Here is a 116,386-nt window from a genome sequence, read left to right on the forward strand (position 1 = left end):
GGGCAGGCTAATGCTTTTTTTTCAGCTTTGTGATGTTTTTCTTCAGTGTTTATGTTTATCTGTAGGACTTACAATATTTCTGTTATATCCTCTTTCCCTGTTTCTCAGCCTCATTCCTTCTTCATCTGTGTTGCAATCATTTCACTTTGGATCTACTACCTTTCAAAGCACTGAACTCTTCTGTCCGCAGCACTGGTGCTTGTGCATGTCTAATACTACTGTCTAATACTACTACTAAAGGCTTCCAGTAATGCCATCAATATACTGTAGCACAGGCTAATCCTAATAGTGGCTGGGTTTGATGAGTTTGCTCTATAAAAAAACATGAGACATCAGTCTTCACTGAGCCCATCATTTCATCAGTGTCTGTTCTGAAGTTCTAAGCAAAGCACAATGACCTTGAATTTCACCCTGGCTTTCAACACTGATCAAACATATGGCTTGTCCTACCCTTTCAACTTCACTGCATTTTAGTGGTTTGCATTTTGTAGTTTTACGCAGATGAAGCCATTTTGGCTTTCTGCCACTTACTGCAAGTCTAGGCAGAGCATGCCAACAATAAAGATATGCTTAATGACAGCAAATGTCTTTGATCCAAATATGTTTGCTAGTGTTCAGTGTCAACAGCATAAACTAAGGAGTCTAATGCTAGATCATCCAAAAGTAACATTTTCAAATTAATCTCTTATCCTTAATGTCCAGTTGAAGAACATGATGAAAAATCAAGGTTAATCCTATGTATTTTTATTCTTCCACCAAACACTGATTTGAACCAGTTGTTCAAAATCCCAGTCATTCTTAGGCAAATATTCAAAAAGTGCTCAGGTAAATTATGTACAAGAGTAAGTAGTTTTCCCATTAGACTAACAAAAAATGTTTAAAAATGTTACAAAGCAGACCTTGTATCTATATAGATATTAAATACATACATCTATGAATATACATTTTCATGTATATTTTTAAACACATGTATACCTAGCTTGTATGAGGTTAGTGTAAATCCTGAACTGTTACCTGTTGTATCCATACATTCTCAAAGCAGTTCTCCTAGTGATGAGCATATGATTTTTTTTCTTTCTGTTCCACAGCAATAAAACAACTGTACTATTAATAATAGGATTATACTGTAGTAGGTAACAGTAATACTATAATCATATTATCGTATTGTGACTGCAGTGCCCAGTAAAAGGCAACAAATTTGGAATGAGCATAAGATTCTGAGATTATCTTCTTTAACTGTGTATGCCACTCATCACTTCATGAGTAACAAGGTGAGCAGCAAACATCTGAAATGGCAGCTCTTCATACCACTGTAATCTGGTGTTGTCCTTTTGCTATAGCAAACTGTGAAATTGTCTTTCCCTCAACTTTCCCATTTCCAGTGATTTCATTGTACCTTGAAATTTCTCTCTAGGTGGTTCCCCTTCAGCCTTTGCCAGCTACCCTGTTTACCCAGTTTCTATGGATCTTTCCATGGATCTGGAAGAGATGGCAGGATTTGGCACTCAACTGGAATGCACCCTTCCTATTTTCAACACCATCTCATACTTCACTGCCAGTTCTCAGGAACTCTTTTTGTGTTTGTGTTATTGGCCAACCACGTTGCTATACAGTTTAGCCCTTGCCTGTGTTGAGTAGCAATGTCTCCAGGCTTTTTGATTTCTTCACCACATTACACAATGCTTTTACTTCCTCAACTTCTCCAGAAGTCTTGAGTCACTTATTCAGTCTCAGTAACTTCTAGTTTTATTGCTTGTCCAATTTCTCCTTGGTTGTTTAGGCCTCTTATAACTCCTCCACAGTGCTTAGAATCAAACTGCATTGTCTACCCACTCTGCAGAGGGATATCTTTGGCATTACTAGTTACTTACCTGGCACAGTCTCCACGTTACCTCCTTTGCAGAGCTTTCCTTTTTCTTATCTGGATAACAGCAGGATTGACTTGCACTTAGTTCTTGGTTTTGGCTTTACTATAACTTTCCCCACAAATACCTCAGTTTAGCTAAGTGTGTATGTCTTCATGAGGGAAACATACATTGTCAGCAGTTATGTGTGTATCAGCCAACATACCAGCCTTGGGAACTCCTCCAGCCAGTAGGTTACAACAATTAGCAGAAGCTGAACTAGAAATTGCAAACTGGAGGCTACAGCTTACCTGTATAAATATTCTTGCCGTGCTGCAAAGGTGTCAGCTGTGTTTAAAAACTGGCATTGGACTGGTTTAAAAAGACAATATCAGTAGTAATAGAAAAATTACATGTCACTGACACAGTGTTCAGTTAAGCCGAGCCAGCAATATGTCACATGATCAGCTAGTGTATTTGTGGCATTTTGGGAAAATGGTTCAACAAAGACCTGTAGCAATGTTTTCCCTTTTCCAACTCCATATTTAAACACTCCTTATGCTCCCAGCTGTTTTCCAACTTTTGTCTGTTCAGTAACAGAGAAAAGAAGTTTTGATATAATGGAAAATGCCATTAAGAGGTTAACTTTCAACTTTGCCCTGAACTTCTTAAATGACTGATTAACTTACTTCCTGACAGTTTATAGAAGAAATGAGGGTTGTAAACAGGACTGCTTACTTCTTTCTTATCACTTAAGTATCTGTTTAATTTATTCATCACTCACACACTAACTGCCTAGAAACAATGCCAGGTGAAGTGCTTGTAACCATGAATTCCACAAAGTCATGCACTAGATGAGAATCAAGATAAAGGTCAAGAAACCACTCAGTCCTCCTAAAGCCCTAAAAGTGTAGTCAACAGTTCAAGTGATGCCTACAGGCACTTTTCACTAAAGTAAGTGGCTGGCTTCGTCCCACCAGCATGACACCCAGGACCGAACGTGTACTGGATGGGACCTTTGTATTTGATCATATAAGAGTGAGAAGGGAAATGACTTAGTAGTTTGTATTGCAGTTTATCTAGAAACAGAAATGTGAAGCCCCTTCCTAGCATGATACCAATTTAAAAGAATGAGGTCTTACTGAGAAGGCACCACTGCCTTTGGCCCAGGTCAACAAGAAGCAACCAGGCAGCCCTGTCCTGCTGAGCCTGGGTTGTCCTCAACGGCTATGTTGATAAGGCAAAATAATAGCAAAAGCAGAGCAGGGAGGGCTGGGACAGAGTTTGCATCCCATATGAACAGAGTCTCAGGTTTTTTTCTGGATCAGTGAGGAGAATACTCAGGGAAAGTCCAGGGTAAGGCTTGAGTTTAGCATGAGATCTATACCATGTCTTTGAGCTTCTCCGAGCATGCAGCCAACATCACTGTCACTGGGCTGTTGGTTTTTTTTTAAAAAAAGGTACCTAATGACATCTCTTCTCAGTCTCCTCTGTGAACTAGCACAGCCTTTGACAAACAAACAAACAAAAAAACCAACGAAAAAACAAACCCTAAGCCCCACCATTTTGTATGGCAGGGGTTGAACAAAAAATATTATTAGCTCTCAGGAATCTGCTTCAAAGATGGAACCCATTTCTGTATTCTCCTCTATAGCCTTTCAAATCTAGTGAAAAGATAAATGAAGGATTACATGAAGGTTGACCCTTGGCATAAGAAAAATACATTACAGCATTATTTGACAGCAAGGAAAAATCGCTTCCTGCCTGCGTAATATTGTCTTCATCATTAAAACAACCTCCTTTATTATAGTGTTACTCTGTAGCAAAACCACTTTCCATGTCTCTCAAGATGGCTGTGTTAATAAAAAGCCTTCTATTTGCCCTTGATGTGTGGGATGTGAGCCTACTGATTACTCTGAAAAGAAATTCTTTCTTGTAGTGTAATTCTCTGGTCTGCATCATCATACTTTTGGGTCCTACTTCTTAGTGCTGAGCCAAAGGCTGGTTAAAGTAGAGGTATCAGACGATGGTTCAACAGGACAATCTCAGTAAAACTTCTCTTGCTCTTTGACCGGAGTATCAATGATGTTTTAGGAGCCTTGATTATCCCTCCTTGAGCTCTGAAAAGTCTACAGAAAAACTGTGATGCCAAAGTTCAGTCTGGTGTTTATCATAGCTGTAACAGGGAGAAGCAACACCAGAAGCACCCAAAGGGGAAAAAATAGACTACTCTCATTGTCAAAAGTGATGGTGTATGCTCAATAACCAGAGTGATCTCATGTCACCAAATGGCATACAGTTACACCAAAGAGAAGAGGTGCATACTACTCCTTCAGAGAGGAGACCCAAAGGACTGGAGAATGAGGAGAGGAATGAATAAAACTGGAAGTTGGCATCTTAAAAGAGTGAAGGCCACACGGGCCTGCAAAACCCTGTGTAGGTCCCACACCAGTAATGGTGGTATATTCAGGAACGGGTAGTAGAATAGCTGTGTCAGTTTGATGCCGTGAGTGCCTACTACTTTAAAGATGACATTTTACTAAATCAGTGAAATTCTTTGAGGATTTTACACGGCGTGAGGTTGCAGCAGCTCAGTTAGTGGTGGCACAGATATTTCTGCACTATGTTCATTGTCCAGACATACCATAAGAAGCAGTAAATTTTCTACACTGACCAAAGAAGTCTCAATGGGGGCTACACAAGGTTCATTCGGCTGACTACTGCAGTTGCACCACTGCTCAGGGATGACTAGCTGTTTCCATTGTTGGCTCCAAGATGCTACTGTTTTAGAGGTGCTTATATGGTAGCTAGTTATGGCTGAACTAATTTCACAGCCTTTTAAAAATTTATTTTTCAAGTGTTGCATGATCCTGCTAAAATGTTATGGTAATCTGTTAAATAGCGCTGTACAGTTTGGACTCTGAACTTATTTTGCTAGATGCAATGGTTCTAAGTTTCCAATTAACTAAAAATTAAGCATTAACTGGAATACCTTAATTGAAAAAAATATTAAAACATTTTAATTAATTTTAACAATTAGAAATTAGTAAGTAAGTACTAGTAATTGCCTCCCATAAGGTCATAACTCGACTTTATTTCTAAACATTTGTAATGCCTAGGGCTTTTCTTAAATCACTCAAGCATGACAGTTTCTTTCAGCCACATTAACTTTCTGTAGCGTTACTAAAGTTGTTCAAGTATAATTTGCTTATGTTATGCCTTTTTGCTTACTCACATGACTAAAGTACTTTTCTCTCCACGCAGTGGCATTACTAAGTCCCTGGGTTACAGAGAAACATGCTAGGAATACAGATTATAGCTTTCATATTTTGTTTCTGTGGGCTAGGAGCTGCTATTGCTGCTACTGCATCAAATGAGTGGAAAGTCACTAGTCGAGCATCATCCGTTATCACTGCAACCTGGGTTTTCCAGGGTCTTTGGATGAACTGTGCTGGCAATGCACTGGGTGCTTTTCACTGCAGACCTCACCTTACCATCTTCAAAGTGGAAGGTAAGTAAGTGTAATTTTACTGGAACATACAGAGAGCTATGTGTATTGCAAGATGTGAGCCTGAGGAGAGAAAGATTATTTTGGCTTGTACAAGAGATTACGATTAAAGCAATGTGATGAATATAAGCAAAGGATATTGTAGGCAGAATATCAGAAACAACTTTGCAGGAAAGGTTTGTATTCCAAAAAAGACAGTAAACTCTACTTGTGGTTGGTAGCACATGATAAGTATACCGGACAAAGTTCCAGTAAATACACTATCAGTAACAAACCACTGCTAGCAAAAAGATGGACTAAACTGTCTTCCAGCTTTATTTTCCATGCAAAAATAAGCATCCTGCTTGCTGGATGAGGAGAAGAGGAAAGATAGCAAGGCTTGTGACACCTACCAGTACTCTTCCTAGTATCTAATGAAATTAGATAGCAAAGAACCACATCCATGAATACTATGCAAATATTCATATGCTGGTAATTAGGTGTGCATGTATGTACTTTCTGTATCACAGGCTAATGTTTTAACATTGAAAATCAAAGGTGTTCTGTTTCAGAATGTCCATTTTAATGGAAAGCATTGGATTCGGAAACGGTCTATCAGAGCGTAAAAACAAGTGGGATCTTCTTGCCTTGTATCAGGAACAGGTTTTCTCAGAGACAGGGACTAACCAAAAATTTGCTACACAGTGTGTTTTCTGTTTTGCTCTGTGTGTAAAGCAGTAAATGAAGAGGTTTGTTTTCCATTTGCTGTTAAGCCTTGAGACAGTAAGCAAGATAGTGTTTTCAGTGAAACAGTATGTAAGCATTCATGAGGGCAAGGGCAGAGGGACTGCTTCTCCTGGATGTGGGCAGCACGCAAGCAAGATGGAGTCAGGCTGGAGTAGGAAAAATGGATTAAGACACTGGAATTTTAGGCAAACAGAGAAGAAATCCAGACTAGACAGAACCACTCTTCCAAAGCTTTTATGAGACCAGAAAGAAGCACAATTCTCAGATATTAACAGGCAGTGGCTGAATGAGATATAAAATGTACTGTTGCACGGTTGTTACCATATTACATAAACAGGGTCATAGACGCACACCACACCTCACACACACACATGGAAACATGGAATCATGGGGACGTTACAGATCCATACCTTTTCTTGCCTTTCACACCCCTGCCACATCAGACTGTGTGCTGAGACATACAGATCAACTCTTGCATGTACAGAGGATTTTGAGATAAAACTCATTATCATTTTTGTACACATTTTATCATGCCCTGCTCCAAACCATCACAAATCTTACATGAGGGATGTGAATGGATAAGAAGAGTTTTACTTCTTTTAAAGAATGCTGTTCATCAAAAATGGCTTAAAAGGCATAGAAATTCACACATATGCTTTAAAAGTGAATATTATGTATCTTTGCAAATAACCATTTATACATTAATTCTGCTGAGATTTAAAGAAAAAAAGCACCAGCTTTTCTGAGGTACACATGATCAAATTTTTTTAAGCAATGTAAAGTACTTCAGTAACTAGAAACTGCCATTATTGCTATTATTAGTAGTACAAAAACTGCTTTCAGAACAATCAGCTTTAATCCGTTTGCCACTTTGTGTTGTTACTATTATTTGATCAGTAACAGATTGGAATCTGAATAAACAAAACACACATCACTACATGTGCATTCATTAAATATGTATTTATCTAAGTAAGATTTTGCTTATTTGCTGTTTAGAGTAACATAGACAACAAATTCACAACAAATTAAAGTACTGTACTCTTGTAAGAGAGTAGCAAGTTGCTGTAGTGACATTTAGGAAGTCTAATTTTAACCTGCCAGTGCATGCACCAGCAAAGGGTAATGTTACATGTAGCATAAACACTACTCAGAAGGAGTGAGGCATTTTGTCTGGAAAACCTGCTAAACATAAACTCCTGGTAATCCAAGGAAAACAAGAGTTCAACAGGGAAAGAGCTTTGCACTCTCATTCCGTCCTACATTGTAAAACAATAAAATGCTCAGATTAAAGAAGTACATCGTCGTTATTGACAAACTGACGTCAGGGTGGGCTGGCAATATAACTTTTTCTTCTGCATGTTTATGATTTTATGGAATCTATTTGCATTTTATCCTATAGCCAAAGATAACTCTGTTACACAAGCTCCTCACTGCATTCCTACCTATCCATCTTCAGGTTATCTCACAGAAATCATTAGTAATAAGTAACATAAGTCATTCTACTCCAAAGCAGATTTATTTGATCGTTAAAGTTTTGATTGTATTTTTGGGATGATTTTACAGGAGAGGCTTCTATGCAAGCTTTATGAAGTTTTAAGATTTTTTTACTATTTTGACAGTAAACAGAACAGACTCCAGAGGTCTTTCTTTGAACAGGATTACCCTGCGGTCATAGGCGGTATGTAGGTATTTGCCCGAACTGACTTTCAGCTACAGGACTAGTTGTGCTGATAGGAGCGTAGCCAAGGCAATAAGAGCTCACCTTCTGCAACCCAGCCCACCTACAGATCTTGAGGGGTTCATGTTTCTGGAAGTCTGGATTAGCACAACCATGCTGCTAACAGTATACAAGCTGGCTGGGCTCTTGTCAAATTGTACATTCACATGTACAGCCACAGTGTACTCCACTGCAGTGACCGAAACATTCAGATGGAAGATCTTGGGAGGAGTACAACGTATTTAATGTAGCACAGATAGTCATACTGTTGTAGCTACAGTCATTTAAGGCAATGTTTGTGGGAAGAAGCAGTATCTTTTATTAAATCAGCTGCTTTGGGAGAAGTATGAAACAAAGTCATTCATCAGATCTGACACAAAATACAGCAAGCTAAATGTTATCTGGGAACATTGCCTTTTCAGTTAACTTGGTTATGATTATCAGTGTGCTGGATATACTCACGGAAATTATGGGATCAAAACCAAGGGACCATTACACACAGGCACAAACTCAGTGTCAACAAATGCCAGAAATTAAAACTAGCAGAAAGACAATATTGTTTAACAAAACCACTAACCTGTGATTAACCTCTCAGTCCTTACCAGTAAGAAAGACCCTCAAGACCCTTCAAAGGGTTAGCCTGAGAACTAAAGCTCCTGACTCCACTGGAGTCAAAGCTATCATGGACTCCAGAAAGATACTGTTTATGACAGTGTTTCCACCCACACTGTCTCCTGCTAACTCCTCAGTGCTCTCTCTACAGGCAGTAGTTAACTCTATTCTCATTCTTCTCATGTTTATCATCCTGATTTTTACAATCTCAGAATTATCCACAGTTGACAAAAACTAGCTTTTAGTTGCCTAGCACTGCTTAGACGCTTTATTTAGGTATTTTGCCATTGGTGATGCAACAGAGAGCTGTTTCATTCACATAAGACAGAATTGTAACTAGCAAAATTTATTGTGCCCACATCCCTTTTCTGTGACACTTCCCTCATCTGTCAGGGCAGCTACTAGGCTTCTTCAAACAATTAGTTCAGCATCTGGCAAGCCTTGCCTACAGCGCTGTTTCATGACTCCTTTGCACTCTGATTTTCCATACCATACATTCAGGAAGGTGTAGCAGGAAGTAGAAGAAAAGATTCCTTGAATCCTTGCTTGTTAGAGCCTCTGATCTTCCGCTGGCATCTCTTAGTCTTGCTAGTGCCTGTTTTGATGGAGCCAGGTAGGGCAAGTAGTGCTATCCTGATGGTAGCCAATATGGAAAGTGCAATGCCCATGCATTCTGGGTCACATTGACAGGCAGATTCAGAGCTCCCATTTCACAAAGCTGCCACTGTAGTGCAGCTAAGGAGTGGAAGGAAGTTGAAACAAGGCAACTGCTATTGCAGCACCGGTACCCAGATCAGCCTTGCACAGTCAAACACCAATTGAGTTCATCGGGGTGTGGAGAGCAATTCCAGCCACGCTTTGGGGTGGCACTAGCAACTTTCCCAAAGGGCTCAGCCTAGAGCAGGAAAGGACTGACATGAGAGTTTCCCTCACTAGTCAGAAACTTACTGCCAAGGAAAACACACTAGCCATTTGATTGCTGCCAGCCGACAATGACCTGGCCAGATATTTGCGTGGCAGCCAAGGCCAGGCTTCTCCTGAGCCTATGAGGAGCAAACCTACTGCTAAGTCCCCCAGCAGCCAATGTTGCTGCTCCACACACATCACAAGTGGGGTTACATGGCGGGCAGGCTGAGTGAGGACTGGGGCCAGAGAATGCACTCCTGCTCCTCCCTGCCTACCTGCTGCCTGCTGCCTGCCAGATGCCCATGCCCTGCCCACACCCTGCCCGTTGCCCACTGCTTGCTCTCCCTCTGCGTCTTGCTGCCTGCTGCTGACCACCTGCTGCCTGCTCCCTGCCAGCTGCCTGCCCACTCCTTGCCTGCTCTTTGCCCACTGCCTGCCCTCCCACTGCCCGCTCCCTGCCCGCCTGCTGCCCACTCCCTGCCCACTGCCTGCCCTCTCACTGCCCACTGCCTGCCCACCTGCTGCCCACTCCCTGCCTTCTGCCTGCCCACTCTCTGCCTTCCCGCTGCCCATTCCCTGCCCACTGCCCTCCTACTGCCCACTCCCTGCCCTCCCGCTGCCCAGTCCCTGCCCACTCCCTTTCCTCCTGCTGCCTGCTCCCTGCCCACTCTCTGCCTGCTTCCTGCCTCCTGCCCGCTCCCTGCCCGCACCCTGCCCCCTGCCTGCTTCCCGCTCCCTGCCCACTCCCTGCCCCCTGCCCGCTCCCTGCTCCCGCCCGCTGCCCGCTCCCTGCCCGCTCTCTGCCCGCTCCCTGCTCCCGCTCTCTGCCCGCACCCTGCTCCCGCCAGCTGCCCGCTCCCTGCCCGCCCGCTGCCCGCTCCCTGCCCGCTCCCTGCTCCCGCCCGCTGCCCGCTCCCTGCCCGCCCGCTGCCCGCCCGCTGCCCGCTCCCTGCCCGCTCCCTGCCCGCTCCCTGCCCGCTCCCTGCTCCCGCTCCCTGCCCGCTCCCTGCCCGCCCGCTGCCCGCTCCCTGCCCGCTCCCTGCCCGCTCCCTGCTCCCGCCCGCTGCCCGCTCCCTGCCCGCCCGCTGCCCGCCCGCTGCCCGCTCCCTGCCCGCTCCCTGCCCGCTCCCTGCCCGCTCCCTGCTCCCGCTCCCTGCCCGCTCCCTGCCCGCCCGCTGCCCGCTCCCTGCCCGCTCCCTGCCCGCTCCCTGCTCCCGCCCGCTGCCCGCTCCCTGCCCGCCCGCGGGAGGCGGGCGCGCTCCTCTCTCCATGGTGCTGCAAGGCGGCCCCGGGGACGCGCGGCCGTGCCCGGGGGGTGCCGCGCCGGCCGGCTGGGCCCGGCCGCTCCCTCTGCTCCCCGAACGGCCGCGTGCCTCGGCCCCGGCTTCCCCGGGCCGGCGGCAGGAGAGGAGCGGTGCAACCCAGCCAGAGCCGCGGCGGAGCAGCAGCGGCGGGCACTTCTGGGAGGTCCAAAGGGGAGAGGGCCGGGCAGTCACGCGGGGTGGATGGCTGCAGCCATCAGCAGGGAGAAATCCATCCGGGAGGTTTTCTTCAGACTGATGGCCGGCCAAGGAGAAGTCTGCTGAGGGGTACTCCGGGTAGTCAAAGGGACCGAGTCACGGGGGTCTGATACTCAGGTTAGAGGATAACTGTGCCTAAGAACTTTCCTGTAGCAAGCAAACCCTTCTAGGAGAAGCGCCAACAGAAGGGAGGTATGGTTGATTTGTGTTCAATAGACTAAGCTACCCCTCCATTAAGTTTTTCTGCCCAATGAGTACAATATCATTTGCTAATTTAGAAAAATAGTCAAAACAGCATTAGCAAAGTTGCATCAATATAAAAAGAAATAGACACTAGGATCAATAGCGCAAATTCGGTGACCGTGAGACATGGCCAGAATTTATCGCAGAGTTTTATGGCTTAATTCCAATGTAATCGCAATTTCTCAGCAGGCAGAAGGGTCACTGGACTGACTGAAATGCTGATTCCAGCACAGGGACTTTTGTGTATGCAGAGAAATGGTGTTAAGCCCTGGTAACAAAACGTTCTCCACTCTCACAGTTTGCTTCTCCATTGTAGCAAAAGCCTCTTTCCAAGCTCATGGCCTCCATTCTAATATTAGATGACTAGGCCTGCTCCCAGTCAAACAGGGTAGCCTGAAACGCATGTTTGGTCTCTAGGGGAAGCTGGTAATGCACTAGAGGTCACGAGACATTGTTACAATATACAGCAATATTTTTTTTTTAATCTGTTGTATTGTATATTGTTGCCCACCCTCTCCCCTCTCCCCACCCCCAACAGTGAAAGAAGAACATCAATTGAAAAGTTCAGCCTGGGTAGGAGTTATTCTGTTTCAAGTAAGGGAAGGAATTGATTCGTATGCAGTAGAGCCATTCATGAAGCAGAGAGCCATGTTTGACCTAGAAGTCCCTGTTAGAACAGATGTGAACTGAAGGAGGGGGCTAATTCCCAAGTATCTAAGAGATTTCCCCCTAGTGAGCTCCACCAACAGCTTTGCAGTAGCTCCAGAGCAAAACCCAGGGCTTCTGTGGAGATGGAAGGCTGCTTCCTAGAGGAAGCGTTCAGAGCCCAGGAATCCCCCAAGAGGCAGGACAACTCTGGGAAACACACATTTTTGGATCTCAGAGCTGGAACACAGGTTAGAGATTTTGAAGTGGTTCACAAGGAATCCTGATGCCAAATTTTGTTTTCTCTTTGAGCTCTCTGTTTCCAAGATTTTAATCTAGAAGATCTGGAAATTCATGAATCTAAACCACAATGAATCACTGTTTACTGCTATTTACTGTGAAGACTGTCTGGCTCTGACCAACTACTTGCACCAGAACAGACCAGAGCTATGGGGCAGACTGGAAAGAGGTGTGCCTACTGCAGCCAGAAAGATACACAAAGTAAGTCCAAGAACTGCAGGACCAGACTGCATGGGCCAGCTGGAAAACACTGACCGTGGAGGTTTTCACAGACAGCTGCCATTTTGGAGGAGAAGCTGGTGGCAGGTTACAAAGGATAGGCTCTGACACTGCTTTAAAATCTGCAGGATTTCAGGAAAACATAAGGCATTGCAGACCAGCTGTCCTTTTTAGCTCTTGTTTAGATCTGGCGATTTGACAGCATCTCTTCAATCCTCTTTTTGTGCTATAAGCCTTCTGTCTTCCCACCTCTGTACAAGAGCAGAGGTTATGGTGCTGAGATCTTTTTCACTTTTCTCAAAACCTGGAGAAGAGCTTGTGCCAGGTGGACAGTCCCCCACAGGTGGTCTTCATTTGCAGAAAATCAGTGAGGCAATCTGGAAGGTGTAAAGTGCTGCTATTTGCTCGCATGGTTTCCACAAAGCTGGTGCAAGGATGGGAATGCAAAGCTTGTTATTGGGGCATTAATAACAAAGCCCTTTCATCTTCTAATACTCATGCCAGGATAGATTGTTATCTTTATTTTGCTTTTAGCTGTCTTTGATTACTCCTACATAGCAGCAGAGAGTGTACTGCAAAATGAATAGGACTCAGCAGTAATTGGTATGCAGCCAATGTCTTAAAATACCTTTGTTCAAACAGGTTTTTTACCCTGGTCTGCCTTGTGAACACCAAGGTGGGTGGGGAGCTTCCCTCTAGTGTGCACTGAGGAGCCTAAGGCTAGTGTACCTTTTCTAATCTTTCTAAGCAGTTGTGCTACAACCAGCGCTTCATTCAAAGTTACAGAGATACAATCCATTTCATTTTCACAAATCCCTGCAGCAGGAGGGGAGAGGAGACCTGGCAAAAACAGCCATGGTAGGTGGATGGGTGAGAGAAGGAGAGAGAAATACAAATCATTAAAACTGATTTATCAGTTTTGGAATTCATACTGCTGAGATTCAAGATTTTAAATCTTTAGCCTTCTAGCACATACGACATTTTCCGGGAGCGGTACAAGGGGGAGGAGAGAGGCTGAGCAGCAAAGAGCTGGGGAATGGGTATGGGAAAATCAGTGTAGCCAATGGTCATGAGATGAGAAACTGGGGGGGGGGGGGGGGGAGTGTGTGTGTGTGGTGTGTGTGAAGTACTTAAAAATCATCTCTGCTGTGGATACCATATGGAGTTGGCTGGGCAAGTGTGAGTTAAGTGGCAATTTGGTAGCAAAAACAAATTGCTACACAGACAATAGGGGTATTAAATCCCTCAATGCAGGTGTTATTCTGTCTTACAGTACTTACACATAGTTTTGCAATGTCAAGCAAGATGCTAGATGAGTGCAGCCATTTTAATAGAGCTGTACACATGGGATTCCTCTCCATATTCCATATGCACCTAGCCCTACAGTGTCTGGTTATCCTTATAAGCCTTCTCTGGAGTGGGTGCCATGGGACTCTGGTGGTTTAGAGGCTGATTGATGTATCTTCTTGGGTGTTTCACTGATTCAAATTAAATCAAATACTTGGAGCAGAGGTGTTACCAGGGGTGTTACTGAGGGCTTCAGATTCCCGTTTTTTCAGAGCACTTGTTCCTTGACTCAGTCCTAGCGCCAGTGCTGTGAGGGACTTCTGGCTGTGCCCAACAGATGCCAGCAATCCACTCGGTCTTCTCTCTACAGAGTAGACATTGAAGTCCAAGGCTCCTGCATGGCTTTTCTCTCCAGGGATACATTTCCTAACAGAGGAGAGAGGACATCAACTCGGGTGGCTGTTTGTTATTTTCTAGGGCACTTCTTTTTCGTGCTCACAGTCCATGGCCTCATTTGCCCAGCACAACCAGGCAGCAGCCCATGGACCTGATGACCAAACAATCAGCACAGGGGCAAGCAGCCAGGGGTGCAGGAGGTGAGGCAGAGGTCTGGAAGCTGGGCAGCTGAGAAGGGTCCCAAGCTGAACGTACAAGATAAACAGGCCTGGCAGCAGGGTACCTGGCAAGGAAAGGAGCACTTCCGATGACATTTCACTATTGAGGTGAAGAAGCAGCACCTCCCTTTTGATGGTATTCAGGATTTAATAATGGGTTTGTGTCATTAAAATCTTCCTGGATTTTATTACTTTTCTTTTTTTTTAAGACACATATATTCGAAACAAAATTCAGGTCACAAAGCCAAGCATTCAAACCTTCATTCATTTCACTATTAATAATAAACTAGCAAAGTCTTCCTGTTCCAAGGGATTCTTTCTGTTGGACAGAAATGAGCAGAAAGGCATGAAACCAGGATCAAAGGAAACAGAACAAGAGACGTTAGAAGGAGTAATTTGATGAGGTGGCACAGATAACCAACAACCCTGCCAGAATCTGTTAGTGCTGACCCTATGAACTCACATTTAACTAGCTGAGGTCACTCAAGAACAAAGATGGTGGCTAAATAGGATTGACCTATAGAACAAGATGGCCTTATTTCTACTTCATGCCTGGTGCGGGACTGACGGGGGATAAGCAGATGTGCTGGCCTGGAGAGACAGTTGGAAAAACAGATTCCTGTTCTTCACCTACAGTGACCCTTTATGGGATGCTAGGAGAGCCTGTTCAGCCTGTCCAAATATTTTAAAAAATAGAACTTAATAATTTATGGTATTAATCTGACAAAGCATATATTGAAATTCAGGCACATGCAAAGTTTCCTGAGAACATTTTGTTCATCTGTCACCTTAAATACCTTGTACTGGTCACCCAGATATTTGCCCTCTAAATTTCTAAAAGAGGTCCTGAAACAGTTAAAAAAGCAGAGGCACTGAAGACTTCTGAAGACCATGCCCAACAGTCTACTGATGTGATCATTTTACAGTTATGTTTCTGTTTTACCGTGTTAACTTTTCCAAAGTAAATGTATGTTAGTCTGGAGGTAATTAACAAAGCTGTAGTAAAATGCATCCTCAGGATTAACTTCCTTAAAGACAGAATTTTAAAATTCCACATCCTGAGCTAAGATTTATGTTATACTATCAAACAGTTTTCCATAAATCAAGACTTCCATGCCATAGATTTTAATACTGTACACCATCAACTGGATATGTTATTCATCTGTTATAAGGTGATTTTAGGTTAGACTCCAAAATTTCCTTGCTAGCCCCCATTTCCCCAAAAGTTCATTACAGACACTCTACTGGTATTTGAAAGAGTATGACTGCATAACCTGACAGTCAAAATGAGAAGCAAAACTGAATACTTGAATATTCTCACAGATTTGCTTTCATAATAACATATATACTGGTTTTCTACCAGGTCCATTCTACCAATTTTATACTTGCTATTATTTTTGTACCCAGTGGAGATGTGAGGATACTCTTCTGCAGATTGCAGTCAGGCACAAAGATGTGTCCTGGGCTTATATTCAGGGGAGCAGACAACTGATTCATATTTCCAGAGGAAATGAGAGTTCCGAAGTACTGAATTTCCGCTGCAGATGGAAATCCGCCAAATTCTTCTAATATTTGGAGACTGCCTTTTCCTTCTTCACAAATGAATTTCTAAACAATAACACAGAATGTCAGATAAAAGCCTTTCTATTGATATTCCATCCTGTAAGCAGCAAAAACAGAAACCAAACCCCAGCCACTAAGAAACAGTGAAAGTTACTCACTAACCGTATCCTGGGTGACCAGGAGAACAGGACTCTCCAGAGGTATAAACAGCTTCTCCATTGCAAGACCACCATGAGCCCAAGCAGCTGCCCCAGGCTGGCATCCCATCCCAAGCAAGCAACACACCGCATACTGGGCCCTGAGTCATCCACCTTTTGTTAATAACAGAAGTAGCTATGTCACAATGTGGGGAAAAGAGGCATTTTAATTAACCAAATAATCATTAATGACATCTGGCTTTTCCACAGCATATTTTTAATGGAAATGTTCCACCTTACAAAACAGATGATACAATTATATTCTAGAAAAACTGATGCAATGAATTTACACCACCTTTCAACATCTTCATGCTGCAAGTATTTTTGCTTTACTCAGTGGCAATTACAAAACCTCCACTATCATGTTAACTTAATATTGTCCCTAGAAACTCAGTTCTTCACAGAAATTCAGCATTTCTTCATATTCATTGAAGAGTGCTGGTGAAGAGGGCTTTAAACTAAAGTTGCCAGGAGAGGGGAACTTCACTCCATCCCAGTCTTACCAGTTTGATGCCAGCGACAGCAACAGATGCCCAGAGAGTGGAAAGGGATGGCAGGGCAGCAGGAGAGCACCTGCAGAGCAGCACAAGAGAATTCCAGCTGCTCCAGCCAGGAAGTTAGCTTCCTTGGGAACCCAGCTTAAATACCTCTACGCAAACACAGGTAGCATGGAGAATAAACAAGAGGACTTAGAGACACGTGCATGCCTGCAGGGCTGTGATCTTATTGGCATCATGGAGACATGGTGGGATGGCTCCTATGACTGGGGTGTTGGAATGGAAGGATACAGGCTCATTAGGAAGGACAGGCAGGGGACATGAGGGGGAGGTGTCACCCTCTATGTCAGCAACCAGCTGGAGTGCATGGAGCTGTGCCTGGGGGTGGATGAGGAGCTGACTGAGAGCTTATGGCTCACAATTAAACAGAGGGCAGGGACAGGTGGCATTATAATGGGGGTCTCCTACACCCAAACAGGCCACCCAACCAGGAAGACTGAGTGGATGAGGCCCTTTATAGGCAGATAGGATCTGCCTCATGTTCACAATCCCTAGTCCTCATGGGGGACTTCAACCACCCCGATACCTGTTGGAGGGACAACACAGCAGGGCATGGGCAATCCAGGAGGTTCTTGGAATGCCCTGACGGTAACTTCCTTCTCCAAGTGCTAGAGGAGCCAAGGAGGGGAAGTGCCATGCTGGATTTTGTTCTCACTAACAAGGAGGGGCTCGTGGGGAATGTGGATCTCAAGGGCAGACTTGGCTGCAGTGACCATGAAATGGTGGAGTTCAAGATTCTTAGGACAGTGAGGAGGGTGCACAGCCAGCTCACTGCCTTGAACTTTAGGAGAGCTGACTTTGGTCTCTTCAGGGATCTGCTTGATAGAGTACCATGGGACAGAGTTCTGGAGGGAAGAAGCACCCAGGGAAGCTGGTTAATATTCAAGGATCACCTTCTTCAAGCTCAGGATTTGATGCATCCCAACAAAGGCAAAGTTGGGCAAAAACACCAGGAGGCCTGCATGGATGAACAAGAAGCTCCTGGAGAAACTCAAACACAAAAAGGAAGCCTACAGGTGGTGGAAGCAAGGACAGGTAGCCTGGGAAGAATACAGAGAAACTGTCCGAGAAGCCAGGGGTCGAGTTAGGAAAGCTGAAGCCCTGACAGAATTAAATCTGGCTAGAAACACCAAGGGCAACAAGAAAAGCTTCTATAGGTACATTGGTGATAAAAGGGAGACTAGGGAAAATGTAGGCCCTCTCCAGAAGGAAATGGGAGGCCTGGTTACCCAGGATGTGGAGGAGGCTGTGGTACTCGATGACTTTTTTGCCTCAGTCTTCACTGGCAAGTGCTCCAGCCACACCGCCCAAGCCACAGAAGGCAAAGGCAGGGACTGGGAGAATGAAGAGCTGCCCACTGTAGGAGAAGATCAAGTTCGAGATTATCTAAGGAACCTGAAGGTGCGCAAGTCCATGGGACCTGATGAGATGCATCCATGGGTCCTGAGGGAACTGGTGGATGAAGTGGATAAACCACTCTCCATCATATTTGAGAAGTTGTGGCAGTGTGGTGAAGTTCCCACTGGCGGGAAGAAGGGAGATATAGCCCACATTTTTTAAAAGGATAAAAAGGAAGAGCCAGGGAACTACAAGCCAGTACGTCTCACCTCTGTACCTGGCAAGATCCTCCTGAAAAGTATGCTAAGGCACATGGGAAATAAGGAGGTGACTGGTGACAGCCAACATGGCTTCACTAAGGGCAAATTGTGCCTGACAAATGGCCTTCTGTGATGGAGTTACAGTGTTTTTGGATCAGGGAAGAGCAACCGACATCACCTTCCTGGACTTGTGCAAAGCATTTGACACCATCCCGCATGACATCCTTGCCTTTAAACTGGAGAGACGTGTTTGACAGATGGACCACTGGGTGGATAAGGAATAAGCTGGATGGTCTCACTCAAGGACTTGCAGTCAATGGCTTGACATTCAAGTGGAGACCATTGATGAGTGGTGTTTCTCAGAGGCTGGCATTGGGACCAGCACTGTTTAACATCTTTGTCAGCAACACGGACAGTGGGACTGAGCACACCCTTGGTGAGTTTGCCAGTGACACCAAGCTGCATGGTGGGGTCAACATGCTGGAGGGAAGGGTTGCCATCAGAGGGATCTTGACAGGCTTGAGAGGTGGACCCAAGCAAACCTCGTGAAGTTCAACAAGGCCACGTGCAAGGTCCTGCACATGGGTTGGGACAACCCCCAGTATCAATACAGGCTGGGCAGAGAATGGATTGAGAGCAGCTCTGTTGAGAAAGATTTTGGTGTGTTGTTGAACACACCAACAAGAAGCTCAACATGAGCTGGCAAAGTGCACTTGAAGCCCAGAAAGCCAACTGAACCCTGGGCTGCATCAAAAGAAGCGAGGCCAGCAGGTTGAGGGAGGCAATTGTCCCCTCTACTCTGCTCTTGTGAGATCCCACCTGGAGTCCTGCCTTCAGCTCTAGAGCCCCCAACATAAAAAGGACATAGACCTGTTGGAGCGAGTCCAGAGGAGGGCCATGAAGATGATCAGAGGGCTGGAGCACCTCTCCTGTGAAGACAGGCTGAGAGAGTTGGGGTTGTGCAGCCTGGAGAAGAGAAGGCTCCAGGGAGACCTTATAGCACCTTCCAGTAGCTAAAGGGGGCCTACAAGAAAGCTGGAGAGGGACTTTTTACAAGGGCTTGTAACGATAGAACAAGGGGTGATGGCTTTAAACTGAGAGAGGGTAGATTTAGATTAGATCTGAGGAAGAAATTCCTCACTGTGAGGGTGGTGAGGCACTGGAACAGGTTGCCCAGAGAAGCTGTGGATGTCCCATCCCTGGAAGTGTTCAAGGCCAGGTTGGATGGAGCTTTGAACAGCCTGGTCTAGTGGCAGATGTCCCTGCCCATGGCAGGGGGTTGGAACTAAATGATCTTTAAGTTCCCTTCCAACCCAAACCATTTTATAATTCTATGATTTTCAAGTGTCAGTGACTCTTGTGCCTCTGTGTGCAGCAAGGCTCAGGTCCTTTTCAACAGACCTATTTGCCTGCCTTGTTGCAGGGCTGCCACCCAACAGGGTTTTTGACCCTCATGAATGCATCCCTGTTCAGATTGAAGCTCCCTGCTTTCCTGTTGAGCTGGGTGTCATCTTACTAGGCTACAAAAATCTCCATGTTGGGTGTACGCAGAGGTGGGATTTGTTGAAATGCTGATGCAACCTGACAAAAATGCTCCACCATATGAGAAGTCACCCATTGTCCGACTCAAAGCCCTGGACCTCAACTTTTAAAACAAGGGCACCCACCACAGCCAGGGACAGGATGTAAGTGGAAGGCAGAAAATTTGTTTTCCTCCTTACCAGGGATTTGGGTCAATTCCTGCTGAGTCAGAAAGACTCGCTGCCCTGATGGCAGCCAGAACTCGCCCCACAGTCCCAGAGGTTGAGCAAGCACCACAGGCTGGCACTGTTCACTGAGCTCTGCCAGGGACCTCACTGCCTGGGGCACTGTGATCACAGTATGGCCATCCTGCACACCCCCTGCCAACCCCATGGACTTCATCTTGTTTTCTTTTCTCCCTCAACCTTATTGTCCCAAGGGCATCTCCAGCTGAGACCATCACAGGGCTCCTTTTGTGTTTCTGGCTGACACTGGAATCTGACAGCACAGGCTGCAGAGGGACCGCGATGTTACTGCTGCCTCTGTGTAGGTGTTTGAGATGGGTACATCCTTCCAGGAGGTGCAGGGAACTCGGCTGAGGTAGAAGATGGGATTGTCAAAGGCAAAGAAATAATCTACAGCTGGAAATGTGTGTCCCTGAGAGAACAGGATGCTACAAACGGTAGAGCCACCTTCCCCTAAAGCAAATGCGATGCAGCATGGTTGGAGATGTTCAGTGCAGGGGTACAGCAGGGAGCAAAGGGGTTGTGCTTCTCCAGCTCTGTGCATCTCATCCGCTTTCCAGCCTGTGGTACAGGGCTCACTCTCAGAGGGTCAATGGCCAGTTGGGTCTCTGGCTAGGACATCCTGCACTGCTATAGCCATACTTTGGCCTGGGTTTCACCGGGGGTGCAGACACCCCCAGCCTATGGCTCAGCTAACTTCCTTCCGAGCGGTGAAGCTCCCCTGCCCTGGCTGCTGGTAGTAGTTCCTCTCAAGGAGCTGTGCCTGGCACATCTAGGGAGAGAGGCAGGAGGAGAGACAGGCAGCTGAAGCCAGCATCCCTCCCTGCAGGCAGCAGTAACCGTTTGTGGGCCAGCTCCTGCCCAGACATGTGGCATAGGGGTGCGGTGAGCTGCGCGGGGGAGTGCTGAGTCCTTCCCCTCCCTCCCCTCTGCACGCACCGAGCTGAGCCCTGTGTGTGTTAGCAGGAACAAGCATAAACATTTCCAGCCAAGGTACTTAACACAAGTCTGTTTGCCAAGTGGCTTCACTACCTTCTTTGGTTAAGGTTAAGAGAAACGTTGTTGCTCAAAGGAGAAAACAAGTGGGGGTGTTTTCCCCCTCACCCTTCCTGTCTGCAAATCCAGGCATCTCTGGTCTGCAGTTCCTTATAAACAAAAGAAGGAACTTTTGTGGAGGCTGTTGATAAGAGATACTCCACACCACCCCACATCCCACAGTCTTTTATTATTATTTTTATGTTTGCAATAATATGCAAATGGTTGAGCACTTCCTAGGGTCACTTGCTAGTCCTGCTGCAGTGTGGTGATTGCTCTGGATACTGCAGAGACCTGAGGGCAAGCCCAAGGCAGAGTAAGGCACAGTGGTTATCTGGGCCAGCTGATAGGACTTGCACTGAATCAGCAAGATCTAAGTATGTAAGACTGAGATGCACCCCAGTGAAAGGAGAGTCAGGAAGATAGGAATGGCTTTCTCTTGCACTCCTCTTGCTTGGGAACAATTTGCAAGGAGCCCAAACACTTGCAGCCAAGGGAAAGCAAGTCTGATCTACAACAGCTGGGTCATGGGGCAGGGAGAGAGCTCTTGACAAAACATATAGGCCACAGCCACCCAAAATACATCAGATAGTTTGATGGAAGGAGATGGTTAGGAAAGCCGAAAGAGTGCATGCAAAGTGCAAGGCTCTGCTTTGACCTGGTGGTGACAATTTGGCCACGATGTTCAGCACAAGAGGGACCAGGCTCAAGTTCTCTGAAATCTCAGCAAAGGCTAACTGCTCAACTGGGAAAAATTAGATCATTTCAAAAAACTTCTAGGATTTTAATCAAAAGAATGAGTGGGAACTCTTATTTAAAGATTATGAGTGCTTTCAACCACCTGTTCTTTACAGTTTTACCATCCTGGATCATTTCAAATAAAAATCTGTGTCCAGCAACAGTTCCATGTTGTGCTCACTTGTGCACGCAGCCCTGCAGCAAGATGGTTATAGTTCATAATACTGAAGGGAAAGCACCGCTCTACAAGGCAGAGGAACTAGGAAGCAAAGAATTGTATTTTAGGTGTTCAAGGCTCCTGAGTAGCTTTTTAAAAGAAGGAATGATGAGGAAAGGTCTGTTTCCAAACAAGATTAATTTCGATTATGCATGAGTCATACAAAGTGATTTTTAGAGACAGAGATTTTTTTCACTGTCATTGCTCACTTTTCTCAGTAAGCTAAAGACATAACATTACTTCAGGGTTTGAAGTTCACTGGGTTACATCTGCTTTCACTCAATTCTACCAACGGCAATATTTTCTAAATGGATTTATTTCTTTTTTTTCCCCTTTTCTCTCAATATCTTTGCAGCCTTACTGTCTCCTTCATGCCACTAGCAGAAATGGGATCATAAACTAATTCAATGCTATGTCTCATCTGGTACTGTTGCTCAAGCAATGTCAAGTTCTTATAACCTATCCCCTCCTTTGCCTCAAAATATCTACCTTCTCCTTTCTGAATAACTTACTAGAAACTCAACAGAAAAAAGCTCCCGCAAGCTTCTGGTCAGCTATCAGATCTGTGTAGATGGACCAGCAGGGATCAATCCAACATCCAGGATCCTCTCAGCTGGGATCAGACAATGCATGACATACAGCTTGTGCTGTGCTGCAAAAACAAAAAGCAAGTCTTTATAAAAAATATCTTGTCTGTAAGATGTGAAATGGCTTCTGCTTTGCCAAGCAAAGCCTCTGCTGCAGTACTGTGTCCAGCTCGGGTACTACACTTGGAGCAAGATGCAGAGCACTTGGAAAGAGCATGCAGATAAGAGCAACTAGAATCCCTCAAGTTTACAAAATGCGACCTATGAGGAAAGACTGGAAGAGTTAAGGCTGTTTGGTCTAAAGAAAGGCAGAAACTTTAGGCATGAAAACAGCCTTCAAATACTTAAAAAGTGGCTGCAAACAGGAAAAGCATAATCAGTTCCCCTTGCCCAGTGGTAATACCACAGGAAATAGTGGGCCTGGGTTACCACAAAGACTATAAGCAGTTTTAGCATTCTAACCTAAAAGCAACTGTCCTTTTTTGTCTGCCTACGAACCGCCTGCCTCTAACCCTTAGCTTAATTTTGTTACTCTGCAGTTGTTTTGCTCTGTGGTTACCTGGATCAGGTCAGCCTTGTGGTCAGTTCTAGCTGCCAGAAGTGAAATGTGCCCCCTGATGTCCTCCCTCGCCTCTTCTCTGTCAGACTTCCCTTTTGCAGCCAGCATGCTTAGCTGGAAAGCTATAATTCAGAAAATAATTTATAAAGTACCTAAGGCCCATTTTTAAGTAGCCTTTACTCTGCAAAGGTCTTTTAGTGGACTTCTGGTCTGCAAAGGTTGGTTGGTATTAAATCCTCTTGTGCTTTTTTATGTACATTTCCTACTCCCTGCCTGAATTTGGAGTGGGCATTTTGCTCTATGCTTGCAAAGCCCATAGTCCTGTGTAACACATTTGATATCAATGATTCAGCCTAGATGTTGCTGAGAGATCCACAGTCCTAAGCAAAGGCAGCACCCTCACATTCATCCTGTTTCACTTCCCTGTGCTATTTTCTCGTCCAAACAATATTCTCCTAACATATCTGAAACAGCCCAAAATGGAGGAGGCGGGGAGACAGTATAGGCCAAAATGCTTTGAGTACTCAAGCTGAACATTATCTTCCTTGTATCAAATATAAACAGCATTTAGACTCAGCCTGAACAAAACCCATCCAGTTAATGGCCAGCTCAGGAAAAGAGTCGAGTGAGGCTGGCAGGGAGAAGCAATGTTTTGAATAAGCTTGATGTCCTCTGTAACAGCTGGGATTTGCCATGAGATTGTAATCCTGTGTACAGAACGGAGAGTCACACATCAATGATCTTGAATTGTGTGGGTCCCCTAGTTTTTCTTTCTTCCTACTTAGGAAATGTTGTCCTGCTTTATCAGTCACCTGAAGTTAAGTACAGATGAGGTGCTAAAATTGCTGTACCACATCTCAAGCATAGGATTAGGATTTATCCCAGACCACTTTAGACATCTGTGGTGTAAAATGCTGTGTGTGAGCTAGTCACCCTGTGATCACCAGCCAAGAGGAACAGGGAATCCTGTCCCCTTCTAGGACAGGATCCGTCCTATCTCTGGGAGACACCTGTACCAGGTCAGAGGAGCAGTTTAGACATGCCAGTTGACAATAAAGTAGATGGATGATTAGTGAAGGTATAGGCATACTGGGCAGGATTCAACTGAATCCCACCCTGACTCAGTAGATGCCTGCAGGTGAATCCTACCCTATCTTAGATCAGCTGGATGTAATTTATACCCACAACTTTCAGTCCAAACCAGAGTGCACACAGAGAGCCATTTCATTCTTTCCTCCTGCAGCTAATTTTTACATCTCTCCTCTCTCCCAATCTGTGCTCAAAGGGAGCAACACTTTCACCAAAAGCTGTTACAGGGCTAAAACACTGCAGCTCTTAAAAACTCGCCTTGGGTTGAGGAGCCCCTCTCCATCCCACATTATTCAATGTTCATTGAATAGATCTTTAGCTGACCAGGACTCAAACTTTCCTTGACGTGCAAAGCCTTGTTTCCTCCTCTTTTCACACAGCCTACATGCCCCGATGAAATCCACATTCTTCTTCAGCTATAGTGCAGTGATGGACATGAGTATGGAAAACAAGTCTGATAGGCATTCACTGACAGCCAGGATCTCACTCATGCAAGAGATAATTCCAACTGTTTCAAAAACTAAGCCTGCCATTTATTCTTTTGATAGAGCTTTTACATAAAACATGCTCTGTGCACACACACGTGCACACAGTCATAGAACAGAATCATAGAATGGTTTGGGTTGGAAGGGACCTTAAAGATCATCTAGTTCCAACCCCCTGCCATGGGCAGGGACACCTTCCACTAGACCAGGTTGCTCAAAGCCACATCTAACCTGGCCTTGAACACTTCCAGGGATGGGGCATCCACAGCTTCTCCGCAAGTGTTCAAGGCCAAGTTAGATGGGGCTAGTCAAGCTGTCCCTCATTGTTCTTGTGCAGAAATAATGCTATCCTTCTTGAAAGATGCTTCACTAATACCAGGCTGGTGGAGAAGTAGTTACAGTGAGCAAAAAGGCTAAACAAGAGGAAGGGCTAGTTAAGCTCAGTTGTTTAAGGCTATATCATTGCTAGACAGATTTTGGGAATCAATAGATATTTTCATAAAGTGGTTAATAGTTAGAATGCACTGAGAAAATATAAACCCTTTCCAAAGGAGCCCTTTGTTGAAAAGTTGGCAGTATATCTCTGGCTGGACTCAAATAAATTAGTCATCAGATAAATCAGTCATGCCAGCTATGAGAGTGACACCAAAATAAACAGAATGTTTTAGTCAAATCTATGAAACAAAAGGATCAGCAAATCTTATTTAAAATTCCCCCATGTAATTGGTGCATAATTAAGCTTCTAAACATGAATGCAAGTATGCTGTTCCAGAGTATGTGACGATGAAGATTACATCTTTAAAAGTAAATGGGGATCTCCGGATGTGATTAAAAGCAATTTCTGAATTGCTGGCTCCAAGTTCCTACTGGCAAAATCCAAGAAATTCAAAGCCTGAGTCATTCCTAAATTACTGCATTTTTAACGCCAGGGAAACTCCACAGGTTTTGATGGAGTTACATCAGACTCAGACTGAATCAGGCCAATAGAACTTAGTCCTATTGAAAGCATACTGTCAAATTTTTAAAAATAAAATGTCAGGATAAGTTTATAGAAATCACATTCTACAACAACAACAAAAAAATAAAAATTGGGGGGGTGTAGCAAGTGGCAACATGAGTTGGGATAAGGCAACATGACTGTGTTGCGACCCAAAAGGAGTAGTTTAGGACGACCTTCCTCCCTTTGGGTTCAAGGAACAAGTTCATGATACCCTTGGACTGAATTAAGGTGAAACGACACCAACCAACCAGTTTTATGATTTATTAATATGAAATACAAGACATGTGGTTAGATACGATAGCTCAATTGCGGTTAACTGGATAAGCAAGTCCTGTGCCATACGTTGTTACTCATATCTGGTCAGTATTCAATAAAAAGGGGGGGGGGGATGGGGGGGGGGGGGGATGGGGAGAGGGAGAAGAAATATCACCACCCGTGGATTCAGCAGTGTCCTATTAGTCCTCTTCACACTAGGTGTCTTGGGGGGGGTGTCCCACCTGAGTTTTCATCGATTCGAATTTCATGCTCTTGAGAGGACACCTCATTGACATACAAATTTACATACCTGTGTCTGTGCAAGCTCATGGTGTGAGCAGTGGTCACAGGGCATCCTCACTGGTGGTTGTGAGGGGTTTAAGCAACCCCTGCTGTGCACATGAGCAGTTGCCTTATGTTGTACCACAGCAGTTTTTTCCAGGACACGCCACCTAGATCTTGCCTGCGCAAGACCTAAAGCCTTTTCACCCTGGACCACCTTATGGTTACCAAGTTAGGCAACAGTGGCTCACTGTGCAGCTACAGCTCATTTTAGCTCCTCTCCAATTTGAGCAGAACAGGGTTTATTTCAGCAGCTCTGCTTGAATTTGTGCATTAAGCAATGTTTAAGGCAATTATCAATATATTGGTTCCTTACAGACTGCCTTATCCCAGATATGTTGCCTTAAGTAACTTACCTTACTAGGTCTAAAATACACAATCTGAACTCTTAATTTTTTCTTGTCCTAAAATACAGGCAAAATAATAACAGATATATAACATTTGTTAATATATTATTAAATATAAATCCAACCCAATGTCATTAAATATATAAATATTATTTAATTTATTTAATTAATCAATATAATATTATTTAACGATTTATATTATATAATCAATATAAGATATTAATTTAATAAATGTAAAATAAAAACAGATACCTTTATAATTATTCCAGTTATCCTTATATTTAGCTCATATATTAATCATTATTTCCATACCAAATACTTTTAAAAAGCTACTTCTTTTACCAGTGTCCTTACCCCACTCCTTGGGATGCCTGTCAGTCTGGTAAAGGACCCAAGCCCTGGGAGGGGAGAAGTAGGGCATGAGAAAGAGACCATCGATTGTAGCAGTGTGACCAGGCAGCAGCTTGTGGGAGGGAAGAAGCACTGCTGTTAAATGGGTTGGGGAAGTTTGAAATGTTGCAAGAAAGCTTTTCTTATCCTGTTGGTGTTTGTTTCCTAATAGCCGCTATCTCAGCCCAAAATATTATGCTTTGGGTGCCTAATGTCAGATAAGTAATCGGTTAACTGGCCTTGTGCATAAAGGATGCAGTTCTCACTGGCTTTGTTGTCTGAGCCTCTGAAATCAAGTCCAGAAGGGTTTAGGGGCAGGTTCTCCTTTACCCAGAGCATATTTAGATACATCAAGTCTCGCAGCTTTGCAATGAGCCTCCCACCGTCCTCCCACCTCATGCTTCCCCGTGCCAGAGTCAGTGCCAGCGCTACCCTTCCCGTGCAGCCATGGCCACCTCTGTCCTGCTCCAATCCTCCCTACACCAGGTGCAGCTGGTGATCATGTCCTTTAGGCAAGGAGACCTGCAAGGGGATGGCTTGAGTACCAATGACCCATACCAAAGTATTAAAGCAGTTAATCCATTTCAGCTCGGGTTGATGATGGGATTCCCAACAGAAGCAGTACAGAGAGGTCTCTCAGAGGTAGAATTTCCCCTCCTTTGCATTACTGAGCGCTTGTTTCCATGAGATACCTCTCCCAAACACTAAAAATGCTCCTCACTTACCAAGTCCCTTAGCAGGACTAAAAGTCCTAAAAGTAACAGCCTTTGTCACATTTATTCATTGATAGTCTATTCAACATGCACATACAAGAAAGGGCAGGCCATCAATTCTGTGCACACTCACCAAATTCCACTGAAAAGACACTAAGGAAAAAGCTTCAGATGTATATGCTTTGGTGGAATATCCTCAATGCAGAGAAATTTCACATTTCCTCCCGGAAATGGAGGAGCTTTGTTGAGATTTGGTGATGTGTCTGATAGTAGTGCTAAGGTTTGACTAAGATTACTTCCCTTTTACAGTAGCTTGTATACTATTGATTTCCATAACTACATTTTAATTCCAGCGATAATGTTGCATTCTTTCTCTTGAAGGATCAAACTGAAGTCAACACTGTATTTGCATTGGAAAGGCTGTGCCACTTTCATTATTACCCTAAACCACACAGATTTTAGAACTGACAAGGACTAGAAGGAAAATCTTGCTCTGTAGGGTGCTTAGGGCATTTGTGAATCTGTTCCTGCTTCGTGAGAAATTTTCACGGCTCTGCTGATGTTCGGCTACATTCACATATTTGGGGGATTACCTCTGTCTTATGCAGTGCTCCACCAAGGAACCAAACACAGGCATTGTGCTCTGTTTGCACTTAATAGAAACCACTGAAACCAGAACAAATATATATTATTTATTATTATTATTGTTATTGGCTTCTAGAACTAAATCTTGTAACTGGCACTGTGCAAACACAGAGCACAAAGCACAGCCCTGTCCCAAAGCATTTCTAATCTAGGGAGCAAACTTCAGAACAAGCAGGTAGGTTTATGCCATGAAAGAGGAGGAAGAAGGAGGTGGAAGAAGAATGAGCTTGTTTGATCACACTGCTTCACAAAAAGCAAAAAGAGAAAATCCATTGGATTGGTGGGGTTTGTAGGCTTTTTGTCAGGCTGTTCCTCCAGGGTTCTGGGAGTTACTCCACCAGTCACTGCTGCGTTTCCCAGCTTGGAATAATTTCTGTCAAAATCAAGAAGGTACAACATTTCGGCTCTCCTTTTGAAATGTTTTATAGTTTATAGTTCTTTGGCATCTTGAAGGAAAGGATCAAAATATCCAGTCAGGCCACACCCAGAAATGAGATGGGAACGAGAACCATTTGCCGCAGCGTGACCGCTGGATAGGAAAGGGCATCTGTGGTGGCAGCAGCGGGGGGCTCAGCAGACCCCCTGCTCCTCAGCACCCATGGAACTGCAGGGACACCTTCCTCTGCTGGGTGGTGCAGGTGGGCAGCCCATGAATGGCAGAGCGTTAGACATGGGAAACTGGATCCAGTCCTCTCCAGCTCTTGAGTTTCACACTAAGCCTTGGTGCATCTTAGGGCAAAACACAGTCTATATGATGAGAGGGTGTTTTGGGGTGGTTGATTGACACTGGAGCTAGAGAGTAAGCTTGCGGAAAAGGGACTAATTGTGGAAGAGAGAAAACTCAGTTCTGAAAGCCCGTGGCCATGTTCTCAAATTGTTTAATGATTTCTGAGTTGGTGATAGCACCCGAATACTTTTCTGGTATCAGTACAAGATTCAAATGGTGCCTCCACTCACCACCTAGACAAGTCACATTTTAAATTGATTTATCTGTTTTCCAAGGAAGAAATAATTTAAACACATAAAGGGTTTGACTGTTTAGCTCCAGTCTGTTTTACACAGATAACGCTTTTAAAGAGGGGGGTTGGATTACAATAATTATTTTCTTGAGAAGAGGACATAAGATAACGGAGATTTCCTGTGAGAAAGATGTCTCTAACTTTTACTCTATTCAAACAACAAATCTGAGGCCGAGAAGAATATGTGTAGGGAACATTTATATAATTGGATAAAGACTGACGTCTTGATCATACAGATTCTCAGTAACCACCATGGAGGCAGAAAGTCTCAGTGGTGGAGATTCCCCATGCTGTCCCTCCAAAATGATCAAGAAGGTTGTCAGTTGGTACAACCTAGGAAGAGATAGGGTAGTTCTGATCAATAATGTGCTTTTAATTGCATAATTTGAAACCTTTATCACACAAAACAATTTGGATTTTCCCCTTTGGTACAGTTAATGTAGCTCACACTGTGCTCTTCTTTTTTTATGTGTTGGGAGAAATTAATCTGCGAGCATGGGAAGTAAGGTTCGATGTAGGCACCAGTCTGGCCCTAACCATCTGAGCAGGAATAGGTTGTCCACTTATCTGAGCTTCTGTATTATACCTAAGAAGAAACAGATGATTTCTTTATGTTTGCATCTTGCTTTTGTGCTAATAACTGATTTTTCTATTTTTATATATATAAAATTTAATAATAATTAATTGTCTATTAACTTGCATATGACAGAAGCTCTTATATAGCCAGTTACAGCTGACACTAGGGTCCAAGGAACAACCATTAGAGGAAGAACTTTATGTAAATGCATCAAGAATTGGCATGGTGGCAGTTTTAAAATTTTTTATGTGATCCTCTGGGAGAAACATGTCTAAAAAAATTATGTTGGGATCCCCAAATTACTATGCAACACAGGAAAACAAATCTTTCTCACCTAAAGACAAAAAGGAAAGTGTCACATTACCTAGGCACAGGAGTTTTTTCTTTCTCAAGTTCCTCTCACTCTTTATGCTGGCCTGTTCAACCGGACTTAACTTGTAAAGAGGAGAGGTTCTACAGTGGATAATCCTTTTTGTCCTTGAAATGCCCTAGAATGTGAACCTTGTTGTTTGCCTGTTTTTCTCCTTTGAATTTAACTCCTATTCCTAGAGATTCAAAAGTTCATCAGTAAAAACCTAAAACTGTTCTCTTAGGCTGTTCAGTCCAATTGTGACTAAAACATGTAATAGTATACAAACCCAATAAGGTTTCTACAACATATAAAACATTATCCAATGTTGTTTACATGTTTCATTTGAAATGTTGTCTTGCATAACCCTTGGATGTTAACGTATGTGATTAAAGCTTAAACTTACACCCAGCACTTGTTAATCTGCTTATAGCTTGCCTCTGCAATATCAGTGAAATGGGATACACCAAAGCTGATGTAATCAACCTGGGTTTATATGAGTCTGGGGCATGGCATTACCGTGTTCAGCTCTAGAGCCCCCAACATAAGAAGGACATGGACCTGCTGGAACAAATCCAGAGGAGGGCCGTGAAGATGATCAGAGGGCTGGAGCACCTCTCCTGTGAAGACAGGCTGAGAGAGTTGGGGTTGTGCAGCCTGGAGAAGAGAAGGCTCCAGGGAGACCTTATAGCACCTTCCAGTACCTAAAGGGGGCCTACAGGAAAGCTGGAGAGGGACTTTTTACAAGGGGTGATGGCTTTAAACTGAGAGAGGGTAGATTTAGATTAGATCTGAGGAAGAAATTCCTCACTGTGAGGGTGGTGAGGCACTGGAACAGGTTGCCCAGAGAAGTTGTGGATGCCCCATCCCTGGAAGTGTTCAAGGTCAGGTTGGATGGAGCTTTGAGCAACCTGGTCTAGTGGAAGTTGTCCCTGCCCATGGAATGGGGGTTGGAACTAGATGACAGCACACTCCAGAGAAGGTATGTCTTGGGGACAGCCAGTTGGTGTGGCCCAAACTGAGCCATAAAGTTGTACAGCTGGCAGCCGATGTCCCACCCTAGAGCTCATTGCTTGGACTTTCTTTACAGAGAAATATGCAGGTACTGAAAATTGCATGAACTTCTCTAAGACTGCTTCAAACTCATTATCTCATTCCAGGCTACAACTAGGACATCTGCCTGCTCTCTGTAAAACAACAGCCCTTGTTCGCCCACAGTGTGGCACACAGGCACAGTGCCCTGGCTGAATGCCCGCTGGGGAATTCCCGCCCCATCAATGTGCCTCCGAGACATTAAGAGGACATAGCAAGGGCAGAGAACTTTATCCATGGAGATTTTGCTGCCGCTTTTGATCTTTAAAGATTTTTTAAGTTATCTTCTGTCTTTAAAACACTTTTTAGGGTGAAAGGAATGCTTCAGGTAGAATTACAATGTCACACATATCACAGCCCTTCAAATATGAATCATCCTTTAAGATTTTGGCTCTAAGTCTGTATCTAGGTTTTTTTCAGACAACATTTTTGCCTGATCCCTCACAGGAGAGGGAAGTTGGGAAGCTTCAGGTCACAAACCATGCTTCAGGTCACGTCAAATCATGCTTTATAATGTTGGACAGAAAGGCACCTCTTTCCAGACTTGATGAATACCACTTGCATGTGCCCTGGATGTTCCGGCGGTTCTCTGTCATCCCCAAATACTACTCCCATGGGAGCTTTTGAAGGCTAAAGGAAGACTCTCCAGATAAAGCAGCAAGGTCTCCTGACCCTAGCAATTTAAAGTAACTTAGCCCTGACTTCCTTCGCTTTATGAGAGCTTTCCCTAAAAAAAAAAAAAAAAAAAAAAGTGAGGGGTATTTAAAACTCACCCAGTACTACACGGGGACATAGAGAACAAGCCAAGTGCCTCGGCTTCGGGTTTGGTTACCAAGATCTCGCAGCGCGTTCCTGCGAAATGCTTGTCCCCTAGCGCTCCATGGATTCTTTGGATCTGCTGCCCCCTAAAGGCCATCCGGTGAATTACGGCGTTGCCCTGAACGTCAATCAAGTCTTCATGCAAAATCAATTCTCGGTTGTATTCCTTATCTGGAGCGGTGTTTGAGCTCTACGAAGGAGAGGAATAAATACTTTAAGGGTTACTTCTTGATGTAAGAACGTTTAAGTAAAGTCAGATGTTTTATCAGCAAGCAGAGGTTTTCATGATAAAATTTATCTAAAACTGAGTCTCAAGCATAGATGTGTTTAAAGTAGTACCTTCTTGTACAGAAAAGCGAAACACAAAAGTGAACTGGGTTGTCCAAGGCAGAAACCAGGATCTGGCCACCCTTGCTGCCAGCCCTGTGCTCACAGGAGTAAGTGATTCTCTCCAAACACACTGGGGCCTTCAGCCTCTCAGGTGGAGCTGCAGTATTGCTACAGTTTCGTGTGATCCCAGGCAAGGAACTTTCTGGTGTAGTAGAGTCTGGGCAGACTGTGTCTTACTTCAGATGGTGAATTGCTCCTTCGGATGAGACACTCAGATGTGCCATGAAAGACCTTTAACTGAGGTGCTGGATTCCCACAGCACCCAGTGGATAAAGAGAAGCCCAAGCTGGAGTGGCACACTAAGAAGCTGGTCATTTTGTTTGCTTGGTTAGGAAAAAAAAACCCGAGGCATTTAAAGTTTACCTGCTTGTTATTTGGACAGACCATGAGAAATAGCATAATCTCTAAGCATACCTGTAATCTGAGTAATAAACATTGTCAACCAGCGTTTGTGCTGAACTTCAGCACTATGCAGACATCTCTGGAGGGGAGGGGATCAAACCGTAGGTAAATTAAGTACCTCTCTCCAGTCCTCTCTGCGAGAGGAGCACAGGGCAGTTATACTCCTGAATTAAGTGGGATGAATCGGGGCCTGAGAGAAAGGCTCATCTAACTTAGACAGAAGGGAACTACTGAGGTGTTTAAGCATAGGTCATCTTAAAAGACCTTAAAATATCTGAGACTTTCCACAGTCCTGGCAAATACAATAGAGGAGACCCACATCCCACAGTCAGGGCAGTACAGATTGGCTCTACCAATAGCCAACACACTCTCCTACACATGCCAACATGTTATACTGGGATGCGAAAACTTTAAATTCAGTTTCACAACATAAAAACACTGAAAAAAGCCTACCTTAACATTCATAATTATGTCTTAGAGCCATCACTTAGTATCTGGAAGAGATCCAAACCAAATTATATATCATAAGATCCTGGACAATTAGCTTTAGCGACAACTAGTGAGTGGACATAAGCCACCCTGCGAATTTGGCCTGAGAGCACCGTCTCATCCCCAGGAGTGCCTTCAGCTATGCAGAGGCAGCCCATAATTCTTATTCTGTTAGGGAGGTACCGAAGCTATGCATGAACACAGCGGCCAACCCAGCTGACCACGCTGCTCACAGTGCTCTCTCAGTCAATAGCAAAGCCATTGCTACTGGCCACCTGCCAAAGGTATGAGTCACAAAGGTATTGCAAAGGAAATCCTCTGCAGATCTTTACCCTCTTCAAAGCAGACAGAATGAATTCAAAATTAAGCCACCTTGGCGATTTAGGTTCTTTGGACTAGATCTGAATCTTGAGCTACTGTATCCTTTCACGACGGTGCACCTCCTTTGTTCTTCAAGCTAATCCTGAGTCCAGTTTCAGTGTTTCTTAAGACTGCTCATCTTTGCTTTGTGCATCCCTGCCTTGCAATCTTCTGCTTAACTCCTTCTGTTAATGAGAGTACTGCCACATACCTTGCACTTTCTGAGGTCAGCCCAAAAATATAAAGCCCATACAAGCAACAGAACATTCAAACAAATGAGAAATTGTTAAAATAGGTGAGAGAGCAGATATCGCCGAAGGTGTTTTGGAATGGCTACAAAACATTACACATAACCAGTTTTGCAAGAACTGGGTCCAGAGTATCTGCAGAGTCCAAACCTCTGTGAGAGTCTTCTGTGAGAAAAGAGAACAATATACAGTAAAATGAGATATCCTGAATAAAGTTAAGTATTATTTACAGAAAACACTATGTTCTTTGGCAGGTGATGGGGGCACAAAGAGGTGTTAAAATGGGGAAGGATATAAGGTACATCTTCTAACTTCATAGAAAGTTGTATAAAACCAGTGAGATTTTATCACTTGTAGACCCAATGCATCCTACAGCAGTAACTCAGTCCAGTAAATACGGAGATAAAAAGGTTAGTAATTATGTTCATTAGAAAGCACTGTTCAGAGTACAGCTGGCTTGCAGGAAAACTGTTCTCAGAACTACATGACAGACCTCAAGGTCACTCAAGATTAGCCAGTCTGGGATTCCTTGTTCATATAAATGTGCAGAAAGTGCAAATAACTATTTCTTCTGTCAGGTAGTTCACTATCCTGCAAATGCGAAGAAAAATATCTTACCTTCTTTCAAACACCATATGATTGAAGGTATCAGGTTGTCACAGCTGAAGATAGAAATCCTACACTGTCCAAAAAATGGATGCAAAGAGGACAATAAGAATTAAATAACTAATTTCTGCTCTCCCTACTGTCAAGAGAACGAAAGAGGCAACTTGCCCCACCTATCTCAGACAACTGTTTTTGGATATCATGTCCTCTCCCTCTGTTGTCTCTGTCTTGCCTATAAAGAGAGCCTAGAGAATTGGCATATACTATCCCCTGAAATTTTAGTCTGCTTAAGTTGGACTAGATGAGAAGCATCTTAACAGTGCAAGTTTCTTGCGTGGTGTTTCATCCTGGAGCTAGGATGATCACCTCTTTTAAGAGAAGTTTATTTACCCATCTGTGACACTGGCAGATGGTCCGTGTGTACTATTTGTAATGGTCATTTGGTGCCTGGGCACCTTCCGTAGCTGTCTGTGCAGGTAATTTTATCTCCATAATCTGAAAGGACTGGCTGTAGAGTCTGTAAGTTACGCTCCCATTTTGCAAAGCCTAATTTTAGTAAAGGTTTCCAGGGATTAAAGTGCCCTGTACTAAAGCCAAAAAAAAAAAAAGGTCTTGGTAAATTTGAAAAGAAAGTTCATAGAGGTGTAGTTTGGTTACCTCAGGAGCATTTGGTACTAGACCAGTTACCCAAAGTATCACAAGTGCCTCAGCTGAGAACTCTGCTGAAGCACTACCATGTCAGGGTCACCACGACCCTGTCCTCGACTAAGCCCTGTAGGTACCACAAGCATTTTCCCCTCCATCACCTGGGGAAAAAGTTTGAGTTTAAATAAAGGTTTAAATGTTCCTTGTAGGAGTGCCTCCATGGAGTGCTCAAGGTTAGAGAAATGAATCTGTAGCACTGATAAATACAGAAGATAAATACAGAAGCCATTGAGAAAACATACAGAATTGTGTTTCAAATACTGCAAGTCTTAGGTATGAGAAACAAAATGATATGAGGAAAACAGATGCTTTCATGTGCTCAAAAGGACCACCAACCAGATCACTTGCTATGATTTATTTTTAATTCTGCTGAAAGGCTGAAATGTAATAGTACCTGGAGAACTGATGTTTGGGAGGTCAAGCAGACTCATTCATCAATTCCAAATAATAAAAGTAGCATTTACCAAGTACCATCAAGACAAATACATAGGGAAAAAATGAGCAGGTGTAACACATCAATACCATGTCAGCTCAGCTTTTTATAACGGCAAAGGAAAAGTGGCAGAACGTCCCAAACACACACAGGTCTCTCCCCTGCAAGAGCAAACGCGTGCCTCCTGACCAGGAAGCAATGTGCCACCAACTGTTGCTGCAAATGGAGCTTGCCTTAGAAGTGATGGGGAGGGACAGCTTTATGGGTCCTTGTGAGAGGGAGGCAGAGATGGCCATTTTATGCTGTTACCAGCATGTTGGTTCCTGTGTTCCTCTCTCATCAAAATGGGAATTAATCCCCTTGTCCAAAACACTTTTGCACTCATTTTACAATTACGATGTAGCTAAGACACAAGGAATCCTCAAGAGCAGAAAATAATGTTTCCTGAAATATAAGGTGTGCTATAATAGAGGATAGAATGTAACTTGCCCTGTAATAGCTGAAACTCTTCAACGGGACACAGAGATAGTTGGGCTTATGAAAGAGAAAAAATAAAGAGTAACTAGGTGGGATAAAGTTGAACAAGTCAGTATAGAGGGAAGGAGCGATCCATATCCTTGGCTTAGGGCTGTGAACGGGAAGAAAATAAATACACAAGAAAAACAAAAGTGATGACAGAAGAGTAAAAATGTAGCGAAGGACTTCGGGTAGGAAATGAAGCAAGTGAAAAGCTGTTCCCTCCTCCACAGAGATGCCGTGAAGTGCAAATGAATAGATGTAAAAGCCCGTCAGATACCTTAGCTGAAGAGCATCATGATGGTTTGACCAACAAATGCTCAGCCGTACTCTGGCAAAATTTGCAGTAGACCTTACCCAGGAAAAGCATTATATGTAGGACAAAACCACTCACACTGGAGCTTTCTACTACCTCACCAAACGCCAAACAGAAAAAACCCATCCATTTCCATACAGATCACTTTGCACAGAATACATTTGTCTCAAAACCTCTCATTGACTCCTCCATTTCCACGCCAAAAAATGTAGCAGTCTCTTAACAAGTGGTGAGAACAGGTGCAGACCTACTCCCAGCGAGCAGCTTAGAGGTATATGTTGATCAGCTCCCAATTCTGCAAGCGCTGCTTGGTAAAGCCCTTGCTTACCTTCCTCCCTCACTGCCCACCGAGCACCAGAAGGACCCGGTACTGGAGACGGGAGCAGCAGCACCCTGTCACATCTTCCTCCCAGAGGCAGTGAATGACTCGATGAACAAGATCTATGTGAATAGATACCTGAAGAGATGGCCATAATTCAACTGAGGGCAGTAAGAGGACATGCCAAGGCAAACACATTCCAGATGACTTGCAACACTGTGTGAAATTTCACCCTGTCATAAATAACACAGTAAATACAAATGTATTTCCCAAGGTACTGGTCAGACACATCCTTTTCCCTAAGGAGCAGATGTGGAGGAAATGTAACATCCTTGCTCCTTACCCCTGAAGGGCAGATCGGAGGGGTTCCTGCTGCGAGGATGATCACGGTGCCCACTGATCCCACCTGCTGCCTGCCTGGGTAGAGAAAGATGCTTCAAGAAAAGCTGCATACTCTGGCAGCCAGGGTGCACACTGCCAGTGCATTACATAAACACTGACGGTTCCTGGGAAGACAATGAACAAAGGTGTATTCCTTCCCCTTTCCCAGTGTGACCTTTTCCTTGTGTTCTAGCTGCCTGCAGCACGACACCTCAATCCCACAGTCATCTGAGGCCATATCCTTCCACATGTGTAAAAGCCAACCCACTTGTTACGCTGAAACCAGACTTTTTGATTGTGTCTACACATTATTAGTCAATAGCTTGGCTCATCCAACCATGGCTGGAGCAGGCATCACCGAAGAGGAGAGAAATCTTTCCCAGCTGTGACCACAGGGTCTGACCACAGACGGAGGATGACACAGGCAGGCACCAAACTGTTGGCAGTGTGTACGGTTTGTCACTGCTCCAGAAAGTTGCCTTTCCAGAGGCGCACAGAAACAGTTGCTCATTTCAACAGCACTAGTGCTTGAGTTGAGCAGTCGTAGGAGGTGGGACTCACCTCACCGGTTTTAGCAGTCTAAAGGGGATGTCCAAGGTAATCGTCTTGAACTCCTTCTGCAGTAGGTGGAAACAGACAGACGTCCCCAGAGGGCAATGCGTATGAGGTCAGTGGGCTAGATCACCTCTGGAAGCGTCCATCCACTGTACACGGAGTTTAAAGTCAGTGGCTTAGGGTAAATCCAAAACTTCCAACAGCAAAGTTAAGAGAGACAAATGCCATCCAAAATGGGTATGTGGCTCAGGCTTGTGGCTCATAGGTGAGGCCCATGATTTGTGTATTACAGATTCTCCGTGGACTCCTCTATGTTCATAGCTCTATTACATGAAGAGTAAGCCTTTCTTACAAAATGACCATGTATCTCATTTTGCTGTGCCTTCCTACCTCTGTGCCAAAACACTCCTAATTGCTGAGAGGTTCTTCCTCAGGTCTTGTTACTACTTCTCATGCCTGTGTTTTCCCTGCCCATGGGCAGCATATTCTGAAGTACCACACATTTCCAACTTTCCTGAGTCCACAGGAGAGAGGTTTCTTTCTTTCAGGTTTGTTTGAGACTGATTTGTTTCCGTCTTTCACTTTCTCATTTTTTTTCTGCCTTCCATTCCTGTTGCAGCCTCTGCATCCCCATGCTCCCATGTTGCTCTTACAGAGCATTGAAGTGTGAACAGACCTATTCCTCTGTCACAGTGCGGAGTTTGGGAACTCACGGGAAATTCTGTTCCCAAAGAACAGATTTTTCCCATCCCTGTTGCTGTAAGGTCCCAGTAGCAAAATGTGTTCAGGTCCAAGATCAGCTGGAGTGCAGGAAGCCGGGCAGCCCTTCAGGTCCGCAGGAAGCGGGAGCCACCGTCAGTTTGCACAGGCAAGGCTGGGAGTGGGAAGCAGTCAAGGCTCCCTGGGTGCAGAGCTTGGCCAGAGCTGCAAGGTCTCCATTTCAGGGCATGAGATGATGGTTCTGGGGACGGTGGGGGCCACCGGGGCTCTGCTAACCCTGCATGGCTCTGCCCACTGCACAGGGAGTGCTGGTGGTTGCTGCAACGCCCAGCACTGAGCAGGAGCTGCACGGTAGGACCCCACACCTTTACCGATGCAACACGGGGGCATTTCCAACAAGCCATTTTTGTGCAGTTGTAGTTAAGAGCAGCTTCACACCCAGCCTGCTCTTTGTGGAATGGCAAAAGGTTTAGACATGAATTTTTTCTTTATACTCCAGTGTTAGTCTTTTCCCCCAGAGAGGTGTTGGGTCCACATCTTTGGACATCCATATGCTGCCCCCTTGCTCCTCCTTTTTCAAGGACAGGTAGCAAAGCTAACACCTAACATCCCAACAAAGGGAAGCTAACAGTCGGGCCATTGTCTGACTTGATCCTGCCTTATCCAGACTGGAGAAGAGAACTGGCCTGATGGACAGCTGATGTCACAAAACAGATCTCATTTCTTCTCCCTAGCAAATCTTTTCTTTCTGAAGCTCAAAATGACTGGAGGGAACTGACGATTCCTGTGACCCTTTTCAGACCGTTGGCTAAGACTCTGCCAAAGATGTTATGACGCATCATTGGTCTGTCAGCAGTACAAATAGTAGTTTGTGATCCTCACAATTGTAACACAGTAAATCCATCTGTTGACAGAAGTGTTTATTTGCTATTCACTTGCTGATACCTGGCCAGCATGCAGTAACCTTCTGAGTGATCACACACCTCCAACACAACTGCATAGTATCAGTGGAAAGCAGATACCCTGCAAACACTTCTGCGGAGAGCATACCGACTGGGGACTCTGGTAACTAACTGCTTGCTCCATTTTAGTTTATCCTGCTTAAATGAGAAGTTTGGAAGAGGCGTCATTCAGCTGAATAGGATGAAACTACTGAGAGACAGGAACGTGCAGATCCCACCCAGGAAGTTGTCTGTACTCTTCTCATGCCCCTTTTCATACATGTTTCAAGCATCAATGAACCTCCCACATGAGTGGGTGAACTGATAGCTCTCCCTTTTTTTGATACCTGAAATTACTGTTCTTTCAAGGACAGACTCACTAGGTCCAGCCCTTTCTTTTGCTTGCATTATCAATCTGCCCACATTTCAGCCTGTTCAGGGAGACAAGGTGTGTGATGTAGTCCTGAAAACTGACACTTCTTCTTACAAGTGGAATCATAATTGCTGTTTTGTTTCCTATGACTGGATATGGGATCTGATTATGAACCCAGAGCTGCATAAATCTTAACAGTGTAGATGTTAATTGAGTGATGTTGCTATAAAACTGCTATAGTTGATTATATACAGACTTGTCGGGTCGTTTTCTGCTCTGGATTTTCCAGGTGAACAGATACCAATACATGTTTGTTTGGGGTTTTTTTTAATCTTTGTTTTCATTGAGCTTTGGTGTATTTACTTGGAAGTCATATGTCACAAGAGACCACAGTCTGGTTATTAACCTCATCAGCAGATAAATTCACAGATTAGGAGCCATATGTACCAATACATGTACATGATCAGAACTGAACGAACAGTCAGCATCTAAGAAGTTGTTCATTGTGCCAAATCTCCTCTAGGAAAATTAAGAGAGGACTTCACTGTACAATCTTTTTTTTTTTTAAATATTTTTACATCACTGTGCCAAACATTTTTTCCAGAAGAGGGCGCAAAATTTATCTCCAGCAATACAAAAGAACTACGCTGCTGCCAGCCTGCATTTGCAAATGCCAAAACCTTTTCAGGCTGTTTCTATCTTCATTTGTGAATATGGAATTCGACATTAAAGATAGTAAAAATCCCATCTTGTGACATTTATAATATAGATGACTATGCATTAATCTGTCCATCTTGGTTCCTTTTACAGTCAGTAATATGAAACAGACACTTCAGGGGCATAGTTCACCCCATTTCACCCTATATTTGATCAGCTGAGTAGCTCTCCAGACTCCTTTGACTATATTGCCTGCAGCTCTAATGACTAGCCCAGATGTGAACATCTGTACTTTGGACATCTAAGTTAAGAGAGAATCCCACCTCTTGCATTTGCAGGTAATGCTCTGCAGTAACAGTGTGGGACAGGATTACCCCTGCTGTGCTTACTGCCAAACACCACTTGTCATATTACATCATATAAATTGCAAGTTTAAGTGAACTTGTGGAAATTTCCAATTCCTTTGTTTGTGGAGCTGTTATCAACATTGCAATAGAGACCAGGATGAAGGGCCCCTTGCAGAGGCACGAGAGAAGTCATAATAAAAATGCCTGGCAAGGGAAGGGAGAGGAAGAGGTGCATCGCTGTGGTTAGACAACACTGCTACTTATGCCAGCTGTCGCACAGATCAATAGCTCAGTTTATTCACGTGTCATCAATCCCTGTTACCATTTTGCGTGGCCTTTGTCAGCTCACTTTAAACTTCACAGACTGACAGATCTTGAGGAGCGGTTGAAAGCTTGAAGTCCTTCCTGCTAAGTCTTCCTCATAACTGTCTGCATGAAAATGTACAAGTGTAGATCATTATTCAAAATAATGACTCATTTCAGAGATGTACGTGTTTTGTAGATTGTGCCACCTCCACTGGCTAAGATACAATCTTCAAACACAGTCCTTCTGTGATTTATGTATTCACAAAGGGTTGCTTTCAGCTCGGAGATGTAACCCTGCCCCTTAAGCATATATACAGCAGTCATCACACAAAACCACTTCTGTTAAGGTGTCTCTGCATACTCAGGTGCAAGGCAAGCATCACATTTCTAGCTGTGGTCCAGCCAAATGGGGAGATTGCACAGATGGCCCTCCTGTTGTCTCAGCCTACACAGCTGGGAAAAATCTTGCATTTCTCTGCAGTTTTCCATCCGAAGATTTCTTCTCCGGCACAAGCGCATTTTAACCTCACCCTTGCTCCCAGCAAACAGGGATAGCTAATAATTATGTAGTAGTATTGTCTTAGTTTAAGAAGCAACAAAAGTAAGTCTAAGATAAATTCATGAGCATGTTAATACACAAGGCAAGCTCAACCATTACTACCACAGTTTAGAGAGCCTTCCTGAAATGAGCATCAGAAAAGGGTTTGGGAGCTGGAGAAACAACATTCACAGCTTCACACCTACATTAAAATACTCCCATATTAACGTCATAACAAACTAAGTCCCTCACTGACTTGCTTTTTATGGTGTTGATCTTTCACTGCTTCCAAAATAATAATAAAACCCACCAGGATCGGGCTTGTAATGACGAAAGAACCACAGGCAACTGGGTTTGGATGTGAACTATTTAGTGAGCCAGTCGTGAGCAGACATCATTCAAATATGACTGTACGTTGCTGGATGCAGAATGCAGAAATAATTGTGCAAACTGACGACTGGCTGTTCTGAAGGAAGACACCAGGCAGAGTGGGACTACAGCAAGTTTACATGAGCTGGCAACTTCATCCTTTTAACAGAAAATCTGGCAAGCTTTCCTGATGAGTACAAATTACTCCAAAATTACACACACAAGAGAGTGCTTATACAGGGCCACCATCAAAGCTCTGGGTACTCCCAAGCTTACAAATATATTGGGACAGTAAAGCTAAAGTCGCTGAATGTGATGGAATGCTAAAGTGAAAATCACTGCATTGCAATGGTACAGAGTGTGCCTGCAGAAATGCTGAACGCTATCCTTATTGCCCACAGGAGTATCAGCAAGGGTTTGAGATAGCTTACCTTGCCAGGCATTACTGCTCCCATAAAAGTGAAATCAGCATCAAATGCTAGAAATCCACAGAGAAAGAACCTCAGAAACGCCTCTGTTCAATGCTACTGCAGCCCTATTGAAAACAAATGGAAATTACTCAAGTAACTTACTTCCCCCACTACAAAAATCCCAGCCGCTGCACAAACAAACCAAGCCAGAACGTCATACTTCGTCACAACCTGCAGTTTGTGTGGAGGTGATGAAAGATAACAACCCATGATTCATAACTGACTCATTTGGGAAATCTCTAATGGATTTAACACATTAAAGCAAGTTCTAACCACCAAGAACACTAATAGTGCAGAAGGGGGTAAAAAAAAAAAAAGAGGATGACAAGCAAAATCCTGATTATATTAATGTCCTGATGGGTATTTTTAGGCCAACGATTTTTAAAGCAAAACAGCAAGGAATCTGTTTTCAAGTAGTTCTAGATAATTCCTGACAAGGCTAATGAATTGTTGTAATTATTACATGCCCATCCCTCTTCTAGTAATGAAAAATCCTAGTGATATACAGGTGGTAGGTGGTAGTGTGTAGGAATATCTAATGCAGAAGAAATTCTGTGTATAAAGAGAAGCCCTGTGATCAGACACCATTTGCAATCTCCAGTTGTAGCCTTCTGTAAGGAGAGGGAAAAGATCTCATTTTTATCTGCTTAAGGGAGGGGTGGGAGCTGGGTTACTTTGGTCTCCTCTACTTATCCTAAACTTTTCTTTCTCTCTTGCTGTTTTGTGAATTGGCTTAATTAATTTGTAGTAGCAATACTTACTGAGCTGTACATGTGTTTAATTTTGTTAAGAAAAGGTGAAACTGTGGTTGGTGGGTTTGTTGGCTAATATTGTTGCTCCTGTATCAAGGAAATAGCACTTTTGGTAACAGCTTGATCTCTCTTTCCTGTTCTGAGACATAATATAAGGCAGGGATACAAAAAGGTCTTTGTATCACATTCTTTCAATATATACATCCATATATAAGTATTTATATATATGAGTGTACTTGTTTGCTTTGTTTGAAAATGTGAGAGATTTTCTTTGCAAAAGATTAGTGATTGGTATTTCAGTCTGTTTGATAACTTGCAGAGAAAATTTTGCTCTTAGGGACATGCATTCTAGTCTAATGGCTTTATTTATTTACTCATGTATATTAGTATATTCAATGGTGCATGTGCCACATAAAGGACTTGGGATTATTTCTCAGCATGATGAATATGTGGCATGAATTGTTCCTCTAGGTGCAGCTACAGGCTTTGATGTATTCAAGGGTAGGCTTCCTCCGCTAAGTTTAAAGTTCAGGAGTTCAAAGGCACTTCTAATTAGAAATTAACCACGACACTTTAAAAACAAGAAGGGAACAACCTATTCCACGCCTGAAGAACTTGGCAGGGGGCATTCTCAGAAGCCAGCAGACACTGGCGTGCTGAGAAGTGTCTTGCAGAAAAGGGGTTGAGTTCAGGGGCAGCACAAACAGGAGAGTGACCTCTTACAGTCCTGCGTTGGAAAACAGGCCCCTCGGCTCCTCTAGGCCCTGTCTTGAGAGCAAGGTCTGCACCGTGAGCTGTAACAGGCTTTATTTACAGCTGTCTATATCACTCCGACCACATGGTAGATATCTAGCTGAATATCCAGATGGATGCATGCCCTCGGGGCATCATACCAGCCCCAGCCCAGACAGTTCAAGCAAATCTTTAACTTTCCTGTCTTTTCTGGTGTGGCGCAGAAACCGAGAAGCTGACAGACAGAGGCAGCAGGTTAATCACTGAAACGCAGCTGGGCAAAGAGCCTGTCAGCTGCCAGGCGTGCATCCAAGGATGCTGCTGGTCCCTGCCAAGAGCCAAGAAACACACCGGTGCCTGAGAGGTTCACCGGGCAACGGGGCAGTTTCTGCTTGCACGACATGCTCACCTGCGGCAGCCACTGTTAGAGGCGTGAGAGGGGCCGATGGATGAGGGTGTTAGAGACATGAGAGGGGCTGATGGATGAGGGCTCGGGACTCGGAGATGTCCATTTGCTGAGCCACTCATGCCATGACTCGTCAGGGTGAGAGCAGCCAGCCGACGCGTACGGTTAGGTGGGAGGCCTGGAAGAACCCAGGACAATATTAGGCTGGTTGGAGTGGGCAAGAAAAGGCTGCTCGGTCAGCGCTCCAGGAATCAGGCTTAAAAATATGCACAAAAATAACTTTTCAACTTTTGTTGAAAGTTTTGTTCGAGGATTGAACTTTCCCTTTGTTTTAACTGTATCTTTTCCTTTTTACACTTTAAACTCAAATCCTCAAAACCCATCATTCCTTTAATTTCTCTGGTCACCCCGTGTAGAGGTCGGGCATAACTCCTGCCTGAGACTGGTGACCTCCAGCCGCATCCCCTGCAGCAGCAGTGGCTTGAAACAGAGCTGCTATGGGGCTCTGCAGAGGCAGATCACAGGCAGGTGAGAGGGGCTTGCGCCTTGGGTCAAGCTTAAGCAAACCTCAGCCTGCAGAGGTGTCCAGCACTGGGAATTGTGCTGCCAGAGCTGGAAAACATTTGTGGCAGAGGTGGGTAAAACCTCCTGCAAAGTACTGGCAGCAAAAGGGCCAGGAGCAAACTCCAGGGCATTGCGCTGGTTTGATGAGGATCTCAGCCTGAGGTTAGCTCCTATTTGGGATGGGAGGAAAACTGAAACTAGTCCAAGCGTGTGATCCCCAAATCAATATTTTTTCAGCTCAGAGTATGTGATGTGTCACCAGAAAGTGCCCGGCAAGGACAATGGCTGGCATAGGACCACAGCTCCACAAGGCTCTAGTAAGCTCTGCCACTGACCAGCCTGCTCACAGGCATCCATAAGCTGATGCTTACGCCGAAGGCAGTCCCTCTAGGTTTCCTTTACAAGCAAGAGAATTCCTCTCATAAATCAGCACATCTTCCAGAGATGCCCTATATTTAATGGGGCTGGAGGAGGGAGAGTGGGATTTATGACAGGGAATTGAATTTCATGCATGATTATGTTTTGCATTCATACTAAAGTGCCGTATTTTGCATTAACAGGATATCTAGCAATAACACAAACACTTCCTCCAGCTGAATTTTAACATTTCTGTCAGGTTCTTTAATGGATGCAAGAAACGTGTAGCTGTTGCATGCCAGGTTATGTCCTAACTCTCTTACCAAATCAGGTTTATCCCGTATGTACATAGAAAAGTTAACACTTCTCAGAACCCCACATGAAAAAAACGCTCTGGGTGATCTTTCCAAATAAACCCTTAATCCTCAGACACCACTGAAAGTCATTTTTGTCAATAGTGCACTATCTCATGGAAAAGAAAAAAAAAAAGAGTAGTTGCTACAATAAGCACTAGTGTCTCCAGCCTCACTGTTTGGCATCTGCCGGCAGTTATATTTTGTTGGTATTTGTCAAGCAATTTAGACTCAAAAGCCACCACTTTGCCACACTGAGACTTCTGAAATTTATGAAATTGCTGTTGGAAGTTTTTCTGATTCCTGCCTACACATCAGGTAATTACACCAGACACTGGGAAAGAAAAAGAAACTAAATTTCCCCAGAGCACAGAGTAAAAAGGTTGCTTCATTATTCCATTTTCTCCCACTTTACAACTTTAGTTACTAAAAAAAAAAAAAAGTGCAGTGCAATATTTAAATCCACATAAAAGCCTTACTATCAAAATCAGAAGCACCGGCTCTGTGCATACAGCATCATTCTGTGCAGCAAACTTTCCTTACAAACAGGAGTTGTCAAAACTGTTTGAGAATTTCTCTTTTTTCTAAAAGTTGGAATGTGTTTCTGACATGAAAAAGACTTTACATAGTTTTATTACTAAATTCTCAAAAGTACCCTTCTTCACGTGGCTTGCAGCTAAAATGAATTAAAGAGCTAGAATGAACATCTAAATGAGCCACTGAAATAAACAGCTGAGAAAAGACACTTGAACAAAGAGGTAAACAGAAAAACACAGTGGAAAATGCTTTATTTCTTTACAAGGGCAATAGCAAGGTAGAACTTCTGCAATGTAATGAAAGAATTTTTTTTCTGTATGGGAAAATGAAAGCATTAACATAACAGGCAGAGCACATTGTGTCCTGTCCTTGGCGAATGCCTTGTTGGATACTCTGGACTGTAACCCAGCAAAAATAAGCAGCCCAAATGCATTTTCTCCTGGGTAATATACTGCTCCATTTACCATGTGCAGTAGACACTGGCAGCCTGGTTTTTTTGAGAGTCAGTGTGGGGGCACAGCATTGCTACTGAGGAGTAGGAAGACCCCGTGCTGCACACAAATTGCACACAAAAGGAACCGAAGCACTGCTTCGTACACTAAAAAACCTTCTGAGTACATTTGATCCATTTGATTTTTGACAAGGCAGTGCTCTTGGGGGATGGGAAGACAGGGGGAACCTAATCATGTCCCCCAGCACGTGCACACTCCCATCTGCATCTATGTTTTTAAAGTGTTTTTTTCTGGTCTGATCTCATTACTGTTAGTTTTATTTGTGATTCTTTAAGCTCAGCAAGTTTAAATTTTATTTTAGATCTGTGCTCTTTATCCAAGAGCTTCTGTGCTTGCAGGCAGCCCCCCTTTTTGCTGGAGGCTTTTACCCACTTCTGTCAAATCAGTCTGGCTATCACTTCTATTTCAAATACACACACCACTTCAGAAACCAAACCAAACCAGCAGGCTCAAAAGAAGCAGTATTGCTGGTGGATCAAATGCATGTTAATTTCAACCCGTTTATTGATTTTTTTTTTCTTAATCTGTATTGATCAAAACAAGTCACATATTATTTCCTTATTCCCATTGTTTCTGAGTTGCTTGAGCATGTTGATCTAAGTCAGCTTTTAACTGTGCTTTGTCACTGTGACCTTTTTTGATCCCAGCCCATTTGCTCTCAAATGAAGTCACGCTATAGAAGCTCTTTTGCTCCTTGTTGTGGTTTTCATGCTCTCAGTTAAATGAAACTTTTCTATGTCACCGGCTGGGGCAGCTGGTACCTGGTAAACAGCAGGGCCAGAGATGGTAAACCACAGCACCCTCCTCGTGGCACAGCCCTTCTCTGAGTAAGTAAGGGACCACTGTGGGAAATGGGGAGAAGAACAGGAGGAGGGCATGGAGAAGAGCTTGCCTGCAGATAGAGATACTGGTGGGAAGGTGTGAGGCCACTACCTTGACTCACCTTCAACTGTCTCCCCTTCCTCCCAGCTGGAAGCTGGGAGAAATATGTGTTGAGGGCTGTTGTACCTAAGCAGGGCTAGGTACAAAGAGCATGGTGTAAATTATCACCCCTTGTCCGTGCTCTCCTGCAGCTTATTTCTGTCTCCTCCAGGGATTTTGCCATGCCTGTCAGTCACCTCACACCGTGTCATCTCCTCAACCAATGTCTCCAGTTGCTACCACCCCTATTAGTTGAAGCACACGCTTATCAGCTTTGTTCCTTGCATCCACTTGGGAAATGAGTCCCTTTTTTCCAGAAGCTCGTCTCTTCTCTTCATCCCTGCCCTGCTGTCTCAGGAAGGTTATTACAGTGGCACAGCTAAAGACCTCCGTGTCATGCTCCATGCTTTAGCATATCCAGAGGCATCCTCAAAAAAAAAAAAAAAAGAAAAAAGAAAAAAAGGATGACCATTGGAAACATTTCCCTATGTGTAAACAAACAGCTGGCAAAGTAGTTAAATGTACCACTGTTATGAACTGAGATACATGTATTGGTGAAAAGATTTCGGCACGTGGGCTGAGTAACAGGATAGCAGGAACCACATGCAATCGTGTTCTGAGTGTAACATATAATATATAATCATTAGTGCACCAGTGCGCCACTTAGAGCTATAATAAGCCAAATGCCTCCCAGTGCTACTACTCTATTTGCTTCAATGAGGTAACAAAATCATAGGGTAATAGAGTAATTCAGGTTAGAAGGGACCTCCAGAGGTCATCTAGTCCAAACCATGTCTGATCAGCTGGGCTTGTTCAGGGCCGTGCCCAGCTGAGTCTTGAAGACCTCGAAGGATGGAGATTCCACAGCCTCTCTGGGCAGCCTGCTCCAGTGCTTGACCACCCTCATAGGGAACATTTTTTTCCTAATAACTAATGGGAATTTCCCATGTTCCAGCTCACGCCCCTTGTCCTGTTCCTGTGCTTCTCCCCGAGGGTCAGCTCTAGCTTTTCCAAGTCCTCTGACCGGGAGTTATCCTGGTGTCTGCAAAAGGTGACAGGCTCCTTGTGCCCAGATCTGTCAGGTGCTCAGGAAACGGCAGAGACCGGCTGCGGCACACAGGGGCAGAGGACACGCTCGGTGGGAAAGTGTTCCCACTCTGGGAACACCAAGGTCTCAACCCTGTCCTGCAGCTCAGCCACCGGTAAGGACTCAGCCTCCTCATCTTTACGGCTCACTGCAAGGATCGTTTCTGAACACTGGCTGCTTTGGAAAGACATTTGCTTATCTGCCTCCCACCTCCATTAGATCCTTTTAAATTCCATCAGACACCGTGTTCTTTTATTGTGCAGACACTTTCTAAATCACATTACGTAAGGCCACATGTTCTAAAAATGAGCCTGAAAGTTTCCCTCCTTTCCTCTGCAACCTACCTGCATTTAGCAAACCTTGATTTGATGTGGAGGCAATGACGAGAGCTGCACCTGTGCTGTTGACCAGGTGGAATGCACCTCCAGTAAAGTAGGAGATGCACTTCTTCACATTTCCTGCTTAGTTTGTTAAACTGGTTATATCTATTTTTAAAAGCATTGTATTACATCAGGGAACAACACAGGCTTTTTTCAACAAAATTAAGCTGACCAGGAAAAAATAAAAAAGAAATAACGCATTAATCTCAGTGTCAAGAAACAAAGTCTGTAATGTCTGAACGCGCTGCACAGAATGGGAGAGGGGAAAGTTTATTGGCATGTGGAATGCAATTTTTCACTCCTTTAAAATGTTCTGGGTTGTCACTTCCTATTAATTTTTTACTTTTTGTTACGTAATAGATGAACTACATAGCTTAAAATCATTCTTGTCCTGGCAGTTTACAAAAGACGTGCAGTAATTTAATTTAATTCCATTTCTGATAGCTTAAGAAAAACAACAGTGGCGGCCCCAGCAAGGAGTGGTGATTATTAACTGATGTTCCCACTCCAATGGATTTTTTTTAGGCAGTGCAGAAACATACATTTCTCTGCTCTCCTTTGGAGAAGAGGATCTGGTTGCTCATTTTTTAGGCAGCACTTTTTGTTCTGCACAATGCAGAACACCACACAAGGCTCCTCATTTTACAGTTGTGTTAATCTCCTCTAAAGCATACGCCAATTCGAGATTTATTCCCCAGATCTATCACCGACAGCAGACCTGATCTTGCCCTGGTGATGACACTCTTACGAGCCTGCCTATATTTCCCACATATCTGCCTTATCTTATCTTTTCAATATTCAGATTCTCAGGGAAACCCTAGCAAACAAGGAAGTTGTCCTTCAGCCTTAGAAAAATAAAGTTGGGGGTTTTTCTTTTGGCACCCTGCTCTTGGCACCCTGGAAATCATAACACGGCAGAGCCAGGAAAGAGTCTCAAGTTGCCCAACCTATGCATGGTAAAATTACAAGAAAAATTACTCCGGTACAAAGGCATGACGACCCTAGCTTGCTTATCCTGGCTGCAGAACAAATGTTGTTGTCACCTGGTGTTTAACTTATGAGGCAATAACAATTGCTTGTGATTTTGATCCTGCAAGAGCTAAAATAATATCCTGTATTTCAGACTTGAGAGCAAAACTGTTTCTGAAGGACTCTTCCATACATAGTAATACAATAAACTTTTGTACATTTTAAAAATCCAACTATTTAATAATATTCCATTCTGATTTGTAAAATACACACAGTTCAAAAATCTTGAGATTCTGGAAAGTTCCCCCCTAGCTGGAAGCTAGCCGATGACATTCCAATTTACAAGAAGGCCATGAAGGAAGACCCAGGAAACCACAGACCTGTTAGTCTAACCTCAGATCCTGGAAAAATTATGGAGAACATTATACTGGGTACTGTTGAAAGCCACATAAAGAACAATGCAGTCATCAGCCACAGTCAACATGGGCTTACAAAGGGAAAGTTTTGTTTAAATAATTTGATATCCTTCTATGATAAGGTCACCTGCCTGGTGGATGAAGGGAAGGCGGTGGATGCAGTTTTTCTGGATTTCAGCAAGGCTTTTGATATTGTCCTTCACAGCATCCTACTGGTCAAGTTGTCCAACTGTGGGATGAGCAGGTTCACAGTGCGCTGGTGAAGAACTGACTGAAGGGCAGGGCTTAAATGGTTGTAGTGAATTGGGCTGGCAAAGAGTCACCAGCGGTGTTCCTCAGGGCCAGTCCTGTTCAACATATTTATCAACAATCTGGATGCAGGAGTTGAATGCACCATCAGCAAGTTTGCTGATGATACCACACTGGGAGGTGCTACTGGCTCTTTTGAGGGACAAGAGGTCTTGCAGAGAGATCTAGACAGATTGGAGCGTTGGGCAATCATCAGTGGGATGAATTTTAAGAAGTCCAAATGCTGGATTCTGCACTTGGGACAGAGTAACGCTGGGCACAAGTATGGTTTGGAGGAGGAGTGGCTGGAGAGCAGCCCTGCAGAAAGGGACCTGGGGGTGCTGGTGGGCAGCACGCTCAGTGTGAGTCAGCAGCGTGTCCTGGCAGCCACAGGGGGAAACTGCACCCTGGGGTGCTTCAAACACAGCATAACCAGCCGGTCAAAAGAGGCGACCGTCCTGCTGTATTCAGCGCTGGCACAGCCTCACCTTGAGTAGTGTCTGCAGTCCTGGGCCCCACAACTGAAGCAGGATGTTCATGTGAATGTGTCCAGAGGAGGGCAACAAAGCTGGTGCCAGGGCTGGAAGGCATGTCCTGTCAGGAGCAGCTGAGGACTTTGGGCTTGTCTAGTTTGGAGAGGAGGAGGCCAAGGGGTGACCTCGTTGCTCTCTGCAGGTTCCCAGGAGGGGAAGTGGGGAGGGAGATGATGATCTCTTCTCCCTGGGATACAATGACAGGACATGAGGGAACGGTCCAAAGCTGCACCAGGGAGGTTTAGACTGGACATCAGGAAGCATTCCTTTGCCAAGAGGGTGGTCGATCACTGGAACAGGCCTCCTCGAGAGGTGGTCGATGCCCCAAGCCTGTCAGTGTTTAAGAGGCATTTGGACAATGCCCTTAATGACATGCTTTCACTTTCGGTCAGCCCTGAATTGGTCAGGCAGCTGGACTAGATGATTGTTGTAGGTCCCTTCCAACTGATATATTCTATTCTAAACACTTACTAACAATTCTGCTCGAAATGCCATTTTTGTGCCCAAGAGTCAATGAGACTTACCACAAAAAGTGAACCACAGGGTTCAGTTTTCTTGCAAAAAGGTGTGAGCACATTTCTTTCGCAGCCTGAGGGAATAAATCTACACTTCTTCAAATGACCCAGCACAAAACTGTGTGAATACAGTGATCTGATCAATTCATGTCCAGAAAAAAATAACAGGAATCAGTCCCACAGCGGTCTGAGCATCTTAAATAAATAAATTCCCGAGTCATAGCTTGTCCCAAAACACAGGAACAAGAAACAAAGCAAAGGCCAAGTCTTTCACTCTACTACACAAGTTAAAAATAGCTAAGAAAGCCAAGTAAGCAAAGCCACAGCCAGAGCTTTGGTAGCAGGAAAAGAGAGGCTGAAGGGAGTTATAGACATGTCTTCACATGGGTATGAAGTTCCTACCACAGCGATGGGGAGAAAAGGGGCCATTATTTTCTGGAAAATTGTAAGCTGGAAGATGTGTAATTTAAGCTCATGACAGAGGGACTTGCAGATGCACCAGAGAGAGGAACTGAAGATGTAACAAGGGGAGAAACACAGCCTCACAGATGAATGTTTTCCAATGTCTAATCCCTGCAGATCCCAGCCAACACAAAGAAAATGCCATGGGGAAACCGTATCTCTTGCAACTTCCCTTACACTTCAACCTGAAGTGAATACTCAGCCATGCACAATGTCACTTGGGGGTTACACTACCACAGGTTAGATCAGAAGCTCATCATCTTACTTTGATTTTAGATGAGAAAGACAGTAACAACCGGATGAGTAATGCAAACATCCTCAGAAGCAGCAATGTCAGGAGCAGAAAAAGACAAGCCTTTCCCTGAAGCTGAAGTGACTCTGGTCCTCACATATGCTGAGGCCACTTTACATCATTCTGGATAAAATGTGGTTTACAAGGGAATGAACATTTTAAACCAGCCCTGCTTGAAGGGTCCTTACTGACAGGCAGAGAGTGGGTTTGAGGTGGAATTAATCTCGTCTGTCCTAAGCCACCTGCATGGGCTCTCCCTGAAGCCCCTGGCAGCAGGGACACATGGATCCACACTGCAGCTGAAGTCCAGCTCTGCTGAAAACTTCACAACACAGCGATCTGGGACAGCAGAACTGGTTATCAAACAGCCCGAGCCCGCAGCAGCTTCAGCAGGGTCACCCACCCAGCCTGCCCCTTCCACAGCCCCTGACTGTGTGTCAGGAACCTCCTCTTCCTCCTCCCTCTTCCCCGGGGTTCAGGCTCAGACCTAGAAGTCCTCAGGCCATGCTCCTATCCTTCAACGCTCACTCCAGCCCTCTGGTTATAGTGTGGCAGCACGCTGAAAGCTGCCGTGGGCCCTGGCCAAAATTTGCCCAGACACTAGTCCTGGGGTTCCACAAGCTTTACACCAAACAAAGCGGCTTCATCACCAAGAGAACAGGCGAGCTCCCCACATCAAGAAAACACGATGACCCAGACTTGGACTCCAGTCTCCCACCCCCGACTGGATTCGATCCCAGCTGATAGCTGCTTGGATCGACCTAGCTTTCCACCATCAAGAGAAACCCAGTCTTCAAGACCTCAAAGTGCTATGATGAGGGAAAATATTCAAAAAACCTTTTCTTTTTTAATCCTTTCCATTGCCATGCCCTGCTATAAATAGATCATAATGTCTTGTAGACGAGACTTGGATCTACAGCCATGCCCCTACTCTTTGACCCAGAAGCACTTCTCTGTGCCCCAAAGTGGGCTCTGGCTGCAGCCTGACACCACGGCAGAGTGCAGCTCACCCACATCGAGACCCTTTCACCCTCTTTTCCCTCCAGGGGAGAGGACGCCTCGGCAGGGAGGCTGAGCGGGAGCTGTAGCACACTCTGCGAATGCTGCCGGGCAAACAAGCCCACTGCCTGCTCCCCCCTTCTCCCTCTTCCCTGCTGGTGCCTCTGCGGGTCACCCGCGTGTCAAGGGGTACCAAGGAGGCAGAGAGCGGGCAAAGAGCCATGGCATCGGTAAACGCAGCTGCATACCCCATTTTATCCTGCTGGGGCATTAGCAAATCAACAAACAGCCCGTTCCCACTGAGCTCTGACAGGCGTCCAAGGGTACACCTCACTAGCTGTTTGGTTTAGTTGTTTTTTAATGTCTGTAAGGTGACTGCATCCGGGTTTGTGTCCACACAGCAAAACCAAAGAGCATTCATCAGAAGAACGGTGATGTAAATGTGGCTTCTTATCCTCCAGTGATTGCCCGTCTGGCAAAAAGGTTTAGAAATTGTAACAATAGTTTTGAAATAAATAGGAGGAAAGTAAAGACCGGCAGTGTACTTTCCACATCAATGGCAAATATATTACTGGTGTGGAAAGCAAACAGCTTCGAACAAGAGGAGAAGCCGTGGTTGATAACCACCCCCGTGAGCTGCAGGCTCGAGTGCCAGCGCATCAAGACCAGGGTAGAAACCCCAGGTCCATCCCCTCACACGGCAAAACCAGCTGTCAGAGGCCGCGCCGCCTGCGGCCGGGCAGCAAGGGGAGCCCAGCTGAGATTCGGGGGATTAAACCCCCCTCGCCGCCTATTTCCGAGCTTACCTCCCGTGTGAACGCGGAGCGCCCGGTGTGGGCGGCACACCGCGAGCAGGTCCTCACCCCCCGCCCCCTCCCCGGGCAAGGCTGTTTGCGGGGGCGGGGGGCGCCTCCTGCGTGCAGGATGCGCAAACCTGACCCAGCGCTAAGGAGGGACCCGCCGCGCTGCGGCCGCCCCCCCGCACCGCTCACCGGCGGGGGACGGGGACGTCGGTTTGCCTTCGGGTCCCGTTACTGCACGCCCGGGGCGGGCGGCAGAGCTGCCCCCTCCCGACCCGAGCGGCCGGGGGGACCCCGGGGGCGGGGCGGGGCGGGGGCGGCCCCGGGGGCGCGGGCAGGTCCCTCCGCAGCTGGGGCCGCCCCCGCCCCGCCGCGCCCCGCCCGCCCGCCCGCCGCCGGGACTCCGCCGCCGCGGCTCCGCGCCGCCCGCCCGCCGCCCGCCCGCTGCCTGCCTGCCGCCGGGCCCATGGCGAGCACGTCGGCGGAGATCATCGCCTTCCTGCTGACCATCTCGGGCTGGGTGCTGGTCTCCTCTACGCTGCCCACCGACTACTGGAAAGTGTCCACCATCGACGGCACGGTCATCACCACCGCCACCTTCTGGGCCAACCTCTGGAAGACCTGCGTGACCGACTCCACCGGCGTCTCCAACTGCAAGGACTTCCCATCCATGCTGGCGCTGGACGGTCAGGCTCCCGCCGACCCCCATCCCACCCACCCACACCCCCCGCCCCCGCGCCGGCCCGGGGCTCCGGGGCTCCTCCCGGGCGGGGCCCGGAGCCGGCGGGGCCGGGCGATGCCCCCGGCGGGGCTGGCGGGCGGGGGGCGGCGGGGGCGCCCCCGCGGGCTCGTGGGCAGGTGCCTGGGTGTCCGTGGTGGCCCCTCTGGCTTTCCCTCCCTCCCTCGCCTCCCCCCCCCCCCCCCCCCCCCCCCCGCCCCGAAGGCTCCGTGCGTGTGGATTTGACACAAGAAGAATGCGGGCAGATTTTTCTTGCTGATTAATTTTCCGACTGTCGTGACATTCCACTTTTTTGTGGTTTTGCCAGCCATGCTACAGTCGGTGGAGAAGAACAAGCCGTGGCGTCGTTTTGTTTTAATTTATGTTCCTTTGCTTTTTCTTTTTGCTGAGCAGTTATTAACTCGGATGTAATTGCTTCATTGATAAATGACAGTGTAAAAGCTTGGGGCGGTGAGGGATGCGCAGGTATGGCGAAGTGATGCAGAGCTCAGCCTGGGTTTAGGCGGTGTTATTTTGAAGCAAAGCTGAGAGTTTTGCTGTAGGGCCTGAAACCAGAGGCTGCCTTGGGGCTGCGCTTCTTCCCTGGTTAAGGGCTGCTTCCCTGGTTAAGGGGAAAGTGGCTTGCCCTTTTGGGAAGCCCTGCTGGGAAACTGGGTCTCTGCAGGAAAGGTTTGCAACTAAACTTTTGGTTGATAAGTCTGCGCTGATGATGGCTGGGAGAAACAAGGGAAAGTGAAGGTCATGCGGGTTTATGGGCTCAGGAGTGACTGTAAAGGAAGGAAGAAAAGGTTTTTAAAATTATGGCACCTTTTCCAAGTTTTTATAGTCATAAACAAATGCAATATACAGTGTTCCAGTGGCTTTGATACAAAAAAATTTTAATAAATCGGGCCTATTGTTCACGCTCTGGCCAGGTACTCCCTTTGCACTGGAGTCTGAGAGTGGATTTTGCTGTGAAAGGTTTGTTTGAAAGGAAAAGAAAGTCTGTTAATCAAATTACTAACAGAGATGAATGTTATCATCACAGGGATTAATGTTATCATGAAGCTAATTAATACCACTATCAGAAAACCTTTAACCTCTGTTTGTACAAAGGACTAAAAAGAGGTAATGCAGGCAGCCCTTAAGCATCACTGTTGCAGGATGCTTCCCTTGGATGGAGAAGTACCATTCCCCAAACCTTCTTTTGAGCCAGCCCCGTGGTGGCGGGGGGGTTTGCCAGTTCCTCCAAAGGGCTGGGAGGCCGGGCTGGTCTCAGTTGGCATCAGTCACCCTGTCACCCTATGGCCAAGTGTAGCAGCTGAGAACGTGGTTTCCAGGCTGAGGCAAGGAGCTGTGGTCTGTGTGCAGGTGGGCATGGAGCGATTGCCAGTGTGTAACCTTTTGGATCCACCAAAATTTAGCTGTTCTTTTAGTTCTGCATTAATCTGTTTTCAGAGTGAGAAAAGCATAGTTACAAACAAGGTGTGCAGAACTGGGAACACTTAAAATTCCGAAAAGAAGAGACTTGACAGCAAAGCCCTTACCACCCCTTCCTCCAAACACTGGTGTGTTGAGATGTGGTGTGTTGGGTAATGTGTTCTACTTGCCCAAGGAATGAGTTTCTGAGGCACCTTGTGCGCAGTGAAGCAGCCATCAGAGCACTAACGCATTTTGGACAGAAATGAATCTGCAATGCATGTCTGGAAGGGCCTTATCCCCTCCTCCTGGCCAGACTGTTTGTCAGTAGTGGAAGTGGAAGGTTCTTGGCATCAGTGTTTCTCAATAACATCTCTAATACGCTGTGGGGCCAGGTCCTGGTGTCCAGGCACAATGTGAACGAAGGGCAGGCTGGAGAGAAACACCATCCGCACAGCATGGGCTAGGCAAGCTGGGAGGGGGCGGAGGGGCAGCCACCGCAGTCAGAGGTGCTCTCCACAGCTGGCCGAGCCCAGACTCCCCTCCTTGTGGTTACGGGCTCTGCTGGAACCCGTTAGTGTCTAACAGTGGGTTAGACATCCTCTTCTCACCCTAACCCTTCCCCTTCCCCGGTGCAGGAGTGTACCTCAGGGTTGCGGTACGTCACACATCACTTTGGAGGATTCGTGTGTCAGCACTAACGCAAATCTGCCTTGGCCCCCGAGTAGCCTCTCCCTTCCCTCCTTTCTCTCTTTGCACAGGCTTGCAAAGCTGGATCCCATTCCCTGTGATCAGGAGCACGGGAACTTCCTCACTCCATCCTCAGGTGGGGGTCTCAGAAGACACAAAAAAGGACAGATCTGGCTTCCCATTGTCCCTGAAGAGTTTGTGAGCAGAAACAATAACCCTATAGAGATATATGTAGTGGTAACATGTTGCTCTCCTCAAAACGCTAGGGCAGGACTGGGAAATTACTAGAAATACTGTTGTTGTCCCAGGGAAAGGTGGCTCCGTTCCCCTCCTTCACACAGCTGGAGAGAATTTGCCTGGCAGAGCAGCTCCTGCTCTATGGCAATGCGTTTTTGTCAAATCGGAAACCTCGGAGTTGTGTTGGATTTCTTGTCTAGAGAGACTCCTCAGGTCTGCCAGAGGTTCAGAGGCAACACGAGGGGGTAAGAAGTCGGGGTGTCACCATGCCAGTTGCTGGGTCTCTCCTCTGGCGTGCAGGAGAAGCGCTTCCTTCTTCAGAAGCGGTGTTGCAGTTTGGGTCAGGAGTGATCCAGAGGTGGGTCCCTCTTACCCTTGATTTGGTTTGCACCATGGAGTGGTCTTGGACTGTGTTCCCCGGATTGCTGTGAGGTGGCATGGCCGCAGGGCTGCCCCGATGGCTTTCAGCCCATCGCTCCACACGAGTGGCTGCCAGAAAAAATTGCATGCAATGCCCTTCCACATTTATGCATTCCTGTGCAAGAAATCAATTGGGCCAGCCCTTGTTAAGGGCTCAGCCCCACATTCTGTATGCAAGCAAAAATATTCTTGCTGTCTGTGGGACTTTTGTGTGCTACCACTCGTAGGTAGAACCTTAGTGATGAAACCACCGCCCAAAAGAGGATGTATCGGTTTCCCTCTTTCCAACGGTGGATCCGATGACCTTTTGCTAGAACAGAGCTGAACAAAAATTTACTCATGAGTTAAAAGAGGGTATTAGAGCTTAGAAAAACATACAAAAGCAATGGGTGTGTACTTTTGGAAGGAATCTGTGCTGTATCCGTAAGGCAACCTCTTCCACTTCACGTGATGCAAACTGCAAGATGCCACCAGAGGCACTTATTGTGAAAGTGACAATCCCCAGAACTTTGCATATTTTTTTTCTGAGTGTCATATGATATGAATATATGAATTCCTCCTAACTCTTCATGAGCATGAGAAGCAAGCGTGGGGGCAATGAGGCAAAAAAGATGAAGATCTAACAAGATTAATTTGAATGCAAGACAAAACACATTTGTTTAAAAAAAACGCACCTTGAAATAGGTTTCTCTTGGAATGCTGCTAAACATGACTTTATAAGTAATGGATGTTTGTCTGCTTGTCTGTTTAAAACACATGGCTTTTTGTTGCTTGGGAGCTTCATTTGGTTAATACGTACATGACAAGCTCCCTACAGGAGTTGGTGCAAATACAGAAAATAAATGTTTGGAAAAGGGACAGTTTTTGATCTTGAGTGGAGGAGTGTGGAGAAATAGGCAGCTCCCCTTCACACTTCTCTGCGTTATAACCCTTGGTAAGCAATATAATGTTCTTGCTTTCCTGCTTTCTAGCAAGCCAAGAAAAAGTTTAATTACTCCTACAGCCAAGTGTTATGCATCGTTTTAACTGAGGATCCAGATAATAGGAGGCTGGATTTGGTGAAAAGGTTAATTTCATCCTTTCACGCATCCTAATGCTCCAGTCAGCCTAGTGGGACTAACTGAGTCTTTTGCTCTTCCATGTTACTGGTGTCAATTGTGATTTTCTTTTTTTCTCGTATATTTTGTTTTAAAAATGTGTGCCAGTTGGATGATTACACAGTCTTCTGCTTTTCCACGTTATTGGGTGTAGATTGTGGGTGGTTTTGGTATATTTAGTTTTTAAAATATGTGCCAGTTGGGTGATTGCTGTGGTGAACTGAAACAAGTCCCCCTGTGGTTGGCCGGCCCAATTCGGTGAAATATTTAGTGAGGAAGGTTATTCATTCAGCAGAGCTGAGCAGTCCCCCAGCTCATGCTGTTTATAATTGAAAATGATTTCTGGGTGAGTTAATTATTTCTTGCTGTCTCACTACCCTCTAACCCTCTACCTATTCTAAAACTGTGTATTGACCTTCAGGAATAGCTGAATTTCAGCCCTGTGGTTCCTAGCATATGCTGGTTATATTGGTTGGGGTGAATATTTACTGTTTCTCCTAGGAGGTTCAGACATAAATAAAAGTTTAGAGGACCTCCGGGTAAATATGTTCATGGTTCAGCACTTTAATGTGTCAATTAGCTACTAACAGTGTCAATAAATTGGACCTGTCAAAAATAATAGCTTCCTTGCCAGTTTTCATCTCCTGCTTTTTACCTGTGTGCTACAAGAAATACATTACACACAAGTAAAAGTAGTAAAAGCCAATTTTTCTGTGCCTATAGCAAAAATTAACAAAGCAAGCCTGCTTTCTTCAGACCTGGGTCTTGCACAAATGTGACTTTCTTATATTCCAACATGCGAGTCGTACAACGCTTACAGTTATTTCATTGATTATTGTATTTCTTTAGCAGACGGGTTACAGAAGCATGTTGCAAATGGAAGAGGGCTGTATGTGTGCCAGCAGGTGTAGGTAAATGCCAGCAGGTTGCACTCACAGACGTGCAGCACAGCACCTAAGCTCGATAGGACTGATAAAATGGGGTGTTAGGAGCTACAAATCGCCTCTTGTGAGCTGCTTGTTACACCAAGCTATGATTCAATGGGGTTTTTTTAAACGTTGTTCAAAGACAGAGTGGTCGTCCTGGAGCTGATATGCCTCCAGCAGCGGCTAAAGTGGGCAGCAGTAAGGAGAACAGAAGATGGCCAAGCATCCTTTGTGGCCATCTGCAGCTCAAGAACCTGCCGGCCAGACACAGATTTCTCTTTAATGAATGTATCTAGTCTCTTTTTGAATCCCTGTAAACTTTTAGCATCCACATATCCTGTGGAAAGGAGTTCCACAGCTTCATTACATGAACAAGTGCATTTTTTGTATTGAATCTGCTCCCTTCTGGTTTCATTAGATGTCTTCTAGTTCCTGTTTTAATATATTAATCTCCTATATATTAAAGACTTCTATGCAGGGGTGGTTTTTTTTTGGTTTGTTTATTTGTTATTGCATAAAATTTGGTGTAATAGGCAATGAAAACATGGTTTAGCTTTCAGCATTTCCACCCACTGGAGATCAAAGCGAAAGGAATGAATACCCTAACAGTGGCAGTACATTTTCACTTTAAATGAGCAGTAACAACAGGTTATGAAGAAAAATATGTTGTGATGGTTATTCAGCTGTGTAAGATTGCAGTGTTCCACCCTCTACACAGTGATATGAGATTATCAGTCTTTCAATTACAAGATAGTCTCAGAAGAGAGAAGAGGCCAAGCAACCCATTGTCCTGCTGAAAGTTCCTGGATGAGGGAGGTCCAGCTCAGAGCAGTCTCAGCCAGCACATCAAAATTGTATGTGGATAAAGCCAGCCACAAGTCGTTACTCCAGGCCTAAATACAGCAGTGATTTGTTTTATATCAAAGGGCTACTGCTGTCCATAAAGCTGAGCAGGTGTTTGACTTCCCTGCAGAATGGGGGTCTTCTTGCTGGATCTGAATCAAATTGGTGGCATGTCCAGGCAGGGCCAGGACCCCAGCCACGGTCAGTGCTGCCAACCTGCTGTCAGTCATGTGGCATCTGCAACACACATGCACAACGTGACTGACATGTAAGTCTTGCTTTGTGTGCACAGAGTGGCTCTGCAACCTGGGACAGCCACTGCGCAGACCACATGGAGTTGCTCTTCAAAACCTCATGGGTACAACCTCTTGCAGATACTGTGCCCAATACCGTGCGATTGTTCTTTGCAGCCCTGAATGCCGTTCATAGTATGTTTCTTATAAGCTGGGCTCAGGTGATGATGCCCTGTGGAGGGTGTACATCATCTAGAAGAATACGCTCGATGGTAAGGTGACATTACTCCAGCCAAGGTCGGACTGAGTTGGCAACAGTGAATGCCTAACGCTGTGCAGAGGGAGAGGAACTACAGCAAAACCTGTTGTGATCCCAGTTCTCACAGTAGTCTCACTCTTTCTCACTGCAGGTTACATCCAAGCCTGTAGAGGACTGATGATCTCTGCTGTCTGCCTGGGCTTCTTCGGTGCTGTTTTCGGACTGGTTGGGATGAAGTGTACAAAAGTTGGAGGCTCCGATCAGACTAAAGCAAAAATAGCTTGTTTAGCTGGACTGATTTTCATACTTTCTGGTAAATATACTTTATTTCTCTAAGTTTGCATATTTGAAGTCATACCAGAGCTGCTTCTTTTCTGCAGAAATCCGTGCACAATTCTCCATGACTTCACTGGCTTCAGGGTCAGGCCCAAAGCTCTTCTGCTGGTTCCACTGAATGGTTTGTCTTATGCTTTTCAGGGTTGTGCTCTATGACTAGTTGTTCCCTGTATGCAAACAGGATTACGTCTGAGTTCTTTGATCCTTCTTTTGTTGCACAAAAGTAAGTACTTTCCTATACCCATAAATCTTTCAAAGAAGTAGACCTTAAGTTTCATACTGCGCACCAGAGCCCATTTAGACAGAGAGCAGGCGCTTCTTGTGTTGGGTGGAGAAGGAGAGTGGGCTGCAGTTTTATTTAATAATTTTTTCCAACTGGAGTAACCGTGTGCTGAAATCCGCTGAGCGAACCCCTTCCTGTACAGCGGTTGCTCTGTACTCTTTGCGCCCAGGCTTACTGCGGCTTGGCAGGGCTCTGCCCCGCTTGCTGCAGAGCAGACAGGGTTCATCAGGAGCGAAGCTTGTGTGTATGTGTGTCAGAGATGCAGCAAAAGGATCGCACAAGGCAGAGGTGCCCGTTAGGCACATCGTTCGATGGGAAAGGAAGAAAATGATTTCCTTAAGCTTTTGATAGAAGGTGGTTTCCATAAAGGTGTCGAGCCTTGAGTCCTCTTGAAGAGAGGCCTCTGCAGCTCTGTGCACCTTTTGCTGACAGATTTTCAAATCCAGGTGCTGAAATTTGGGTTGTAGGCCTTACCATAACCTGTGATCTTATAAGCACTAACATGAATGCTGTGACTATACTTGTGATTAAATTTAAGGGAGCGTTTGTAGAATTGCAGGATCCATACCTGGAGTAATGAGCATCCCTAAAGACTCACTTTAAAGCTGTGCAAATTCTCAGGATCTACAACAGCAGCAATTCACGGACCAGTGCTTGGATTTTGGGTTCATGTCTTAACTACCAAATCTTGAAAATGTTGGCTGCAAGTTGTAGCATCATAGAATTTCCTGGTTTGGCCTCTTACACAACATAAAGTTAACTTTCAAGGCAGGGATTTCAAAGTTTTCTTCGTGGTGATTCCAGCATTGGGTAAACATTTCCCTGAGACCCAAGTAAGGGCTCAGTAAGGAACCCCAAGCCTTTCTGTTTCTCCTTGATAGAAAGAAAATAGCCTGAATAAATAACATTAACTGGATCCACATTTGCAGTCGGGCTGATGCTGTTCTCCTGTCTTGAAAACAAGTTCATACTTGTTTTCTCCATAGTTCTGCTATAGTTTCTGCTTGTTTGACACGGTGAGGACAAGATTGAAAAGCCTCCAAAGGAAACAAGAATGTGAGGTACTGTGAAGAAAACGGAGCCTGGCTATACAGCCAGATGTTAATTATTCACCAGGCTTACTGTTCCTAGTGAAAAATATTGTGGTTGTTGTGAGAAGTCCCTTTCCTACTGTATTCCTATGCTCCTCTGCGGCAAAAGAACAGGCAGACCACCCAGTGGAATTTTACTGTGAGGGAATAAGAAATTCAGCTTAAATGTTGAAATAAAGGTAGTAACACATCCTCTGCAGAAATCACCTTTTTCCCTGAACAACCAGCATAGCTCAGCTGTGGGCATATGTCATCACAGCTGCAAAGATAAAGGCAGAGGGGAAAAACCAGAAGCTGTGATTTGAGTTGTACAGGGTGTTTGCATCTCATGCAGTGACCTTGCATCAGATTAAGCTAATGGTGGCATTTGACTCCTTTCTCTCTCAACCATTGTAAAATATGTTGGAGCTATGTATTTCATTGCTGTCTGTGAACTCTTCCTTTGATATGCATTGTAGAAGCATTTAATATGCTTTGGTGCAGTATTGTGGAAATCTGGTATTGGCTCTTCACTGAGAGGGTTGCAGCCTTCCACCTTTTACCGAACCTTTCTCTCCTGAAGTTATTCTGGTGGTGTCAAAGACAGGCTTGAGATACTGTTAGTGGAAGACAAATGATAAGAGATGTTTAGCATCATCTCAGCCATCAGGATTTTCCTCCAGCCTTCTGCATTTGGAAAAGGCACCCTGACTATGTATGGGTGCAGGAAGAATCAGAGACCTGCCCTCAAGCTGTTGCCTAAGAGACTTCTGGTTTGAATTATGCACCTTACTTGTTGTAGTCAGAGTCCAACTCAGTCAGCCTCACACGGGGCACCAATTGTTGCAGCACAAACAAACCAGTAGGCTACAACAAGGCTTTTACCATCGGTCAGATTCTGCTGTCTGGGCTGTATCTCCTTCCTCCAGAGGTCAGACCACACTGCTCCTCCTCCATCCAACCCCCTCTCCCACCATCCTCAGGGCTATTTAACCACTTAGCGGGACGAGCTACAGCTGCACATCGTCCATGTCAATCAACCCACCGCTCTGAGGCAAGGCCACAGCTGCGTGTTAGCAATGCTGATCAACCCACTGCCTCCATTCCTCTACACTTACCAAAGAACGACGGGCACCACAGGGACACCCTAAAACCCGCCTTAGAAAGAAATCTTAGGCTGGACTTTATGTCCCAATGCAATAGTTAGCACTGCCAATTTAAAACAGCTCCAAAGGAATTGATTGTTTGACCCTATGTACTAACACACTCAGAGTCTTGGGGACAGCACGGGACGCCTTGCTGCGTACAGCCAAAATGGATTTTTTTTTTTCTTCAGACACCTCTAATAGGGGAAAATCTGTGCTTCTGTTTTGCTGTCTTGCTGACAGTGCTCCCACAGCTTCTCTTAGGAAACTTATTTTGTCACTTTACTACTTTTAATTAAAATAAAACCACAACCCTCTTATCGTTTTTATCCTTTTTGCCCCTTGCCACAGTTTGAACTCTGTAATCACGATCATTCTTAGTGATGAACAGGGTTAGTTTATCCAAGCTGTCTGCCTAACTTCCCATTCTCTTTTTTAGGGAATTGTTTCCTTCAGCTTTCCTGGCTCTGAACGGACTGTGCATAGTTCACATAGGCACTCTTTCCACTGTCCCGCTCTTACATTTGATTCTATTTTTCATTTTCAAAGAATCATAAGATTCATAGGTCTTATTTATGACTCATTGAAGTCATAAGACATTCAACTTGTGTATTTCCCTTGCCTAGCTGTGCTGATTCGGTAGGCAGGCAGGTAGGTTTACATATGCTGACATCCAGTCGGCCACTGAAGCTTCCACTGGTTTGGCTGGAAGTTTACTTCGTGGTCCTAATGCATGTAACAAATAGAATATTGTTCTTATATGCTGATATTCTTTATTTCACTGAATTCTGCCTCCCTGTCTCAAAGCAAAAAATCTGCTTTCAGCCTGCTTGGTCAGAATCGTTGAAGGTGGCTTTCAGTTCTCTGCAGCTGAATTCTTGTAGTCCTCAGCAGTTACCACCTCTTAAGCCTCTTCATCAATGTTCCGCTCCCCCCTGAGCTGCCAGCGATCTCTAATCAGATTGATTTCCCTGGCTGGAGACCGTGGATACGTGGCCACAGACTTTGGAGAGTGGCTGCTTTGGTTCTTGCAACCAAGAATTGTAAGAACAGAAGAGTGTGTTTCCTGCAAACATTTCAATGATAAAAGAGGGAAAGGAAAACCAGCAAGTGCAGAAATTTCATCTAAAAAAGCCTATCATCTTTTTTTTCTTTTTTTTTCCCCTGGAGGTACCAATGTATGTAAGTTTTTACTTACATATGGTGAGGTTTTTTACATACTGGATTTTGATAAGAGGTTAGAGCTGGCTTTCTAAACGCTGAAAAGATGGATTGGGTAAAATCCAGGAAGCCACACAGGCTGATATGCCATTGAAAATTTGAAATTTTCCTCATGAACACCAGTGTAAATCAGAAAGTTTTTTTTAAGATGTGGAGGAGAGACCAATTAGGCCAGCTCTGCCACTCATTAACCTAGCGGTGTGGCAGTCACCCGAGAAGGGTCCATACATGCAATCTGGTTATACATGTTGCAGTAACAAATGTTGCTTGAAAAGTACAGGCAGTCCCAAGGACAAAGGCTGGAGCCCATGTCTTCTTTCCCAACTCGAGGCAACACTCGGGTAACCCTTTTCTACCCAATTAAACCCAATGAAATATTGATTTCTTTCCTGTACAACTTCCAGAGGGGAGGTGGGGATTGGCCTCCTCTCTTTCACACTAGCCTCTGGGCTACCCTTTCATGGTGTTAGATGGAAATGTGGAAACGAACTTGTTTTCCACTTTCTAGGCAAATGGTCTTGGCAAGTAAGTTGTTACCACAGCAGCAGCCTTCCTGGGTCTTGGTCCAGCTGTGTTCTTCAGCACCATGGGGGTGCGCTGACGTTTGTGGGTAGCCTGGCCCTGGTCCCTGTGCCTTAGGTGTGCTCTGGCAGTACCTGCAGGGATGGAGAGACCCCCCAGGAGGGGGCTTAGCTCATTTCAAAGTTAGTCACTTCAGTCTGCCTTTACAGCTCATGAAAAGAGGTGCCTTGAGGGTGCTTTACAAGTGCACTTTGTATGTCTTGCGTGTTGACTCCAGCAGGATCTGGGATCCTAGGTGATGAGCTCAGCTGTAGATGTCTGCTTGCACTCAGAGAACCCCGAGTCCTTAAACAGACAGAAATCTGCTCAAGTCCTCGGAAAGCTGTAGCACATGGTTGGAAATGTGAGCATAGCTAGAATTAAAGCTTTACAGGTTTGGCAGATTTTGAAGTCAAACAGGGCTGGGTGCAGAGTTTTCCTGGGTGAAAGGCAGCAGAACTATGGTTTCCAGCAGCTTAATTTCAGGGTTGGGTGGCAAAGTCCCACACTGAGTATGGAGATGTTTGGGGGAATCTGATGCTTTTTTAGTGAGGGATGATAAATAAAAACTCTGTTTAGATTATGTGAATGGAAAATGAAAAAGAAGCTACAGCAGTAGCAGGGCCACAGAGAGTCCTGTGCAAAGTGTCCTACCTCTGAGCTCTGGTGTCTCCCATCTCTTTTTGGCAGTACCTCCGCAAGTCAGACATTACTTGAGCCTTAGTGTCCGTAGCATCTGGCACTGATATCCTCAGTGTGGTTTTTAATCCCTGTGACTTTTTTTTTTTTAAATCTGTGCTTTACATCTGTCTAGAATCTCAAGAAAACGTGGAAAAGTGCTATGTTGTTCTCCAGCCAGTGTTCACCCCCTTGTAAGCTGTTACAGAAGCTGCCGTGTTGTTCTCTGGGTGTCTGGGCTCACAGGCAATTTTTGAGTGTTTTTGCAGTGTCGCCTTCGTAAAGGTACCAGTTCTGTAGAACAGCTTACAGGTGTTTTTGGGTTACATATTCCAGCTAATGTGAAATTGGGATCCGTTCACACGGGAGCATTCGGAACGGGCTGAGCAGTACGCAGCTGCAAAGTCTTTCAGTTGTAGAAGCAGGCTGGCAGGCAGAGGTTGCAGTTCAGCTGCCTCACCAGAATTTACAATAAATAAACTTAATAAAAAAGGCTTGAACAGCTTAGCCACCTGACTGGTAACTGCAGCTGGAGGCGGGAGAGGGGCCTGTGTTTGCAGCTCAGGAGGAGCTTGTCAGTCAGGAGGAGATAAAGGTTTCCTCAAGGAGGAACTGGAGCAGAGAAGAGGGAGCAAGGGACACATAGTCTGTCCCAACAGTGAGCAATATGAGACTCTGGAAGCTGGTGGGCCTGCAGTCTAACGCAGGTCATCCTGAAAGTGTTTTAAAGAGCAGTACCTCGGGCAAAGAGCTGGGGAGTGGAGCAGACAAGTGGCAGCCATGGCTTGCTGCTCATCTTGAAGCTCCAGAGCTCAGGTTATGGGCACTGAGCTTGAGCAGGGGGAGGGAAAGAATGTCTTCCCCCTGCCCTTCTTCTTCTTCATTTACTACCATAAAGTAGTTGTTTCTAAGGAATCCTGGACTTACCCGTATGTGATAATGCTCCTAAAGCACCACCATCTCCTCTCGGAGTCAAACGGAGCAGTTTGTGGCTGCCCTGGCCGGCAGAGGGGACGGTTACTGGTGACCTGGAGTTGTGCCCATGGGCTCGGAGGGGATGGTGCCTTCCAGCTTGAATGCAGCCATGGGGACCAGAGAAGCAGAACACTGCTGGCACATGGACATCTGCATGTGTGCACACATGTACATCTGCATGTGTGTACATACCTGTATGTGCACATGCGTATGTCAGATACATCTGTATATCTGTGTGTGTATATGTTGCAGCTTATGCATATTCTATATGTACAAAACCCTCATGTTTTACACAGGTTGGAGTGTGGGCAGGGAGGGAGAGAGATCCCAAGAGCTTAAGGGAGGAGTTAAGGAGAGCTGTAGGCAGCAGCTCTAGTTGCCGGCTCAGCAAAAGCCCCACTCCAGTTTGGGAGCCAAACCCGGGACAAACCCGAAACGGTCCAAGGGGACAGGAGCTGCGTGCCGTAAGTGGGCCAAAGAACCATGTAACCCGGCAGCCAAGAGGAGGTGTGGAAAAGCCACCGGGCTGGCTGCGTGGGGAGATAAGCATCGCCCAGGCGTACTGCAGGGACAGAGTTTGCCTCCTGAGTCAGAGGGGAATAATGACAAGAACACAGGTGAATGGCAGAGCTGCTGCTTTTGTGATGAATAATGTGTATGTCGATGGAAGTTATTCAGGAAAAAATAAAGTTTAGTTCTTTTATTCTGAAAAAAAAAAGTTAAATCCACGCTCTCTTTTGTTAAACCCATTTATTAAATTCCTGTAGGTATGAACTGGGAGCAGCTTTGTTCATTGGATGGGCTGGCGCTTCGCTCTGCATAATTGGTGGCAGTATATTCTGCTTCTCCATAGCTGAAAACAGTAACTCTCCAAGGTAAAACACAAGTTGTACATGTTGAAAGAAATCAATACTAGCTCATTTGTACCCGCTGTATGTATGTAGCTTGATTACTTTTCCGAAACATGTTGTAGTAAGGTTCAGGAAGAGATTGTGTGGATGAAAGAAAATAATGAGGTTTAAGGGTAATGCTCACTCCATCATTAATGTAATTAAGAAAAGCTATTGACTTAGAACAAATACTTGTGGTATATATCCTTTGTAAATTTACTGCCACTGAGAAAAAAGTGCGTGCACTGACATAGGAAGCGTGGTTAGGTCACTTCACAGGTGTGAACAGACAAGCTACTTCAATCCCAAATCATCAGATTAAAAGTGAGAGAGGTGAAGGACAGCACTGGTGGCAGTGGGAGCTCCAGCAGCAGCAGAGGGCCGGCAATGAAGCGGAGCAGCTGCAGGGAGTAACTGGTCACCTAGGATCTGCCACAGCCTAAATACTTCATGACTGGGCCCTAATTTCCTTAGTTGTGAACGGGGAATACGCTTATAGAAATACAGAAATATACAACTATAGAAAAGCAAAAGGCAAAGAGAGATGCCGGAGGGGGAATGTCAAAGCAGAATGAGACCACACAGGGAAAGGAGGTGTCCCCCCTGCCCCTTCCCCTGAAATTTATAGGTACGTTCCTATACACTTCTTCTGGTTTTATATTACTACAATGCTTGGATGCAGAGATGTCACCCATCTGCGGCATGAGCTGCAAATGGTGGATTCTCTTTTCTTTTCAGGAGGGGCTATGCATATAACGGAGCCACATCTGTGATATCTTCTCGTACAAAGGTCCACAACAGCGTCCCAGACAAAACCCCACCAAAGCACTTTGACAAGAACGCTTATGTTTAATTGTACTGTTGGAAGATTCAAAGCGTTTAAAAAATGAGTTTGTATGTTTCATTCAGAGTGATTTTCCCCCCACACCCCCAATGTAGTTACCACTAAGACAATGACTTTTTAAAACATTATCTTGCAGCTTTTTACATATTGATGTAAATTTTATTATATAATATTTTAAGATTTATGTTGGTATTGTAAAGTTTATACCTGGAAATCATGAGCTGGAGTTGCTTCCTTGAAAAAAAAAAAAATAAATGAGGTATTTACCAGTATGGTATGTTAATTGCTTGTGGGAATGGCATCACAATCACGGTGACTGCAGTGCATCATTGCAACCCCTTCTGAAACGGGTTTGGTACTGGACAAAACAGCCATACTTCACGCAGGCTAATATGTCAAATATCTCACCACTGATTAGCAGTGATGTTGGAATTACAGAGCACATCGTAACTGCAGCACCAGACCAGGACAGGCAGCAGGAATCAGCAGGCTCTTGCGTCCTTATATTGCCAGGGTGGAAGAATGTGTAACTTGGTCCATTCAGTGCCACAGGAGTAAGAAGAGGAAGAGACTGGGTGAAGTGAAAGTAAGTATGGGATTTGGGGAGCCCGGAGCAGGTAGAAAGAAGAGTCAGGGCCAGCTGTTTACAAAAACAATCACTAGAGAGGGTCTTGCACAGCCCAAGAAGAATGCATGCATAAGAACGAACGCACGCGTGATCGTGAGCTTTCATGTGCATGGCAGGGAGAGCAAAGGCTGAGCGAGGCTGCAGCCCGTGGGGAGTTCTGCGGTGGGTAAGACAAGGCTCGGAGACAGTTCCTATGTTCTGCATTTGCTTTGTGCCGCTGGGCTCCCACCTGCCTCAGCACTCATCCCTGCTAGTGAGGTCTCTTCCAGGTTTTCACTCGCTCCTGCTGGGCAGGGTGCTGGGACACCATCAGCTCCAGAATGGCTCCAAGCCAGCAGCTTATGAAAGGGAAGAAAAAACCCAGGCAATGCCAGCTGGCCTGCTCTGCCAGTGACACTGCTGAAGGGCTGACCACATAAAAGCAGGCAATACTTAACAGCACCTTTGGATAATCCTGATTTAGTTACAACAGTTCAAAAATTCAGCTAGTACGTTTTCTTTTGCCTATCCTTAGAAATGTGATGGCTTCTGAAGGAATATTCATACAGCGACTCAATAAATGAGATCAGAGATTACGAATAACCACAAAATGCCTTCTAGACGTCTGACACAAACTCAGGTCTGTCTTGAAGTCTGAACTGATGGACCCCTGGAGTTTCAGTACACTGGTTATTTGGGGACAAAGATGTAAATGTAAAAAAATGAGTAGTCCTATTTAGTAATGGCACAGTATGACAGAAAAGGTTTTGTATCTGATACCGTCTAAAACATATCAGAACTACAAAACCATTCAAGGTTCTTTTTGTTACTTTATTTTTGTATTTGACTTAAGTCAAAACACTATTGTGTTTTTTTTAAGAAGGCAGCTAATACAGACGAAATGCAAATATGAGAGTACTTCCATGATGGCAGGTCAGTGCGTTCCTCACCTTAGCTTGATGGTTCCGGTTTTTTTCCAATTTTGTGCTTTTACATTAACTAAGACTCAACACTAATAACAAAAAAGCCCCAAAAAACTTACCAAAATAGGCATTTAATAATAATAGTTTTATAGCTGAGGCCTTTTTTTTTTTTCATTTGATGTTTATTGTAAACCATGGTAGAAACTTAACATTTTAATACATGGGAATATTTTCTTTAAAATGTTCACAAGTTTATATAAATATTATGATAAAATACAACAAAATATGCATTTAAAAATTTATAAAGTAATACTCTGCAGTAAATTCTGTTCATTGATTAATAGGCTTTCTTGCAAGACCAGTTTCAGTCTTTAATGTAAACATTAGAGGCAAAAATCTTTACCTCAGTGAAATCGAAGAGACTTGCACCATTGAATTCACAAGAAAGAAGAATTAACTCTCAACTTCCAAACAGACATGGCCAGTAATGCACATATGAATATTCTTGTTTCAAATTCAGGACTGAAAGACACGAGAGCTCTCTAAACTGTATCCCCTTGTTGTGACATGACCGATATAAGAAATGACTAGGAAACACCTGATGCTTTCAACTCCACCTTCAACCCCAACAGAACCCGAAAGCAATGCCTCCCATCAGCAATGCAACAATTAGATATCTGAAGAATCACTCCAATCTGTTACAGTGACTAAGCTGCTTTTTAACGTGCTTGTATTATCAGCTTCATGAAGGCCTGTTAAAATAACAAAAAAATATTAACAATTAGTAGTACTATTTTGGGAGTATTTTTACTTTGTATCCATCTATGAGATAAAAATCAGTTGCTATGTGAGCAAACACCTGTGTACTCCAGAAGTCCAGAATTTCAACCAGTGAGGGAATTACAAGTGTTGGTTAATATGAAGGCTGTTTCTGTCACAGAATACAATACACACATAAGCAGTCAGTGTCAACATTACTCTCCTCTTAAAAGCAACTTGAAGTACTTCTATAGAACTGACACAGCTTTAAGCTTTATGTATATTGAAATGTTAAGGCTAGAAACTAGTGTGTAAGTTACATGTGAGACTGAGGCTATCACTTTATCAGTAGTTCACGTATTTATCTCAGCCTGGCAGATCACTTAGTTACCTTCAACAAACCTGGAATTTTATTATTAGTCTCCAGACAAAGTAAGAAAGTTTCCCTCCTCCCTTAAATTTGGGAAGGGAATTAATTTTTAAATGAGGCTGAAGCCCGATAGTACTATATGTTTTAAAATCTCAGTTTCTTGGCACCTCTGTATATCTATGTGTGTGTGCTCTTTATATATATAGGTGTGTATCATAAATATCACGATATTTATGATACACACTTTTACCTAAACATCATATATGATATTTGTGACTTAAAACCACGCACACAGTTTTTTCTTACTTGTTCTTTTCATACGAAAGACCACATATTGCATTACAATGTGTAATACACTAGACTTAAGTTCTCCTCTAGGTGTGTCAGTCGCTTAAGGCTTATAATGTGGAAGTATGAATACGTTACCTTCCTCCTTTGGTACACTTGTCTTTGGAAGACCCCATGCATGTACCACAGATGCAGCATTTGATTCATTTTTCTGAACTGTCAATGCCTTCTGACTTCGATCATCTTTCATCAATAAAAAGTCATCTTCTACCGATGATATATCCCAATCATCTTCATCAGCTTCTGTGAACTAACGACGAGAAGAAAAAACATGCGTTTTTCCTCTGTCTGTTAAAAGTTGTGCTGAAATCTTCTGTAAACTCAACAATGTGAAACTGCTGAAGAAAAATGCACTGGCACATATCCTTTATGACATCTATCACCACAGTTTTAAAATCCACATAATTCAATTACCTAAATTATATTAATTCACTAATATAGTCCCAAAGCTAGAAGTGTTGGGTTTTTTTAAATCAGGAACTGCAAAAATTAAAAGTTCTGCCAACCTATGTTTTCAGGTATTACAAGTCTAACTTAAAAAAGGATCATTGTTTCTGGGATATGAGCTATTTCAATGAGATGGAAAGTCCTTTAAGCATTAAAAAGTGTATTACATGCAAATAAAGAGATGACATGTTACCATGCAAGTGGCAGTTTTGTTTGCTATGTAAGCATTCTGTATTCACACTAGAAAAAATCAATATTACAACATAGAAAAAATTAATATTGCAACAATGGCCTTTTCAATTTAGAACTAATTTATTTAAAGAGAAAATTAAATAATGAACATTACAAAAAAATCCCACATGGTGCTCAAAGTTAAAACATCTATTTCTCTAAGACTCACTGTCAGCATGTACAAACATATTTTTAATTGTGGTGCATTTGCAAAATGAGTCAAGCCAAACAGATGAACCTGAAGGCAGCGAGTCTGTAGCCCTTCTTACCTTATCTGCCTGAGAACTAAATATCTTCATTCAACTTTTGAAAGAAGAGCTACAGCATTTCCCTATTTGTCAATCTGATGTGGTTCAATGGAATCGAGCCATTATTAGACAGCTTAACTGTGGAAAGCAAAAGATGGTTTCTCACAAAGCTGAAACCTTACTTCACTGGAGTCTCTCAGTATTACAGTAAGATACAGAAGGTGCTTCCATTGCACAGAAGAAAGATTGAGATGCTATCAGAGAACAATGCAAGGTATGTACATACTAGAGAAAAATCAAGAAATACGAACATCATGTATCTTGAAAGAAGGTAAGAGACTGCAGTAATGCTCTATCTTGCAACACAATTCTATTTTACCATTGCAAACTGTTTTTCAAAAGCTGACAGATCTGCTCAGTATGCTTTATTATTAACATACCAGGATCCAACATTTTGCTGTTTTATCTTACCTGCATTTGGAGGGCATGGTAATGGGAAAGTCAGAGTCACATATATTGAGAAATGCTGGAGGAAGAGTTTCCTCAAACATTCACTAAGTCCCAACTGATTTTTAAAGTACAAAACACAGAGAAAAATCTCAACTTCAAACAGAACTCAGTTTTGATCAAGTGTAAATACACAGCCCCAATCAAAACTGCTAAGCAGTTTTATTAACTCAAAGACTTACTCCAAAGAAATACCATAATCCATACAATGTCTGGTACAGGTGAACTCAGGTAAAACAGCTTCAGGTAAGCACAAAATAACTTTTCTCTAAAAGATTTTGAATTAACTTCTGTGAAATGGGAGCTTTATAAAACACATGACAATGGGATACCTTGAAAAGGTTTTATGGTATTGTGGGTTTTGAGAACAACCATTAACACCTGTTAAGTATTTAAGCTATTAGTATTTAAACCAATACAAAAATCTGCATTTTCAGAGAAGCCATCATTCTAATGGCATTTTGTGTTTATCTTTGGGCACTTTTGAATATCCCACCTAACATTTAAAGAATTAACTTGAAGTATACATCTACATTTAAACATACAAATACGGACATGAATATACACACATTCATATACAATTAGCAAAGAGTACAGGATGGTGTGTTGTTCTGTAAAGATTCCAGAAACAACGTAGCAATGCCTGCACTGGGTTCATAAACTTATTTCAGACCCATCACATCCATACAGGAAACCACCGCTGTGTTAGTACATCATGGACACAATGTATCCTAAATGAATTATAACAAAAATATTTTTCATAGAATCATCGAATGGTTTGGGTTGGAAAAGTCCTTTAGAGGTATCTAGTCCAATCCCCCTGCCATAGGCAGGGACACCTTCCACTAGATCAGGTTGCTCAAAGATCCATCCAACCTGACCTTGAACACTTCCAATGATGGGACGTCCAGAACTTCTCTCTGGGCAACCTGTTCAAGTGCCTCACCACCCTCATCATAAAACAAACGTCCTCCTTATATGCAGTCTAAACCTACCATTGTTCAATTTAAAACCATTGCCCCTTGTCTTGTCACTACAGGCCTTGGCAGAAAGTCTTTCTCCCTCTTTCTTATAGGCCCTCTGCATTTTGAAAGGCCACGGTAAGGTCTTCCCAGAGCCTTCTCTCCTCCATGCTGAACAACCGCAACTGTCTCAGTCTTGCCTCACAGGAGAGGCGCTCCAGCCCTCTGAGCATTTTTGTGGTCCTCCTCTGGACCCACTCCAACAGGTCCACATCTTTTTTGTACTAGGCGCCCCAGAACTGAACGCAGTACTCCAGGTGGGGTTTCATGAGAGTAAGGAGAAGGAGAAGGAGAATCATCTCCCTCGACCTGCTGGCCATGCTTCTTCAGATGCAGCCCAAGATACAGTTGGCTTTCTGGAACGCATGAGCACACTGCTGGCTTATGTCCAATTTTTCATCCACCAATACCCCCAAGTCCCCTCCACAGGGCTGCTCTCAATCTGTTCAATGCAGACTAGGGGTTGAACGGGATTGCCCTGACCCACCTGCAGGGCCTTGCATTTGGCTTTATTGAACTTCATGAGGTTTGCACAGGCCCATTCCTCAAGCCTGTCCAGGTCCCTCTGGATGGCATCCCATCCCTCAAGCATACCAAAAGCACTACTCACCCTGGTGTCATCTGCAAACTTCTGAGGGGGCACTCAATCCCACTATGTCATTAAGAAAGGTATTGAACAGTACTGGTGCCAGTAGAGAGCCTTCAGGGACACCACTCACTTCTACTTGGACATTGAACCATTGAGTGTAACTCCTTGGGAGACGGCCATCCAGCCAATTCCTTAGCCATCTAACAGTCCATCGATTAAACCCACATCTCCAATTTAGAGGTAAGAATGTTGTGGGGGACTGTATCAAGGGCCTTATAGAGTCCAGGTAGATGACCATCCATAGCTCTACCCTTACCCACTGATGCCATCACTCCATCATCAAAGGCCACCAGATTAGTCGGGCACGATTTGCCATTGGTGAAGCCATGTCAGCTGTCTCTGATCACCTCCCTGTCTTCCATGTTTCAACATATCTTCCAGGAGGATCTGTTCCACGATCTTACCAGGCACAGAGGTGAGACTGATGGGTTGGTAGTTCCCAGGGTCCTCCTTCTAAAAACTGGGTTTGATCTAAAAACTGGGTTTGATGTTTCCCTTTTTTCAGTCAGGGACTTTGTCTGACTGCCATGACTTTTCAAATATGATGGAGAGTGGCTTGGCAACTACATTAGCTGATTTCCTTAGGACCCTGGGCAGCACCTCATCAGGTCCCATGAACGTAAGTATGTTCAGGTTCCTCTGGTGGTCTTGAACCTGTTCATCACCCACAACGAGAGGGACTCCATTCGCCTAGTCCCTGCCTTAAGGTTCAGGGGCTTAAAAGATGTGGGAAAAGAGGCTACCAGTGAAAACTATGGCATCTCTAAAGCATAGATTTTAAGGCTTATTTTGCTACAGCTCTTTGCTTTTGAAGCCCAAATTCCTTAACATAGTGGCCCACCATCTACAGATCTTTACAAAATGTAACATCCCTTAAATTTAACTGTGAAGATTTTACAGTCTTCTGTCATCTGACATTGCAGAGAATTTGAAAGTAATATTTGGACAGAAAATTACACTGTAATAGTCATATCCGAGTTGATGATTTTGAGTCTGGTGCGATTTGCAGCTCCCACACAGTCAATGGACAAGTTAGGTGTCACCAGTGGCAATTAAGAGCACATAGGCTAAATGTCATTACCCTATCATTACAGCTAAAGTTGATTAAGACAACCAACCCTTTCTGAAAACTGAAATAGTAGTGTCACTGTTTCTGGAAGGAGTGATAAATTTCAGATTTAACTGGAAGTCAGGAAGCCCTAAGGTATCAGTTCTATTATGGGTAACAGGATTCTCAGTAATTATTGTTTATTTAGTGAAAAGATACTTTCTTGAATGCTAGAACTAGTACCTGGCCATCTGCTTCAATCTAATAACTACTAAAAATTAAATAAAAACCACTATCTGCTGTTGACTTCTGATTTGGAGTAACTTTTGCTGCTTTTAAACATTTTTCAGGCAAATATCAATGTGCATCAAAGTGATTTACCAATAATAAAACTCTAGACTGAGGGGAAGACTGAGACCTTAGGAGCCTGAGGAGTTAAGAATAAGTTGTGTTAGTACTCTGATTGTGAACACATGCCATACTCAATGGATAGACATCAGTGACAGACCTGATGTAGTCTGAAAAGTGTATAATTGTAAATAGATGCAGCAGAAAAAGACCATACAACCAGAATTTTTCCTGTATCAGATAAAGCTCTAAAAATATTTTTAAATATTAGATAAGCAAATTATTTTTTTCCTCCATCAAAACAAGATACTAGGAAAGCAAGTAAAGAAGGGCTCTTTCTATGCTGCTACAATAGGAAATAAAAAGTATACCAATTGTGCCCAAACTTTGGGCTAGCTGTAGTGATCCAAAACAGTCACGGTATAAGCTAATAAGCAGTGTGGTCACTTGCCTCAGCTCACTTGCTAGCACTTTTCTATATACCAGTACAGACGTACCCAAAAAGACTACTTAGCTGTAATTCCAAAACTGCCTTTGAGAATTAAGTTCTTCCTGCATCAAGACGGTTTCACCATGACAAAACCCAGATAAATATATAGTTCAATTACTTAATGAAATAATAATGACTATTAAAAGTGATACCTTCAGTTCTTTCACCTCTTCTTTTTTAATAAATGCCTGTGCAACATTAATCCCTCCAGCTGGTTTGTTCTTATTGGCATGGTTAGAAAGACTCTTTCCAACTTGTTCGGTAAGTTTTTGAATAACTGTTCCTAAAATTAATAAAAAATTATATTGACAGTTTTCATTCACAAGCAAGGGACTTTACTGTAAAACCTCTAGAAATCTTCCACAAAGTAAAAATAAGTAAAAGAAGTCTCTCTGAGGCAGAGATTGTCTCTTTTTCTGCATTGATATAAACTAGCACGATACACACTGCATTTGAACTGACCCCTCTAGGTATTAATATTATTAATATAAACACATTACCAAACCCATGAAGTGCTCAAAAAATATATATACACTCAAGACTAGACAGTGTGCCTTCATTATGTTTTCTAACACAGAGATATTATCAACAAATGCATATACAAAAGTAGTGAAAAACCTTTTGAAGTTTTGGCAGGTGTCCCAGTTTCTTCAGTTTCACTTTCCTCCGTCCCATCCATATCGCTTTTGACAGAAGCCTTCTGAAAAGCAATGACTTTGCTGCTTGATGGTTTTGACTGCTTTTGCAGTAATTCTGGTGATACATGAGACTGTTTAATATCATCTTCATCTGCTTCTTCCTCTGAACTGAATGGTGGAGTTCTAAGCAAAAACACATACAATCAGAGGACTTACTGGATTTCAGTGACTGCATTGCTATGTACATATTTAAGCTTCCTTGTATTTTCCTTTCCAATAATACACATTTTTCTTCAGTGAAAAAAAGAGGAGCTCCCAAAAATTCTAACTATCCATAAAACTATTTAAAAGAAATCATGCTGCTAAGTAATCTCAGAATGTTCTCACAAAATTACCTCTTTTATAGACTATTCTTTTCCATCTTTGCAACTATCTTTACAGAAGAACAGACCAATATATTACAAATCTTGCCAGGCAAACAAAGATAGGCTTGCATGGATCAGCAGGGAAAACCAAGTTCAGGAGCAAGGAATCTGTACCACAGAAGGTCTGTTCTGACATTCTGTTATTTGAAAATAATTTAGGACTTTTCTAGGAATTTAGGAAATCGCAAAGTAATGTACCTGATGTGAGTGGGATCTGGAACACTGTGTTTAATTTTTGTCATAGTAAGAAAATATCAATGAACATAAAAAAATTGGGTCACCAATGTCTTTAAATGCTTTTAAGTGGGTCAAAAAAAGCATCTGAGAATGAAACTAAGGGAACTGACAGTACCTGATTTTATTGAATGTCCCTCTCTAGCTTATAACAAAGAATACATCTACTGAAAGGAGAATGTGCTTTCAGGGATTGCGATAACACACTCAAATGGAGTGATACTTTAAAAGAGAACACGAAATACACAGTCCAGAAAGTGTTTATAATTTTAGCTTAATAATAGCTTTTGTGTGGCAAGCATGTGAATATTGTCACCAAAAATATTTTCTTAAAAAATATAAGGGAACAAAACATACGTGATGCTAGATGTCTTTCTGGAAACTCCATTTCCAAAAAGCTTCCTGGATCTAAAAGTAACAAGACAAGTTATTTCAAGGCCAACAGTCAGCTAAGTAAGCAAGCATGAAGTTTACATAGAAGTAATGTGAATTCTTTGCTCAATTCTTACTACATTAGCAGGAAGTGTTCACATCAGTCAAAACACTCCAAACTCATAGGATTGTCACCTGGAGTATAAGTACTATGAGAATAGCATTTCTTACTTTGGGGTAGATGTATTCTCAGCAACGGCTGTTCTTTGTTCTGCTGGGCGGACAGCTGTTGAAGACCGTTTTACTGTTTTTTGTGGTGTGACAGATGATAAAATTCCCAATTGATTGAACTTCTGTTTATCTACAAGAAAAGTTATCTATCTCATTATTAGAAACAATGTTTGATATCTTTTATATTTAATTTCTAGAATTAAAGATGTCTGCTGCAGATTATAGTTTTACAACAAAGAAGAAAAAAGTAAATTTTTTTCTTCAAAGCAATTCAGAGTTTCCATGTATCTTGCCAATATAGGAGCTAAGATTTCTTCAGTTAAACACAATGTCAAGAACCCTTTAAAGGAAACTGTTTAGTTGGCCATAACTATATAGAATATTTATATGAAACATTATGAAAGCAGCTATACAGAAATGTTGCTAAATAAAACCTTATATAGCAGTTACAAAATATAAGAGAATGAAAAAAAAACCCAAAACAACACCATTTTAACCTTCTGAAGGAAGTTGAGGACAGGAAACAGGTCTATTACAAGATGATGATTTCTCTTCAACCCTAAAGCTAACTTGGCGTTCAAGATGTTCTCGAATTCGGTGAATGTGAGGCTCTTGCTTCTGTTTGCATTCTCTAGCAGATTCAATAGCACGCAAAATTTTATTTAAGCGATCATTTGGGATACCACGAACACCCTAAGGAAACAAATTGTATTGTAAACACAGGGGCTATTATTTCTGGGATTTATATCCTACAATCACATACACTCTTTTAAACTTCAAATATCACAAAGCTTGTAGAAAAGTCATAGAAGTTGGTAACACTGCTCACAGGTGTAGCCATATTTTCCATAGCTGTAATTTGAGGGCCATCCTCTCAGGTTAATGAATTACACTTCTTTATAACAAGTGGAAATTTACCTTTGGATTTTATAGGTTGAGGGTTGTGGCACAAGAGTGAAAGAGCAAAAAAGTGGGACAAAGATGACCCCTCTTTTATATAACTCAAAATAATCTTACTGCTTTAATTCCCAAGGATTCCAGCTTCTCCTCCAGTGCTTGCTCCAAAACAACTCGTAATTCTTTAGTTAAAGAAGGATCAGTCTTCAAAGCATTTATTAAATAGTAGTTACTTCTACCTGTTTTATAATCATTTTTATCAATTTCTGAAATAAGAATGGAAAAATGCACTTAAGAGACATTTGAAAAAGCCACAGTTCACAAGACAACTGCACTGAAGCATGCATTTTTTAGAAACACCATAGACATACATGTGCACTTTTTTTCTACATGGAGTTGCACTCTTTTTAAAATCTTGGGCTAGCTTATAGAAGCCAGGTCACTAAACCTCAGCATCTTGTGCTCACCATCACAAATATCTTTTATTTTTCTTGTTACAGAATCGCTGTAAACATATATGCCTGAATATTTAGCAACAAAGATCTTTAGTTTTAGAACTGTACTTGGAAACTTCTGAAAACAAAAGACTATCTTCTGATAATTAAGTTCTTTAAAAGTGGTATTTCAAATCGAAGCTGAACTCCAGCAGGAATTAGGACAGGAATATGACAAGCTTGTTCTCAAGAAAAGCTCCACACAATGTAATGTTCTCTGATAAAAAACATCTACTGCAATTAAATCTTTGGAAAGCAGTAACACTTGCAAAAGCCTTGCTAAAGACAAAATCTCAGCCTGAGGCAGACAGTTTCACAGAAAAAACATGACGGACAATACTTATCTTCAAAACTCTTTCAAGGACAAAGTTCTCTGTTGTGTTTTCTTCTATGCAGGTCTATGACATCATACATACTTAAAAGCAGACAAAGAAGTTTCTATCACTTTTCCTTGCTTTAAGTGTCAGTAATGACATGACCCCTCATGCAAGAAAATCACCTAGACAGATTCTTCCATCTAAATTAAAGGCTGACATTTAAGGTAGGCCAAAGTATTATAGGGTCATACGGGGGAGTAAAGCAGCAAAGCATACACATTTGGAACCTGCTTATAAAGTGTCTCCAGAAAGATAAAATTTTACTGAATGCTACTTAGACTAAGAGAACCAATAATCTGTGGGACCATAGTTGCTGCTTCTGTCTGGCAGTGGTCAGCACAGCTGGCAAAGCGTACATAGAGGGGTACACAACATCCCAGGAAAGCATGCTGCAAACCACACTCCCAGCTTCGCACACACCCCCCCCCCCCCCCAAAAAAAAAAAAAGGTAAATCTTGGACAGGAGTTTGTCTCTTTCCAGTGTGCTTCACCAGGCAGCAGAGTCATTTGCCAGCCCACAGATAAGGACATAAATGAAGGAATAATTCCATATTGTGACCTTCAAATGTTTTCTTTCAAAACAAATGTGCCGCTTTTCCTATTTATAAACAATGATTGCTTAAAAAGCAGTTTCATTTACTTTTCATTTTTCTTTAAGGGAAAGATAAGCACCCTGAAGAGTATCCAAAAAAGCCTAAAGATACACAAATGATATTTAGGTTGTTTTGAGGAAGTGACCTCTGATGGATCCTGGAAATAACTGTAAGTAATGAAAACTAAAAAAGAGTCCAGCTACCATAGTAAGAGATCTGTGTTGAAGAGGACAGGATCTGGCTGAAATCTTACCTGGCTTTAGGAACTGTGTGGACAACTCAATTCCTGACAGAAGTGGGATTAAAAGTGATTTGGCTGGAGAGCCAAGTCCTAGAAGAGGCAAACTACTGGTTGGTGAGGAAATGTTGGTTGGTCTGGAAGAGGTGCATTATGCAGTATGAAATCCTCCCAGAAAGCCAGACGTGACATATTTTAAAGTGGAAGGCTCCAAGGAGCCTTCTGAAAATCTTGCCCCTTTCAGATCTTAATCCTTACAATAAAATAGATCCATCTAAAATGATTTTTAAATTCATAATTACTACATACTAATATGGGCAACAAGACTATTCAGCACTATCCTAAGTAATGACAATATTAATTCTTGCTAGTTAACTCAAGCCAAATCATCTTTGCCAGAGCCAACTATTTAAGGAACTGTTTCCTTACTCATTTAAAAAAAAACCCAAACAACAAAACAACAAATAACTAAATACTAGATTTAACAACTTTGCTGACAAGGGACCTTAAGTTTGGTCCACTGTCTCAGCTCCTACATAATCCTATGAAATAATATGCCAAGTCAAGAATTTTCACACTCTCCCTTACAAGTGGCTGTTACCGAAAACAAAAAAATCTTGGTCGATCTTTTCAGACTGCATTCTTTCTTTCTTTCTTTTGTACTGCAGGCCATGCCTTTAGGCACAACAGAAGAATCAAAGACAATCCATCAAGAGAGAAGATGGCAAGCAAGAGAAATAGTAGAAAGAACGGCAAAAATGCAAGCAGTCTTTATTTCAGATTGCTCAGAGTCACTGGATTTTCCCTGGGGAAACCTCTCACACACAGATGTATTCAAACAACAATTTTGTTTTCAAAACAGCATCATTCCTTCAAAATTTAAACTCATTGGCTATAAAGTTCAAGACTGATTTTGATTTTTGCACACAGTACAGATTATGATGCTATTCAGCTGTTTGGTGTTTCATCTAAACTACTGTTAGCCTTGTTCAGAAGAATACCACGCAGGATGAACCAATGCTTTCTCTTCCGCTACCATAAACGTGGCCTTCTCTAAGTTTTCCTCGGATGAAGCAGAAGAACTGCTGCCAACACTGGGCTACATCATTTCATTCAGAATTGCACGGCCCTGGCTGGAGCTGTGGCTGCTTTAGAGGTAGGTGTAACCTAGATTCCTTGCAAAAGTATCTTTGGTACAGTTATGAAAGCTGGGAGCTTCAACCTTTACCAGCAACTTCCTTCTTCTATATGAACTCCTTATCCTCTTACGCAGAGTTTGAAAAATAAGTAAGCACACATTGCAACAGTGTCAGCACCAAAAATTTCCTGGTAAGGGGGTATTCCCCATCAAAAATTTTTGCTCTGCTTAGCACAAGTACTTTTAGACATATGGAATATACCTGTTTTAAAGAGTTAGCCGGATTTTCATAAAAACAGTGAACTTGGATAACGAAATCATCATATTTACAAGCACCAATAGCAAACAGGAGACTGACACAAACAAGGAATGTGCCCACTCAGATCACATAAGAAACTGAAATACACTGAAAAATACTGTAGGTATCAAATAATATTTACTTTTTATTTTCAAGAAACGCATGCACCTGTATTTTGAGCTGAATCAACCATTACCTTTTTCCTCTTCTGAAAGCTCCTCTATGGGCTCCAGCATATGCACCAAGGGTGCCTGCTCTAATAATGAGGAAGAACAGGAACACCAGACAAACAGGACAGAAGAAGGTCAAGGTCCAGAGTGGGAAAGTTAAGCAAAAAAAACACACTGAAGTCAACTTTCCTGATTGCTGACAACCTGCGTAACAATCACAAGCCCAATGCAACATGACTCTTCACTGCCTTAGGTGGTACTTTTTGTAGAGGAGACCCTAATACAATAGTCACTTGAGGAGCAGTAGTTGCCCAAACATGGGTGTCTAGTGTCATCTCAGATACAAAAGAATTTTAAGCCATCAGCACAGGGCCGGCTGATAGATCACACAACTATAAAAAAACCTGTGCCCTTCTGGAAAGGCACCCAGAGGCCAGGTGGGATGTTTTTAGGAATCTACAATGACAAGGCCACCTAGGATTAAGTAAATGAATACTGTCATAAATTTTTCCTAAGAAGCGCTTTAATTTTAGAATTTATTTCAAAAAATTGTTTATGTGCGATTTGATACTAGAAGTTTACAAGAGGCAAGTGAAATGGACAGACACAGAAATCCTCAAAAATATATGGAAAAAATAAATCAACTCATTATTCCAGAGAATTATTAAGTACTGAGATCATAAGTGGGAGACACAGAAAAATTTTATAAATATATAATAATTTCCAATAAAACCTATTTTAAAAAAACATTCACTCATTCCAATATAGTGAGATTAAGTATTATCATGTGCTTTAAAGAAATCTTTGAAATGTCCTCTGCTGAAAACAGCTTCCTAACCACATTGAAATTATCATTCTTTAGGCTGTCAGGTACAATTTACTTTATATCAATGAAGCCAGAGTACAGTTAATTTACAACTTGATAGACTTCAAATATAAGGGATGCATGAAGACTTGTATGAAGACTAATAAAAATTCAGTGGTTTATAATGTTAATGTTCAAATTATATATAAATAAATAGAATTAATTTATTCCAATGAAAACTAGAACTTGAGTTTCTTCTAGGGTTTAAAAGGCAGAGATGTGCAAATTATACTTTCAGCATTCATCTACTGGCAGTATAGGAGAAAAACCAATTTATTGGCCAACGTTTTGGGCCAGCATACATTTGCCCAGCCTCACAAGAAACCTTTGGCACTACAAGTGGTTGCTACACTGTATGGGTAGAAGGGGAGGAAGTGATGCTGTAGTAAAGATGCCTGCTCTTCAGCACCTCTCATGCAATTAGGTACAAACATGGATGCACTGTGATGGGTAATCACAACGAAATGAGCACATGGAACTAAGTGACACTTACTGTCACATCTCCAATATTCCCCATGTGAAGGGAACTAAAGCTGGCGGTGTAAATACTTAGGTGTGGTAGCAGCTCTCTCCGTGCTGTCCATACTTGTGGTTATATTCAGCCTCTCACCTGCTCTTCCAAGCAGGTTACCAGACTAAAGATTTGCTTCTATATAACCTGCACTAAATAAGTAGTTGTAAAAAAATGCTTCTTACACCATCACAAGATGCTAACAAGATGCAAATTTCAGTGTGTTTTATGGAAACGCTTCAAAGCAAAACTCTGAGAGACAAAGTCTTCTGGTCTTTCAGTCTCTAAGGTGGTAAAATTTAACAGTGGCCAGAGCATTCCTGGGCATTGGAACATGATCCACCATGCTACTGATCCTGGAACACTGTTGCCCTACACCAACTAACATTCTCCAAAACAATGTTCAGGCACAGCTTGGGATCATTCCCAAAAGCCTGCAGTAGGCCTGTTTTGGAGGACAGAGCCTGAAGCACAGATGAGATGTTCTGGGAGGATTTAATCTAGCTGCACAGGCATTGAGGCCTCCGAGTTTCTTGGCTGGACCTACTAGACAGCCAGTTACTGTGTAATTGGATTTAAACCATAATTGTTTTACCTGTACTTCACTCAAATGCAATCTGCTTAAAGGAGTTGACTCATCTCTGCACAAGCCTTTGTCAAGTAACTTAACAGGCAAAGCCCGGTCCCCAGAACTCAGACTTGAAAAGAGTCTGCTGATCTGGCATAAAGGTACATGCTTCTCTTCCTCAGTGTACTAGAAACAGAGGAAGTTAAAAATCAGTAAAAGAACAATGCCAAGAGCAAAACCAAACTGTATTATTGTTAGTGTAACATTGTTGTTCACTGCATGACAACAGAGGAGATCAAATGCTAAGACATAGGGGAGTGCAACATCTGGAAGCACCAACTTCTCCAATGTAAGCAAGCTTTTTCTTTCTCTTTACTGTAAACATATTCTAAGAGATATTTATTAAATATCACATTGGAATCAAATATAAGCAGTGGCTTGGTTCACCACTCCTCTGGTTTATTGACAGATGTGTAGATCACCCTGCTTAAGGAGCCCTCTCCTTATGTTTAGCAGAAATATACTTCTGGCCATCTGATCAGACCTCTCAGCTCTTGCCTTAGTACGCATCCTTGAAATCAGCAGCAACTAAATATCATCAAGAATATTTCCAGGAATCATTTAAATCTGACTACCCAACCAGACCACAAGTCTGTACAATGCAGTTTTTGCTTAACTTAAAATCTAAATGCAGTTTTTGCTTAACTTAAAATCTAAAACAATGCTGCTGACGCAGATTGAAATCCTAACTACTCTGAATTACTGTAACCTCCTCTATTTTATCTGATCTTTTTGCCCAAAATCTCACCAAGCCACAATCCAAGCCTTAAACAAGTAGTCGCTGCTTCTGATTTAAGTAGAGCCAGTTACCTTATCAGCCCTAAATCTAGTTCAGCTGATCCTAGCCGATGCTGTTCTACACCAACATCTTCAATGTCAGACCTTGCTGGCCCAGATCTTACTCCTACCTTTCATTCAAGCCTGAGTGGTGAACTTACACATACTGCTTACCTCAGGTTTTGGACTCACACCTACAAATAAATCACTTGCTCCCGATCACTTCTCAGGTCCCCACTCCAGCCGAACAGCCATTCTGTGTCCTTGTCTTACTGGAAATGGATCCCAGAAGGCTGAAGCAAGGCCAGAGGCTGCTTGTGCTCCAGCAGATCACCTGCTTTGGACTTCCAGATTACATCAGTTTTCAGCTCAGATGCAACACCAATTATACTTCGTTCATTGTCACAGTTTGAACCCTGGCTCTTATCTCCACCCCTTTCTTAGCTATAAAATAAATTTCAACTCCATACTTAAACCTATTCAGTCAGGCTCTGCTGATGCTTAACTTGACCATAACTCTCTTTTTCAATCAATGTCTGTCTGAGCCTAACCCTAACCCAAGCTCAGCGATCCCTGTAAAACCTTGGTTCAGCAATAACCAGATGTCTCTGGGTAATACCAGCCTTTTGCAGACCCTGCCATAAACCAACTTCTGCTGCTGGCATGAAACCCCTTAACTCCAATCCTAATTCATTTGGTCCTCCCCAACAGCCCCCACACCTGACCCTAACCAAACAATATTATTGCTAAATCTTATACCTAGCCCAGTGGCAAATTCTAGATGCATCCCCCCCATATGTCATCAGCCAGCCTCAGTCCCAAACATAGCCCTACCTTTTTCCTCTGAAGAACAGCTCCTGTCAGCCTTAGGCCTGAACCTATCCAAATGGCAGCTTCCAACACCAGTCTTAACGCATGATGACTGTACCCATATCTCACTGGCCTGAACCCAGTTATATTAATTCTAGCCATCATTAAGACCAGCAACCTTAAGATGACCTCCACAATGATGTATCTGCTGTCCTACATCTCCCAGAGTATCTCTTCTGCCTGCTAATATGTGTGGAGAAATAGATGAGATGTATGAAAAGTACAGGTTGCCTTAATTTCTTCAGTGGATAATTATACTGTTGAAAAATTATGTGCCTGGCATACTTTGACAAATCATTAAATATCTGTTTTAAATAATATTTGAAGGTAATTTCTATGCAGCTAGAATAGGAGAATATTTTTAATAATAATGAAGAATTCAGGCTGTGTATATTTCAAGCGTATCATATATTATTTGTTCTTAACTACTAGTTCAAAAAACCCCAATATTCTGACAGTCCTGCTGGCAAAGCAGTCTTTGGCCAACATTTAAAGGAGAAATCTTGTCTATTTTCTCTGAAATATGAAATGCTAAAGAACTTTTAGCCTGAACAGAAGTATTATAATTATCTATAGTGGAGCATCGCCTACAGTGAGCACTCTGCACTTGCAATATGAAAACCCAGGATAAAATGTACCACTTATTTGCTGTAAACTGCTTCACTTCTTAAAGATGTAAGGAGCGTAAGCCATGGCTATAGTCATTATATAAGCCTTTATTTAATTTATACTCTGATTTTACATCCAAAGAGCTGCCAGACTTAATTGTGACACCTGTAATTTTGAGAGTCATCCTTGAATCAACGCACTTCATATGTTTTTCTCTTAACTAATCAATGGGAAGCCATACTGCATATAAGCAGCACAAATATTAATTTTAAACCAATATTCTTAAATATGATGAATTTTTTACACTTACCTGAGGCCTCTAAGTTAGGAGCCTAGTCATCTCAGACTCCTTCTACAGTCAACGCAGAGACACAGGCAACTTAAAAGAGCAATTCAGATCTTAGTTCAGCTGAACCAAACTCTGAAGGTGCCCCTTTTCTCTGTTCATTGTCTAGGAAGACTACTTTGACTAAATTTTCCTCAAATGCTTCAGCTACATCCCTAATGATAGCTGAGCCTTAGTCCATACCATGTTGGAAGACTGAGACGTAGGTTTTAATGGACAATCTAATATCTTTGCTTCTAAATTTGCTTTTTTTCCCCTTATCTAATATTATTGACCTAACAAAGATTAAATACGGAACAAGTATCAACATTTTAAGAGTAATATAGGAGCCAAAGCCTGATTTTAAAATACGATTTTTAAAAACAATTGTAATTACTCTGTTGCCTTTTTGAGAGACTGAAGTAATCTTTGAAAATAAGACTGAAGTTTTATCAGCACAAAACCCTACAGCTAGCTACGAAATAGAAGAATGGCCAGCCAGGACAGCATTCAAGGCACACTATTAGCTCTCACAAGAAATAAGGAAGGTTAACACAAAAGCACCAGGCTAACACAGTTATTCCACTGCTTTACACCTAAGATACCCAAATTACAAATGAGGTATCTTTTCATAACATAGATTTAAGGTGTGCAGAATGAAAACTAGGATGTAGAAGTTTCCAAGCAACTTTGAAAAATGTACTGAGGTTCACATTACAGAGCCTTTTCCAGAATTAATTTTCTTTCAGAGAAAAAAAAAAAGGAAGATATTCCATACGCAGGCAATTTCTTGGTAGCAAAACTACAGCTCTTGTGATTTCAGACATGCTCTGTGCTACATAAATTTGTGTATAGGAGTTACCAGCAAGTGCTTTCATTTTCATAATGGCACGAGATGCAGCCATGATGTCTTAATTCAGTATGTAAGTCATTCCATTGAGGAGCCCTGAAAATCTTGGGAAACACGCTATAACTTCTGCTAACCTTTATATCCAGAAATTAGGTAGGGTAAGTTTAAAAAAATCCAGAAGGGAAGAAAAGGGACAGACAGAGAGACCTGCAGAGATAAATAAAATAATCATCAGCAAAGGAATCCGAAGGAAAGACCTTCTTTGAGGTTTCATAATAAACTGATAGTGAATCTTTTGTATATCAATAGCAGGAACAGCCTTTTCTATCTTGAGAAGTTTCACGAAGTGTCACAGATTTCATATTTGAAGCAGCAGGACATCAGAAAAGATCTGAATGAGCTGATTTATATTGTCAAGAGTATAGAAAATACTAATGTTCACAGAACTCCCTTCTTCCTCAGTACAAATGAAAGTAAATGCACTAAGAAAGCAATGCTTGGCAAGCTTGGCATGTAAGCACTTAGCAGTAATGATCTTCATAAAACTAATTTCTTAAATTCAGGGCAATAGTTAAGCTACTTGCTGTGAGATCTCTTAGCCAGAAACGGCACTACTGTGTTGGTGCAATGAAGCTGGTTTGAATGAAAAAGAATTGGATTATTTAAAACACTATTACTAATAATCTATACTTAATATATCATTACTTTTCTCTGCGCAATATTTCATCTATATAGCTTCACTTAAAAAGCTTCAAGCAATGAACTACTAACCTTACATAGGTTAGAAAGAAACCTCTGTATTATTCAAATAATGTTACCATGTAATAAATAAACTCTTTGTTTCCTTCATTTAATAATTCCTGTAATAACAAATATTTTGAAATCAGCATATTTCAATATGAGGAAATCAGCAAAAAAATATGAGGAATATTTTTCATTCCTCATTAAGTTACTGAAAGCTTCTGTTGTATACTGCCCCTTCTCCTCATATGCCTTTTCAGAACTTTTTTAATTTGTTGAAAAAGAAAAATTCTGTAAAATTTTCTTAGACAAATTCAATTTTGTCTTCCTTTGGCAGGTTTTAAAACTGAGAGAAATAATAATAACCCCCCACTATTTAATTAGAATTCAATAATTCAAATAAACTGGTTTTTAACATTTAAATATTTTACTTGCTCAAAGTTCATTTTTCATTATTTTCCTACTTAAAATGAAAATAAAGAATTAATTGATTGCAGAATATTGGCATAGTAACAATACTCACCATTACTTTGCATACTGAGAACAAAAAAGAACTATTTTCACAAAGTACAAAACAATGTAAACAGAGGTTCATCCCTTCCTCCCACTTCTAAACAGTATCACAAGATGACAAGTTAAATCCTAAGTAATGATCTATATGTAACTACAGATACAGAAGAACTATCTAGATGGAATGACTCTACTTTGATCACTTCTGTATTTTTTCCTCCTTGCCATTTGAAGTCACATGGAAACTACAGTATTTCGAGACTTATAAACAAACATCTCCCCATATTTCCCTATATAAATTCCAGTAAATGCATATACCTATCCAGAACATGCATATACCAGGTAAGAATATTTTCTATAAGAAAACAAATTTTATTTCCTCAATTAGTTTCATTTACCTTAAAGTGCTTCAATACTATACATGTGTTAGGAAATATTCTCTAATTTTCCTTTGGTTTTCATGTATTCTTTTCAATAGTCATCTTTACAATTACTTGACAGAAATTCTCAATGCTGACATCCAGCAAAGCAATTCAAATTATGTTCTTTCAATATAACTGCTGTTACAGCTATGATGTGACAAACAACACATCTGAGAAGACAGAGTGTAAGATTTAAAAGTGCTGGATCTGGACCTATCGAAAAAGCTTACCATGCATCACTGGTAGACTTGGTTTAGATTCTTCAAGAGGCTCTACAGTAGTGCTCACTAAAGTAGCATAAAAGTAAAAAATAAGTATATGTATTATACTAAACAGTAACAGACATACAGATTCTTAAATGTAGCAATATTTAATCATATTTATAAATAATGTAATTTTTTGCTTTAATGGCAAAAAAATTTAAACAAATCATTTACAAAGTAAAAAATGGTCCTTCACAACATAAAAGTACATCTCTACGTATGTTTAAGATTTTTAATACTTCTAGAATCAGGAAAAGAAACTAGTAACTACAACATCACTGAACTGGAATGTGATCATCTCTGGTCACATCTGTATGCCAGTTTTGTGTCCCAGGGAAGAATCCTTGGCCCAAAGCTACTTAGTTAGGTCTACCCTGACCAAGGCTTGCATTCCCTTGCATTTCCCAAAGAGGATCTGCTGCATTTGCACTTCACATCATTTAAAGAGCACAGCCTTGGAGCGAATTATCACTTCAATTCTACGTTATTCAGGTCAGCTTGGGGCCTAGGATCAAATTTGCTTGTGTGCCATGGTCTTACATTTGTCTGTGCTTCAGTGTGGCTGAACATGACCAGCTCCAGTCAAAAAGTCATGCAGCCATACCATTACTTTGCACTCCCCTGTTAAGATTAACCTGCTCTCCACTGTTAAGATTCAGTTCAAGCCAAAGTCTTGCTAAGAGCAAGATGGTTTCCAAAGTGGGATTAGAATAAATTCAGCTGTCATGATCTACTGCAATAAATTTATTTCAAGTCACTGCAACTGCAGCATCAACTATATGGGTGTTTGTGGTGCAAGACTGCATCCTAAAACCCTATTATCAAGTTTAGCTATTTGTAATGGACATCAGATGTTAAAGCACTGCACAAACAAAAACACTGGAGTACTTAAAATTCTTTGAACACTTGTGTCGTAACTGACAAACTAATAAATTTTGTCTACTCTTTCAGTATTTTCCCTTTTGTGAGTTCTGCAGTCTAAGGACAGTCACTCATGAAAAAACAATTGAAATTACACTTCATAAAGCAAAGCTAAAAGTTGTTTACATAATACAAAATAGAGTTGCTGTATTTCACAACTCTTCACTATTCAAGCAATCAACTTTTCCCATTAGAAGCCCGTACAGCTGCAAAACATGAACTTTGCAAACCACGACACGGAAACAGGTAGGTACCCTGTGAAACACAAATACATCACCAATGCTGATTTGATTTCAATATTTAGTTAGCAAAGTTGATGTCTGTATTTTTCAATGAACCATAACATTTGTTTTGGCCAAGCTGCTGAAATCAGAAACAAAACCTGCTTTTTCTTACAGTTTGTACCTACCGTCATGTGGTTTAATGCTTGCAACTGATCTTGTGGACAATTCCTTTATCTAAAAGGGAAAAAGCATACGTGAATAGTTAAAAATGTAAATGATCAATATCTAGAAATGAACATTTAGTACAAAATACCTGGCTTCAGTACTATTCCATAAGAGAAATTATTGTTTATGATTTGGGGAGAAAAATACTACTTTTGCGGAACTCTGCTCTACTGCTACTGCCTAATGTGTATTCCATTTATGCTTAGTCAATGCTGAAGCTTTACTTCTGTTTGTTGTCTTACATGAACTTACGCTTTGTACAGCCTGTTATTGCAAGCTATAAAGAGAAACAAGAGCAGGCCTATGAGCCACTTCAGCACTTACAGTTTCAATACTTTCTGCTACAGCAATTCATGTTCAATTTTGCAAGTTTAGCTTCACTCCAGGGAAACACTTTACACATTGATTTTAAATGTATGAACAGTTCTCCTGTCTGCTCTACAGTTTTGTGTATTTGACGCCAAAGACATGCACTGAACAAAACTGAGATGGCAGAGGAAAGAAGCTGGCTATGATCTGATCTGAAGAAAACAGGAAACTTGTGAATCATCCTGTACCATTAAAACAATGGTGTTCTGCACTCCCGTTCCCCAAACAGAAGCTAAACCCAAACCATACAGACACACAGTCAATGTCAGCTGGAGCTAGCACAAGATACTGGACCCTGGTCCTCTTTCATTTATCAGTTTTGCTACAGCCAGTAGTGCCTCAATTCACTGCCCATCCAGTTCAGATTCTACAAAAGTGTTAGCTATTTCTCAAGCCCTTCCAGTTTCCACAGACTGAGAACACAGATCTTCACAACTATACTTCACGAACACCAGACTCAGATCCCTCCAAATCCACTTCACGTCTGTCACCATACTGTTCTGTTTTAAAAGGTGACCTTACTGTAAGAAATCTGTCTAGGATTAAGTCCTCTATTGCTCTAGCTATTGAATTTGTTAAGGTGGAGATGTAAAAACTATTATTTGTCTTTCCAGTTCTTTAAGCACTTAAGTAAAGGTTTAACATTAATCTCAAGAAAAATGTGTAAAATCAGGCGTTGGTTTGTAAAGAATGCATTCTGTAAAAGAGCAATAGGTTCTAAGGACAATGTAATCACGCCGTAGTGTAAACTGCAGACCACCCAGATCTTCACCCACCCTTCACCTCAAAAAAATCTATAGTTATTTTTGAACAGAAGCATATTTTAAAGAAAAAACAATTAAATTCCAAACAAACAATTTCACAGAAGCATACACTATTTCAGGTTGGAAGGGACCCCTAGGATCATGGAGTCCAAGTCCCTGCTCCTTGCAGGACTACCTAAAAGTAAACCATACGACTAAGAGTGTCACCCAGATGCTCCTTGAACTCTTGACAGGCTTGGTGCCATGACCTGGGGAGGCTGTTCCAGAGACCGACCACCCTCTCGATGAAGAATCTTTTCCTAAGATCCCATGTGAACTTGACACAGCTTCATTCCATTTCCTGTCATTGGACACCAGAGGGAGGAGATCAGCACCTCCCCTTCCAGTGCCCCCCTTGAGGAAGCTGTGACTTCGATGAGGTCAGCTCAGCCTTCTCTTCTCCAAGCTGAACAAGCCAAGTGATCTCAGCTGCTACTCCTAAGCCTTGTCGCCCTCCTCTGGACACACTCTAATGTTTGATGGCCATCTTGTACCGAGGCACACAGTACTTGGGGTGGAGCCACGCCAGCGCAGTGCAGATCAACCCCCTCGACAGGCTAGCTATGCTGTGCCTGATGCATCCCAGGACACAGCTGGCCCTTCTGGCTGCCAGGGCACACTGCTGGCTCACTCAACTTATTTGCTTTTTTAATTTTTAATGACATTAAGCCAAACGCCCACACCTCTTCCCACCGGGCTACGCTCTAACCTCGTCCCCCAGTTTGTACGTGTAAACAGGATTACCTCATCCCAAGTGGAGAACTGGGCACTTATTCTTGTTAAATTTCGTATGGTAATAATTCAATTAATTTTCACAATACTAAATATGATACATGACTTTTCCCACTAAAAATAAAGTATTACTTTCATCATATACACTACGTCTCATTATGATTATTTTGTGGCAGATTAAATCCCGTTCACCATCAGAAATTTTTCATCTGTAGACATTTTTTGGTGACTGCGACCTATTAATACTTTAACTCTGTGTTGAACTTATTAAAAACATTTGGGTTTTTTAAGCCTTTCCTTCTAATTGTGTTTTAATTCATGGTTTATATTCCTGTATCTCTTCTCCAGGTCTGTAATTTATCAACATAGTTTTTAAAGTGTAACCAAAATACTACAAATTGGGAATATTCAATATGCAACCATAGATGTATCACAGACCAATTGCTAGTAAAATGTTTCTGTGTCCTATGCTCTCTGAAACACAGTGTTTCACAAAACAGACCTGCTTCTTCTGAGTAATAATCAGATCATTCTGCTCCTGAAGCCTCTGTCCCAATTCTTCTATCCTCCTCTTGTAAAATGTATTATTTTTATTCAGGTCTTCTCTCACTGATGATTTAAGCTTATCAATCTGTGACAGTAGCTAGAAAGCAAGAAGAAAAGTAACTTCACATTAACAGTATATAAAACATTTTAATACTCTAAGTTTAAACAAGCGTCATGCTTAAATCACTTTTTATTTACACCACGAAGACTACCTAAATCTCAATACAAAGAAAGGGACATACAAACACATTGCTGAGATTGCCTACAAATAAAAGCATACAACTCTATAAAAATGTTTTGGTTATAAACAGCGCCAAATAATGATATTTTAAGGAGATGAGGTATGAATTTGCATGATGAACCTAATATGTTAGTTAGCTCTGAATGTAGAAGAAAGGGAACAATATTTTAGGAGCATTATCCCAAAAGTAATACTTACATTACTCCTCCCTTATTCTATTCTTGCATTGTATGTGCGTGTATCATTAACTACATCCTTTTGGGGGAATGTTCCATGGTTCCTCCCCACTGCTTTCTTGCCAGAGGAGGAGAAGCATTGGTCAGACCACTATGATCTGCTCAGTTCTTACATGGTCACGCAGATGAAAGGAAAATGAAAGGAAAAGAAGCAAGAGAAACAAAGCAGGAAAGAGATTAAAAAGAAATGCAGACACAAAAAAAAAATCTGAGGAATAAAGCTTTGTATAGTAAAATATATAAACTGATGCAAAATAAAATGCCATGGTGTTTTTTCCCTGGAAAAGCTGAACAGATTCTGCGTTAGAAAGCTACAACAGAAAAAGCAGCAGAGAAGTGACAGAAAAGAGATAAAAAGATTGAGACATATGCCATAGGTCCATGGTAACAGAAGGTACAAGGTAGATGAAAGCTACATGTTGGTAAAGTTATATCTCAACTATCCAGCATATCCAAGTAATACAGAAAACACTGCGTAATACAGTGCTCACAGAATTAGTTGTAAACTCTCAAAAGAAAGATGCAGTTTCGGGTGTCTGTCAGATTCTTAAATGACAAATTCTGTTTCAGCCTTGGCCTTAACTGAAACATCAAGATCCTAGCATATCAGAAATACAGAGACAATAAATACATCTAAGAGGAAACACTCTTATAAACTCTTGATATCTAGGCTTTCTAATCCAACAGATGTATTATAGCACATCAAGAACTACTGAAAGGGTACGAACACAAGGAAAAAAATGTCTCCTTTTAGTTTAAGTGGTTTGCTGTGCCTCTTACCAGGGACTTTTCTGTCTCATGGTCATGATGAAGGGCTTGTATTCTAGATGTCCACTTACTTTCCTGCATAGAAGAAAGCAATACTAATTCCTGTTTACAACACATTAACATTTAGTTTGATATATGCAGCTTTATTTCTTGTTAATAACATATTAGCATTTAGTTAAATATATGCAGCTTTATTTTTCTAAAAAAGCATAAACGCTGAAAAGATTATTGATGATATGAAACATGTGTAACCCCATACTTAAGACCTAGAACAGTTATTAGCAAGTTTCATACATCCAAGTATGGTTTTCTTACCAATCACTCTAGAAGCTATATTTTTGTTCCTTGATTTGTATATATAGTGACTGTGAGTTAGAAATACACAAGTATTTTGATATATCTCTGTGTATTAACAATAACAGTAGTAAGAGCAGGTTTTTTCCCCCCAAAATAATGTCATTTCAAGCACTCATTAACAATTTATTTTGTGTAATGATGATAAAAAAACCAGTACTAATATATGAGTTTGAGAGTGAACTGAATTTTCTTTGATGAAATAAAAAAACCATAAAGTAAAACTAAATTTTCCACATCTTTGAGCAGATGTGACCAAACTTCTAGGTGATACCAGCAGCATGCAAAGATCTTCACACCCCAAGAACCACAAAATATATAATGTGTGTCTCAAAGTGTAAAAACAAAACCCACAAAATACAAAACAAAAAAAGAGAGAGGAGAGTAAAAAGGTTTGCAGGTATTTCCAAAGGCCTCACAACTCATTTTTTTTAGAGGAACAACCTAGACATGCAAGTGAGTCTCAGAGCAACGCAAGGACCTTGGCCTCAGTGGTCCTTCCTAGCTCAATCTTTCCTGCAGGTGGGACTTCGGATTGTCCAACAGATTTGAACTAGCACAAGCATCTGTGCTGGTCAGATGACACAGTCCTAGTACAGAAGTTGCATCTGACAAGCTCAAGTGCTTCATACGGCTCAAAAGCCACAGGCTGACAAATCCTGTCAGAAAGTTAACTTTTTTTTCATTTTGGAAAATAGAAAATTCCAATTTTTCCATAAGTGGCCTCAGAGATCAGCAGACATAAATGGTTTATCAGAGCCTTCTGCAACTGAACTGCAACAGTATCTGGTAAAGCTAGATATCAATAAATAAATAACAATTAATTGATTTCTAAAGAATAAGGGAAATAATTCCTTGATTTCTGTTATAAAGATTGTACTAAATACTAGTAAATCTTTAAAAACAGCTATTTTAGGCATTGAGAGGGATGAGAATTTTATTTATGGATTTAAAATCCTACTCAGAGATGTACAAAAATAAAAAGACCAATAGTCTATCAAAAGCAATACATTAAGTTACAATGTTACCTGTTTTTCAAGAAGCTTAAGCACACTGTGATAATCCTGAGAACTCTGAGGCTTCTCTTCTGTAAATTCTTGGCTGTCTTTCAGCGTCCCTAGATTGGATTTTTGTTGCATATTGGACTTTTGTAATTCTAACAATTGCTAAAAGGATGAGCGGAGGGAAATTAAGAACGTGTATAGAGATTTTGTTAACTGTCATTTAATACAAAATGTACTGTAAACATAACTATCCAGAGACTGCATCAGATACATTTGAAGTATTTCACATTTCTCATGAGTTCAGCATTTATCAAATTTCATGTAATTAATATATACATGTAGCAAAAATATGTCTTGCAAATGTGCACAGGACCTAGCAGCTACAAAATATAAGCTGCTCTGGTAATGCTGTGCATACTTGTTTTCTGACCCACCTACACTTTTACAATTCTCTTTCTAGTGAAAACTCTGAAAAGCATTTCCAAAGCACATATTGAAAACACATGCAGTTCTACTGTCAGGACTATAATGCAGAGGTTAGTCCCCTCCGTGCCAGTTATGAGAATATTAATATAAGGATACCCAATAGTCAGCAATAACAGTATCTACTAATCTATAAACAGGCATTCAAATGTTGAGAAGGAGAAAAAAAAAAAGACAGTTACTGAATGCATAATTCATTCATCCAAGACTATGCTATTAAAAAAGAACTGAAATTATGTTAATAAAGTACCAGTATAAAAAGATACAATTATGGCTAGCATTCAACCATTATTTTTTGAGTTTTGTAAGACAACCTCTACGATAACTACATCACATTTCAAATACGTGAAGTTCACTGCCATATATTGTAAGGGATTCATGCTTTAAAATGTTGGAAAATATAAATCACTTACATTTTCTAATGTTGAATTTCTTGAAGATAACTCCTTAAGTTCTTTCATAAACATCTCTTTCACTTTCTCTATTTTATCGGCTAATTTCTCTTTTTCATCCTCTTTCCATTTATGAAATGATTGTAGAATTTCTTCTTCTTTTGATTTTTGCTGTTCGCATTCCTGAAATTATTTTAAAAACTTTATTTGTTATTTTTCCCCACATGCAATAGTACTTCTAGTACCCAAACTACGTGTGGGAAGCAGTCACTTTCAATGGAAAATACCATGACATCAAAAAACATAAACCCCACCAGTTTCTGAAGAACTGTGAGTAGCAAACTATACATTTTGTTAGCAAAACAAGTACACCTCAAGAAGTTTTGGTCATTCATCATTTTTCATTGACTAACACATGAATGACCTTATTTGGTCATATCAAAGATCCATCTAGTTCAGCATCCTGTTTCTCACAGAGGCCATAAGCACATAGGTGAGAAAGGGTAATATCAGGGCAAGCAAACATGTGTGTTCTCCTTCGTAATCTCCAAGCTGCCAACTGTTTTCAGCTCAGAGGACCTCCTCAGCCTGATATAGTTTGGCAAACTTAGTAACCTTCCATACATTTATCCTCATATACTTTTGCAGTCATCCCTTGTGGCTGCATCAGCTTTTAACAACTGCAACATCTTTTGCCAGCGAGCTCCACAAGCTGCAGGAAGAGCCAAGTACTTTTTTTCTCATCTGAATCTGGCTCCTGCTAGGTTCATTTGATGGATGCTAAGTCCTGAACCGAAAAAAGAGAGTGAATCATTGATACCTATTCACTCTATGTAAACTCATGACTTCGCAGACATCATTATCTCACCCTCCATCTCCACCAAGCTGTTGTCTTTTTCAGACTGACAATTCTTAGCATGCTCAGTCATTCTAAATAATGACTGATCACCTCTGTAGCCCATCTTCGTAACTTTAATAATTCTATCACATCCTTTTTGAGATGAAGGGACCAGACCTACACACAGTATTTAGGCTGTGGCTTGCTTAGTGATTTTTCAGAATAATTTGTAATACTTGGTTTTCTTTGCTGGCTGCTACTAGCCAGTGTCTACACTTCCCTGGAAGTATGTATCACAACCTTAAGATCTCACCCTTCTTCAGTAATAACACTCAGCTCAGAACGCGCCATTTTGTAGATGAATTTAGAATTATCTTTTTTACTCGATTTTATGTTAAAATTCCTTTTACCATTCCATTACCTAGTCAGTCATTTTTGTGTAGTCCTCAACTTGTTGAAAGTCCTGCATTTCACTGCCCAGAATAGACACACTTTTTAGGCAACCCCTACCTCTTTCCACCACAGCATTCACTCTGAATTTGTTCTCCAACTACAACAAACAATCATTGTACATTTACAAAGAATGGGATCTTCCGTATCATTTCACCTCAAAGGAGCAGAAGGAACCAAGAATGCGAAGCATGACAGTTTTTATCCACGTTCCCTACAGCAGTGGTTCTCCTAACAAAAAGCACAGGTGAAAGATCTTCCACTCTTTCAGTCAAAAGATACCAATACATAACAATACCTGAATTGACAGTGGATGTCAGTCATGGCAGACAAACTGCAACCAGTCATGCTTCACATTTCTATCTTCCCTGACATCCCAGAAAAACACAGAAGCTTTGAAAGCTTCTTGTTGTGTAACACTGCAGGCTGCAGCTTCAGGACATTTCAGGCAGTCCCCTTGTAGTTAGGAGACTCAGCTTCGACAAGTGACTTCAAAATAGGCCCCTAAGGCACAAAAAGTCTACACTGCACTGTTATGACTGCTCCAAGTTCCATCTCGTAGGAAAAATAATGCTTAAAGGGCAGAAGTATGTTATAGATGTACTCCCAAAAATAAGGTACAGATGAATGAGTACAATACCTAGCACATGTTCACGCAGGGCCAAAGCCCGTTATTCTGCCAGTGCTTGCACTCCTAAGTGAAACTCTACGCACACTCTTCATTTGGTCATGCATTACTTTTGAAAATGGAAAAAAACCCAGGAAATTGAATGGTCCTGAGAAAAGGGGAACAAGAGGACTGAAGAAAGGAAAGTCTGAAGCTGTGCTCAGGGAAAGAAACACTGTGTCTTACAGAAGATCAGTCTTTCCTCTGAAAACAAGGAAGAAAATTAATGATAGCCATGTTTTATTTATTCCCTTTAAATTCAAAATGTAGTGTTTCTTCCAAAAGGTAATGGTTGGTTTTGTTTGAAGGTCCTCCAACTCCACTAGGAAAGCCATTTATAAGTTCTGAATATTGGAGGAAGGAAGGTTGTCACACGTTATGTTAACAAGCACAAAACACTGCTTTTCAATGTGATACACAGCAAACTGCAACTGCAATATAAAGATCAGTGTTTAATTCAATCATGTGAACTATCTTGTCCCTTATGCCAAAAATGTGCTCCTCAAATTGAAGTGCAAAGACCCTCTCCTATTAAAAAAATTTCCATCCCTATTTCTATAATTATCTGATTGCATTTACTTAAACAGAAATGAAAACTGTGAGATTATCTGAAATTATCAAGCTTTAAAAAAAATAATAAATTAAACAGCATACTTACAAGATTCAGTATCATCCTAAACAAAGCCTTCCATGTGATTACAAACAGATGATTACTGCTTTTAAAGTATTCTGCTCTAAAGTCTTTTTATTCACATAGAAACAGTTAAGACTACTTTCTGCTTTTGCTCTCTGGTCAGCCCAAACCCTAAGCACCTAAAGACCAACATGCAAGACCTAGACTGTTTTGGTTTTTCTCAGTCTCTCTTCCTTGAACTGCTTTACTCCTGTTAGACAGTAAAGTCCTCCACAGGAAAGAATAAATCCTACTCAGTTTATAAAGCCACATGTAAAATCATAGCCATATCTAAGAAACAATCATCACAAAATATCATTATGTCAAAAATAGCTTGTATTTCACCACAGTGACACAATTTTATCTGCTTCAATAACAGACCACATCTTATGGACTGGCAAGTGCTAACAAAGTGTCATCTCAAGCATTCTTTTCAATTATGTCTAAAACAAAAGTAAGGAGAAAGTGGATGTTCAGTATTATGGGAGGCAAGGGAGCGCTATGCTCTAATGCCCAAGCACCATCGCTGATGGACAGGCAAGCTGTAGATGCATTTTTGTCCTGTTCCAGTTACAAAAGAGGGAACACATTCCAAAGTACTAATTCTTTTGAGACGTTCACATTACTTAGCACGTATTACCTTAGAAAACCTGGCCATATTAGCCTGTTGTTCAGCCTCTAACTGGGACTTTGTCAGCTGCAACTGTTCCTTCAATTTATCAATCTCATCCTGCAATTTGTCCGTCTTTGCTTGCCTCTTCTGTTCTGTTTGAAACAAACACAGACAGAAAAAACATTTGTTGTAATTTCTGGAAATATGATAGTTACTGCAAATGCATTTCTATAGTGTTTCAGTAACATCTTCATGAAGTGTGACTCTCTTAGACCACTTACCCTCACACTACAATGATTCTCTAAAGATACTTTTAAATACGTATGTTCTCTGGACTGCTAACTTATCCCCAAAGACTGAAAAATACCAGTATTACTGACATGTGAAATAGTTTATGAAATATTTACGACAAAAAGTATTCTATAATCTAATTTCAAATGAATCTAAGCAGCACAGGCTCAAAAAAGGATGTATGAAGGACAAAGTGAAACTCCATTATGCAATTCTGTTAGGTTTAATTTATTCTACATAACTTTTGTAAGGAGTCCATTTGGAATACAACTCATTATTTACCTGGAATGAGTCAGGGGAATGTCACTGTAAAAAAACCCACGTTAAAATATGCAAAAATGCTAACAATCTTTAACGTTGAAACATTTTATCAATTTACGAAGGATTTACCAGCCCATCACCTGGGAATCTGAGCACAATGCAGAATATTATTTCAGAAATAACTGCATGGAGTATTTCCCTCATACAGCCATTTCAGACTAATTCTTTGCATGATTAGTTTAGCTGTTTCTGCAGCATCTTCCACTATGATTTTAATCAACTGTAAAGTGCACAGGAGCTTCTTTCTTATTCCAAAATATGAATGCTTCCTCAGACCCCTCTCACTGTTCCTGCTGTTTATTTGCCTGACAAGCTACAGTTCAGACTTTGCTGGATTCTTCCCACTCTTTCTCCTCCCAAATGCTCTTTTTACCTGACTCATTTCTTATCACTGCCATTTGTCAATACTCGTTAGTCTTTACCAATAAATCACAAGCATGCAGCCTAACAGGAAGGAGAGACTTTAAGAGATGGGTGAAACAAATTTTGAGAGCCTTGTTTTTCAAACTAAACCTTTTTCAATGAAGAGAGACAAAAGTACGTAAATTAGCGGTATAGCAAGATTATGATAGATACATGAAGTCAAGAGTAATCTTGACAGTTTATTTTTCTTACTATATTTTACAGTCAATTTAGTTCAGGAAAGCCTAATTCTATTCAAACTGATTTCAGGTGAGCTGGATTATTTCTGTACTGGTAATTCATACATACCCACAAAATGAATTTTCCTTAGCACAACTTGTTCATTTAACCCACACCTTCCTAACATGCATGCCTAAAGAGAAACTGTGCTCAGAACTCTGCTACAGACTAAAGTACTCAGCGGGATCACTAGTTTGAAAAGGTACTGTAAATATGGCATACAATTTTTTGTTAATTATCTTCCAGAGACTGAAATATAGGGTGCCCAACACATTTTGTCAGTCAGTGTTCCTTGCATTCACACAAATTGGTATCTGCCACTTAAAAATGGAACATGAAAATCATTCTTCCCAGTTACACAAAATCATGGACTGCACATTCTCACTATATTTACACTTTTCTAAACTGTTTACCTTAATATTTTTTATAACATTAAAGTACATACCCATCTGAGATTCTTCTGGATGACGCCTTTGCATGTGACTTTGTAAAAAGGAATAGTTCATAAAAGCCTTTTCACAAAACTGACACTACAAAAACCAGATAAAAATATTTTAGTTATTATTAGTAACATCTGTTTGGTAAGTATAGTTGTTACGGTTTTTAACAGGTTACATCTTATCCATACCTCAAAAGAAGGTAACTTTAATAAATTCCATCTCACAAGAATAATGACTAAAATTTTCATGATACCAGATTTCTGCTAAGTTATTAATATATTTGTGTTATGTAAGGTCTTTCAGTGATGGTCACGGGCAAGAATCTCACTGTGCTAGGCAGTGTACAAACTCTGAACAAAAGACTCCAGCCAAGCAAGTTCAAATTCAGATATAAACCACAGATTAGAGATGAATATAGGTAGGTAGAGAACTATAAGGGAAAAGTAAGACAACACTATTCAGCAAAATACACACTGACTCCAGCCAACTAGTAGGTCAGGTATTAAGATTCTTGTATCACAGGAAAGGACAGCACCACACAGCTAGGAAGAAACAATAAATGTCAGTTGTAAGATGACAGTATTAGAAAGACCATAGATATGTAAAAAGCACAGACATTTCAACCAGAATAAGGTAACAGTACACAATTTTGCAAGAAGTACATACACACATTAGTATGCTACCTAGCATCCTTCCAAAGCGTAAAGCCATTTCAATTACCATGCCTATAATTTACTTATTAGTTTTGATTTTCAATTTAAAATCATATTTTCAGGCAATTTTTTCATGTTCAAAGTACATTCCACTAATGTTCAGAATAGTAAAAAGAGATGGGTAGTACAAGGACAGAAGCTACACCTACAGATTTTACAACATACTGGTATGATTATGAATCAGAACCCCTAATCGCTTTAGGCAGCGCTGCTCTTCACCTCTCTCATACTTTTTTTCCCCATAAATATATTTTAGCAAACCACAAATACTCAGCTGAGTCCTCTTCCCTTATCAGTGTGATATGACTGTAAGAGATTGACTTAACAGATTCAAGATCTTCTCACCGTAATCAAATTCCCAGACTTCATCTAATATTTAAAATACTGCCACTGAGAGTCAGGTATCCTATTAAATACATCTTTGAGCAAACACTAAAGCCATTAATTATTGAGACGAATTTTGTTGTACAAACATAAAAAAAGGTGCTAACATAAAACCAAAGTAGAGATATAGTATGGCAGCAAAGCATTACTGCCAACCAAGAGGGAGCTTCCAGTGCAACAGATTGCACATGATTTATGGAATTAAATTGGCTGTGAAATAATGTTATCCATTCAAGCACAAACTTCACGTCAGTTTGACTTGTTAGTAGTGAAAGAAAGCTCTTACTGCAGGAGACAGGACTAACACAGGGAATATTTAGGTTTTGAATTATGTAACATTATTCTTGCAACTACTTTTCACAGTGTTAGACACAATGTGCGCTTTCAACCTACATCATGAATGAGGATATAAAGTTTCTGAACAAAGTATCAAAAAAAGTGAAAAATGATTGTATAAAATTAAATTTGTATTACTCTGATGAAGGTATTGACCAGCAAGTATTAAATTTATGACCTGTAGGCACTAGTACCATTTTACAGTAGTATTTGGTAATACCTAGCTGACAATCACAGTCTGAGAATTATTTAGGTTTACACATAAAATGATGCATGCAAATAGTTTTCTTTTGCAACACAGGACAAACTGTTCTTTAAGTTGCCTAAAGGCTTTTTAAAATTATACCACATCAGCAGCTTGGCCTTAAGACTAACACTCAAATGCACTGAAACAAGGTTCCCATGAAATCTACCGTATGTATAGCTCTGCTCTTGGAGCATGAAGTATTTTTTCCCTTACAGAAACACTTGAATCAACTTAGCTGATGTCTTAAAAAACTAAACTTTGCCAGCCTGCTGAAATTGGTATCATACCATGGGATAAGATTGTACGTTCTTAAGAAAACTTGCATTGGTTCTGTACTGCAACTATTCCACTGTTAAGGAGAATTTCAACAATCAGGATTGCTAGTATCCCAAGAATTAAAAAAAAAATAAAAAGAAAACTATAACTGCAAACATATAGGTACAAAGAGCTAGCCTGAAATCATGTCAAGTCTGTGTCCAGTGTACTCTCCAGACTTCAGACTACAACTGAAGATGCAATCTGCATTCCTGAAACCTGCTGAAAAATGCTGAAGCTGAAAAATATTTAAATCATACTATTACACCCAGAACACAAAAACCTCTCCCTCAAAAAATGAGTGCCGTGACACAGAGTCAGAACAGCAACGTACTAAGGCTCTTAAGGAAGAACCTTAAGGAACAGATTGTTGTGGAGTTAAAGATGAGCTACCTCACTGGGGCTCTTTAACATCATGCCTGAGTCACTTCTGAGTCATGCACACAAGCAGCAACTTGGTGCCTGGAGAACATTACTGCAGGAAAGTTTTGATGTGCTTGCCCTGTGTGTTTTCTGACCAAGTCGTTGATTGACAAGGAAAGACAGCAACAGAAAGCAGTAGCATATTTATCACAGGTTTTGTATGCGTGTGTTTGTGACACTTCAGATGCATCAAAAGCGAATCCAAAAATAAAAAGCAATTATTAGTAAAAAGAGGATTTGTTAATATGATGTGGCACTCTCCCAAATGTCTGTGAAACACAGACGGGAAGCGAAGCACCCTACTCCCTTTTCCTAAGGTCACCGGTCCCTCAGCTCCAGCCTTCCACCCCGCAGGTGACCGCACCGCAGCAGAGCGGGTCTGTTCTGCCACCTGTCCCCAGACCGGCTCGGAGCTGGCAAGGTGTGGGTGTGCCGGGGCTGCCAGGGCCTCTCCTCTCACCTGGTGGTAGCTGGCTCGGGCCTCCAGCATCATCTGCTGGGTGCTGATCATCTTCTTCCTCCGCCGGCACTCCTCCTTGAGCCCCTTGATCTCCTGCGAGTGATGGGCCACCTCCTTGCCCAGCTGGTCGCGCTGGGCCTGCGCCGCTCGCAGGGCCTGCTCCAGGCTGCCGAGCTGGGCGCTGAGGTACTCCTGGGAGTGCAGCAGGTACTCGGTGCACAGCTGGGACAGGCGCAGCAGCTTCAGCAGCAGCGGGTCGGCGGGGCCCTGGCAGTGGGGACAGCGCTCCCGCTCGGCGCTGCAGAAGGTGACGTGCTCCAGGTGCTCCTGCAGGGCCGCCACGTCCCCCTCCCGCGACACCCGGCCCACGTCCACGGCGCTCAGCCGCCGCCAGTCCGGGCTCTCATGGCGGCCGCGGAACTGGAAGGCGGGAAACGGCGCCTGCCCCGCGCCGCCCCCGGCTCCCCCCGCCGCCGGCGGGTAGTAGGCGCGCTCGGTGAAGGGCTGCGGGGAGAGAGACACAGCTCAGCCCGGGCCGGCACCCACCCCGCCCCCCGCCCGCCCTCCCGGCGCTCACCATGGCCGAGCTCCGTCCCTCGGGCTCCGCTCGGCGCCGGCGTCCTCCGCGTCGCTATAGCAGCCTCGGCCTGCGCGGGTGGGAGGCGGGTGTCAGGCCCGGCCGCACCGCCTCCCGCCCGCCCCGGGCCCGGCACGCCGCCCCCCGCCCCGCCGCCCTCCGCCCCGCCGCGGGGGCTCGGCTCCGCGACCGGCACAAACCCCGTCCCCTTCCCCGTCCCGTCCCGCTCCATCCCGCGGTGCCAGCGCGCTCTCCTGGCAGCGCCGTGCCGCCACCCTGCTCCCGCGGGTCCCCGCGCTGCTCCTGCCCTGCACACCCCGCGTGCGTGCCATCTTCACGCACTACTCACACCCAACACATACGTATCCTCAGCCACACCGTTACCTGCACGGACCCTTACCACAGCTACACAGCACGTGTTTTCTCTCTCCACATTCCTTTCACTTCTAGGAAGCCCTTACGTGGCGCCCTACAGACACATTTCACTTCACTGCATCGACGTGCCACCCCACCCACCACCCTGTCCCTCCTCCCTGCTGCTCCTGACTCATAAACTTTTCACACTCTATGACAACGTTACACGCCTCCACCCCTGTGCCGTCCTATGCCCTTCTCCAGCCTCACCTACTCACCTCCCCGAAGGGGTGACACCTGTCACCTGCCCACCATCAGCACATGGTACGTATGCCATTTCTCTCTACATCGACTTCACGCTGCTGCACTCTCATGTGCCTCAGCTGGTAGCTCCATGCAGTCTCTTCAGTGCAGTTCCATACCCTCCCAATGCCTGCACAGCAGCCTCCTGCCAGGTGCTTCCATGCACCTCCCTCACCCTAACACAGTCACACACCTTTTGCATGCTGCTTCCACATACTCTCCTCACTCGTCACACCAGCACACCTCTGCCTGGTACCACCAGACCTCCTCTTGCAACCACATAACCCTACAGCCTCACCACATAGGCCCATCATTCCTGCCTCATGCTACCAATCCCAAACACTTCATCCCCAAGAAGCACCTGGTGGGTTGTGTATATTGCCTACTTCATCATCCATGCTCAAATAATTTTCTTCAAGGCAACCAACACCTGCTGCCTATATCCCTGTCTCACCACAATTCCCAGTATGCCCCAGCTTAGTGTTCCCATTTCCTGCTCCTGCTCAGTCACTTCAAACACTGTCCCCAGGCAGGAGCATCCCTCTCCTGCATCACACAAAATTACCCTATAGCCTTGCTCATCCTTACTACTGTCCTCCAAAAGCCTGCTGTTCCTGTTAACACTTCTTAATATTTCAGTCCCCTATGCTACCTCGGCCTTACTGTCACATTCCATGTTTATACCTACCTGACTTTTCAGTTCCTTCCACACATGCTCTAGTTTCTCATCCCCCTAGTCCCTCCTAGATATGTACCTCTCCAAGAACATTCACACAACATATACTTAATCATACATTCACACGACGTATACTTAATCATACACTCCGTTCCACAGGTTCCTCTACATCATGGTTCACTGAGTCACATAAATGTTGTTCACAAGGGATCTCTGGTGATCATCACCTAGTCCAACTTTCAATGCAGGGCTGTCACCAACACTAGTTCACATCACGTTTGGCATTTAAGATGAATGAATGGTCCATGACCTCTCTGGGCAACCTGGTGTATGGCTGTGCTCTCTTCTTCGTGAAAACATTTTCCCTAGTATCTCATTGAGAATCTGCTACTACCAAGAAAAACATGGTTCTGATATTTTTGCAACTATTCTTAAGTAACTGTAGGCCACTATTAGAGTGTCCCCTTTGCCTTCTCTTCCACACGCTAAACAAGCCCAGCTCCCTCAACCTCTTCTTGCAGAAGTAGTGCTGTAACCCTAACCATCTTGCTAGCCCTCCTCTGCCCCTTTCAGCTTCTCCCCATCCCTCAGACTTCCCTTTAACATTTTCCTCCATTCACCTCCTAGGAACGTGCAATGAACCTCATGTCTCATCTGCACTTTTAACATTACCCTTTCCAATATAAATGGTCACATGTCTACCATTAACCACAACATACATCTACTTCTATGCAAATACCAACAATGCCGTTACATGCACTGATGCAAGGTCTCACAAATTACAAGCTCTTAGGTTTATCTAGGTTTTTATATTGGTTGTACCAAAAATCTTGTTTGCTTTTCCCACATATAAGAATTGATATAAAAAAAAATACACCTGGACTAATTTAATTCCCCTATCTTAGCAGATATAGATTGAACAGAATAGAACAGAACAGACTATTTCAGTTGGATGTACAGCGATCATCTAGTCCAGCTGCCTGACCGATTCAGGGCTGACCGAAAGTGAAAGCATGTCATTAAGGGCATTGTCCAAATGCCTCTTAAACACTGACAGGCTTGGGGCATCGACCACCTCTCGAGGAGGCCTGTTCCAGTGATCGACCACCCTCTTGGTAAAGGAATGCTTCCTGATGTCCAGTCTAAACCTCCCCTGGTGCAGATTTGAACCCTTCCCACACGTCTTACCACTGGATCCCAGGGAGAAGAGATCATCATCTCCCTCCCCACTTCCCCTCCTGGGAACCTGCAGAGAGCAACGAGGTCGCCACTTGGCCTCCTCCTCTCCAAACTAGACAATCCCAAAGTCCTCAGCTGCTCCTGACAGGACATGCCTTCCAGCCCTGGCACCAGCTTTGTTGCCCTCCTCTGGACACATTCACATGAACATCCTGCTTCAGTTGTGGGGCCCAGGACTGCAGACACTACTCAAGGTGAGGCTGCGCCAGTGCTGAATACAGCAGGACGGTCGCCTCTTTTGACCGGCTGGTTATGCTGTGTTTGAAGCACCTGAAGGACAGGGACAGCTGCTCTGTGGTGCCCCTCCATGAACTCTGCTCTCCATATGGACATTGGCAACACTCTGGCTCGGCCTCAGGAGGTGAGCAGGCTGAGCATCGCCATTCCTCCTAAAGGAAACCTGGGCACACAGCAAACTCACACTCCAAAAAGATGGACTTCTGCCTGGGAAAAATGAGGGTCTGGTACTGAACACCTGCAGCAGAAGTGTCGTCCTTGCAGTCAACGCACCCAGCATGCATCCCAGAACCACGACCATGGGATACACCTCTGCTTCACAGTACAGACCCACGCATTTGCTCCAGTGCTCAGCTACCAAAACCTAGACCCAGATCAGTCTCAGTGACGGTCAGACACTCACTTCAGCAACCCAGGGTCCAACTCTTTATCAGCCTCTCCCATTCTTCACACTGACATCTACCCCTGCACAAAGGCAAAGAAGGAGGAGATTTCTTTTCATACCCACAGAGAACCAGGAGGACTTCTCTCTTGTTTTATCCGCATACTGAAAAGTTACACCCTTCTGTCTTCCCCATTTTTATAAAAAGCTTGAAATCAACCTTTCCAAGAACATATCTAGGCCCAGCACAAGGCTTCATTAATCTACAAAATTAATTTCAATGTATGGACATTTGAACTGGGAAGTTAAAAACATGAACGCAGTACTGTGGGCCCTCCTGCCTGTTGGCTCAAGCCACCCTGGAAGGCAATCTTCCAAAATACTTAGCACTACAACTTCCTTTTTGGACCTTTAACCTCAAGTCTACTGGCTACGCTTTACTGCAATGCCGGAGGTTCCATACATCCCTCATTCACATTCTTCCAGCACTTACCACTTTTTTTTTTAATTTAGAAAGATACTGTGTGGTGTTCATAACATTGCCATCTTCTCCTGCAAGGATGACATTTTTGCCACCCCGTTGTCCATGAACAGGGCCTCCAGCAATTCCTACCTTTAAAGAAATCTATTTAACATTTTTTATTTATATCACATATAGATCTGCCTGGTTTACTGCTGAACTTTGCACTGCTCTGACTCCCTAAGTAGTAAGAAAATATACTGCTAATCTCCTTTAAAGCTATTTCTAGTACATTGCAGAATCACTTCCATTTACAGTGTATAAATACACTTCTATTTGTAAGCAGCTAGATTTTTAAAAAATGCTCAACTACCCACTACTGTCCAAAATGTTCATGCCTCAAATTCCTTAAAGCACCTTGAAAACTTGTATTTGGATATTTTTCCTAGGCAAAGGAACTGTTAAGCTGTACATAACAGAATTTATCTCCCAAAGATCTGAGCCTAGCACATGCTCTATCTATTTGACATAGGAGAAACTTCTTCACATAAGAAAACATGCAAACTACCAATTTCTGTGTCAAGCAGAAGGAGCCTGAAAAAGCACACATGCAACAAGGGTCTTTAACTCACAGATGCATGGATTTAATAAAAAAAAAAATTAAAGACTGCAAAGTTAAACCAAACCCGTGGCCATGCTTATTCTCCTCGGCCAACGTGTTTAGTCAGGAATATACATATGGAGTTTCATGCTGCTGCAGCTAAACTTGCTTTAACTGAACGTGACCTCACAGCGATGCATCACGAAGCTGCGGGGAGGCACAAGCTGCCCAGGTATATCCATGGAGGCAGAAACAGTACGTACAGGCTGAGACAGACCTTTTCCATCTTTCTTTCTGTCAGATTTACTCCATCCTTGGAGCTGTGCCCATGCAGGTCAGGGCTATCACCCACCCGCCGGGCCCCCTCCGCTGGGGGTGGCACCGCCGTAGGGTGGCGGACGGCGGAGGAGGCCTGGCTCCCCCTGACACCCCCTCCCCCGGGGTGGGCGGCACAGGGGAGAAGCGGCTTTTCACCCCGGCCGTGCCCACAGGCCAGGCCCGGCCCCGGCCCGGCGGGCGGGCAGCGGGGCGCACGGCGGGGTGCGGCGGGAGCCGCCCGAGCAGGGCCGGGCCTGCGGGAGGCCCAAGCTGGGCTCCATCTCCCAGCCGAAACCTCAGGCTCCCGCCCCGCTCCCTCCCGCTCCCTGCCGCCTTCCCCTGAGGAGAGGCCCCGCCGCGCGCTTCCCTCCCCTCACCCCCCGCGCCCCAGCGGCTGCCCGGCCCCGGGGCGCGGGGCGAGCCCCCCGCTCACCTCAGGCTGCAGCTCCGCGGCGGCCCGGCCCGGCCCGGCCCGGCGGTGCGCGGCTCCCCGCCGCCGGGCGCGGAGGGGTGGCGGGGCTGCGGCCGCTCCCCGCCCCCGACCCGGGCGGTTACTGGTGCATGCCGCAGGGGGAGGCAGCTCCCCTCCTCCTCCTCCTCCTTCTCCTTGTCCTCGCCTCCCCCGTCCTCCTGCGCCTCCCGCTGCCCCGAGGCGGCGGAGGATGAGCCGGGGCTGCGGCAGGGGGGAGCGGCGGCGGGGGGCTGGGGCCGGCGCTGCAGGCGCAGGCGGGGACCCCCACGCTGCTCGCCGACTCTCGGCTCTTGACAGTCGCCCGGCAGATGTTTGTGCCCAGGCGGGGTGTCCTTTGTCCTGGTCCTAGCCCAGGAGCGGGTCCCGAGCCTCTTCGGCCAGGGGCAGTTTGCTTTTTTGTTTGGGGGGGGTTTTGTGGGGTTTTTGGGAGGGTTTTTGTTGGTGGTTTGTTGTTTTTTTTTTTTTTCAATACACGGGAAGTTATAAGAAGCTTTTGCAATTACTTGCCACGCAGTCACTGAAGACGAGACATTTAAACCGGCGAAGCGGCGCGCTCCTCAGCGGGCAGCCCCGGGCAGCGCAGCGCAGCCCCGCAGCGGGCGGAGGCGGGACCCCGCCTGCCCGCGGGGCTGGAGCGGGGACCTGGGGGACTGCCGGGGGCTGCCGGGGGCGCACTGTTAACTCCCGTGGGCGGGGGTGGTCCTGAGCGTTTTCTGAAGTGTGCAGGAGGACACCAAGTTCCAGTGGGAGGGTAAGGCGGCGGTATGCTGTCCTGAAGGTATCTTAAGTAATGTCAGGTGAAGAGACTGGGTTCAGTGAAAACAGGTGTAATATGTATAATATGGAATGGAAAATATAAACGAAAATATGTATAATAATATGTATCATGCAGGTAAGATCATTCCAACGGCTACAGATTACATCAGATCCTCCTAATTTTCCTCCTCTTCCCTGTAAGGTTTTGAATTGTGTTTTTTTTCCAGAATAAATGCTGTGCAGCCTTTGTGGCAAGGAGGAAATTTTCGAACAGTTTGTATTTAATATAAACTACACCAGCAAATTCAGCGGAGGGGATGACCACCACATATTTACAACACCTAGTCTTCACTGAGGAGTTCTGTTTGGCCAGAGAGACACCATTTTTTTTCCAAAGTACATAAGCAATAAATTCTGGAAAACTTTTGGCTCTCAACACACACGCTGAGACTTTGCAGGACACCAGCTTTCCTTGCTGAACCATGAAATTCTGCTGTGACAGTGTTGATGTGGGCACATATGCTGCATACACCAGCTTTAAGAAAATAAGTAATCATTTGGATGCTTCAGTTTTAATGTCCTAAGAGTACCTCAGCATGCTCCCATCACTAATGGGTGTTCAATCCACAGGATCAGGCTGGAGCTAGTCTGAAGGAAAACCCAAACATGTATAAGATGTGGACCTCAGGTCCTCAGTACTGACTTTTGCTTCTGTAGATTGCTTTTGTTGGGTCACTAAAGCAGGTGTTGTCAGACAAAGATGCTGATATTGAGGCTTTAGTGTGGTAAACCTTAGTTAACACTAATAATGAAGAGATAACTTTGAAAACTAGCAATGCAACGGTCACTGCCTCTAAGGGCCAGGCCTAGAGGCAAACAGTTGATGAGCACATTATGTGAATGGCTGGAGCACCCACTTAGTAAGCACGATGTGCAAAGGCAGTCCCTTCTGTGCCCAAGAAGTTTTGTCCAGTGCCCTTCTTAAAATGCCCTAATGGCAACACCATAGTTTGTTCAGCATGCTTTCTAAGGATCTCTTGCCGAAGCCGTTTGTTGCATCAAAGTAAATACTAACTGGGTGAGAAAATGTTGATGATTCTGGTCAGTTGGTAAAGGAAGGTGTGTAGGAGGTGTGCAGAAACTCTTGGGTCTTGGTCACTTATTCTAGGATCTGCTTAATATAAAATATACAAGCAGCCCTTAGAATGAGAGCTAGAACCAAGTTTCCTGTTCTGTGAGGGGAGGGCCATTACCCTGTCTGCTACACAGAGTCTCATTCTTTCCCTCTTACTTCTTTCCTGAGGTTGATTAATCTTTAATTACTTGCTGTAAGTGGTACAGCCTCACTTGGCAAGAGCAGGTATTCTTTAACCCACATTAGTGCCTGGTTCCTCCCCTCCTCATATCGTATAGCTTGGTGACAAAAGTACTCTCCTAAAACGTGCATGGATTTACTAGGAGAAGACCAAGAACGTTATAACTTTTCCCAGTCAGCATGACTTGATGCAGGAGGTTTAGGACAGCCAGCAGTCTGGCTGGAGCAGGCAGGTGCTTACTGCTCATGCACAAACAGGCAGTGGTATGCAATCACCATAAATCCAACATGCACCTACATCTGCCAAGAAGGTTCCAGCTCATACCCAGCTGCACAGGTGATGTACCCCATGGACTGCTGCCTTGAGAGATGATAAACACTCTCTGTTGGCCTGCTTCTGAAGTTCAGTCACCATCACATTTAACAGCTGTATTGTGAGAACACATGAGATTTGCTCCTCTGGTGAACTAGCTTAAGTTATGCCCAGCTTATGCACACCATGAAGCACTGAAAAAGACCCTTGGCAGCTTGTTTCTCAAAGACATGGTGCTTTGAGCATTTTCAGGCAGAATGGTGCATTTTTTTCTTTAGGTCCCTAGAGGACAGTGAAATACCAGCTTCTCCAGGTAGATGCCGACCTTTTTTCACATGTCCTGGTTTCAGCTGGAATAGAGTTAGTTTTGTTCTTAGTAGTGGGTGCAGTGCTGTGTTTTGGATTTGGGGTGAGAGCAATGTGGATAGCACACTGATGGTTTTAGTTGTCGCTGGGTAATGTTTATACTGAGTCAAGGACTTTTCCAATTTCTCAGGCCCTGCCAGCGAGAAGGCTGGAGGGGTACAAGAAACTGGGAGGGGACACAGTTGGGACAGCTGACCTGAACTAGCCAAAGAGGTATTCCATACCATGGGACGTCATGCTGAGTATATAAACTGGGGGGAGCTGGCTGGGGCGGCCGATCGCTGCTTGGGGACTGGCTGGGCATCGGTCAGCGGGTGGTGAGCGGTTGTGGTGTGCATCACTTGGTTTCTTTCCTCCCTTCCCTTTGGATATCATTCCTCTCCCCTTCTCCCTCCATTATAACTGTTTATTATTGTTATTATTATTATTAGTTTTGTTTTATTTTATTTCAGTTATTAAATTGTTCTTATCTCAACCTTTCAGTTTTACATTCCTTCCCTATTTTCCTCCCCATCCCTCTGGGTGAGGGGGAGTGAGCGAGCGGCTGCGTGGGGCTTAGTTACCAGCTGGGTTAAACCACAACAGCCCTTTTTGGCACCCAAGTGGGGCTCGAAGGATTGAGATAACGATGGGTCTTATCAGGCTGTGTTAGAAAAAACCTGTTGTCGGTATTCATTGTATTGGTTTAATATTCACTGGTCACTTATGCTGATTTCTCTGCTCTTAAAGTTGCTAATGGTCTTAGGGTTGCGTTATCTACTTCGCTTGAAGTATGTGCTTCCTGTTGTGCTGTTTGTTGTCCTTGGGACCTGGGCTAAAGTTATCATAGTGCTGTAGTATATAGTACTGGTTTACGACATGATGCACTCGCTGGTTGTAAAGCTAATCTGGTCTGTATATGTGGTGTTGTTGCCCCTGTGCATCGGGTGGTCCCTGGTGGGGAATGACAACAACTGTATTGAGGGCTTTGATTTTCTGGAGGGCCAGCCTGTGGGTGGGGTCCACACACACCCCTTCTCCCCAGGGCTAATGACTGAGGAATTTAAGATTTTTGGAAATTCTGAGTATCTTTGGACTGTTGGAACCACTATAGCACAGGTCCTGATCTTATTGCTAGGAATAGTGAATACGGTTTTCACCTCCTGGACCTAGTGGACAATTAAGCAACTAATTGTACCTGCTCTAGCCTCCTTGGCAGAAAGAACAGCTGCTCCAGCCCCTGTGGTGGGCACTGCAGCTACCTCAGCCCCTGCAACGAGTGATACAGAAGACCAACCCATGTCAGTATCCATTGCCCCTATGCAGAAGAAGAAATGGAAATGGAAAGCAGCTCGTTTAGTAAAGAAGGATGAAGCAGGCCATCAAGGAAGAGATACAACATATAGATGGGCCCAGGATCAAGGGGTGGGCCTAGCCATGGACACTACTGCACAGGTAATCCATGAATGTGAAATGCGCACTGCGAATAAGCAAGCCAAGTGGTCAAAGTCTCTTTGGTATGGAGGACGATGGCTAAAATATAAATCTGGGGAGGCCTGGCAGATTGACTATATTACTCTCCCACAGACCCGCCACGGCCAGCACCATGTGCTTACAGTGGAGGAAGCAACCACTGGATGGCTGGAAACATACCCCATGCCCCGTGCCACTGTCTGAAACACTATCCTGGGCCTTGAAAGACAGGTCTTGTGGCGACATGGCACCCCAGAAAGAATTGAATCAGACAGTGGAACTCAGTTCCGAAACAACCTCCTAGACACTTGGGCCAAAGAGCGTGGCATTGAGTGGGCGTATCGCATCCCCTATCATGCACCAGCCTCTGGGAAAATTGAATGATGTAACAGGCTGTTAAAGACTACACTGAGACCAATGGGTGGTGGAACTTTCAAACATTGGGATACACACCTAGCAAAGGCTACTTGGTTAGTCAACACCAGAGGATCTGCCAGCTGACCGAGCTCTGCCCAAACAACCCTTTTACATACTGTAGAAGTGGATAAAGTTCCTGTTGTGCACCTTAAAAATATGCATGGGAAAACAGTCTGGGTCATTCCTGCCTCAGGCAAAGGCAAACCCATTTGTGGGATTGCTTTTGCTCAAGAACTCAGGAGCACTTGGTGGGTAATGTGGGAGGATGGGGAAGTTCGATGTGTGCCTTAAGGGAATTTGATTTTGGTTGAAAATAGCCAGTG

At 43.2% G+C, this 116,386-nt stretch overlaps 2 protein-coding genes across 3 annotated transcripts; one reads left to right on the forward strand and one right to left on the reverse strand.

Annotated features, from left to right (window-relative positions):
• The first annotated feature begins 5,141 nt into the window (after positions 1-5,141).
• Positions 5,142-70,621, forward strand: CLDN10 (claudin 10). 2 transcript variants are annotated; one of them, XM_005443949.4, is made up of 5 exons: positions 5,142-5,355; positions 61,390-61,551; positions 61,716-61,797; positions 68,275-68,382; positions 69,136-70,621. In XM_005443949.4, exons 1-5 carry the CDS (start codon positions 5,142-5,144, stop codon positions 69,248-69,250), a joined length of 681 nt encoding a protein of 226 aa, XP_005444006.2. In that variant the 3' UTR covers positions 69,251-70,621. The 2 variants fall into 2 exon arrangements, with proteins under 2 accessions (XP_005444006.2, XP_055558937.1); XM_055702962.1 differs by lacking the exon at positions 5,142-5,355 and adding an exon at positions 54,829-55,082.
• Positions 70,622-70,968: 347 nt separating this feature from the next.
• DZIP1 (DAZ interacting zinc finger protein 1) lies at positions 70,969-111,526 on the reverse strand. The gene is made up of 19 exons (XM_055702961.1): positions 111,406-111,526; positions 106,403-106,472; positions 105,826-106,329; positions 102,953-103,037; positions 101,281-101,405; positions 98,034-98,195; positions 97,162-97,299; positions 95,792-95,854; positions 94,491-94,631; positions 92,045-92,093; positions 90,682-90,738; positions 80,156-80,301; positions 79,636-79,831; positions 79,139-79,268; positions 78,893-78,943; positions 77,857-78,059; positions 77,391-77,521; positions 72,327-72,498; positions 70,969-71,523 (listed from the first exon to the last, which is right to left on the reverse strand). The coding sequence occupies exons 2-19, from the start codon at positions 106,403-106,405 to the stop codon at positions 71,441-71,443; spliced, it is 2,439 nt and encodes an 812-aa protein (XP_055558936.1). The 5' UTR covers positions 106,406-106,472; positions 111,406-111,526; the 3' UTR covers positions 70,969-71,440.
• Positions 111,527-116,386: the final 4,860 nt, after the last annotated feature.

This window comes from Falco cherrug, chromosome 2, assembly GCF_023634085.1.
Source record: "Falco cherrug isolate bFalChe1 chromosome 2, bFalChe1.pri, whole genome shotgun sequence".
In the NCBI taxonomy this organism is placed as follows: Eukaryota; Metazoa; Chordata; class Aves; order Falconiformes; family Falconidae; genus Falco; species Falco cherrug.

What these genes read in the sequence shown, in the direction of transcription:
- DZIP1 (XM_055702961.1), bottom strand. An exon ending in AATCCTTGGGAATTAAAGCA is followed by an intron (nt 79,832 to 80,155) that starts GTAAGATTATTT and finishes TTGTTTCCTTAG; the next exon opens with GGTGTTCGTGGTATCCCAAA. An exon ending in ACCTGCCAAAACTTCAAAAG is followed by an intron (nt 77,522 to 77,856) that starts GTTTTTCACTAC and finishes TATTAATTTTAG; the next exon opens with GAACAGTTATTCAAAAACTT.
- CLDN10 (XM_055702962.1), top strand. Translation starts at nt 54,863, where the DNA reads ATGGCGAGCACGTCGGCGGAGATCATCGCCTTCCTGCTGACCATCTCG. An exon ending in ATCCATGCTGGCGCTGGACG is followed by an intron (nt 55,083 to 61,389) that starts GTCAGGCTCCCG and finishes TTCTCACTGCAG; the next exon opens with GTTACATCCAAGCCTGTAGA. An exon ending in GAAAACAGTAACTCTCCAAG is followed by an intron (nt 68,383 to 69,135) that starts GTAAAACACAAG and finishes TTTTCTTTTCAG; the next exon opens with GAGGGGCTATGCATATAACG.